The sequence below is a fragment of the Malus domestica genome, chromosome 05 (assembly GCF_042453785.1).
Source record: "Malus domestica chromosome 05, GDT2T_hap1".
NCBI classification, from domain to species: domain Eukaryota; kingdom Viridiplantae; phylum Streptophyta; class Magnoliopsida; order Rosales; family Rosaceae; genus Malus; species Malus domestica.
In genome coordinates, this window is record NC_091665.1 from 17,001,744 (window position 1) to 17,144,652 (window position 142,909).

General features: G+C 38.0%; 11 protein-coding genes, 1 long non-coding RNA gene and 2 other non-coding genes across 21 annotated transcripts; 8 read left to right on the top strand and 6 right to left on the bottom strand.

The window, feature by feature from the left end:
• Positions 1-4,369: 4,369 nt before the first annotated feature.
• Positions 4,370-7,311, bottom strand: LOC103436487 (ferredoxin--nitrite reductase, chloroplastic). The gene is made up of 4 exons (XM_008374916.4): positions 6,698-7,311; positions 6,065-6,419; positions 5,656-5,944; positions 4,370-5,376 (listed from the first exon to the last, which is right to left on the bottom strand). Exons 1-4 carry the CDS (start codon positions 7,068-7,070, stop codon positions 4,636-4,638), a joined length of 1,758 nt encoding a protein of 585 aa, XP_008373138.1. The 5' UTR covers positions 7,071-7,311; the 3' UTR covers positions 4,370-4,635.
• Positions 7,312-15,912: 8,601 nt separating this feature from the next.
• On the top strand, positions 15,913-18,269 carry LOC108173384 (uncharacterized mitochondrial protein AtMg00810-like). The gene is made up of 3 exons (XM_017332318.1): positions 15,913-16,109; positions 16,207-16,375; positions 17,547-18,269. The coding sequence occupies exons 1-3, from the start codon at positions 15,913-15,915 to the stop codon at positions 18,267-18,269; spliced, it is 1,089 nt and encodes a 362-aa protein (XP_017187807.1).
• Positions 18,270-20,355: 2,086 nt separating this feature from the next.
• On the bottom strand, positions 20,356-25,245 carry LOC103436488 (glycoprotein 3-alpha-L-fucosyltransferase A). 2 transcript variants are annotated; one of them, XM_008374918.4, is made up of 7 exons: positions 24,578-25,245; positions 23,794-23,954; positions 23,038-23,276; positions 22,232-22,336; positions 21,630-21,786; positions 21,283-21,510; positions 20,356-20,987 (listed from the first exon to the last, which is right to left on the bottom strand). In XM_008374918.4, the coding sequence occupies exons 1-7, from the start codon at positions 24,953-24,955 to the stop codon at positions 20,732-20,734; spliced, it is 1,524 nt and encodes a 507-aa protein (XP_008373140.1). In that variant the 5' UTR covers positions 24,956-25,245; the 3' UTR covers positions 20,356-20,731. The 2 variants fall into 2 exon arrangements, with proteins under 2 accessions (XP_008373140.1, XP_008373139.1); XM_008374917.4 differs by having other exon boundaries at positions 22,232-22,339; positions 24,578-25,212.
• Positions 25,246-26,846: 1,601 nt separating this feature from the next.
• LOC103436489 (cold-regulated protein 27) lies at positions 26,847-30,426 on the bottom strand. Of its 4 annotated transcripts, none has more exons than XM_008374923.4 (6): positions 30,142-30,426; positions 28,516-28,695; positions 28,151-28,391; positions 27,506-27,615; positions 27,244-27,344; positions 26,847-27,116 (listed from the first exon to the last, which is right to left on the bottom strand). In XM_008374923.4, exons 1-5 carry the CDS (start codon positions 30,280-30,282, stop codon positions 27,252-27,254), a joined length of 765 nt encoding a protein of 254 aa, XP_008373145.1. In that variant the 5' UTR covers positions 30,283-30,426; the 3' UTR covers positions 26,847-27,116; positions 27,244-27,251. The 4 variants fall into 4 exon arrangements, with proteins under 4 accessions (XP_008373145.1, XP_008373143.1, XP_008373142.1 ...); XM_008374921.4 differs by having other exon boundaries at positions 26,847-27,170; XM_008374922.4 differs by having other exon boundaries at positions 26,957-27,161.
• A 17,715-nt stretch (positions 30,427-48,141) lies between these two features.
• On the bottom strand, positions 48,142-49,100 carry LOC103436486 (uncharacterized). The gene is made up of 2 exons (XM_008374914.4): positions 48,469-49,100; positions 48,142-48,375 (listed from the first exon to the last, which is right to left on the bottom strand). Exons 1-2 carry the CDS (start codon positions 48,755-48,757, stop codon positions 48,281-48,283), a joined length of 384 nt encoding a protein of 127 aa, XP_008373136.1. The 5' UTR covers positions 48,758-49,100; the 3' UTR covers positions 48,142-48,280.
• Positions 49,101-49,661: 561 nt separating this feature from the next.
• On the bottom strand, positions 49,662-52,928 carry LOC103436485 (pentatricopeptide repeat-containing protein At4g33990). 2 transcript variants are annotated; one of them, XM_008374913.4, is made up of 2 exons: positions 52,724-52,928; positions 49,662-52,260 (listed from the first exon to the last, which is right to left on the bottom strand). In XM_008374913.4, the coding sequence occupies exons 1-2, from the start codon at positions 52,729-52,731 to the stop codon at positions 49,806-49,808; spliced, it is 2,463 nt and encodes an 820-aa protein (XP_008373135.1). In that variant the 5' UTR covers positions 52,732-52,928; the 3' UTR covers positions 49,662-49,805. The 2 variants fall into 2 exon arrangements, with proteins under 2 accessions (XP_008373135.1, XP_017188030.1); XM_017332541.3 differs by having other exon boundaries at positions 52,734-52,902.
• Positions 52,929-56,565: 3,637 nt separating this feature from the next.
• Positions 56,566-60,477, top strand: LOC103436484 (ABSCISIC ACID-INSENSITIVE 5-like protein 5). 2 transcript variants are annotated; one of them, XM_008374912.4, is made up of 5 exons: positions 56,566-56,929; positions 57,854-59,006; positions 59,830-59,901; positions 59,996-60,025; positions 60,191-60,477. In XM_008374912.4, exons 2-5 carry the CDS (start codon positions 57,888-57,890, stop codon positions 60,263-60,265), a joined length of 1,296 nt encoding a protein of 431 aa, XP_008373134.1. In that variant the 5' UTR covers positions 56,566-56,929; positions 57,854-57,887; the 3' UTR covers positions 60,266-60,477. The 2 variants fall into 2 exon arrangements, with proteins under 2 accessions (XP_008373134.1, XP_070678416.1); XM_070822315.1 differs by lacking the exon at positions 56,566-56,929 and adding an exon at positions 57,118-57,413.
• Positions 60,478-62,757: 2,280 nt separating this feature from the next.
• On the top strand, positions 62,758-62,830 carry TRNAE-CUC (transfer RNA glutamic acid (anticodon CUC)). The gene has a single exon. It is a non-coding gene; the product is annotated as a tRNA-Glu (tRNA).
• A 67-nt stretch (positions 62,831-62,897) lies between these two features.
• Positions 62,898-72,259, bottom strand: LOC103436483 (protein DJ-1 homolog C). 2 transcript variants are annotated; one of them, XM_070822314.1, is made up of 9 exons: positions 71,895-72,226; positions 71,497-71,697; positions 70,884-71,033; positions 70,622-70,801; positions 70,176-70,253; positions 69,759-69,887; positions 64,078-64,278; positions 63,584-63,721; positions 62,898-63,494 (listed from the first exon to the last, which is right to left on the bottom strand). In XM_070822314.1, exons 1-9 carry the CDS (start codon positions 72,111-72,113, stop codon positions 63,282-63,284), a joined length of 1,509 nt encoding a protein of 502 aa, XP_070678415.1. In that variant the 5' UTR covers positions 72,114-72,226; the 3' UTR covers positions 62,898-63,281. The 2 variants fall into 2 exon arrangements, with proteins under 2 accessions (XP_070678415.1, XP_008373132.1); XM_008374910.4 differs by lacking the exon at positions 69,759-69,887 and having other exon boundaries at positions 71,895-72,259.
• A 10,209-nt stretch (positions 72,260-82,468) lies between these two features.
• Positions 82,469-87,362, top strand: LOC103436482 (methylcrotonoyl-CoA carboxylase beta chain, mitochondrial). The gene is made up of 10 exons (XM_008374909.4): positions 82,469-83,153; positions 83,243-83,362; positions 83,591-84,025; positions 84,176-84,266; positions 85,103-85,341; positions 85,432-85,596; positions 86,192-86,266; positions 86,544-86,675; positions 86,877-86,933; positions 87,020-87,362. The coding sequence occupies exons 1-10, from the start codon at positions 82,956-82,958 to the stop codon at positions 87,221-87,223; spliced, it is 1,716 nt and encodes a 571-aa protein (XP_008373131.2). The 5' UTR covers positions 82,469-82,955; the 3' UTR covers positions 87,224-87,362.
• A 479-nt stretch (positions 87,363-87,841) lies between these two features.
• On the top strand, positions 87,842-87,914 carry TRNAR-UCU (transfer RNA arginine (anticodon UCU)). Its single transcript has one exon. It is a non-coding gene; the product is annotated as a tRNA-Arg (tRNA).
• Positions 87,915-88,031: 117 nt separating this feature from the next.
• LOC103436479 (thioredoxin M3, chloroplastic) lies at positions 88,032-89,671 on the top strand. Its single transcript, XM_008374908.4, has 2 exons — positions 88,032-88,388; positions 88,965-89,671. The coding sequence occupies exons 1-2, from the start codon at positions 88,187-88,189 to the stop codon at positions 89,282-89,284; spliced, it is 522 nt and encodes a 173-aa protein (XP_008373130.1). The 5' UTR covers positions 88,032-88,186; the 3' UTR covers positions 89,285-89,671.
• Positions 89,672-89,702: 31 nt separating this feature from the next.
• Positions 89,703-90,425, top strand: LOC139196414 (uncharacterized). Its single transcript, XR_011581308.1, has 2 exons — positions 89,703-89,929; positions 90,044-90,425. It is a non-coding gene; the product is annotated as an uncharacterized lncRNA (long non-coding RNA).
• A 50,326-nt stretch (positions 90,426-140,751) lies between these two features.
• Positions 140,752-141,267, top strand: LOC139196098 (uncharacterized). The gene has a single exon (XM_070821758.1). The coding sequence runs from the start codon at positions 140,752-140,754 to the stop codon at positions 141,265-141,267; it is 516 nt and encodes a 171-aa protein (XP_070677859.1).
• The last annotated feature ends 1,642 nt before the right edge of the window (positions 141,268-142,909 follow it).

Here is a 142,909-nt window from a genome sequence, read left to right on the forward strand (position 1 = left end):
TTGTGCACTTCCTCCACACACAGTGATGCGCAAAGGCTCCAAAAAGAAAAAGAAAAAAAAGGCAATTAGACCAAAAGCATCAACCCATTGAGCTTCCCTTGCAACTGAAGCCCGGGCTTGCGCCTCTTAAAGTGACAGATGCCAGCAAGAGACAGAGCCTCCCTTCCCAATGTGGCACAACATAGAGTCAAATGACTTTTTTTCTATGCAAACCCAGCCATTGGATTTCCAATGGCCTTTGCATCTAGACTGTTGGATTTCCAACAATAAAAAGTTGCAGCTTTTTGTTCAACTACCACATTGCGAGATCTTGGGCATCCAACAGTAATAATTTTGAAATCAATGGTCAAGATTATTCTAACGGTAAAAAATCCAAAAAAATACCAACATTTTTTTCTACAAATACCTAACCATAATTTTCATTCTCCACATCACAACTCAATATTTATTTTCACTACAATCTCCTATATTTTTTTTCTACCTCCCAAATCCTTTTGTTACCAAGAAAAATGAATGAGAAGTTAAATTGGCCGATTGGGGAAGACATATGTTTTGCTTCAAGCTTCGATGCTTGTTACTCATGACCCGATCACGAGAAATTAGATAAGGGTGCAACATATGTGGAAAAAGATTCATGCACAATTTATTGAGCAGATTCAAGGCACTCCCCGAAGTAAGCAATCTATGTCAAGTAGGTACAGACATATGCGCAAAGATTTAAAAGCTTGGCAAGAAGCCCTTGCAAAAGCAGAAGGAATTTATCGAAGTGGTGATAATTTAGCCAATGTGGTAATATGATTTTACTATTTAATAAATTAAAAATGTAATTTATATGTTTTTTTAACATTTGTTATGTAAATCTTTATGTTGTTTCACAATTTTTTCAGCAATTACAAGCTCAAATGGGGTTCAATCTTTATAACGAGAAATCATTCACAAGGCACGAATGTTGGAACATGTGAAGCATACTCCCAAGTACATAGTTTTGCCTACTGGTCCACAAGTTCAGTTGAACAAGACTCCATTGCAAGAATCAACTACTGAAGTGTCGTCATTGGAGACCCCAATTAAATCAGTCACACGAACTGAAGAAACCTCAAGGCCTATTAGTAAGATGGCTGCTAAGAAAAAAGATGCAAGAGGGAGTTCTTCAAATAATGATTATTCAAAACAAGTGACGAACTTGCTCGCCAACATTCACTAAATATGGAATGAGACATATTAAACATATGAGCAAGACAAGGCTAGAGATGAAGCAAATGCGAGAGAAATGGAGTTAAATAGGCAAGAAAACCAAGAGGAGAAGGATTGGGAGACCATGTCCCGACACCTCGACGATGAGTCTCCTAATTCAAAAGTTTTTGGAGAAATGAAAAAAATCGAGTCATAAGAAGAAGGTTTTCCGCGAAAGATGAGAAAGTTCCATACACTCCAAGGGATGAAAGACGGACTGATTTATTAGAATTTGACTTTATTTGAGAAATAATGACATGTGGAGAATGCCATAAAAACATAAAGAAAAAAAGAAATGTGTGAATAGCGATCGCCTTTGCTCCTGTCCTCCCTTTTTACAAACAGGTGGACAAACAAAAGCACTGTCTGTGTACTTTCTAATTTGCAGAAATTTCCTTTTGATTCTAATAAAATTAGTGCTCCATTTCCATTTTATTTAATTCACTCTGATGTTTGGATGTCCTCTACGCCGTCTCTTTCCGGCTTCCATTATTATGTGTTATTTACATATGATTATAGTCATTACTCATAGATTTTCCCTATGCATGCCAAATCCGAAGTTTTAACACACTTCGAATCACTTTACAATATGGTGAAAAATATATTTAATTTGTCCATTAAATTTATTCAAATTGATGGTGGTACAAAATACATTAAAACTTCTTTTAATTTCTTTTGTCAAATATAGGAATCATTCATCATATATCATGCCCTTACACCCCGAACAAAATGGTCTTGTGGAGAGCCATCATCATCACATCTTCACTGTCACACGTCTCTCCTTAACAGCTCTCATGCCCTGTCCTCTCTCTAGGTCGAAGCTGCCCTTACAGCCATCTTTATTATTAATTTTCTTCTATAATTTTCTTCTTTCTTTGAGTCTTGGTTGGTCTAGTCCCTATTTTCGTCTCTTTGGTCACCACCCCAATTTGTCACCCCTTCGTATGTTTGTTTGAGCGTGTTACTCGCACTTACAAGCTTATGTTACTAACAAATTGGAACCTCGTTCTAAAAAATATGTTTTTGTAGGTTAAAGCATGCAATAAAAGGATATTGGTGTTTTGATCCGGCGAATAATCGGGTTTTCATCTCCCGTCTTGTCACATTCGACGATACCACTTTCCCATTTTCCCGTCATGCTGCCCCTGCAGCCTAGTCTAACATTGTGCCCCTCCTAAAGCACAGCAACACTCAGCTTTCACCTCTGTTCTAGCCTGCAGCACCTAGCTCAGTTGCTCTAGTCACTCCCGCCTTGCCAAGCCAGCCTAGGAGTGTTTCCTGCTTTTATTGCTGCTAACTCTATGCTCAGTCCATTCCGCCTCAACCCAGCGTGCCTCAGCCCAAAACGCCTGCACTTGGGCCGCCTCTTCTCTCCAGTGCTCCAGACCTTGCAACCTCGCATTGACCAAGCCGGCCTTGATGGGTCTACTGATCAGCAGGTCGTGCACTTTCCAAGCCTTCCCATGCCTACATTAGTCCATCCCAAGGTCACTCGTCCTCGCACTGGCCACTTTAAACCCAAACAATTCAACGATGGCACCGTCCGCTATCCGCTATCTGCTTCCCCACACACTCACTGCCTCTACTTCTGATATGCCCAAGCCTACTTGTTTTACGCAAGCTTCTCGCCTCCATTAATGGCATGCTGCAATGGCAGATGAATTTAATGCCTTGCTTAAAAATGGTACATGGTCTCTTGTTCTGTCACATCCCTCTCAAAATTTAGTTGGTTGCCAATGGGTTTTTCGTATTAAGCGTCATGCAAATGGTTCTATTAAGCGCTACAAGGCTCGTATAGTTGCTATAGGCTTTCAATAACATTATGGGTTTGATTATGATGAGACGTTTAGTCTAGTTGTCAAGCCAGCTACTATTTATCATATACTCAATTTAGCAGTCATAAATGGTTGGTCCATTCATCAACTGGATGTCAAAAATGCATTCTTACATGGCCACTTACAGGAGGATGTTTTTATGGTCCAACCCACGAGCTTTGTGGATCCTAACTGCCCTCATCACGTCTGTAAGTTACACAAGGCACTCTATGGTCTCAAACAGGCTCCCGGTGCTTGGTTTCACCGCTTCAGTAATTTTATACTTCATCATGGTTTTGTACAAAGCTTGGCCGATCCTTCTCTCTTTATCTTTCACCATGGTACTACTCATCCTATCTTATTACTTTATGTAGATGATATTATTTTAATTGGGAATAATTTTGTGGCTTTGCACCATTTGATGTAAGGATTTTGGTCCGCTTCATTATTTTTTGGCCAATAAGGTCCGACCTACTTATGTTGGTATTGATCTTTCTCAAACTAAATATGCTCTCGACTTGCTTAAGTGGACAAGTATGATTGATTGTAAACCATGCAGTACTCTGATTGCCTCTCATACACAATTATCTAATGAGGATGGTACTCCGCTCTCTAATCCTTCGAAATTTCGTCATCTATTGGGATCTCTATAGTATCTCACCTTACTCGTCCAGATCATGCTTATGTTGTCAATCATCTTTCTTAGTTCATGTCTCGTCCTACTCACACACATCTGATTGCAGCAAAACTTATACGTATTCTCCGGTATGGTATGGTGACTATTGACCATGGATTACTTTTCGGCGCTCTTCTGTTCCTCCTACCCTTCGTGGCTATTCCAATGTTGATTGGATGGGGGTCTGGACACTCATTGCTCCACTTCCGGATTTCTTATTGTTTATGGGCCTAATTTAATTTCTTGGAGTTCCACTAAGCAACCAACGGTCTTCCGTTCTAGCGTTGAATCCGATTATAGGGCTTTGGCTCATGCTTGTACTAAATCGATTTGGCTTTCCTATGTTCTTTGTGAGCTTCGTCATCCAGTACGTTCACCTATTTTCTTATTCTATGATAATTTGAGCACTACCTACATAGTTGCAAATCCGTTTTTTCATGCTCGAACGAAGCACATGGAGGTAGATTATCACTTCGTTAGTTAACATGTAAAAATTGGTACCCACAAGGTGCAATTTATTCCTTCTATCAACCAACATGCGGATGTTCTTACCAAGAGGCTTCCATCCCCATGCTTCGCACTCTTGAGGTCCAAACTTGTCACCATGCTGTAGGATTACTTGTAAACCCTGTGGGCTTAGGATTAATTGTATCTCAAGTCAATTGATTAGTATATATTTGTAATATTGTGTTATCAATGAAATCAAGGAATTACAATTCTACAGAGTTGATATAAAACCAATCTCCAAACTAAAGCAGTGTAAAGTGTAAAAGTCAGCTTATTTGGTTCCATAACGCCATACATTCTTCGTCCGTATCTTTTTCGGCCACCAGAAGACGGTGCCATGAAAATTCTTCATGCTGCTACGATTGCAAACTGCATCGAACCCTCCAACGTTCCGGTTTGTTTGAATTAATCTTCCCCTTCTTCCCTCTCCCTACGGACAGCTCCAAAGTGGCTTATCAAGAGGTCAACAACCAAGGGCACCAAGTCCTTGCAAGGGACACTCTTCTTATAAACATCTCCCAGATGTGAGTCACTCCCTATTCTTCCTCCCAAGAAAACATCAGCCCCTTCACAAGGCTTCCCATTCTCATCCCTTGCCATGCACCCCATGAAACCAATATCCGCCACTTGCACTTGTGCACAGGTATTTGGACACCCTGTCCAATGCATCCTCACCGGTCGAGTCACTGCCACGTGCCTTTCCACCTCCTCGGTCACCTTCAAGGCCCTTGCTTTTGTCTCAATGATTGCTTGCCCACAGAACTGGTTGCCAGTGCAGGCCACCAATCCTTTCATGAGAATTGAAGGTTTGGGGGAATACTTATTTTGCAAAAGAGGCTCTTTGAGTAATGCTTCAATTCTTGAATTCTCTACATTGGGGAGGATTATGTTTTGCTCCACGGTGAGCCGGAGTTCCCCTGTGCCATACTCATCGGCTAAACGAGCTAGCTCATCCATGTCATCTGCTTGAAGCCGGCCTACAGGAATGTGAAGTCCCACATAGCTTAAACCTTCTTGTTTCTGCGGATGGACACCCATATAATCTCTCCTTTCCCATTGCTTCTTAACCAGGTCTTCGGAAGATGCTCTCACCAGGTCTTCGAAAGGCATTCTTTTCACAACCTCTGACCTAAATCCTTCTATGCCCTGCATTCGTACGATGTTCAAAAACTGTCAGGCAAATACTATAACAAAAATTCTTGAGTTCGGCAATATACATTTAGTGCACAAAAGAAGAAAAACAATTCGATCGCATTCTGATTTGCTACTAAACATTTTATATAATGTAGATCTTCGAAATTTTTGTGAGGGTTTTCTCTGTAATAATATAGAAACATAGTACACCAAATTCAGTAACTTGGGAGATTACACTTATTACCGCATATTGAAACTAGGACTATTATAAGTCGGACAACAATTACTTACTAGTTCATCAATCAACCACATCATTCTTGTTTTTTGTCGGTTCCCTCTGAAGCCAAGGTCTCTATAGGCCTCTAGTATTGCTTTGCAAACTGGGATCACATCATCCGCGGAGACCCAGGCATCAAGGGGAACTGCCTCTGCGCATCGCTTGGGACTGAAGAATCCTCCAACGAGCAAATTGAATCCGAATCTGCCATCCTTTGTTGCAGGCATGTAAGCAAGATCGTTGATGTGGGGATGCTCGAAAAGGTCATGAGTGCCCACCACAGCCACATTCCACTTTCTTGGCCTGCTCAGATGAACCAAACTTAAGAGACCAAGTATTTCTACTCATGTAAAAATTAAGCCCCTAATTGTATACAAAGAACGGAACAGTATTTTCAGCATATGCGGGAGCCAAAACACTTACAAGTTTGTGACATTTGGATTTCCAAGTGAATTCCCAGTGATATATTGAGACAACAAGTTTGTGTAAGGTCTTGTATCGACAACCTCGAGTGGGTCAATGCCTGCAAGAGGATTTCCAACTGGATTTCTCACATTGTCCATGCCACTCTGCAGACTCGTCAATCCAACTTCGGCAAGACCTTTCAAAATTTCCAGCACATCCGGCAGTACTACTCCGCGGATTTGCCAATTTTGCCTTGTTGTGACATCCGCACAGCCATCCTTGCCATATTTTCTTATCACACTCGCAAGATATCTCGTTTGTGCACTTGTTGTGACACCATTTGGTAGCTTCAATCTCATCATAAATCTACCATCTGGTCAAGAAAATTTGATTAAGAACATATGGAAACCATGAGGTGCTTGATGGGTGTAATAAAAAGATGTCAAACAATCTGCCAATCTTCTTGTCGGACCTTCAACTTCGCACATTAATTAAACGAATTCATGTTCTAAAGTGCGATCCTTATTAATAATCTGACAACATAACATAGCAACATCGACAATAAAGACCATTACCCTCACGAATATTCGAACTAATTTACTGACCTGAGTCATTCAAATCATATAACAAATATATATCAAACTAACTTACAATGTTGCTTTCTCCTGTGGAAAAGCCCAAGCCACTTGAGCCTGACATCGATATCATCCTTAGTATCCTTAGCCTTGTCAAGTTCCTCAAAAGAGATCTTGGCAAGATCTTCAATCCCACCTTCCATGAAAAGCTTCATAGGCTCCCTCTCAATCTTCACCTTCTCCTGAACATTAATCCCTCCTCTAAACTTCTCCTTCAAAACCCAGTACCCATCTCTCTCCTCCACTCTAGGTTCCAGCCTCGCCGCCTCCACCTCGGCAGAAACCGGCGCCACCGGGGTGGTGGCAGCTGCCAGCCTTGTTGCCCTGCAGTAGGGAGCTGCTGAGGACAGGGGAGGGGATAGGAATAGAACAGAGAGGGATGGTGACATGGTTGATAGTACTAGAAGTATGCTGCCGCAGGTAATGATAGCAAAGAGCTGAAGATTTTGGTGGAGGTGAAGTGGGAATTGAGAGAGAGACGAGGAGGGTGTTCATTTTTGTAGGTGAAGGTGTAGGATCAGCGGTGGCTGGTGAGGACCTTAGGAGGAGGGAGAGGTTTTTTTTTTTTGTTGAGAGTGGACTCTTGGGTGGTGCCAAGGGTCATCTGTGTTTTGGGTTTGTGTTCACCAATTTGTTTCTGTTTTGTTTTTTCATACCAAATGCCAATTGGATAATTGTCTTTGTGGGGTGGTGTGTCAAGCATGTGCCACGTTATGGAGATGTGTTTATCAAACTTATTTTTCCATGCTCTTCTTAAGCTTAAGTCGGTTAAAGTGGACATTTCATATCATGCTGGAAAAGATTAAGCCGTTGTGGTTGGCCAAGTATGAAATTTGCAAATTGTCTTAAGCCTTTAAAACTGCATAATCTCTGCCAATGTGTACGTAAGTGGGGGTGAAATAGCTCGATATTGACAGTTTCAGGAGTAAAGTGAGATAAATTCAATTTTAGGCAATAAAGTGAGACTAAAAACTAAAAAACTATGCCTTCTAAAAACTAAGTACGACATTACTGCAAATGTGAATTGTCCTAGTGGTTAAGATCTTAACCTGGTAATTTCCTGCACGACTCTATAACCTAACACGAAAAGACATGAAAATAACGAGTTTCGGATCAACACATTAACTAATTGGGTCATTCACCTAATAAGATATGGGTTCTTAACATATTTACTTGCAAGTAACCCGTTAAGAAAAAAAATTAGTTTGATAATTTTAAACTACTGAATAAATCTTACTAATTATTACAATAGTTATAGTATGGGTAAATTACCTGATAAATTACTGAATAAATCTTACTAATCGGGTCGTTCACCTGATAAATTACTTGACAGCCACGTCATCACTTAATAGATTTTCTAACGAATGTATGAAATTGAAATAAAATAATAAGTCAATCTATGAAATTGAAATTTTAAAGATGTTGTAAAGAATTGAAATCGACCCAAACCTGAGGGGGTAAAATGTAATTTACCCTTATAGTATTTAACTTCGTAAGTGAGATTAAAAATTTCCTAAGCACATTAAAAATACCAAAGCAGTTAAAAATACAAAATCATATTAAAAATGCATTATAATTAATTTACAAGCGTGAAAAATGTGAGAAAAAAAATATATGCAAACACTCGCATCTCTACGCTTTGACAATGGGTACATCATCGTTTGGATTATTAAAACCCTACAAAACCTCATGAACAGTATTTTTAAGGGAGGGAAAAATAAATAAAAATTCATAATAATTAATGTTCTTCACAAAATATGAAGTAATATTTATGTAACGATGTGATATGTAAATGCTAATTAGTTTTTTCATTTGATTAGTTATTGAATTAAAATATATTTTCTTTAACAAGTAATAAGTCAAGTCATATTACCTGTTAATATTAACAGTTTGGGTCAAGTCATATTTGACACACCCCGACCCAGAGGATCAAGGCGTGCTGGCCGTCACGTGAGCGTGACGTAACCAAAAGTGCGACACGGAAGCAAGATATAACAGAATATGAAGGAATTCAAACCAATCTCTAGTAGAACCACCTACTAGAATAAAAGGATGAGTTATAAGGTAAACACATAAATTCAGAGCATAGGTTTAAGTGCAGTCAAGTAGGACCAAAATAAAATACATCACCCGCAGTTGAGTCCTACATGCAGAACGTCTGTCAGAATGCCGAAAAAAGACCTCAAGAGCCACCAACCGCTAACTAGAACCTGGAGGGGCGCAAAACAAAGATGAGTGGGTCAGTAAAATCAAAGATTTTCCAAAACATTTCATTTAAAACATTTCTAACCCCTCACCGTAAAACCTGTATAATTTCCCAGAAAAATAGTATATAAACATATATATACACATATCATCAAAACTCAGCTCATATCCATCAACATAACATCTCAGAAATAATATGCCACGCCATGCCAAATATAATCAGAAATGCATCAATATCAATCAAATGAAATAATAAATCAACCGGAGACCCTACAATGGTCCTGTATGGCTGATTCTAAAGCTCAACATCCCACTCAACCGGAGTCACCACAGTGACCTATACGGCCCTGCCGGAGTCACCAACTGTGACCTGTACGGCACTACACTGCACATCACTCGGAACTACGTATAGTAGTCTGTACGATGAAAGGTGTATAAATACGCTCTAGTGCTTCTCTCATCAATCATCAGCGCACATAACTAAGGTCACCCACTAGTCGGAATCACATCTAGTGATCTATACGACTAGCATGTCGGAACCCTCACATGGTATGTACGACATCCACCTACTTGGATCCAAGGCGAGCGTGCGGTGTGGTGAATAATATAAGCACTATCACCTAGGGTGCAGGTTATGAGCTTTCAATGCAATTCTCATAAAATAACTCATCTGAATAATATAAAAACTCACATGTGCGTCCACCGCGTCAATTAACATATATATGCATCAATTATCAAACTAAATATCTCAACATTTGCATGCATGGCAATTTAAATCATAATTTTTATATAAACGCATTTTCTGGGAAAAAACAGTTGTATATAGGTAATACGAAAACAAAACTGCCCACTCACTGATAAGTCGATGGGTCGTAACCCCCGTGACGTCCCTGGATGCCCTCGTCCTCGGGATAAGTGTCACCTATATGCGAAACAACTATAAAAACGTTAATTTAAACACATAACCAACAATTCGAAATAACTTCTCATACGATGCTCAATTTGGGTATATGAATATACCACATCGACCTGCTCGACGTCACGGACGTCGAGAAATTTTTAAATAAATTTTTGGAGGCCGCACGCGCTCCCACGCGCCAGGACAGGCACGGGGACACGCGCCCCCACGCGCATCATCCCCAACCTTGGTTCGCCGGACTGGTTTTTCTAGCCAAACTTTAAACGCCTTGTTCTCCTTCGTTTCTCAACCATTTTCTTCGTATTTTATACCAAAATGAAGCCCCAAACATGTAGAATCACGATACACTATTTTTAAGCTCCAAAAACAACTAAATCTCACCGGAAAAATCCAAGCAAAACCGGCCAAACTCAACCCTCGTGATCCCGACGTCCAAATCCTTCAAACGAAGCACTCCGAGCTTCCTTGGGACCTCACTAAGCTCACTATAAGCTTAGAATTCCCTGAAACACAACATTTTATGTGTGCATGAACAGTGACCAAAAATGGGGGGTTCGGGTTCACGTGAAATCGAAGGTTCCACATCCTAAAACTAGCACCAATCAACTCAAAACATCACGAGGATGAAGATTCTTACCTTGTTTACTTCGATCCACTGAGTTTTGGGGGGTTTTGGGTGTGGCCGTACAATATGGGTGTGAGAGAGAGAGTGTCGAGATGGAGGAGAGAGAGAGAGCTACGGGATAGAGAGAGGGTAAGGGTTTAGATGGTCCCCTTTCAATCCACACTATCCATCATCTAAATCCCTAACCAAAATTAACAAAAACCAAATTTAATAATCCAACTCATCTTATTTATTTTCTTCCAAAACATATCTAAGGTTAAACCAAATAATGTCACACACATACCTTAATACCCGCTAAGGGTAAATCCGTCATTTCATGTCCTTAATAAGAAAATCCCGGGACGGGCTGTGACAATATTACCCTTCTTTTAGCGGGTATTATACAAAACGCTGTGTCAAAATATTGGGTATATCACAAAAACGACATGAATGTTAAATCTATGAATATACTCATTTTCTAAGTATAAAATATTACTTGTACTTAGAAAATTACGACATTACCAATATTATTATATTTTCTAATTAATTAGGTTTTTTCCCTTTAGATGAAAGTGAACTCGTAATTTAATAGTTGAATTTGTATTTGGCTTATATAGCTTCAAGCAGCAAGACCACCAACACGGTTCATACTTGGAAGGCCAAGGCCTGAAAGGTCACCTTTCCATACCTCAGCCTCCTCTCTGAGGCATTTTATCAAAACACTTGCCCCCTTACCAATAAAAAACTTTAGAGCAACCATTAAACAATTGAGCAAGTTGATGGGTGAAGAAGACGGCAATTTATAGTTTGATATATAATTATAATTAATTTATTGTGTGGTTTTATACAGATTCCCCTTCCTTCCACTCCATCCCACCCCAACCCAGTCCCTCCTTGGCAAAATATCATTGTATTGAGAAAGAATATACTTGCCACTTAGCAATATGATCTACTTGTACTCCTCTTCACTTATAAGGAGACGTCTTAAGTTTGAATCTCGTGAATGGGGAGTGCGCTACTAATTTATTGCCCAACCCCCTAGTGTAAGTATATCGTTGTATAAAAAAAATATCAATTATAAATTTTCTTCAATGTTTTGATTCAGTTGTAGCGCTATCAAAGTCATACCTAAATGTGGCTCAATTTTTTAGGACTAGTTTGAAAGTACTTATAAAATGATTTTTATAACTAATATTATAACCACTTCCAATTAATATGATCAATATATACTTAATTGTTATGTACAATATCACTACTAGAAATCAAAAACGAAAAGGATAGTTCAGTCTCGTTTGTGCCATAAATACAAATAAGGCTTGACGTGGGACGACCCTCTCTGAAGCAGCCAAGGACTCGGACACCACCCTCCTCGAAGTATGTCCAGCACGCAGACGACCAAACCTTGGAACCTCTTGCTTCCTTAAAGGACGAGGAACGCGTCACCAAACATACTGACGTCACCTCGACAATCATGCAATATGTCGTAAATCTCAGCAGAAGGTCACCAATCACGAGTTGTAGTTATTGTCAACGTCAAAAGATCGATCTATCCCTACTCCAACTCAATGATGTGATCGAAGTTTTCTTCTCCAGCTGCCTATAAATAGAATAAAGGCCTTCAAACATCAAGTGAATCTTCAATCAACAAAATTGCTCTTCAGCAAAAGACCTTAGCTCTTCAACCACAATTCAAAGTCTTCTTTTGAAGCAAAACACTCCATACGATCGTTGAGATCTAAGACTTTTACAGCTTTGCCACCCCCATGGTTTTATTTGATTGACGTGCAATTCCAACAACCATGATCACTTTACATCTTAGAGTTTATTTACTTTTCTAAGCGACACAACTCTACTCTCACTACTGTCTATTGGTATCATCCAATGGCATGCCTATTTTCTCTCTCAAGTCATCTCGTGGCACTGAAACCGAAAGCAACACTCGGGACAAATATGTGTTGAATTTAGTCAAGCTAGCCCTATCCGAGTTTTGGCACCAACAACTCTAAAAAATTTTACCATATACGGTTTAAGTTGAAAGTTTTTAATTTTGAGTCTAGGGAACACCGTGTGAATATTTTCTACTAAAATGGTAAACAAATAAAACACAATTGCGATTAAGATCATAGATGATATTAGAGTAACATTTGTGTGAGGGGCATTTATGAATGAGAATGATATGATTTTATAAGTTTTATTCGAGCATCAACTTGATATTAGAGTAACATTTGTGTGAGGAGCATTTATAAATGAGAACGATGTGAGTGTTTATATATATATGTTCAGAACGAAGATAAGCAGTTGTGAGTTATTTCGGGGTATAAATGAGTGAGGTATTATTTTATTATAGCTACTAATGCATCAAAAATTGTCTACTTATTAAGATATTGGGGGAAACTAATACCATATAATTAATTATTTTAAAATACAAAAAGAAACTCTACAGTGTTTGATTCATTTGTTGCACTACCTAACTCATGGTTAGATGTGGTTCAGTTTCTTAATATGATCACAATAAATATACTTAAATTTGCTTCTTCTTGAGAAGGAAAACAAAGAGTCGCTCTTGTTTGGGCTGAGAATTATTTGGACCTGGTTTAATTAGGTCCAGGCACTTAGGAAAGCACTAAATCCTTGTTGGGTGTTTATTTTTTACTAAAGTGAACATTGCTACGACCTAAATATTTTAAAAATGTTATGATGTGGCAGCTAGTGGACAGCAAGTTTACAGTGGTCTGCTACATTTCTTGGTGTAATCGATTTCATTAGTAGTCATGTAACGTTATTCCCTCCAAAGCTAGTTCATATCTTGTAACCAGCCAAAGAGTGCCTGACAAGCAACATAATTTGACAAGGTTGAAACTGTACAGTATATAATGAATGGTCAGATAGTGTGTTATGTGTCAATAGATTAGTAGGTTTGTTATAAGGAGGTTAAGTTAGTTATAAGGAGTCTTAGTTAACAAGCTAGATTTGAGAATATATAACAAATGTAATGACTGTAATTCGATATACAAAAAATATTACAACAATTCATTTCTCTCTCTTCACATCTCTTTTTCCTTATCTCTCTAAAGAAACCTTCGTCATCATTTATGCATTATTACATTTCTGCAACATAATCTATTGCTTTACATGGTATCATTCGCCGATCGAGCTCTTCTTGCTTGAAAGGTTATCTCGATCTTGGATTTCTTGCTTCCGCCGCTCAAGATCTTCTTCTTCTTCTCTGTTATCTTGGATTTCTTGGTTTCGGAATTGTAATAGCTTCTCTGTCTCACGATTATTCGTCTTTACAATCATGTCCACCAAGTGTTTGATATATTTCCTGTGTGAATTTTTCTTCAACAAGCTACAATGGTGACTGCCAACCAACTACAAATTCGAGTCAAGGGTATTCAAGCACTCAATCTGCAACCACTCAATGTATCTAGTTCAAGAACAATTACAACAAGAACAAGGGAAGAGGTAAATTCAACTATAATACCAATTCTCGATTTGGGAATTCTAGAATTGTCTACAAAACTTCTGCTTTCTGTATTCTTGGTGCATCTCCATCACATTCCGCCTGTCAAATATGTGGAAAATTTGGTCATCTTGCTAATACATGTCGATTCAGAAATATTGATGCTGTTGTAGTTGAAGGATGTCAGATTTGTGGCAAGAAGAATCACACTGCTCAGTTTTGCCATTTTCGAAATGCAAATATTTCTGGCACCACCCCTTAAATGACTGCAATGCATCTCAACTCCTCACCATCCACTCCAACATCAAATGCCTCTTCTCAGCAGTTCTGGCTTACAGATTCAGGAGCCACAAATCATCTCACTGCATACTTGCAGAACCTTTCTTTGGCTACTCCTTTCCCATCCACAGAAACCATTCAAATTGCAAATGGTGCAGGTTTATCAATTTCACTTATTGGTTCATCTGTCATTCCTACACCTACTCAAAAATTGAAGCTTAATTCAGTGTTATATGTTCCAAGAATTACTCAGAATTTGTTATCTGTGCACAGAATCTGTCTCAATAACAATTGTTGGCTAATTTTCGATGCTTTTAATTTCTGGATTCAGGACAAAGCCACATGGTGGATTCTGTACAAGAGGCGGTGCAGTAATGGGCTATATCCAATACCAATATCAAGACCACCTGTGATCATAATAGGCTATATCCAATACCAATATCAAGACCACCTGTGATCAAACATCAAGGATTTAAAGCTGCATTTCTTGGACAGCAAGTGCATTCCAGTTTTTGGCATAGCAGACTAGGTCATCCTTCTAATTCCACTGTCTCCACTATATTTAGAAAATCTAATATTCCAATACCTTCAGATGTATTACCATATATGTGTCATTCTTGTTTACAAGGAAAATTCAGCAAGTTACCTTTTTCACCATCTGTGTCTAAATCTGTAATTCCTTTTGAAATAGTGCATAGTGATGTATGGGGTCCTGCTCCCTGTACCTCTATTGATGGTTATAAATACTATGTGAAATTCATTGATGAATGCACTAGATATTGTTGGCTATTTCCTTTGCATAATAAAAGTGAAATATGTTATGTGTTTATTAGGTTATATCAATTCATTTTCAATCACTTTGCAGTCTTTATTAAAACCTTACAAAGTGATGGGGTTAGGGAGTATACAGGTAATGTTTTTCGATTCTTCTTAATAGATAAAGGAATCACTCATCAAATATCATGTCCTCACACTCCAGAGGAAAATGGCCTGGCAAAACGAAAACATAGGCATATTGTTGAAACCTCAATCACATTGCTACAACATGCATCCCTACCAGCATTTTTTTGGTCATTTGCTTGTCAAACTGCAATATACCTTATTAACAGGATGCCTTCATCAACTATAAATAACCAATCACCATTTGAGGTTCTTTTTCACTCTGTTCCAGATGTTCAACACCTGAGGATTTTTTATTGTGCATGTTTCCCATTATTAAAGCCCTATACTAGTAACAAACTGCAACCTAAAACCAAAATATGCATTTTTCTGGGATATGCATCTAAGTACAAGGGATATATTTGTTTTGAAGCTAGCTCAAAGCGCTTTTACATCTCGAGACATGTTATATTTGATGAGTGTGATTTCCCATATTCTTCCCTTGTCCAAAAGTCATACATCCATTCACAACAGTCCACTTCTGAAATTCCAGTGAGTTCAGTATCTGTTACTAGTAATAATACAATTGTTGGAGCACCATCAAATCCTTTTGTGTCTAGTCCTAGTGTTACACCTAGTTCTGCCAATGCCAGATTTCATAATTCCCCAAATGCACTAGATTTATCTTAGCCAACATCAACACAAGACACAAGACAACCCATTACTGGCACTTCACCTCAGTGTACTTCCTCTACCATCCCTGTGGTTTCTAAATTTCAACCAGAAACTTTACAAGTAATTATTCCTATCCCTCCATTGAACTTACACCTTATGCAAACACGATCAAAGAGTGGAATTGTCAAGAAGAAAGCATTCATTGCCATGGCCTCTGAGAATGCAGAAGTGGATTTATCTCAGATTGAACCAGTTTCTTACAAATCTGCTCTGAAATCTCCAATATGGTTTAAAGCTATGGTGGAGGAAATACAAGCCTTACATTCTCAGCAAACTTGGTCCTTGGTTCCTTTACCATCAAACAAAAATCTTGTGGGGTGCAAGTGGGTCTATAAGATCAAGAGGTATGCAGATGGAACTATTTCATGATACAAGGCCTAGGCTTGTGGCCAAGGGGTTCAATCAAGAGGCAGGTATAATATATTATGGTGAAACATTCAGCCCTGTGGTTAAGCCTACTACAGTGAGACTTGTTCTTGCATTAGCTGCACAATTTGGTTGGGGTTTAAGACAACTTGGTGTCAAAAATGCATTTTTGCATGGAATTTTGCAAGAAGAGGTATACATGGTACAACCTCCTAGTTTTGTGGATTCTGTCTATTCATCATCAGTATGCAAACTTCACAAGTCGTTATATGGTCTCAAACAAGATATAAAATATCGATGATATCGGAAATATCGGTAGTCCAAAAACACGGAAATTTCGATGAAAATATCGGGATATTATCGATATCGATAAAAATTGAATAAAAACCACGGAAATTATAAGAAAAACTTGGAAATTTTTATTGAAACTTTGCAGGATGTTTATTTAGTCAATTATCTATTAGTTTATCACAAAAAAAAATTGGAAGGAAATGTATTGCATAATGGATTTAATTGATTTAAGTTGATTATATAGCGAGCTGGCAAACATTGTGAGTGTAGAAAATATGTAGTAATTAATGAAAGAAATTTAAACACACCATAATCATTTATATATAATGAATTAGTACAATATTTTACACTTTATACATTGCATGGTAAGATATATGAGTAACTTAGTACCACATAGAGTTCCTATGAGGTTCAAAATTTTCACTATCTTCATCATCTCTATGCGTAGAGTAAGTGTATTGTGAAGAGTAGTCAGCAACCATGACAATGGCTTTCAAGAACCAAAACCCAAAAGTCAATAGGAAACCGAATACTTCGGTGTTTTTCGGGATTTCGGGATTACCAAACAAATGGGATTTGGAAACCAATCCCATATCGAAAATTTCGGTATTTTTCGGGATGGGATTCCCAAACTTCGGGATGGTTTTGGTTTGGGATTTTTCGGTTTGGGTTTGGGACTTTTTCGGTTTGGTTTGGGATTTTCGGGAATTTTTTCCAGCCCTACCATGTAAGTGACCACATTAAAAATAGAAAAATTAAAAACCACATGCCATTGACTAAGTAATTAATTGACACAATTTAAAAATAATACCACAAAAAATTTGGAATATGTGCAAATTTGTTTCTTGTAAAAAGAATTCAAAACAAAACCATATATATAAATATTTTAGCATATTATCACAAAAACATAAGTGATATGGTCGTTAAGGCGTTGAAGGAGTCAAATGGGAGAGGTTCGAATCCTTCTATGCGCAAAATTGAGACTTTTCAGAAATTTTCAAGTATTTTTGGATTTCATATCGCGATATATTAACGATAATTAAAGGATAAGTCATGAAATATCGTTATCTCAAAAAAAAAACGATAATATATTTTCGATATTTTGGTCCTTGGTCTCAAACAAGCCCCAAGGGCATGCTTCATTATTTGTCAAACACACTGATTCTGGGGTTGTCATCCTTCTCCTTTATGTGGATGATATAATTGTCACAAGGAGTACACCAACTATCATTCAAGAAGTCATTTGTGCATTGGCAACAGAATTTGATATCAAGGATCTGGGTCCACTCCATTATTTTCTTGGCATTCAAATTACACAAGCTGCAGAAAGGTTGTTTCTATCTCAACATAGGTATATTAATGATCTGTTGACAAAGACAGAAATGCATCAGTCAAAGCCCTGTGCTACTCCTTGCTTGCCTCATAATCGGCTTCTTAAGGATGATGGAACACCATTTGATAATCTTGCATTGTACAGAAGCATAGTGGGAGCATTACAATATCTCACTTTCACAAGACCTGACATTACATTTTTTGTGCATCAGGTTTGTCAGTTCATGCATTGTCCCATGGAGTCACATTACTTGGCTGTAAAAAGGATATTACGATATCTTAAAGGGACTCAACATTATGGTATTCAATATGTGAAAGGAGAGTTGGAGTTGAATACATTTAGTGATGTTGACTGGGCAGGGGATCCCAATGACAGAAGATCCACAACTGGATTTGTTGTTTTCTTAGGCACCAATCCAATCTCATGGTCATCCAAGAAGCAAAATACAGTATCTCGCTCTTCAACGGAAGCTGAGTATAGAGCAATTGCTACAACAGCTACTAAGATCGATTAGATCAAACAGATTCTTGCATTTCTGCCGATTGACATATCAACTCCATCGACAATGTTTTGTGATAATTTGTCAACGATTGCTCTTACCTGGAATCCAATTATGCATTAAAGATCCAAACATATTGAGATTGACGTGCATTTTGTTCAAGAAAGGGTTGCTAAACAATTACTTCACATGCAATTTGTATCCTCTACTGAGCAATTTGCTGATATCTTGACAAAAGGGCTGTTTGCACCATTGTTCCGTGCTCACTGTTCCAATCTCAGGCTTCGTGATCCTCCTCCTGAGCTTGAGGGAGGATGTTAACAATATATAATGAATGGTCAGATAGTGTGCCATGTGTCAATGGATTAGTAGGTTTTGTTATAAGGAGGTTAAGGTAGTTAGAAGGAGTCTTAGTGAACAAGCTAGATTTGAGAATATATAACAAATGTAATGACTGTAATTTGATATACAGAAAATATTACAACAATTCATTTCTCTCTCTTCGCATCTCTTTTTCCTTATCTCTCTAAAGAAACCTTCATCATCATTTCTGCATTATTACATTTCTGCAACATAATCTGTTGCTTTACAGAAACTATGCTCGATCCTTCACATTTGCATTCCATTGTATGAATTACTGCTTTCTCAATGGTTTACACAATCATTTGAATTTATTTCTAACGTTTGATACAGAGCCTACCAAAGGCTCCGCAAAGGCATCTAAAACCTATCCCGAAGCCGAATAGCTCTGGTTTACCACTGTTTAATAAAGAAATCTCTTACAGTTATGAGTTCGACAAGGAAGCAAGCTAGTAGGTATTTGAGCTGGAGGAAGAGGTAAGCTAGTAGGGAGAGGTACAATTTAGCTAGCTGATCCTCTGTCAATTATCTCTCAATAGCAGCTAAAGTTCAGATTCAAGGAGACACAATATAACCCCAAATAGACCTTGAACCCAATAGTTATTCTAAGGCAAAAAATATACATACAATAGTGTTTGACCTTTCGTCTTCAATTTGTCATAAATTCCAAGGAATTGAACCCAAAATCCTCAAATATTGAGCCACAAAACTATATCACAACTTCACAGTTAATGCAAATTCACATCTACCATCCCCTCCTAGCTATAATGTCATCATTGTCAATCATGACATCAAGGTATTTGTTGATCAATTTTCCAACCCAATTTCTTAACCAAAGCGCAATTAATGAAATCAACAGATATACCTTTGGCTGTATAATTTGTAATCCAACATATTTACTCATCAATTAAAAAAAAACACATATAGTAACCTAAGAATTCAAAATTCAACTTCCAAAAAATAAATCATATACCAGTTTTTCAAGGGAGTAATTAGGTTTTCATCCTTATTTTTACTACTCTATTGATTAAAACCTTATTACTTTTCAATTTTTGATCAAGGTCCTTTGTATTAATAATATCATTAATGATTTCAATAATAAAATATTTTTTATTTCTAAATATATTCATTTAATATTAAAAATGTTACAATTAGTATATTTATATTTATGGCTAAACTTTTTATCATATATTTTTATTTTTAGTTTGTACCTATTTTTTATTTGCAACCCTTTTTTAATTTGTACCAATTTTCCTTTCAATTTTAATTTGTACCCATATATTAATTTCTTTTTGTGCCCATATTTTTTAAAGTTTTATTTGTATTGTACCCATATTTTTTTATTTATTTGTACCCATTTTTATTTTTGCTAAATGTACCCATTTTGAAGAATGTACCCATGTTTTGATACAATAATTTTTTGGTTATTTTTTATGAATGTACCCATGTTTACACACAGACACACACAATAGTATATTTATATTTTAATATTTTTAATCCCACAAATTATGGTTTTTTATTTAAAATCTCATTACTATAAACAACTATAATTTTTAATTTTTAATTTAAAAAATATAGTAACGTACATAGAAATAAATTATCAATTAATTTTAGGGACTTGGATCAAAAATTGAAAAACAACAAGGTTTCAGTCAAAGATTGTTCATAACTAGGGACCGCATCTAAAGTCTCCCGTTTTTCAAGTAAAAGAAAAAACGTCATAATTTCGCAATCCTTTAAATAAAAAATAAAAATAATCTATGATCATTTTCTAAATTCCAGGATGAAATTCCGATTTCAGTATTCGCATCCCAACAGTCTGTTCCTTTTACGACTGTTGATGGACTGAAAGCAGAAAGGAACACTTTTGCTTTGATATACTCCGCTGGAGGGAATACAGAATCTCACAACTAAATTAGCTGCAACAATGGGCTTACCATATGTTTCCTTCTTCCCAAACGATATTGCAGATCATTCCCACAACAACCAGTTTGTAGAAAGAGGGCATGTTAATTACCCGAACGAGACCACCTCGGTATCCCTAGACATATATATCAGTGGTGAGCTGCTAAAACCAGCATATCCATGATTACAGTTGACAGAATGCATATTTCAGTCTAAACTAATATGACTTCAAACTTTGCACAGGGGTTGCTTTCAACATATCTTCTAAAATCAGCATCCCCATTAAATCTGAAGGTATATAAAGCTTGCCTCTGTGTCATGCCAATAGGATATATTCTATATATTTTGAATTCGTCTCCTCCTCTTATGCTTTCAGGTCTTTCCGGTTTCCAAATGGGCACATGTTTCTGAGACAAAAATTTTGTGAGAACCAGAGACTCAAACGCTCCAAGAGTCAGATTGCCAGACCTGCTCCAGAAAAACAGAAATGAGATTAGTCCTCCAAATTTGGGAACAGAAAAAGAGATTTTGGGACATCTGAAGGCCGCATGAAGACAAAAATACTCAATTAATTTCTAAAAATGCAATGACACAAATTTTTCACTTTCTTTCCCTCAATTTCTGGAAATATGAAATAAACTTAGACGGAAATCTTTAAGCATGATGAAAAGTGGTGAGGTTCTAAATGATGTGCACAGACAAATCCCATTCCAGGCAGTCACGGATGCTAGTGTGGTAATTGATGTTAGGGAAATGAATTTACCTTAAGAAAATAGATTCCATCTTGAACCTCCCTCTCTCTCGTACATATAAGTGATGGACGACTCCTGAGCCTCTGTTGCACTTGCAAGGTCGTTTTTTGAACCCTTGGTTCATTTCTTCTTTCTCGCGAATCATTGTTGCCAAGTGAATGCAAAGCCGGCATGATGAATGTACTGCTGCCATGTCCACGAGGGCCTTGAAAGAATCAGATGGACCCTCATACTTCCACCTAATCATTAAACATCTCATTCAATCTTAATACAGAAACAATACTGAAACAAAGAAAAAAATATTCGACATATAACGGAAAAGAAGAGAAGGAGAAGAAACAAACAACTAATTATTCACCTCAATGACTGATTATATGCTTCAGGATTATCTGCAAGGTATTTCATTCTCTTGGCAACCGATTCAACATCCGTTAGCTCCTTAATATGTAAAATTGAACCAGGCGCAGGAGCATATTCTTCAATATTTGGAGCACCAACAACCACAGGTATAGATCCTGAAATAATAAATATCAACATCCATTCCCAGCATCTTTCTCGAACTTGAGTACATATATTGAACTTTTCTTTTGCAACAATTTTTTTCTCATATGCATGATAATAATCCTTATGTTAAATGTGAAAATGTAATCCATTAGATCTTGTAGATGTTAGAGGAAAAATGCTGCGAAGTCAAATATGAAAGCGTGTAATAGTCTTCCATCCATATTAACATCTTTCAAATTTGTTTCTGAAGTATTACCAACATTTTTTTTCCGCAGTATTTAAACAACATTTATCTGTTTTTCCATTTTGGTAAGGCATTCCTGGTTGCTCCCAAATTCTGATTTTTTCCTCCACACGTTTTCCATATTATACATCACAACTACATAATCAACACACCAGGGAGGAAGGAAGGGAGAGAGAGAGAGAGAGAGAGAGAGAAAGAGAGTAGTTTCATACCAGCAACAAGAGATTGGAAGTACTTTTCGGTAACATAATCCTCCTCATTGGAATTCTCAAAGGCCAAACTGAATTTATAGCGCTTCAGAGTTTCAACTTTATCAACTGCTAGATTTATTTTTTTTTTAAAAAAGTAAATTATTTAACAGTAACAGGTTATGTATATCTTATCAAACTATAGATATCAAGCCATAATATATCCGTTCATTCCCCAAGAGATACGTTGCACATGTTATATGCACACATACATGAAGATATATTCTTAACCCTTCAGGCAAGTATATTCCCTGTGCACCATGTTGTTGCCATATACAGAACAAGAAAAAAAAAAAATACTAAATCCAATAGATTTCTCTCCTAGAGGCAACCACATTCATATATTGTAATGAACAAACATTAAACTCTTTTTATACCCAAAAAATTTTAACTTTTTTGAGGTGAATATCCAAATGACATGTTCGCAAAAGGTAGTGATGTTTATCTCTATTTCACTTTTAGTGGATTTGATTCAAGATGCCAACTATTTAGCCAATATATGGAACATCTAGTCCAATGTGATTGCAAACCTAGAATTCCATTTCCTACAAGACAGCATGGAGCCAACGCAGAATATGTTCAACACAAACAAAATAAAGGCCACGATAATTGAATCCCAGATTGTTGCAAACCTCATACGACACACCAAGAAAGCACGACATACTTACGAAAGCAAGAGAGTTACAACTCCAATTTGTAATGATTTGACACGAGAAAACTAACACAATCTAATTATTATTACTTTACAAAGCATATCTGAAATGTCATACCTTTTCCATCACGGTTTCTGTGGCAACCACCATAAGAGTCTATCTTGATGTTAGCACCTTCAAGTGCTTCAAGAGCTTGCAAGCGGAAGTTGAGGGCACCACAGTTGGAAATAAATGCAGCTGCTAGGGCTGTCTCAGTTTTTGGCTGGACAGGTGCCATGATGTCGTACTCAGCCCAAGAAAAATATCCAACAGGAACATCCGATGAGAGACTAGTTGTCATAACAATATTATATTTCCTACCAGTACAAAGGTAAAGGTTTAAAAATATTAGCTATACAAACAAGTTTTAGCAGAAATGAAGTTCTCATTCTGAGGGTTTCCCCCAAAGGAAAAGAAGAACACTGTCAGGAATGCAATTGAGAAATGATTACATTAAGTAATTCCAATTGACAACATGAATAATTGGTATATCCCACCAGCACACTTAGGCTTATATCCCATGGCATCATCAAATGGTAATGTTTCAGGTTGATAGATGTTTAGACAATTGACATATGAGATATTCTAAACCAAGGGTTAATGTTTAATGGGATAAAATAATTTGTTTTCATCTCTTCAAATTTGTGGTTACCCTTTTTTCCCAGAAAATAAGCCTTCAAATATCTTAAAAGCATTTAAACAAAAATTGCTGAATACTTGTACGAGATTGCAATTCCTATGATAAAGGGATAACATTTCTTCAAACAACATAAAATGAAAAAGAGAAAATCTTCAAAAACTACAATAAGGCCATATTTGTTTGTGCTTACCCACCGTCGTGCATGAGCAAGATTGTTCTCTGAATAGTATTGAGCTGATTCCATGGACTGAAGAATACTGGCTGTCCCAGATTGGTGAGCTAAACCAACAGCAGCATCAGGTTTCTTTGCAGGATTGTATCCAAACTGGCACCCAACAGAACAAGATTTCCATTCCTATGTAGTTGACAATACAAAAGTAATTAAGAACAGATACAAGATGTGACAAAAGTGTATTGTGTCAGTTATGTCCCAAAACTCCATGTTGAAGTCCCCAGGACGAAGGCTCAATTCAATATACCTAAATTTCAAATATGAGCAAGAGAGAAAGAGAGGATCGTAAAAGCATCAACCGCTAGACTACCTTCTACCAAGACTAACATAATGCAGCAAAAATTGACCAATAAAAGAACATATGCAGCCAAAAGCATCAACCGCTTATCCATCTTCAAATGTCAAGGATCAATTGCTCCAGTAGTGCACAAGAACTAGGCATGACTAACACAATGCAGTCGAAAACCGAATATCAAACTTCACATCCTGCTTTCAAGGACAAGGATCAACAGCTTAAGCAGCGTAAACATCTTACAAAAAATCAAACTTGCACTATCTGTCTCACTCATGTCATGAAACTATTGAGAACTCATGTCATGAAACTATTGAGATGTAAATCTCTATCCAATTTAAACAAAAATCCAATAAAACAAAAACCACATTGAATTAAAAAAGAAAAAACCACTTTATAATAAATTTCAAAGAAATAAGAAGACAATTAAAATTAAGTAAAAGCTGCAAATTACCTTCTCATCACCAGAAACCAAAATAGGTTCTTTGTCAAAATCCCTGGAATACTCGAGAGCATCCTCTCTCTCCAACCACTCCTCGCAACTCAGCAACACCAAGTCCCCACTCTCCGCCGCCGGCACCGCCACTTCATGAGTCGACGGCGTCCGGACGAACAAGTCCGCCCACGAATCGACTAAACCTGTGTTATTTCCGATGTCGAGCTTACCCAGAAAGGCGATCTCTGCTATCACCACAAGGGCAACAAAAAATGGCATCAGATTGGACCATTTTCTCTTGGGCGCTGCCGCCGAAGCCACCCCAAGAGAGTCCGGTAAGCCGCCTTCGGAGGTCGCCGCTGGTCTCGAGCCTCTCTGAGTGGATATCAAGCCCATCAAACGAACCAAATTGATGGCTCTATTGGTTTTCCGGGAATTTTCCGACGCTCCCGCGAAGGTGACCGAAAAGCCGAGACTTGTAATGGGGTTTTCAGCGGAGGAACATGACGGGGTTAGGTGCGGGCTTCGATGGGAAAGAGGAAATGGGTTTAATCATGGTGATGTACTCGCGGAGTGGTTGATTTTTCTTGAGTTGCAAGTCAAACAACCACAAAGGTTCAAGAGTCCGATGACATCTCTGTCAGGAGTGTTCAATTTGTTTTTGTTGTTTGGACTTTGGAGAAGCAAACGTAAAGTTTAGAATCGACTATATCGAACCAAACTATTTGTATTTTGGTGTGAATCCATAACACACTAGGTTGAATTGAACATAACCACTACAAGTAACTTATTACTTTATTAAAATTGAAAGATAACCACCATAGTAATTCATCACTTTATTAATATTTGTTGCGCCCTATTTATGTGAGGGGTGCTTAGATTGTGTAATACTCTTTATAGTAAACTACAGGAGAGGATTAACTACAATTCTATAGGAAAAGAATAATAATGGATAATATAGAAACTAAATCTAACTAGGATTTACACAATTACATGTTAAATAATATTCATAACAATACTCTTGAGTGTGTAAATACTCAAGTAGATGTAACAAAGGTTCGCCAAAGTTGAGGAAGACAACTCGTTGACACTGATCTGGGAACATGCAAGTCTCAAATAGGGAACTTGCATATGGAAATAAGTGTCACAAAATATTGTTTGGCAATGCTTCTTTAGAGAGCACTTCTGCTGAAAAGAGCTTTCAGGAACAATATTTCTATTATAAGCACGTTGAAATTATCAAGAAAAAAGCAAATGCTTCTTGAAAAAATACATGAAGTATTTTCTAAAAGAAGCACATAACAAGTGATTTCAAAAAAGCACTTTAGGTTCTTTTTTGAAATATTAAACACTTTTAACTTTTTCAATTAAAGATGGTCAAAAGCGTTTTCTTAATCTAGAACGCACTTTATAGTTAGAAAAGTCTTTCGTAATTTAAAAGCATTTTTAATTATTTTAAATACACTTCCAAATAAGCCCTACTTGTTATTGACTCCTATCATACCCTCCCACAATAGGGGTAAGGGCATATTTAGTGAACTGGTTCGGATTGGATTGGATTGAACTTTGGGTATTTAATTGGATTTGTTTGAATTGACTTGAAAATTCGTCTAAGATTGTATTTCAAATCCAACAAAAAAAAAGAATTGAAAACCCCCTATTTTTGGATATAAATTTGAAATTCATATCTGATTCGTGATACACTTAACTCCACCAAACAATGGACAAGATTAATATCCAATGTAATTTGACTTATCATATCCAATCTGGTGGACCAAACACAGCCTAAAGGTACTTAGTCCATGATTAGGCTAGATTAGGTTGCTATATGATAAATGAGTAGTTGAAATTTGGTAATCTGGTAATTTAAAATTGAGAATGGCCTAACAACTCAAAAATGAGTATGGCCTAACAACTCAATACTATAATCTAATGATATTCCTCTTCACTTATAAGTAAGAGGTCTTAGGTTTGAATATCATAGATAGCGAATTCAATACCAAATAGGTTGCCTATTGTACAGGTTAGCCGCCCCCTCTTTTTAGTATAAAATATATCATTGTACAGTGTTTTTAGTGTAAAATATATCATTATACAAAAAAAATGAGCATGACCTCGTTTGATGGGACATACATAAAGGAATATTGTATAGGATAAGATGTGCATCAAACAATGGATGGATACATCAAATCCTGTCCGGCCCACCAAACGGGGCCCATGCATGTCTACGGTAATTACGAGTGCCCCTACAGAATATTAATCAACCTTCTATCAGAAGAAAAGGAAAAAGAGAAACTACAAAATGCTATAACAAAATTCATCCGTTCTGAAATTTGTCCACAAACTAAATTAGAAATATCATAATGGAATTCCATACACTGGAGAAACCTATCTCGATCGCTACCAATGTGAATTATCAACTAAACCTACTGCCGAAGTCCAACGGAGATGGTCTCTTCCATGTAAACCTTTGCCCGAAGAACGGTACCATTACCCCAAACATCATTCCCGACAAGAACCCTCCATGTAAGCGATTGCATTAGGCATCTTCCAACAGCTGAAAATGTAAAGTATATCCTTTCAATGAATCTGTAATGTTTACCTGCCAAAACTTCAATACGATGTTGCAGCTCAGCTTCCTCTTAGGAATAGCGAAGATCAGAATTCGGACATATGAAGCTCACCTGTTGCTCTAACAGCAATTTGTTGTACGCTCTACTCTTTCAAAGGGAACATTATGGACCACTGAAACCTCTTTAGTATCAAAATTTCCCACAGGCACAAGCTGAAAAAGCACATTAGGGAATTAAAAAAAATGACTACCTCGACAATTAAGACGGGACAATAATCATGGGATCTTATGTGTTATAACCAAGGCAAGAGGAATATGTAGAACTTGTTCCAAATGTTATTTTTTGGTGTTCTTGTGATAACTGTAGACATTACTTGATCATTGCTGAAAGCATCGGCCGCAGCTCTTTTATGCCTTTTTGGTACAGATTCATTTCTTAGCTTCTCTCCATCGTCTTCATTCACAAAGTTCTGACCAGATACTTCTGTGAATAGACAAAGATCAAAAACCAAAAAGGAAAATGAAAAAGTGAAACACACGAATCGATAAAAGCATATGATGGAATTCTCAATACCCAGTGCATGCAAATTAAGGAATACTGCAATAACATGGTGTTGTCTAGCAACACTGCAATGCTAGGAGGATATATGTTCATAGCTGTCAATAATGTGACACTACAGGTACTTAGGCAAAAGTGAAAGCATTTACTTTACTCAAAATACCAAATTTTCAAAAGAAAAAAAACCTTGTTATGTGTATTGGTGTATATGTATACGCAGGCATAAGTTGACCAGAATGTATTTACCAAAATGGCTAATCCAGGGAAAGTGGAAAGATCAATTAAAATTTTGAGTTCCCAATTAGGTACATGAGGTAGGCATCGTACCCTATTTCCCAATTAGGTACATATGCAGCAATTACCAAGGTCTACTGTTCTTTCCACAATTTTGTAATCCACATAAATCTCCTGCACTTGTGCATGCAAATCAAGCGTATGTACATGAGGTAGTCATAGTTACCCCTTGATGACGCATTGATGTTTTTCGAAGTCAGCTTCTCTCTTAGGTGGATCCCCGTACTGCAAGACAAGACATGCTCTCGAAGATTAGGAGATGACCTGTTGCAGCCTTTTCCTGCAGACAGAAAATGACTTATGCCTGGACTCTTCAAAGTAACATGAGAATCAGCTGTGCTTTCCATCAAAGTTTCATTCCTTTGAAGGTTGATTTTCTGCAAACTACCATCTTGAAGAACCATGAACTGCAAAATAATTCACGATGGTAAGAAATAGTGAAAGCAAACAAATGTGTACAATTACCAAACCAAACCATAACCCACATGCTCACAGACACAACCAAGACGTATAGCAGATTTGATCCCTGACCTGCTTAGAAGAATTCTGAGTCTTGAATGGCAACTCATGAGATGAATGTGTTCCTCGAACGTTCTTTTGTTTATTCCACTCCCTCAAACGCATGGAACGGTATAACTTGTTAACAAATGATGTTTCTAAAGAGTTAATATACAGTTTGTGCTTCTCATTTGTCCACTCCATGGATGCATCCTGCAATAGAATATCATTATGAAGTTTAAACATATATAACCAAACAAAAACAATGGAGCTCATCATTAAATTGTGCAGAAAGTTACAACAGTAGAAGTAAAACAAAACGTATTAACTTCAAAGAGCATAATAAGAAAAGGAGATTACCCTTTAACTTACAATCAAAAATAGACTCAACCTTTAGTTTCTTGTTCTCTAAAGCATTCTTGAAATTTGTTACTTGAGAACATGAACGCCCTAAGGATCTAGCCGAATGGATAACAAATCAAGTTCTCTATCCCTTTCTTTTCGCAATCATCATCCGAATAATCGAAGCATATTTCTCAAAACTGCTTAATGGGAGGAGTTGTGATGTTCGCTTAGGCACAGTGCTACAGTAGTTACAACATCTTGTCCCAGATTCTTAATTTCAGCTTGCATAAATCACAATTCTAAACTAGTTCGACTTTGTTAATCTAAAGCGATATCTTCTTTCAAATATTAAAAGAAATTGTTTCCAACACCTCTAACCACCATAAAGATAAACACATATTTCAAATTGTATAATTCCATTTTTATAAAAAGAAAGTTTTAAATCCTGCATTTTCAGGGCTCTAATGTACATGTCGTTAAGTGATTTAAAATCGAAAAACTTCATTAAAATACTAATCAAAATCAAAACACTACTACACGGAACAGATGAGAACGAATGTGCATATAACTTAAGTATCAAGGAAAAGAGAAAGCAAAAGAAAAATGCTTCCATGCCCCCAAATTCTCTTAAGTGGACAGTGGACTGTCACTATCAAAGGAAGCATTGATCATGAGCTCGATCCTCGACTCGTAGTCCTACATTATAATCAACCCTCCACTCAAACGTCCTTGCATAGAATTGAAACCATGACGAAAGCGTTAAATACAAATTATCGTCATCGCTATGAATCCACAGAGAGCTCAAAATAATTCTAACACCGCCACCGGAAATGTTAAGCACATCAAAAGAGCATCAAAACTGACAAAGAAATAAGATATATCACAAACAATTTCCGAAAGTAAAAGCTGCACAAAAATGACGCCAGTTATTTCTCAATTCAAATTCCAAAATGTTTACAAATGAGATCTCCTTCTTCTGTACAATAGATTTCTTCTAAAACATTATCCATTGTAAATATAAAAACATTAAATTTTTAAAAATAAATAAATAAATAGATTTGATTCCAAAAAATGACATGCAAAACAGCATCAGAGGATCCTAAACCAAAAAATCTGCACATAAAATGAAGCTAAATATTTTCCCCAAAAAATTAAAAGCATACAAAATCTCAACCCATATACAGAATAACAGTAATTCTTCTACAAATATTAATATAAATTTATTGAATTTAAAAAAAAAAAAAAAAGAACGGTTATATGTATGGAATAAGAGGTAAGAGTAAGAAAGCAGAGCTGAATAAAATGGAATTTTACCAAAGCTGCATGCGAACAACGAAGCCGGAGCTCCTTGGAAGCGTCGAGAGTAATGGCGGAGGAGGACGGCGACTTGGAGACGATGAGAGTCAACTCGGGATCCGAATCCGGAGGAGTATTCTCCCGGAGATTCTCTCCCATCGCCGGAGTTCAGCTGGCTGATCGGACAGAATACGAAACGGTGCGCGTTTCGAAAGCTCTCGCAGAAGAAAAAGAGGGAGAAAAACAAAATGTGCTTCTAAAATTCAGCAGAAAAACCGTCGTCGTTCTGTTCCGGGAGGGCCGCGAACAATGTGTGAGAGGGAGAGAGAGAGAGAGAGAGAGGCTTTTTGTTGTTGTTGGGTTAGGGCCAATGAAAGCTCCAGATGGCGTGCTCTTTCCACGCGTCGGTTGAATCAGCTAGGTGCCACGTCATCCTGAAGAAATATCTCCCAGATATTTTTCTTTCCTCGTCAGGGGCGAGTTCTCGTGCCGTACTCTCCAAGTTGGGGGCGATGGCATATTCGGTGCGGGGCGACTAGAGCTCACGCGCTGGGTTTTAGTGGAGCATGTGGGGATATGTTCACGATTAAATTTGCTAGGTGACTATAATTGCTTATGTAGCATCATTTTATTACGCTTTTAATATAAGGAAAATTAATGGAAAATGTTTGAAAATTTTAAATGGTAATAAAAAATCATGTACTAACTTTATTTAATGGTTAGGACAAAACTCAACACTAAACCAGTCTAATTAAAATGGTCCAAATATTGACTTACCGATTTTGTCCTTGACAGCAAAGCCTACGTCTGTCTAATATCTCCCTTCATTTTTTTATCTCTCTGCTATTCTCTTTCTCCCCCATTTCTTCTTGGCATTCAAGACATTTCATTTTTCTTTCTAATCTTGCATCGCAGCTCCTAAACCCTTATATCCCTGGCATTTAAAACCTTCCATTTTTCTTTCTAATCTCGCATCGCACCTCCATCTTTGTCTTTGTCACTATGCAAAAACCACATATCTGAAACCCAAACTTAATTTTGAGCCATCTCCATCTCTGTCAAAATCGCAGAGGATCTCCGACATGCAAAATGGTATGACCCAAAATTTCTCACTACGTCTCCCTTCTGTGAAGAAGAGAAAGGGACCTGAAGTTTTCACCATCAGCAAAAAAGCCCAAGGTTAGGCAATTGTTTTCACTCTCTCTCTCTCTCTTCGTCTCTGTGATCTTTCTACTATTTTTTTGTCTCTCGATTGAGCATAATTAGCATCTAAAACGATGCATTTTGGCATTTGTTGCAGATCTTCTGAGCAAGGACAACATCTGCGATCAAAAATTCACCATCTTGATTGTTCAGATTGAAGTTGTTACTCTGTATTTTATTTCTCTCTGTGCATCTCTTTTCTTTGTTTCATGTTATTATTGACTTAGATATTTATGTGCATGCATCTAATATTGGCAAGGATCCGAGCACAAATCTCATAAAACAAAGGTATAAATCTTTGTCTTTGACTTTTTTATTCAAATTGTTGTGCTTATTGAGCGACAAAACAACCAATTTCTAATATATTTGTATGTATAGTTTATGAATTGGGCATGAAAATTTATTTGGGTGAATTTGAATTTTGCATATAAATTGTGTGTTTAGATTAATTTGTTGTCTAGAGCTGAAACTTACATTGCCGCAATTTATCTATTTCTATTGACCTTTCACTTTAGCGAAAATGATAAATTATAGTATTCATTTAATTACCTTGCCGTGATTTAGTTGTACCTCTAAATACTTATCTGCCTGATGGAGATATTGATTTGACTGCTTGGGGTGGTATGAATGTTGAGGAGGCGTGGGGTGGTATGAATGTTGAGAAGGCGCTGGCAATTAAAACACACAATAGATAACGAAACCCTCTAACTTAGGTGTAATTGTCCATAAGGATGATACAATTTCATAAATTGTGCTTAGTTTTTTGTTCTATTTTTTGGATTAGTTTCATAAATAGTGTATAATAATTGATACAGTTTCATAAATAGTGTCTCTTTCTTGGTCCAATTTCATAAATAATGTGTTGATGCACAAAACCGGAGGTCTTGGAACAACGTAAATCCAACCGTGAATCTGCAAGAAAGTAAATAACACAAGATGTATCGTGGTTCACCACAAGGTTTGGACTACGTCCACATTGATTGTATTTCTCTAAGAGTATTTGTGAGGAAGAGAGTGTGAGAGCTTTGCTCTAGATAGGAGAGGCTTTGAGAGGGGGTGAGAGGGCCTAGGCATTGGCCTCCTCCAATTGTGAGGGTGAGGAGTCCTTTTATAGAATAAGAGCTCATCACTTATTACATATTTTCCCCTTCCTTTATTACATAATTACATTTGAGTCCCCCGAGTATTTATACGAGATATAAATACGAAGGCCCTAAGTATGGTATAAACAGTAGTCTCCCAAGTCTTCAGTCAAGAAAGTCTTTTGGCTGGAGACTTGAAATACAGTCCATATGTGGGCCGAAGTAACTAGATGTCGTCTTGAACTAATACTTGATATGAGGCGGTACTTAAAGTGAAATGATGCTCAACTAGAAGTAACACATGTTGCGAGGCTGCTTAGCTTGTGGCTTATGTTGCCTTTATTGGAAATATGCCCTGAAAGTCAATCTTTGGAAGAAACCTTTCAGGACAATGAATGTGTGTATAGATGACTCTTATACATTAAAAGGCAAAGATACTAATTAGGACTATCTCAATAAATGATATATGTCCTAAATAATGAATCCATGGACAATGGATCGATGGAAGAAGTAATCTAATGATGTTAGACTACAAAGACCTTCTTCACATAACCATCATGTCCAAAAAGGTTCCTAGTCATATGATTGTCAGAGGGATACTGACAATGCAAAGACCAGTACATACTATGTCCCCTTCAATTGGAAGGATAGAAAGTCTCATCCCATTCGTGTAGTGATACTAAGACAGGTATGTAGGTGCTTATTAAGGGAATGAGTTCACTGAACACAATCGAACGAGAATACTTGCATAGAGGTCTACTCACATGTCAAGCAAGTAACTCTAATGGTTGGAATAATGTAAGTAGTCCTTTGACCTGAGGCATCATAGTTGTCTTGTGGTTAGGTCCTTGATCTTTGATTATGTCAAAGTTACTCCATTTGCGGGTGTCCACGGCATAGTTGGGGTTAAGCCACTTAGCCATGGAGGCAAGTAAATGCGCAACAAGGGATCTCTAATCCTCGTTATGATAAGATGAATACTCTAAGATATGATTCGGGAATCTTCGGCCGAAGTATCGAGCGTAATAAAGGAAAGTGTTCCTATACGACTCAATTGAATCATATAACATGGAATAATCACATTAGGGGTTTGACATAATATATACATACCCTAATAGTGTGATTGAGAGTATTGTTTTAGAGAACGATCGAATTACATTGTAATTCCAACTGAATAGGTTCTCCGAACAAATTCTACATTAGCTTGGGTAGCCATGATATATGGTTAGATGTCACTCATGGCTTGTGAGTTCTTCTAGATGATTAAATAAGTAGTCGTCAAAGAAGAAGGAGAATTAAAAGTAAGTTTTAATTCACTAAGTGATTGGATTAAATATAATCAATTGGATTGGTGCCAATCACCTCACTGCCTTACTAATTAGAACCTAAAATGATTGTACACCGATACACTCTTGTAGTGAGACAACTAATGGATGATGGAAATAATTAATTGGATTAATTAAGTGTTGTGATTAATTAGAAAGTCTAAAGAAATCATAAAAGTGATAAAAGATCGTTTTGGGCTTAGAGAAAAGTTCGGGTTAATATGGGCCCATTAAGCCCAAACCCATTGGGCTTTTATTCAAGCATATGATGACTTGAAATGATAAAAGCCCAAGGCCCAAATAACACTTAGGGGGCCGGCCAAAGAGAGGGAGAGAGAGAGTCAAGTTGTTGACTTGTTTCTTTGTGTTATAAAAGGAACTTTATAGTGAAAAGTTCATTAGGGTTTTGTGTGTTGTTTTTCACAAAATGAAGAAAACATCTCTCTCTCTAAAACCACACAAGGCCGGCCACCATAAGGGAGATTTAGCTAATCATCTTCTTTCCCTTTTGGTTATTCCTCCATCCATCTCACTACACTAGTGGGTGTGGATCTTTAGAGGTCTTCAACCTTGGAGACTAAAGGAGAACTAAGGAGCACTCATTCTAGCAAGGTGGAGGAAGCAAGGAGGGAGGCTAGGCTCAAGGAGTTCCAACAAAAAAGGGCTTGGAGGTGGTCTATCCTTGGTCTCAAGTCTAGATCAAGAGGTATAAATCTACTTCTACACTTTGTTCTTCAATAAAATGTTTTGATGCATCTTATATAAACCTATGCTTCTTGAAGGGGATTTGCATGACTATGGCTTTGATATTATGTGATAACATGCTTCCGTTGCATATGTATATGAATTTTGAATTGTATATGCATGCTAGTCACTAGAAATCCCACATAAATCTCATTATTTCCCTTCAGCCTTGGTTGGCTCGGCTTATGGCGTTAATGGTGAGGGAGTCCCTTTTATAGAATAAGGGTTCGCTCCTCAGTACATAAGTGATGGGTTAGGAGTGATGCTCGCGGCGAGGCAGTTGCTCAGCTAGCGGCGATGCTCTCTAATGATGGTGAGGGAGTCCCTTTTATAAAATAAGGGCTCACTCCTCAATACATAAATAATGTGCTAGAGTTGATGTTCTCTAATGATGGTGAGGGAGTCTTTTTTATAAAATAAGGGCTCACTCCTCAGTACAAAAGTGATAGGTTAGGAGTGATACTCGCGGTGAGGTGGTTGCTCAGCTGGCGGCGATGCTCTCTAATGAAGGTGAAGGAGTCCCTTTTATAAAATAAGGGCTCGCTCCTCAGTACATGAATAATGGGTACTCTCTAATGAAAGTGAGGGAGTCCCTTTTATAGAATAAGGGCTAGCTCCTCAATACATAAACAATGGGCTAAGTCCCCCAAGTATTTTTCATGAGGCCCAGTTGAGGCCCAATATATGGTGTATAGTGTAGTCCCCCAAGTCTTCGGTCAATAGAATATGTTGGCTAGAGACTTCAAATTGAATCCATGTATGGGCCGAAGTGGCGGTTGTTCAGAGGCGGTATTTGTATACCCTACACTAAAGCTTTTGTAGGTCAAGCTTTGCAAGTGAAGCTTTGAAGCTGGAGCTCTGTAAATGAAGCTTTTGAAGCTAGAGCTTTGTAAATGAAGCTTTTAAAGCTAGAGCTCTGTAAATGAAGCTTTTAAAGCTAGAGCTTTTGTAAATGAAGCTTTTGAAGCTAGAGCTCTGCAAATGAAGCTTTTGAAGCTAGAGCTTTTGTAAATGAAGCTTGAGCTCTGCAAATGAAGTTTTTGAAGCTAGAGCTTTTGTAAATGAAGCTTTTGAAGTTGGAGTTCTGTAAATGAAGCTTTTAAAGCTAGAGCTTTTGTAAATGAAGCTTTTGAAGCTGATTGACATGATTGATGCTTATGAGTGTTTATGTTGATTGATATGAGTGATGCTCATGGATGTTGACATGAGTGATGCTCATGAATGTTTATGTATGATTGACATAAGTAATGCTCATGTATAATTTGGGAGTACTGGACGTACTTTTGATCACCTGGTTGGTGGTAATAGCGGCAGGTTGCCGAATAATTTTGGAGTACTGGGTGTACTTTTGATCACCTGGTTGGTGGTAATAATGGCGGGTTACCGAATAATTGTGGAGTACTTGGCGTACTTTTGATGACCTGGTTGGTGCTATTTTGGGCTTATGGGCCTTCGCTCTCCACACAACATTTCAGCCCATTTATTTTGGGCTTGCCATTTTTTTTTTATTACCCTCTGATGGGGTTTATACAGATGTCTCCAAAAGATAAGAAAAATAAATTACATCATACAAAAACAAGAAAAGCAAATCACATCATTCTGGTGGGGTGTTTATTCTTTGCTTTTGCTTTCTGCTTTTTCTTTTCCACCACACCTCTCTCTCTGTCTCTGTATCTGTCTCTACGATGCTGTCATGCATGTGCTCAGTAAAAACCCCAATCTTTAGGACTTTATTCTCTTTTCTCCTTTTGCTTTGTTTCTGTCTTCTTTTCTTTTCTCTTTTTCCTTGCTTTTGCATGTGGGTCAAGCCTCACCGGTCTTCGGGTCCTCGTGAATAGGAATATTAATCTTTTCTGGTGCAAGCAAATCTTGAATAGATTCCGTGTACAACTTAGTAGTGATCTCTTTTGTGCCTGCCTGGACTACACTTGCAGCTGACTGAGCTGCCAATGGAGCAACCAAAGATAATTTTCCAAAACAAGAGTTGACTGAGCTGACTGACTGAGCTGACTGAGCTGCTAATTCTTGCTGGTCGAAGAAAAGGCTTTTCCTTGGTTTCTGAATGACGTCTAGCCTCGGAGCTGGATTGAGTAGCCAACTTATAAGAGAGCTTATTGTCCCGCAAATGCACTCTTTTTTCGCCAGAGGTTGATGGGTTAGCAAGATTGCCTGAGTTACGTCGAGTGTACTAATGCGCATAGTGATGACATGAGCGTTTAAAGAACATTGATCGCCCGAGGCTTGGATGATGTTCTTGTGTTAATAATTCCATTGCAAAAGAACACGGCATGGTGTCCGAAGAACGAGGAGAGAAAGATGGAGGGCTGTGATCATCAGAGGGGAGCTTCTTCTTGCTCATAGCAATTAAATGATCAGATGAAAGAAAAGGTTCTGTGTTTGGGGTTTTAGTTTGATCTGTGGCTATGCGGTCTCAGCGGACAAACACTCTTGCTTTTTGTCTCTCGAACTCGAATGTACGGTCACCAAATGTAAGCAAATGTAATGGAACCAAATGGTGAGAGATACACAGAGAGAGAGAGCGTGCTGTCAAATAAATAGGGCTGCAAGCGGTGGGATTGCTACTTGGATTGTTGGGATTTTGTTTTGCAGTTTGCAAAGAGAGAGAGAGACTGAGTGAGAGAGGAGGTGGCTCCGTGGGTTTTCTGGGAAAGTTTTGAGTTCTTGGTTTTTGCAGATTCACGGCGGAGGTGAGAAATTGAGAGAGAACCGACATAACTTTTCGTGTCGATTCCCACAAACGGCGCTAAATGTTGATGCACGAAATTAGAGGTCTTGGAACAACGTAAATCCTACCGTGAATCTGCAAGAAAGTAAATAACACAAGATGTATCGTGGTTCACCCCAAGGTTAAGGCTACGTCCACACTGATTGTATTTCTCTGAGAGTATTTGTGAGGGAGAGAGTGTGAGAGCTTTGCTCTAGATATGAGAGGCTTTGAGAGGGGGTGAGAGGGCCTAGGCATTAGCATTCTCCAATTGTGAGGGTGAGGAGTCCTTTTATAGAATAAGGGTTCCTCACTTATTACATATTTGCCCCTTCCTTTATTACATAATTACATTTAAGTCCCCCGAGTATTTATACGAGATCTAAGAACGGAGGCCCTAAGTATGGTATAAACATAATGTTCACCTATTGGTTATGTTTTAGAAATGGTACCTAATTTTTAGTTTGGTTTTATAAATAGTCCAGTTTCATAAATAGTGTTTATTGATTGGTCCAGTTTCATAGATAGTGCCTAGTTCTTGGTTCTACTTCATAAATAATGCTTAGTTCTTGGTTCAGTTTCATAAATAATGTTTCTTCCTTGGTCTAGTTTCATAAATAGTTTCCACCTATTGGTTTAGCTTTAGAAATATTGTCTCATTCTTGATTTGGTTTCATAAATATTGTCCACTTATTGGTCCAGTTTCATAAATAGTGTCTTCTTATTGGTCTAATTTCATAAATAGTGCCTAATTCTTGATCTACTTTCATAAATAATAGCCTAGTTCTTAGTCCAGTTTTATAAATAGTGCATAGTTCTTGATCCACTTTCATAAATAGTGGCCTAGATTTGGTCCAGTTTCATAAACAGTGCCTAGTTATTGGTCCAGTTTCATAAATAGTATATAGCAATTGTTACAGTTTCATAAATAGTGTCTCTTTCTTGGTCTAGTTTTATAAATAGTGTCTCTCTTTCTTGGTCTAGTTTCATAAATAATGTCTCTTTCTTGATCTAGTTTCATAAATCATTTTCACCTATTGGTTTAGTTTTAGAAGTAATGTCTCATTCTTGCTTTGGTTTTATAAATAGTGTCTACTTATTTGTCCAGTTTCATAAATAATGTCTCCTTATTTTAAGGAGGATGAGAATGACATACTCTAATAATATATATATATGATCAAGAAGGGTACCATTTGACAACATAAGCGTCTAGACATCCTACTAGTATACATATTTCTCGGATTTTACTAAATTCGTCATTTTAAATATAGCTATAATAACATAGACTTGTAACTTAATTGGTTAAAAGTATTCACATTTACTCTCGGAATTTGGAGATCATCCCTCAACATCTATAGTAGAAGAAAGAAAAAAGATATGGTGATAGGGTGAAAGTTATAATTCATACATGATTGTGTTTACTATTTGCTATAATTATACAAGAGGTTTATGTCTTTGTGGATGGATATCTCATGGTAGCTTACTGTCATTGTAAAAATATCGAAACAACTCTCTCTGATCGTTTTTTTTCATTTTCTTGAATTATAATTGCAGACTCATCGTCAATGACAAGAAAATCAAATTTAAACTTCCAAGAAGTGGCTATGAATTTTGATCATCAGATTCTTATGAAGATGCAAAAAGGACCATCATTAGAACAAAAGTTGTCCAAAAAATCATGCATCACTTCACGCATAAATCCAATGGTGCATATTTCAAGATTTCAATCTGTCTCTCTCAATATTGACTCTCAATGTCGAGGTTAAGGTGTATCGTTTGCAGACAAAAGTTAGACTGGTTTTTACTGAACAATTGATTCTACATATAACGTGGATAAATTCGGCATACCTGTGAGAAAAAAGACCGGTGCCGGAACTAGGTTATCGATATAAGCTCCCGATATGTATGTGGAAATAGCAAATTTGGTCAAACAGATGGGGCATGCATCCCATACAAATCCTGCAGCTAACATATTTCTAAGGCAGCATATTCTTCAAGTTTCACATGGTTGTGGTGAGCATGTTTTCTGCCCAGCAACGCCTCATTTGTTCTTGCTGACTTTGCTCGGGGATAGGTTTTCTTTCTGTTAGGGGTACTTTTGGAAACTTATTTTTGTTCGTGTTGGCCCTGTAATACAACCCATGTAGAATTTGGGGGCCTTGTCCTTATGGTTAATTTTGAGGTGTTTTTGGTTAAAGAAAACTATAGGGTGGTTTTTGGTTAAAATACTTTGGGTCCAAGCCAATTTCATTAAAGCTCCCCTTAATATAATGTGTGAAATAACATAAGGAGTTGTAAGGAGTACGATTTTCTTTCTTCTTATTCTCATTTCTTTTCCATTTTTTTCTCTCTTATTCCCATTTTTTTCCCTTCTTTCTTCTCACATTTTGTTTTTTTGTCTTATTGTCTCTATAAAAAAAATCAATATAAAATGTTTATGTGGCTTAACCTTTATTGTTCAAGTAGGAGGGGAGAGAATCCTCCTCCGAATTGTAATTGGTACTCTCAAAATCTTAATCTGCACTTTTTAGTAAGTGACCATTTACTACAGTGGTGGAAAGGAGAAGGACTCTTGCATGACAACGTGGGTTCGAACCAGGCCAGTGGCTAATCTATCATCCAATTTAACAAAATCTATCATTCGGCAAAAACAAAATTGTATATATTTTAATTTTTTAAATGTAATTTCTAAATTTTACCTCTATATTACTTTTAACATCTCTATAATCTTGAAAACCTTGTTTAAGTATGATAATTTTTTTACTCTTAGTCTGAGCAAAGTTATTTGTTCTTTCTTTTTCTACGTAAGTTGACACACCCCGACCTGGGTAGGTCGAAGCATGTTGGCCATCACCGTGAGGTGACATAACCATAAGGGTAAGTGATGTAAAAAGTGAATAAAATTAAAACTAATTAGAACTAGATATACTAAATAGTGAAAGAGTGCGCAAACGTGGGAAGAACCCACTACAATTATTCAGAACGTAATAGACAATGAGACTATAGAAGAGTAGTCAAAGTAACTAAAGTACACTTATTACACAACAGTGATAAGTTCGTACATCTAAACAGAAGAGAATGTCATAACTGTCGAGATTCCTCGAGTGCCATAAAGAGTACAGCTATCTAAGTCCTGGAGGAGCGAAAAACAAAGTTGAGTGGGTCAGCAAAACAATGCTTATATGAAATCCGTTATTTTCGAATATACTAACCCCTCGCTGTAAAACAAGTATAGTTTCCTTAAAACATACTAAGTATGTATGTAAACAATATATCAACAGCATTGTAATAATATTATAACCAGAAATATGCTAAGTCATGATGTATCAATTGCCACAATAATAATATAATCATGTGATAATCAAGTATAGCTAAGCGCTTATCCATCTAGGCTGACACATGAGTTCGAACATATAATTTCTGACACAAACAGGACTGGGTGTAATCAATATGCTCTAGTACTACAACCACGCGAGTACTAACACCAGGGTACAACAAGATGAGCATGTACAAATATGTATAAATGCCATGATAGTAATATCTCAACCATACAACAACATTTATCACAATTATCATCATAAGAACGATACTTGGCAAAATAAGAGTAAAAGTGAAGTAAATACGCATTCATGGAAACTATAAATATATATAGGTATAAAAATAAACTGCCCACTCAAAAATGCGTCGCTGGGTCATAGCCCCTGAGCCTAGCCTGGCCCCGAACGTCCTCGGGATACGTTTCCCCTATACGTGAAATAACTAATTTCGAATTAATTAAAGCACATATACGTAAATCAAAATAAAACCCCCATAGTTTGTTCAAACCTAGGGTTTAAATATACCATCGTGACCTACTCGACGTCACGAACATCCCCAAATTTTTAAAATAATTTTTGGATGGCTCACGCGCCGGCAATGGCACCGCCAAACGCGCCCCACACGCAGGCCAGTGCCTAACGTCCGTCAGGAATATTCCATTAAATGCTAACAGAAGTTAACGGCATTACCTGATGCCATCAAAATATTTTGTCACTTTGATAGAATATTCATTTTCCTTCTTCGGCGAGCCTCGCCGTCGCCACCGTCTGCAACTCAACTTCGCCGAATTTCTAGAAAATTTTCAAACTCAGTATTCTCATTCATTTCTCAACCATTTTCGACGTACTTTATATGGATTTGAAGCTAGTGAAGAGTAGAATCGCGTTATACCTGGTTGGAGTCCAAAAAGTGGACGGAGGTCGCCGGAAAAAGCCTCGAAAGTTCCGACCAAAAGTGAACTCTTCGAAACTCGGTCGTTTCACTTCCAAACTTCTCCCAAGTTGTAGTAGGAGCCTCGAGGAGTTGCTATAAGCTTCCCCAAGCTTCAAAACTTTCTAACTCGCTCGAAAACTCATCGAACTCAGTTTGCCCGAGTTCAGACCTCACGAGTTCGACTTTGAAAACTCGTCCATTCTAGGTTTCAAGAACATGGTTATGTTCGTGAAGATGAGAGGAGTACAATGGTGTGGTTTTTAGGTTCGATCTGTGAGTTTTGAAGCTCATTTGAGGGTTTTGCATAGAAAGGGAGTATACGGGAGAGAGAGTTCCTTTTTCTAATTTCTAATTGGGGGACAAAAATGAGGGAATGGATGGGATCGGTGAGAGTGTGAAATAATGGAGGAGGGTGCACGGGATGGCTAAGAAAAAGCTAGGGATAGGGTTTTGGATTTTGTACAGAAAAGAATATTGAAAATCTATCCAAAATAGTCCTTTCACACTGATAAAATTTACGTACACTCGTAATAACGTGTACAATTTAAATGCGATAGCGAGAAATAAAATGAAAGCGATATAAATACGTCCACGTCACTTGCCAATAAGGGCATAACCGTCAATACACATACTCGGGGAGAAATTACATAGGAAAATTAGGGACGGGTCGTCACATAAGTCATGGATGAACAACCATATATGGACCCGATGATGCTGGAATGAAATCTACAATTGTGAAATGGAAGAAAATGTCAAACTTGACTTATCCTTCTAGCTCTCTTCAATCAAGATAGTATACAATGAGTTGTAATGACAGAACGTAAGATGTTGTAATGGCTATTTTGTATTTTGGAAGATCAAGAACAATCATCAATGGAGCTATCTTTTTTAAAATTCTTTGGGTGCTATGTTTACTTCATGTAAACTGTTTAATTTTACTTTGACATGGTTGAAAATTCTAGAGAAAAAAAATGAGATTATTCCATAAGGCTTTATCATGTCTGTTGTGGTGTTTTGCTTCTTAAACTACATTTATTAAGGCTTTGTTGTTAGCTTCTTGCTTTTGTACGGTGTTTAGAAAATAGTTTGTCTCCTTAGGCAGTGATTACAATGAGTTGTGATGACAGAATGTAAGACGCTTTTATGGTTATTTTGTATTTTTTGGAATAGCGAGAACAATCATCAATGGAGCTACATTTTTTTTTTTAGAATTTTTGGATGCTACATGTTCAGTTCATGTGAATTGTTCGATTTTGCATTGATATGGTTGGAAATTCTAGAAAGAGAACATGAGATTATTCCTGGTTATGATACTCAAGATATGAATTATGATAGTCACAACTACTACTTTGTATTTAGAAAGATTATTTGTTGCCTTTGCTTAGCATAACTTTATTTTGTTGAAAATAAAAAAGAAAGATGCTCGTTAATGACGTTTGCTATGCTATTGTCTCGTATCAAATCTGATAAATAATTTTTTTTTTTTAAATCTACCAGAAATCCCTCTACTTTTGTTTTTTTGTGTCAGCAAAATCAAACCCAAATGAAAGATTAGTGAGGCTTTATCATTATTGCCAAGGGAAAACACTCCCAAAATTAGATAATACTTGGGTACTCACTATTAAGTATTCATCTTTTGATTTTGTCCAATGATATTTTAATGCATATATTATTGTTTTAAAAAAAATAATCGATATGTTATGAATTTTTCTTGAGTTTTAAAAAATAAAGAATGTCACAGCCCGTCCTGGAGATGTATATTATTTTATTCTTGATGGTGTGAAATGACGGAAATACCCATGGACGTTAAATTGTGTGATGTGGTTTAAGTGTTGTTTATGGATCACTATTCTAAAATCCTAATTGTTTGGGACCAATTAGGATTAAGTAATTGTGTATTTTGGGTTGTTGACCAATCTTAGACCACACACACACATCCACATCATCTCTTCTCTCACTCCTGTACTCTCTCTCTCGGTTTTTCTCTCTCTCCCTCTCGGCATTGTGTACGGACAAACACCAAAACCCATTCAAACTTCATAGATTGAGGACGTTGAAGGTACCATCGTGTTCCTTGCAAGCTCAAGAACACATCTAGACCATTTTCAGGTAAGGACAGCTTTGTCTTCACGTCAAAACCATAACCCCGATTTGGGGTATTGTTCATGCAAATGTTAAATCTTGTGTTTTTGGAAATTTCAAGCTCACAGGAAGCTTAAGGAGGTCCTCACGAGTCTCGGGGTACTTCGTTGGAAAGAAATGGACGTCGGAGGGCCGAGATCGAAGCTATTCTAGGTAAGCCGAACTATCGAGCTTTCCCTATGAAAAATGTAGCAGTTTTTAGGTCTTAAAACTGTTATAACGTGATTGTGGATGTCCTTAGCTTCATGTTGGTACAAATTTCATGAAAAATGGTTAAGAAACGAGCGAGAATAGACGTTTTAAAGTTTTACCCAGTTTTCCAACGATCGGCGACTCACTAGAGAAGATGACGGCATATTTCGTCAGTTTGGACGGAATATGCTGACGCCGTTAGTCAGTTTTAACGGAATCTGTTAGATTTTAACAGAATATTCCCTAACGGCAGTTAGGGAATCCGTCAGTGCGAGCGTGAGGCCGTGCCCTCCCGGCACGTGAGGGCGCATGAGCCACAGAAAAATTATTTTAAAAATATGACAATGTTCGTGAGGTTGTGTAGGTCACGTTGGTATATTCAAATACCAAAATTGAGCAATGTATGAGAAGTTATTAGCTAGTTTTGCCTATGTGCTTTAAAATAACGTTTTTATAGTTAATTCGCATATAGGTGAGACTTATCCCGAGGACGAGCGTATTCACGGGCGACTCGGGGGTTACAACCCGTCGACATACCAGTGAGTGGGCTTTTGTTTTCAGTATATATTTATATACTTGATATATTTCCCAGAAATGCATTTTAAAGGAAAGTATGCTTTGAAATAATATGCCAAATGCTTTTATATTCTGAATATGCATTTCATGGTTGCATATATATATATATATATATATATATATATATATATATATATATATATATATATGTGTGTGTGTGGTGTTGTGGAGGCACATGTAAGTTCAGGTAAGTTATGTTTAATTATGTGAATCATCGATGATGTGATATGTGATTGAATGATGTTGAGCTCATAAAACTGCACCTAGGGTGATTGTGATTTAGCCAGAGATATGAAGTACATGCCTATTTATTTACGTCACATCCCGCACTATATGCTCATATTGGATCCAACTTAAATGCACAGTCTTGTCGTACAGACCTTATTTATGGTTCTGACTCGTAGATGACTAGCGATTTATCGCCCGGCTATTATGAGAGAATAGAATTGAGCATAATTATATTACACCCAATCTTGTCGTACATACCCCTTTTTAGTGGTTCCGACTTATGTGCAATATATTGCCGTATAGGTCATTGTAGTGACTCCGGCTAGATTGACTTTTGAGCTATGAATTCATCCGTACAGACTACCACAGGGGTTCCGGCTAACCTATCATATTTCTATGAAATCAGTCTTACCTGGATTGTTTACTTTGTTATATTTTGGCATGGCATACATATGAATATGATTATGTGAAGCATGAATTGAATTGTTATGATTTCAAAAATATATATATATATATGCTTATATCTTGATTCTGGGAAAATTATACATGTTTTACAGCGAGGGGTTAGATATGTTGATAAATGAAATGATTTTGTAAAACAATTGTTTTTTCCCACTCACGTTTTCTGTTTTGCGCCCCTCCAGGTTTTAAGTAAGCTTGCTGTTGGTGGCTTGAGGAAGTCGGCAGTTCTGACTTATCTAAATAATAGTAGGACATTCCTGGTACTGTATAACTAGTACTTGTCCTACTGGACTGCACCTAGATTTTATGCTTTGATTAGAAGTGTTTACTGTTGTAACTAACTCCTATCACTTTCTGTTTAGTAGTGCACTCTAGTAATTTGGTTTTCAATTATTCGTATAATTCTTATCATTATCGCTTCCGCACTGTGCACATGGCTACGTCATTCTCACGTGACGGCCATCATGCCTTGATCTCGGTCGGGGTGTGTCAAAGAACACGTGATATTTTTTTATTGGGACATTAAGTATGTCATCAAAATTATATTTAATGAGACTTTCAAAATTTTATGGACGATAATAACAGTATACGGATGAAGTGGCCCTCAACCAGAGAGGTGGAGAGAAGTGTTGCCTTTGCACTACGGCGTGGGTTCGAATCTCGTTGGTTCCCTAATCTAACAAATTGATCGTTTGACAAAAAAAAAATCATATTAAGAAAATTAGAATAGATAAATTAAAAATATAGGAGGAGTGCATATTGAGATTTTGGGAGTACTAATACTATCTCCCTTAAAATATTAATTTTAGTTATTTACAAATAGTTTGAACCATTTATATCAAACATTGTCGTAAGAGATTTTAGTTATTTACAAACACTTTTTCGGTCATTTTAAAAATATTTCAAACATATCTCTAACATGTATATCCGCTTAAATAAAATATATTCTAGGTTGTAAATAAACACTCTTAACACACATGTTATATTCAACTGAGAATGCGACCTAATGGTATTGCAATTGTTCTATTCTAGCAAAGGAATAATATCACAATATCCAACAATAGTAAGACACAATTTTTTTTTTTTTGTCAAACAATAAATAATTAATACTAAAGTGATTTAAACTATGAGAAAGGAGAGAATTTGAACTTAAACGGAGTAAGTTTAATGAGAAATGCTATATCCACTAGGTCAATCTAATTACTTGCAAATAAGACACATAATTTAATAGGAGATATTTCATTGCTCCTTAAGCTTTTATACGGTGACACGTGTAGGTTGTAGTTTGATATTTCTCAAGGGTCCCTCAACTAAAATTTATGGTCTCTTAATTTTAACTCAATTGAAGCAATGATCTCTCAACTAAAAATCCATTATCATTGGTCCCTTAACTCATCAAAACGTGCAGCTATGGTCCCTCAACTAAAAATTCATTATCATTGGTCCCTCAACTTTAATTCAACTGGAGAAATGATCCCTTAACTTTAACTCAATTGTAGCAATAATCATTCCAACATAACTTGTTTTGACAAATTTTTTGACATAGTTAACGAAAAGGACCATAATTACACACTTTGATGAGTTGAGGGACCCTAATAATATAAATGGTTATTCCAACATAACTTATTTTGACAAAATTTTGATGAAAATGACTATAGCTACACATTTTAATAAGTTGAGGGACCAATGATAATGAATTTTTAGTTGAGGGACCATTGCTCCAATTTGATTAGAGTTGAGGAACCATTGCTACAATTTACTCAAAATTTACAAACCAAATAATGTGTCTCCAATAGAAAATAAGCACGTTAATCAACACTTAAGTAATATTCAATCATCAACAACCACATCATTTGATTTGCAAATTTAATTTAAAAACTTTGGTCTCCCTGGCATTCATGTCGCTTATTGCTTTTTGTAATCCTAAACTTTTTAGGCCTGAAATTTTACGAGCCCCAAGGTTTGGGAAAGACTGACCTATACATGTTTGCACTGACATAGTTGTGTAGTTTGATGTTGTACGTTTGAACGTCTTCGGAAGTATTGTCTTAATGTTACAGATGAGATGTCAAAAGCGCGTGTATTAGTGTTTTTTTTTTTCACTTATAAATAAGATGTCTCAAGTTATACTCACATGCATCATGAATTTAATACTTAATACTTAATTATCATAATCTATTGTGTGATTTAGCATTGACATTTTACTTGTATATGATGACATGGTAAGGACCGTGATCGATAGCGGTGAATGATCAAGTCAAGTGGGTTCAGAGAGATTAAACTTAACCCGATAGAGTTAATATGAGTTTGGACATGAATTCAACACAATATTTCTACACTAAAGTACACACTAAAGGAAGAGAGAAATTGTTAAGATATGTTTGGGTGAGAGATTTATAAGTCCCAAGGAATTAAGATCAAGTTAGATAGAGAGGATTAGAAATGCAATAGCAAATGCATGTGTGAGAGATTTGTAAATGGCTACTTCCATGTAGTGTTTTGCAATCCCCTTACATGCCGTTGTAGTGCACATAGATAGCTTATCTAATCCCCTTTATTTAACGTTTTGAAGTCTTATTCTTACTAACTTGTTACTAATTTTGAAGTCTATGTCATAAATCACTCACTCGAAAACAACCTAACTGTTGTTAGGTGTTACTGGAGCATAATGAGAGAGATAAATATAGGGAACTTTAACGAAAAGCACCCGGTACTGTTCACTTTAACGAAAAACCATATTTTTACACTAAAAAGTCAATCCTAGTACTATTCATTTTACCCTTTATTTTGTCCTTATTATTAAAACTCAAAGTTTTCAAGCCCTTTTCATTAGTTTTCCTATAAATATATGATTGGTACTAAATAATGGAGAAGATTTTATACCAAGTTACACCTTTACTATTTTAATGACCGTGTGATAATCAATTCATTTTCAATTTTAGTTTTCACCTGTTGAAAACTAAGAAATGAAAGCTTGTTACCTTAACTGTTTTCAGTTTTGAAAACCAAAAGCTGAAAAGAATTGCCAAGAACACTATTCATTTTCTGAAAATAAAACTAAACATTAAAAATAAAAATCAAATAATCGTTTGGTAACTATTTCGTATTTTTACTTTTTTATTTTTGTTTTCACTTTTTATTAAAAAACTGAAAACTTGTTGAAATAAATAATTAAATTTATAATTTACACTTTATACACTAGGAAATTCAAAAAATTGTTTTTGAGATTAGATGGAAGAAGACGATGATTCCCGAACCGAGCAAGCGACCAACTTGGCCCACTGCCGCAATCTCGTCTTCATCTCCTCCGCATCGCCACCGTCTGAAACAAAATATCAAAAAACACGAATCAAAATCCCGCGGATAAAGAAAGGGTCCAAGATCAAATCAATCCAACGGTTCACATCAACCAAACCTGTTAACAAGCTCTTACTGCACTGCTTATTTACATCGTGGTAAAACTCCAAAGCAGGTAAAGTATCGGATAGTTTCCGGTCGACGTCGGGTAAATCGAACCCGAATCCGAGCTCAATACAGGCCTTCAGCTCCTCCAAATCATCGTCGGAAACGCTTTTGCTACGAACAAGGCGGCGCGTGCCAGAAATGCTCTTTCGACGCTGCCACGTCTCTTCCCGGATCGTGTCGGGCGACCACGAATTGTGCTTGTAGAGAGGGTGAGGCGGTGGTACGTGGGGGTTTTTCATGGTGTCGCCAAGGAAATGTCGGCGTCGTCGTCGTTTTGGACCTTTGGTGGCGGCCGGAAAGGATGAGGGTTTGGCGGCAGCGGGAAGGCATTTTTATAGATAGGTGTTGATTGGCTGCCACTTCAGAATAATGTCGTAGTGGGCCCCAGCTTGCGGGTCCGTACAAAGATGACAGTGAGATAGTAGTGGGCCACAGTTGGTGGAGTCTTTTATTTTAATTTTTTTATTTATAAGTTAATTACAAAGATGACAGGGATATAAATAAACAAGAAATGCGTGGTAGGTAAAAATAAGGATGTAAAAGGAGAAGATTCTTAATGTATAATATTTTATTGAATTTGAAACCTAATTATAATTATAATTATATACTTTTTTTGGTCAAACGTTAAATTAAATGTTAGATTAAAAACCGATAAAGTTCGAATTCCCGACCTTTTCACTACTATAACCATGATAAAGCGTCACTTGCAATTATAATTATAATTTATTAATGGTCAATTTTTCTTTATTATTTATTTTTCTAGTCCATGATGTCAAAGCGAAGCAAGGTGTCTGGACAGAAGCTGGCAAGGTGGAATGAGCCATAGCCGACGTGGAATCAACAGAAAAAAAAAACACAGGTAGATATTCTTACAACATTCTAAACGCTACCTTCACATCCAAGAATCAGATACGCATTCGGATCCCATTATAAAACTAGGATTGCAGGGAAGGTAAAACACGCAGGTAAGCTACAAGACTACAAGGTTTTTCACTGAGGAGCCTGTTGTAGAGAGATTCTCTTATATAACTAGCTTATTACTTGACAGTCGTTTACTGAACGTGCAATCCATTTTTTGAACATCGTCGTACCCAGTGCACAAGGCTCCCGCTTTACGCAGGGTTTTGAACATACAACAAAAAATATTGAACGGTAGTGCCACTATGACTAAATATTGATTATATGAGATAATCACTTTTCTTGTAGACTTTGACCAAGTTGGCAATTATCATTACAAGAATCAAAAGAATATGAATCTCCCACCGTAACATTAGCTCATATTTGCTGTCACCAATAATCCCCACAAGAGCAAGTTCCATCTTTAAAATGATGAAAACGGTTAGAATCCCTCACAATGATCTCCCTCTCCGTGATTACCGATATGAATTTCGTTGCGTTGTGGCAATCGCCGCAAACCCGCAAGTTCTTGAAGATCCGAATGGGTGTTTTCGGGGCTGTACTGATGATTCCGAATGCAATTGCCAATCTCTCACTGTGGCTGTTAAGGATGTGCTCTTTCTCGTCATCCTCGACATCCTGCAACACGAAGCTCAAGTCAGGAATGTAACCGAGGCTCTTCATTCTGGCGGTTAGATCCCTCAGCTTCTCATATATTTCTTCGCACTTTGGATGCGATTGATTTGCAGTGTAGAAGACATCAACGTTATTATTCACTTCTATTGAGCTCCATCCTGGAGTCTTCGTCAGTCCCCGATTTCTGGCCAGAGATCTCACTTTCTCTACACCTTCCCATTTCCCGAAATTTGCATATATGTTTGACAACAAAACATAGTAACCCACGTTCTCTGAATCAACTTCAAACAAGCGTTCGGAAGCAATCTTGCCCATTTCAACATTTCCATGTATTCTACAAGCGCCGAGTAGAGCACCCCACACAGACGCATCAGGCCGTACAGACATATTCTCTATAAAACTATATGCCTTGTTTAAATGCCCGGCTCTACCAAGCAAATCAACCATGCAGCCATAGTGCTTCAAACTAGGCTTGATTCCGTATTGTTCCTGCATCGTATGAAAGAACGATTGACCTTCATTGACCAAACCTGAATGGCTACACGCTGCCATTAAAGATACAAAGGTGACATGATCTGGCTTGACCCCCTCATCTAGCATATCATTGAATAGCTGCAGAGCTTTCTCACCATGCCCATGAACTCCATGACACGAAATTAAAGCATTCCAAGGGACCGAACTCTTCCTAGGAACTTGGGAGAACAGACACAATGCATCATCTAGTCTTCCACATTTTCCATACATGTCAATCAAGCAGGTTCCCACAAATACATCTGAGTAGACACGGTTCTTAATCACCCGTCCATGTACTTTCATCCCTTGTTGCAAGGCTCCCACGTGGGTATATGCTGGTAGAATGCTAACCCAAGTTCCATGGTTTGGAATTATTTCTTTGCATTGTTGCATCATGCGGTACACTTCAATTGCTTCACTTGCGTGACCATTTTGAGCATAGCCTGTGATCAAAGTATTCCATGAAACAGCATCCTTGGTAGGAAGTCCTTCAAAAACAGTACGTGCGGAATCTATAGCACCTAATTTAGCATACATATCCACAACTGCATTTCCAATGACAACATCTTCCACAAACCAATCTCTCCTCAAGATGAATCCATGAACAGACTTACTCTTTTCGGAGTCACTTAATTGAGCTAAAATTGAAGCCAAACTCACTAGTGTTAAAAAATCGGGCTGAATTCCGCGTAATTGCATGGCGTTAAATAATTCAAGTGCAGTGATTGGATCATTATTCTGCTCATATGCAGCAACTATTGAGTTCCATGAAACTAAATCTCTAACCTCCATTTGATCAAAAACCCTTCGTGCATGTCCCAAGCTACCAAATTTGGAATACATGTTAATCAAGGCATTGCATACAAACAGATCAAAGTCCAGTCCATGCTTTATGACATATAAATGAATCAGCCTCCCGCTTGAGATGTCGTTTGATTGAGCACAAGCAGTCAGCAGACTTGCAACAGTTACGCGATCCATCTTTATCCCCTCCATTCTCATTTCAACCAGGACATCCAATGCGTCTGCTGCATTTGCATTCTGACAAAACCCAGAAATCATTGCATTCCAAGACCCTGTATCTCGAATTGGCATATCATCAAACAATTTACGAGCAACGTAAATAAAACCAAAACGGGAATACATATGGATCAAAGAAGCGGCCACGAAGACATCCCATTCGAACCCCAGCTTTAGAACTCGACAGTGTATCTTCTTCCCGTCAACCAGATTCTCACAAGCTTTCAAGACAGGAGGAAAGGTGTAGAAATCAGGATGAAGATCAGAAGTCAACGAAAACTGAGAGAAACAATCTAAAGCTTCACGGAAGCGCCCGCTGCGAACATAAGCAGATACCATGGAATTCCAGGTATAGACATCTTTCCTTGGTATCGAATCAAATGTGCGGCGAGAGAATGACAAGTCGCCAAGGTAGGCATAACGATTGACAAGCTTGGCAGCAAGAAAGATATTCTGAGATTTTCCCAACACCACAAGATAAGCATGGAGTTGCTTAGCATGGTGAACATTTGTGCAGGAGTGGAATAGAAAATCGATATTATCATTTCTGTTATCATTCGCAAAGCCATCTGATGGCAGCTGCAAAGTATTTGTAGTTGATGAGAACGATTGACAACAAAGTCGATGTGAGGACAAAAATTTGGAAACATGCCTACCTCTGCAGGTGGGCACCAACCTGGAAACAGATATAGAAAACATCAGCCGGGCAGAGAATAAGCTTCGATTACACAAAACAAGCCATGTCAATTCCATATCCCTTCGGGACTACACATATTTTTATCGGTTACTAGAAGAAAACACTGTCAGCAAACATTGTGAAATGAAATTCAATCCACTTCATATAAAATTCCTACGACAACACGCATAAAACTCGAAAACCTGTCATTGTATCAGGAAACGTGATTCATTTGGACAAACAGGCATATCAAATGATAATTTTAACTGTGCCTATCCAATTTCTCTCATTCATTTACTACTCTAAAGTTTAAATTACCAATAAAAATAAGGAAAATACGTAAATAGTCATTTGCCCACACAAAAAGAGAAAAACTTCATCGGATTCCGAAGACTATTTCCCAGAAAGCGAACAAAAAACAAATTGTAGGGTAAAAACTAACAGAGAAAAAGGAGGTTTTTACCTCAACATACATGAAGGATTCAGAGAAATCCAAACGGTCAATGAGCTTCCTTAGCAGCACGGATGAATCCAATCATTGGGGGTTAAGGGTTTAGGGTTAGGGTTTAGGCTGGAAAGCAAAGCAACCTCCTTTTATGCTTTTGGGGTTTCTATTCGATTTGCTGTACACCAGAAATCCCTTTCGGGGTTTAGGGGTTTAGGGTTTTATCAGATTAGAGATGATACTTAAGAGGGAGCGATGGTGAGAGAGGATTTGGAATTTGGGCCGGGTTATAGTGGGGAACTGATCCAGCGCGGCCCATTATAGTTCTTTTTTAACAAAGCTGAAGTTTTATCAGCGGCCCGAAATACCATCATATATTTCAAACAAAAAAGAAGAACAAGATTACGGACTCATTTGGTAAGTACTTTTAAATGATGTAAAGCATTTTTAAGGAAAATAGTTTTTAGTTTCAAAAGCACTTGAAATGCTTTCTGCTAAAAGTATTAGTTATGTGCTTTTTGCTGGAAACACTTCAAGTGTTTTTTCATAATTAACATGTCTTGTTACTAAGGTATGGTTCTAAAAACGTTTTATCTAAAACAACTAACTTTAATCATTCAAAAACACTTGCCAGACGAGCTTTACGGTCCTATTTCAAATAAAAGCACTTATACTGAAATGGTTTTTAGGGAAGCAGTTTCAAACAGACTTCAGTCATTGTAATTAAGTGGCTATACCAAAATTCTTTTTGCCAGTTATTGTGTCCGTGTTTATTTACTCTAGTTTAGGCTTGCTTTGAACCTCATTTAGATCTCAAAACTAATACATTGACATGTACAGTGGCACAATCTTGTTTAGTAACATATTGTCAAACTTGAAATTTCGCAACCAGCTTAATTTAGTATTCTTTTCACACAAGATCTTGTCTTTGGTTTCTCGCTCTCCTAACACTTTATTTGAATCGCAAATGTATCACATATGCCATAAATGATAAATTATATTTTTTAAAGGAAAACAAAATACTCTTTAGGAAATCTTTGACACAACCAATGTTGCTCACCTAAAGTTCTCATTTAAAGGCTCTGTGAAGTTCTCTTTCATTTTGAACTCTTAGATTAATCTGACGATGACTTAATCAATAATCTTAAACCATATTTGTTACACCTTACAAAAAATAATAAATCCTATTTGAAACAAAAGGGGAAAAAGAAAAAGAGTTCACTTGTGAAACCCTTCCGTTTTCTTCACTTACCCGTCTCTCCCCCTTCCATCCCCTCTATCTCCCTCCCTCTCCTCCTCCGTCTGAGCTTTTTCTTTTCTTTTCATTTTTGCGTATGAATAAGGAGAGAGGAACAAAAATAAGATTTTGGAAAACTGCACATTGCAATTAAACAAAAACACTTCGGAAAGGAAAGAAGTTTTTCACTTTGATTTGATTTTTAAATTATAAGTACACCTACCAAAACACAAAACAAGATTCAAAGATTCAAAAGAAACCTTGCACATGTCACTAGAGCAGTTCCAACAATCTTCAATGGTAACCTAGTTCCAACAAATTTAGGGACTTTGATAAATGGGGAATTGATTATTAACCGTTCGATTTTTGTTTAAACGGATATGATTGAAGGATCTAGAGGATATGGATGAAAGAGATCCGAAGATGATCATATTCCTTGGATCTGGACCACTTGATAAGAGGTATAGCCCACAATACTCACAAGCACAAGAGGAACTTGCATTGTACGGGTACATCGACACATAGTGTCCCATGCCAATAATACAAAGATATATGTTAACATTTTTTTACATGTCCTTTTGTTATTGAGACAGAACACATCTGTGACATTAAACTCCCCATGTGCATATTGGCCTTCAATCTTATTTTTCTAATATATTTAATAATATCTTAGCTCTCATTGGGGGCATTTGTTTGCCCGTCTTAGCTCTCATTGGACTAGACTAGATTAAATATTAGTCTAGTGTAGTGTTTGTTTCCTTGTGGGACTAGTGTTAATGAGATTAACTAGGACTCGCTTTCATTAGAAACGTCGCTAGCTGGTCTTCACGAGTCCCCCCCCCCCAAAAAAAAACACAAGATTAGTTAAGAACTTCGCTTCATTTTGCTTGATTCACCTCCTCAACCTCGATTGCGTCATCTGGGTCGGCCGGATCTGGGTCCTGGGAAGCCCAAAAAGGCTATGATGGAGGGTGAGCTGATGAGGATCCAAAAATTGTTTTGATTTATTTTAGTGGGTAATGTTTATTTTTTTTATAGTTCTGATGATTTGATGATTGTTTAACTTAAATTTTAGAGTGGTTTGGTCAATTTTGGATTGCAAAATTGTTTCTTTGCTAAATTCGCCATTGATGTTTGTAGAGCTTTCGTTAAGACTAAACCAGAGAGAAAAGGAAGAAGTTGAAATATATTTTGATGAAATTGAAATGGTTTATATCTTTTGTTTTTTTTCTGGATAAAAAATAAACAGAATCTGCAAATTTGAGAGAGAGAGAGAGAGAGAGAGAGAGAGGTGCAGGGCGATGGAACTTGATTATAGAAAGATAATTTTTAGGATTTTGATTTTTGTGTTTTGGTTTTGAATATTTAGAATTGGTTTTATTAGAGATATGTTTTGATTTTGAATATTTAGAATTGGATTTTACTGGAGAGACAAGCTCACAACTATGGTTTTTCCACGTTCAGTGTTTTATTTGATTCTAGGTTTGAGTTGGACTTTTTGGTTCTATGCTCAACATTGTACAGACAAAATGTGTGATAAATGGTGAGAGAGAGAGAAAATGTTGGTATAAAAAAAATATCAAATTCCAAAAATATTTTAGTCCGCTTTGCTAGTTCGGCACTGCACCAAACACTTCATGATTCTTATACTGCTTAGTCCATGTTAAGCCAGTCCAACTTAGTCCCTGAAGCTAGTCCAGTCCGAGATAGTCTGGTGTAACAGACGCACCCATAAAGTATCAAACTACGGTTACATAATAATAAAATAAATTAACTTTTTCCAACATGTATATGATGAACATCTACCAAACTACCAATGCATCAAACAAAAGAAACAAAATTGATTGTGGCTCCATTTTAGCGTTGTATGATAAGACGTTGAAATTCGTAAGCTTCGGCTCAGGAGTTTAGAGCTAAAATTGCTAAGACCAAGACTTATCCTTACTAAAACAAGAAAGACTCATTTAAACTTTTTGTGTGCACTCAACTACCATTCAGATAGTGATGACAATAAACATTGTATCAACATAAAATATGAGACTATCCACAAAAGATTGTTGTTGAACGTTGCTAATGACTTAGACTAAAAAGAGAGGCAAGACTTTTAATTTCTTCTGTTTGCTAGATCAATTCCCATGGGTCCAACACCCGAAAGTTAGGGCATGACCAAAAACATCCAATTAGGTAAAAAGGCATTGGACCTTCCATATATTTGACTAAATCAAGCTTTGATCTATATTTAGTGACCTCACCATACACTATCCAATTCAAAATCATCACCATGTATTGCAACTTAAGGACAAACTAAAGAGCAAAAGAGTCAAGGCTTTCTTCCTAAGCAAGTAATAATATCATTAAACCTAGACACACAAAACATCAATTACCTTCTTTATTTGCTTATCTTGTAGATAAGCACGACCTCCTTCTCCCGAAAGTGCTTTTGGATTTGACTTATTAACGGTTCATTTTTTTCAAATAAAAAAAATATAAAAAAAAAGAAAAAAAAAGGAAAACGAAAGTCCATACATATCACATGATCACAAGTTCACAACCCAACAAAATAAATAAATAAAATCCTCATACTGTGCCCACCATTATCAACCAATAAAACAACCAAAAGATCTCGCACTCCAATCAACCTGTCGGAAAGCCCCATCAACGGCGGAGATCACTCCACGTTTCGTTACCACAGAAGCCAGACATCAAATCACGATCTGAGCTCCTGATTGGTCCACGTTTCGAGATCTGATCGTTCAACCACCCACTTCAGTATTAAAAAATCTAAAATTCCAAATTCGTAGCCTCCGAGCCGACCTTAAATATGGACTCGTGTCGAGGCGGCACAAGACACCTGTCGCCTCCACGCATCGCAGACAAAGCCGAAGGCTCGGAGAAACAGTCTCTCTCCTCTCTCTCTCTCTCCAGCGAGCAGTCACCCCCTCAATTTTCCAAAAAAAAAAAGGAAAAAAATTAAAAAGAAAATTAAGGTAATTAAGTCCTTCTCTTTCAGCGTTTTTCTTTCTGTCTTTTAGTTTATTTTTCGTTTCAGCTGATTTTTTTCTTCTGTTTATTCGGTTTGTCTTTATCTGATTTAATACAGTTTACTCATTATTCAATTAATTTAGCCACTGAATTTTTCTGGGTTTTATCCTTTCTTTTAGCTTTAATTGTTTTTGTTAGGCAGGGAAGCAACTTTATGCAGTTTGTTTGATGGGTTGTTGTTCTAGCTTTTTTGGTGGTGAAATTTTGGAGTAAAAATATGATTAGGGTTTTGATTTGTCTCTTAGTTTCTAATGGAAAGATTGAAACTTTTTCTAATTTGTTGGGGGTCAGTAAGATTTAGAGAAACGGGTTATTTTTGGATGACAGTCATGAATTAATGGAGCCGGAGAATTTGGAAATTCTTGTTAGTTTGTTTTTGGTGTAAATTTGTGGATCTGAAGCTAAAGAATATGCAATGGAAAAGTAATGGTAATTTGCAAATTTGATCTGAATCTTGTGGAAAGGTGTGGAGGATAAGTTGATTGCTTCTGATGATTTTTCACACTCTGTCCTGCTTCTTCATAATTGCAAATTCTTGAAAATGGGATCTTGTGTCATGATTTCAGTGTTGTCAAGCTGCTGTTGGTGGATTGAATAAAGCCACTGTTTTGATTGTTTTCATTGATTTGTCTGTTTCTTCAACTTAGGGGTGTGTTGGAATTTATTCTCCCATGTTTCGTTTGTCTAGTCACTAGTGGTTGTTGTGCGCGTACGATCCACTGAGGTTTAACCCTGTGTGTCACTTCGATTCGTTTTTAAAAATGGTTATTGAAATGTATAGTCCTAGTAAATTTTCTGTTTCGTTTACCTATCATTTTCCTGATTTTTGTATGAACGTGGCTGACTGAGTGAATTGGATGTACATATAGAGTTGTTTGCACAGCTAGCTTTCAAGTTTAGAAGATGGGGTCTAATTTCAACTTCAAGAGCTTTGGTGAAGCACCACCAGTGGAAGGCAATGGTGGGAGGGCAGGAGGAAGTTTTGGATTGGCGCGGCAGTCTTCGGTGTACTCATTGACGTTTGATGAGTTCCAGAACACGATAGGTGGACTTGGGAAGGATTATGGATCAATGAACATGGATGAACTGTTGAAAAATATAGGGACCGCTGAGGAGACTCAAGGCATGACGGCTACTTCTGGGGTCGGAAGGGAAGTAAATGCCCCGGGGGGTAATTTGCAGAGACAAGGTTCGTTAACGTTGCCGCGAACGCTTAGTCAGAAAACGGTTGATGAGGTTTGGAAAAATTTGATTAGAGAGACTACTGATGATAAGTATAATAATGTTGCTGCCGGTTCGAATTTGCCACAGAGACAACAAACTTTGGGAGAGATGACTTTGGAGGACTTTTTGGTGAAAGCAGGGGTCGTGAGAGAAGATATACAGCCACCAGTTGTAAGGCCTAATAATGGTGGATTCTATGGTGAATTATACCGTCCTAATAACAACGTTGGTTTGGCTTCCGGCTTTCAACAACCGAATATAAGCAACGGTATTTTGGGGAATCGAGTTGCGGACAACAAAAATTCAGTTCCAATTCAATCTCCTACTTTAGCACTTAATGTTGGTGGAGTGAGAACTTCTCAGCAACAAACGCTGCAGTTGCCCCCACAACAGCAGCCACTCTTCCCCAAGCCTACAACCGTGGCGTTTGCCCCTTCTATGCATTTGGTAAACAATGCTCAGCTAAGTATCCCAAGAACTAGGGGACCAATGGCTGGGGTTGTGGAACCTTCTATTAACACCGCTTTCTCTCAAGCTGGAGGGTTTCCGGGTGCAGGAATTGGCGCGGTTGGTTTGGGCACTGGGGGCGGTGCAGTTGCAACAAGATCTCCTGCAAATCAGATATCACCGGATGTAATTGCTAAGAGCAGTGGGGATACATCTTCATTGTCGCCGGTACCTTACATGTTTAACCGGGGAAGGAAGTGCAGTGGAGCTGTGGAGAAAGTAGTTGAGAGAAGGCAAAGGAGAATGATAAAAAACAGAGAATCTGCTGCAAGGTCTCGCGCTCGTAAACAGGTGACCCCATTGGCTCTCTGCTGCCACCATACATTTAAATACTATCTCGATGTGTTGCCCATTGTATTTTGAAATGTGACTTTAATTTGTTGTGTTCGAGTGGTCTTGTGGTTTAGCTGTAGTTTTAGACCTATATTTTGATGTCTAGAGTGGTGGCACTTTGTGCATCAACCTGCATTTCAGCTGAACCATACAAATGTATAGTTTTTCTGTGAGAACATTAAAGATGCATACTTTCGGATATTTGCATTCACATGTAGAATTCTTAATGATCCCTTTTCGTGACCAAGTAAGGACATGATCTCCCGCCTAAATCTTCTGACTTAAACAAAATCATCGTGATGCTTTGTTGAAAGTTGAAACTGAAATCCCTACAAACCCTAATCTTTTACAAGTCTTCTGGTTTTACTATCAAAGGCTCTGTGAGGAACAAACAAGTAGAAATAACCGATTGTAGCTTCCAATTAAAGGTTTGTTAGCTTTTTGTCTATGCAAATGGGTGCTATTTATGTACCTAAAAATCTATAGAGCATCTACTCATATTTGATGTAACCCAATGAGGAGGTTTTGTGGTGTCGATATGATTGTATCATTGTATGAATGCATAAAGCAGCCTTCTGCACTGCCAATGTACAAAGTTCCAACGTGAATCGTTTCCTTCAAAAGTCACTGAAGGCTAAACGTCTTCAGGGATTTTGACCTTGAGATGATTTCTGAATCCTAGAACAGCTCTGTCAATTAATGGCGATCTGCTTTGTTCCTCCTTTTGTTTAAGAAAGACGATTGATAATTGTTTAAACCTTTTGTTTTCGGTTTCCTGCAGGCCTATACCTTAGAACTAGAGGCAGAAGTTGCAAAACTTAAAGAAATGAACGAAGAATTACAGAAAAAACAGGTACATGATATATTTACATTAAAGCATAATTGTCTATCAACCTGGTTGTCCTAGTTTCGCTAACCCTCCTCGACTTCACTTTGGTTCTCTGCAGGAGGAAATTGTGGAAATGCAGAAAGATCAGGTACATCATTGTTCATATCTCTCCAGTCTCTATGTAATTCATTGCTCTCAGAAAAGATAACCAATGAAGCAAAACAAGTATATTTCTTCGAGTGTTCACTTGCATCTTGATGCATTTTAACTGCAAAGTAAACTGACCGATCCCGTTTTCTGAATGTGTTGACAGATGTTGGAGACAATGAAGCGGCAATGGGGAGGTAAAAGGCAATGCTTACGACGAACATTGACAGGCCCTTGGTAACTCGGATGAAATTGGACTGCGAATATAATAAGATGAGTGCTCGAGTTTACGAACATTATAGGTAGTACGGTACAGAGATTGGAGCTTGTATCTGATATCTGAATCCAATCTTATACTAGAAACAGTAGGTAACTGGTCTGTATAGGAGAGGAGTGTTGAGTTGTAAATTATAAAACTAATTAAAGTTAATTAGTCTCATATTGTAGATTAAACTTCTTGCGTTTTTGGTGGACTCTTTGCTTCTCATTTGATGGCAGGGGGAATCTAGTTTAATTAAACAAGTCATATTTAGACTACCTTAGTATTTTTTATCTACTTAATTAACACGTTTCTGCCGCTCATATAAACTGATTTCACTTGCAAGGGGACCAGTTTATAGTTTAGTTGGCTAAATGCATTTACTTTTCACCTCAACTCCTGCGTTCTAATCCACCACTATCTATCACTTGTATCAACATTCAAAAAAAAAAAAAAAAGCATATTCTTTTGGTTCATGGTGCATTTTGATATTTTAATTCTTATTTACAACGATACAAAGTTGATATAATAAGGTTCAAATTTTAATTACCATTTTCATACCAATATTTGGATATATAATTCAGGAAATAGTGGTTTTTTTTTTTTGGATAAAAGATACGATATTAGTGGGAATAAGGAACCATAACAAGAGGATAGCAGAATAAATAGCAGAATAAAAGACAATGAACCTTGAAAAGGCCTTGCTGGGGCTGCCAACTCAGAATCAAGGAAAGAATGGGCCACCAAATACATCAAATGACAAATACTAGAAGGAAAAATACGTAACACTATCCTCTAACAAGACATCTACAACTAAATCTGGAGGTTCCTCAAACCAAATCACCTCCTGTTGCAATCCAATTCCAGCTCGTGCACGTCAATGGCCCACTTGGTTGGCTTCTCTTTGGACCAACAGGATCCTCTCCGGATCCTTTTGGTGAGGATCCTGAGGATCTGTAAATCGTGTCCGTTTATCATATATCGTGCGGTCAGTTTTTGTCAGGTACTTTTTGCATTTAATTTTAAATAAAAATATTTAAAATGATTTCTAACCGTACGATGTACGATGAACCAGATAAGATTCACGGATCCTCACAAAGAGGATATGGATTCCTCTTTGCATATGGCTGAATCGTGCATTTGATAACCCTTGTAAGATCATCTCCAACCAAAGGGTCCAAAGGGCCGAAAAATGGCTCAAAAACTGTCTCCAACTGAGGGCCAGGCCAAAGGGCTCGTGGACCCCACTGGACAAAAAAAGGCCAACCAGCTGTTATTTTTTATTTAAATTTCTTTTTAACAAAATTTATTTAATTTTTTTTTAAATTCTATGTTTTTTTCCTATAACTTCCTAAGCCATTAAACAACATTAAATTAAATTAAGTAACATGAAATAACATTAAACAATATGAAACAACATTAAACAACATTAACCAACATAAAAATTATACAACATAAAAAAAAATTTAACAGGTATGAAACTTAAACAACATTTTTAAAAACATTTAACAACATAAAACTTAAACGCCTACTCCATGCTTCTTTTGGCACAAAGACGTGCAACAAAATCCTGTTGTAGATACTTGTTTGTGGCACGGGAACGTATCATCCTATAGCACCTCATGTACTCATTTATAGAGATACTACCAGTTATTGGATTGAAAGGCAAATTAGGCCCATCATATATTTTTGCACAAGCCCTTCTTGACCTATTTGGATCCTCTTGGTCGTCATCCGACTCTCCATCAATATACCCATTTAAGTTGTTGTACTCATTTAAGTTGTTGTAGTTTTTAAATTTAAATAATAAATTATGTTTGGTCATATGACCCTCGGTTGGAGACGGTTTCTTGTGACAAGACTAAAATGAGCCCTATGACCCTTTGACCCTCGGTTGGAGATGGGAAATATGGCTATGCACTATTCATTAAAATATTAATTTTTTGGAGGGCTAGATGGCTAAAATGAGTCATCTGGCACTCCTTCGGTTGAAGATGGTCTAAGCAATCCCCTATATCATTAATAATTGGTTCCACTCCTTTTGCATGGCTGCCATGGCCACGATAGTCTCTCTCTCAAAATGCAACACCACCCCCCAAAAAAAAAAAAAAAAAAAAAATCTCCAGCAAGATGGTCATCAGGAAATACTAGATAGTAAAGCTCATTATTCTCAATCGGATCACATGTCCTATTTGTGCAATATAATACACAATTGAGAACAAGGAGTGAAATCTATATTGAACACACGCAATTGTGCTCTTAAAGTTACAAGTCCTTCGTACGCTTGATGATGAAAGACTTAGTTTTTCATATAACCGAAGTGGTGGTAAAATATCTCAAGGTGGAGAGTAGGTGTTTTGTGAGCAAGCAAAAGTATTAATGATAGGGTCCTAAATTTTCTATTTTTCATAATTAATTACTAGCCAAAACATTCTTGTAGTATTAACGATATTTGTAGCTCAACAGAACAATAATCCGTTGTAGTCTAGTTGGTCAGGATACTCGGCTCTCACCCGAGAGACCCGGGTTCAAGTCCCGGCAACGGAATAACCTTTTTGTTTTTTGGTTTCCCTACTATTTTTCCATTTGCACCTGTTCTTTCAGAGTCTTCACATTCCTCATCAACTTTCCATCCAAAAGACATAAAAGTTGAAAACATTTACAGCCGGCCGTACCAACAAAAATATTCTACATAACATTCAGGCCTTTCCATCTCCAACACATTATTTTTTACATAAATTGCTAAAGCTAGAAGCCTGGACCGGTGAATCAGCAGTGTCGTGTAATGCAATGATGACGTATCTGTTTTGTGAACGGGCACTTGGGAAACGGATGGACAAACTCAACACTCAAAAATCCATCCAAAACTGCTTGGTAACTAGATTCTCCTTCCGTTGCCTATTATGAGTTGGGCAGACTATACTCTTCATGGCTAAGGGCTGAAGAAAGTATCGCCTTCCATCCGCAAGGACTTCTCACTCTATCAGTCTAGATCATCCTAACTCCTCGGGTAATCATAAACGAGGCCTTCTGCAACACTTCTTGCCCTTGCATGACCATGTAGTTTGCTCACAATAGCTAACGCAAAGTCTGTGACGGTAGAAAGTCCTCTGCTTGTAATCAGTTTACCATCGATAACTACTTTGGTGCCATTTATCACTTCATTTGTGAGTTTGCTTACAATGGAAGGATGAGCGGTGGCTTTCTTACCCTATATTTTGCAAAGAAAGCATAAGGAATCATATAAGCAAAAAATAAACATTAAAAATATAGAAGAAAGAAAAGAAAATTTTATGGTACCTTCAATAAGCCTTGTTTATGTAGGATTGCTGGCGACGAACAGACCGCTCCATATACTCTTCCAGCTAGTTCTTGTTCTTTGAGGAGGTTCTTTAGAATCCTAGATTTGCTTAGCCGCTCAGCCCCAGCATTTCCTCCCTGTCAGAAGGAACCAGAACCGCTGAATGGTCTACTTTGTAACAGGGAAATATCTTTTTTTTTTTGTCACACAGTTACCAACAAAACAAAAGCGTATATAAATGCAACAGTACTTAAGAAGTGCCTATCTATCTAATACTGAATACGTATATACACCTCTACAACCCATTTCAGGAATTAATAATTCTACATTTTGCTTTTTCATTTTGATTCTGCACTGCACAACGCTAAAGATAAATACCATCACCAAAGTCAGAATTCAGTATTTACGCTTCACAACTTAATCTTAGATCTTGATAGTTTGTTTAAGAACATAAGAAAGATAAATGTATCACTAACTATTCAGTTTGTCTCACCGGAAGAATGATTAAGTCGTATGTTGACTCTGCAGCAACACCAATCAACTTGTCAGCAATGATTTTGGTGCCTTGAGATCCTAAAATCCGCACAGATTTTTCAACTGAAGCAACTATAACATCCACATGTGCTCGTCTCAGAATATCTACAATAGTTACTACTTCAATATCTTCGGATCCATTTGCAACTGGAATCAGAACCTGCATGACAATAGAATGATAAAAAGCTTCTTACGCCAAAAGAGGGAAACACAGAGAAATAGAATGACAGGCAGAGGATACTATACAACAACAACAACAACAAAGCCTTTTCCCACTAAGTGGGGTCGGCTTGGCAGAGGATACTATGTAATAAAAAAATCTAGACAGTTCATGACCAACAACAACAAAGCCTTTTCCCACTAAGTGGGGTCGGCTATATGAATCCTAGAACGCCATTGCGCTCGGTTTTGTGTCATGTCCTCCGTTAGATCCAAGTACTCTAAGTCTTTTCTTAGAGTCTCTTCCAAAGTTTTCCTAGGTCTTCCTCTACCCCTTTGGCCCTGAACCTCTGTCCCGTAGTCACATCTTCGAACCGGAGCGTCAGTCGGCCTTCTTTGCACATGTCCAAATCATCGGAGCCGATTTTCTCTCATCTTTCCTACAATTTCGGCTACTCCTACTTTACCTCGGATATCCTCATTCCCAATCTTATCCTTTCTCGTGTGCCCACACATCCCACGAAGCATCCTCATCTCCGCTACACCCATTTTGTGTACGTGTTGATGCTTCACCGCCCAACATTCTGTGCCATACAATATCGCTGGCCTTATTGCCGTCCTATAAAATTTTCCCTTGAGCTTCAGTGGCCTACGACGGTCACACAACACGCCGGATGCACTCTTACACTTCATCCATCCAGCTCGTATTCTATGGTTGAGATCTCCATCTAATTCTCCGTTCTCTTGCAAGATAGATCCTAGGTAGCGAAAACGGTCGCTTTTTGTGATCTTCGCTAGATTGCTCCGGTCATTAGTGTGGATAAGTATATAAATGGATAGAGATAGGAAAGCAAACACAAGATGTACGTGGTTCACCCAGATTGGCTACGTCCACAGAATAGAAGAGTTCTCATTAATTGTGAAGGGTTTACACAAGTACATAGGTTCAAGCTCTCCTTTAGTGAGTACAAGTGAATGATTTTGTACAAATGACATTAGGAAATATTGTGGGAGAATGATCTCGTAATCACGAAACTTCTAAGTATCGGAGTGTGGTGTCGTCTTGACTTGCCTTATCTGTCTCATAGGTAGATGTGGCATCTTCTCTGAAAGTACTCTTCCTCCATCCAGGGGTGGTATCTTTAACTGGTGGAGATGCACAAGGTAATGTATCAATTTCACTTGAAGCTTACTTGTAGTCTCAGGCTTGGTCAAGCGCGATACAAACCATGCAGTAGGAGTCCCCCAAGTCGCCGAGCTAGGGGGTCTGCTGAAAGAGGTGACAGACAAGGTAAGCAATCAGAGCTCCGACTGATTGTTCACCTTCTCCCCATCTTGCAGCAGCATGAAGGATAAAGAGAAGAAAAATGAGAAGAGATGATATGAGATACTTTTGCTTTTGAAGAAGTAACTTTCCACAGGCTTATTCTTGAACTGAAGAATTTGAGGGTCAAAACAAGTCCATCAAATCTAGAGTACGTTCCACCCTACTGATATGGGATACTTTTGCTTTTGACAGAGTAATGGGTGTATCGGCACGTGTGCTGTTACGCTTGTCTCCACATGCTTCCTTGTATCCTTCGCACTTGCCCTATCTGTTCCTCAAGCAGATGCAGAATCTTCCCTGGAAACATAAGATGTTGAAGATGAGTACTCGAGAGCAATGCCAGGTAAGTAATCAGGTAAGGGGTTCCAGGCAGTCAGTTCCTGGCTGGAAGCTTGATTCCAAGTGCTGACTGATTGCTCTCTTTCTCCTTGTCTTGCAGGTAAAAACAAGGCCAAAGGAAAAGACAGGGAAAAAGCATGATATGAGATACTCTTGCTTTTAACCCTGATGATATGAGATATTCTTGCTCTAGTATAGCTTGTTTGCAGAGGTATTATCGGGGGGAAAGAAAGCTGAATATTTCGAAAGGCTTCGTTGGGAGTGCCCTCTCAGATATGATGAAGGGTTGAGCATTTTTGCAGGTCTGCCTGTCCGTTGGGGATGGAGGTCGACATATATAGGAGTCTCCCTAACAACAAGTAGTAATGCTATTCCTTTACCCTGCTTGGTCATAGCACGGTAGTGGGAGCTGCCAGTTGCAATGGTACTGTTCCTTTACCCTCTCTTCGCTTTTGAGAAAGTAGTCATGTTGGGAGTCTGGCTCTCGAGATTCGGAGGACGGTGCCTCTTCGATTTTGGAGCAAGCAATCTTGTTGGGAGTGTTTTCTCGAAAGTGAGTAAAGGTTGGGCATGTTTGCTAGTCTACCTTGCCACGAAGCACAGAGGTTGACACACAAGGACTTTCCAATTATCCAGCAGTGGTACTGTTCCTTTACCCTTGTGGGTAATAATATGGTAGCTAGACCTTCAACATTTATGTGTCTAAACTTTGTTAGTGCTGTTTCTTTGCTATTCTTTTACCTTTCTTGGTCAGAGCGATGTAGTGGGAGCTGCAAGCTTCACGTGCTCAACTTTGGCAGAGAACTTTGGCAAAGTTATCTGTGGTACCCATGAGCTATTGTTGCGTGTGGGAAGTGGGTGATTGAACAATAAGATTCATGTGCTTTCTACTTCACCAGAAGTCTTCGACAGAATGCCCATAATTTCTGCAAAGCTGAGTGTGCGTGTGACAGGTGCTGACAAGGCTAGAAAAGTAGGTGCCTCTTCGATTTCTGAGATCGGCCCTCGTGGTCTCTGAGCAGCCCAGCTTTTGAGAAAGCGAGCGCCTCTTCGATTGATTCGGAGAACGATGCCTCATCGATTTTTGAGAAAGCAATCATGCTGGGGGTCTGGCTCTCGAAGATTCGGGGAGCAGTGTCTCTTCGATTTTTGAGAAAGTAATCACGTTGGGAGTCTGGCTCTCGGGATTCGAAGGGCGGTGCCTCTTCGATTTTGGAGCAAGCAATCTTGTTGGGAGTGTTTTCTCGAATGTGAGTAAAGGTTGGGCATGTTTGCTAGTCTACCTTGCCACGAAGCACAAAGGTTGACACACAGAGACTTTCCAATTATCCAGCAATGGTACTGTTCCTTTACCCTCTCTTCGATTTTTAAGAAAGTAGTCATGTTGGGAGTCTGGCTCTCGAGATTCGGAGGACGGTGCCTCTTCGATTTTGGAGCAAGCAATCTTATTGGGAGTGTTTTCTCGAATGTGAGTAAAGGTTGGGCATGTTTGCTAGTCTACCTTGCCACGAAGCACAGAGGTTGACACACAGGGACTTTCCAATTATCCAGCAGTGGTACTGTTCCTTTACCCTTGTGGGTAATAATATGGTAGCTAGACCTTCAAAATTTATGGGTCTAAACTTTGTTAGTGCTGTTTCTTTGCTATTCTTTTACCCTTCTTGGTCAGAGCGATGTAGTGGGAGCTGCAAGCTTCACGTGCTCAACTTTGGCAGAGAACTTTGGCAAAGTTATCTGTGGTACCCATGAGCTATTGTTGCGTGTGGGAAGTGGGTGATTGAACAGTAAGATTCATGTGTTTTCTACTTCCCCAGAAGTCTTCGACAGAATGCCCATAATTTCTGCAAAGCTGAGTGTGCGTGTGACGGGTGCTGACAAGGCTGGAAAAGTAGGTGCCTCTTCGATTTCTGAGATCGGCCCTCGTGGTCTCTGGGGAGCCCAGCTTTTGAGAAAGCGAGCGCCTCTTCGATTTCTGAGATCGGCCTTCGTGGTCTTTGAGCAGCCCAACTTTTGAGAAAGCAAACGCCTCTTCGATTTCTGAGATCAACCCTCGTGATCTCTAAGCAGCCCAGCTTTTGAGAAAGCAAACGCCTCTTCGATTTCTGAGCAGGCGCCTCTTCGATTTCTGAAGCTCCGTCGAGTGCAGATTTTTATAGAGGCTGACATTAAGTTCCAAAGCACACTTGAATCTCCACCAGTAGAAGCTTCATTCTTGCACTTCTAAGATCTTGATTTGTCCGACCTCTTCTCTCTTCAACACCTTTGAAAATGTCTGGCCCCTCCGACCGTCGTTTTGACTTGAACCTTGTTGAAGAGGCAGCCCCGCCTTCTCCAGACAACATATGGCGCCCATCCTTCGTCTCCCCTACTGGTCCTCTTACCGTTGGAGATTCCGTGATGAAGAATGATATGACCGCTGCGGTGGTGGCCAGGAACCTTCTCACTCCCAAAGATAACAGACTACTTTCCAAACGGTCTGATGAGTTAGCTGTTAAGGATTCGCTGGCTCTCAGTGTTCAGTGTGCAGGTTCTGTGTCTAATATGGCCCAACGCCTATTTGCTCGAACCCGCCAAGTTGAATCCTTGGCGGCTGAAGTGATGAGTCTCAAACAGGAGATTAGAGGGCTCAAGCATGAGAATAAACAGTTGCACCGGCTCGCACATGACTATGCTACAAACATGAAGAGGAAGCTTGACCAGATGAAGGAAACTGATGGTCAGGTTTTACTTGATCATCAGAGATTTGTGGGTTTGTTCCAAAGGCATTTATTGCCTTCGTCTTCTGGGGCTGTACCGCGTAATGAAGCTCCGAATGATCAACCTCTGATGCCTCCTCCTTCTAGGGTTTTGTCCAGTACTGAGGCTCCAAATGATCCCCCTCCGGTGCCTTCTCTTTCTGGGGCTCTACCGACTGCTGAGACTTCTCCTAAGCAACCTTTGTGAAGGCTCCGTCTTGTGTGTTTATTTTGACTCATGTATATGCACATATTTGTAGCTGATCGGGGATATCAATAAATAAGCTTTCCTTCATTTCAACGTATTGTGTTAAATACACCAAAGCCTTCTTCGCTAAGTTCTTTGAATTTTCTTTTGTTGAAGCTTGTATGTTGAAGCTTTCTGAGTGGAGCATGTAGGTTGGGGTAGTGTTCCCTTAATTTCCCGAGTGAGGAAAACTTCTCGGTTGGAGACTTGGAAAATCCAAGTCACTGAGTGGGATCGGCTATATGAATCTTAGAACGCCATTGTGCTCGATCCTGTGTCATGTCCTTCGTTAGATCCAAGTACTCTAAGTCTTTTCTTAGAGTCTCTTCCAAAGTTTTCCTAGGTCTTCCTCTACCCCTTCGGCCCTGAACCTCTGTCCCATAGTCGCATCTTCTAATCGGAGCGTCAGTAGGCCTTCTTTGCACATGTCCAAACCACCGTAACCGATTTTCTCTCATCTTTCCTTCAATTTCGACTACTCCTACTTTACCCCGGATATCCTCATTCCTAATCTTATCCTTTCTCGTGTGCCCACACATCCAACGAAGCATCCTCATCTCCGCTACACCCATTTTGTGTACGTGTTGATGTTTCACCGCCCAACATTCTGTGCCATACAGCATCGCCGGCCTTATTGCCGTCCTATAAAATTTTCCCTTGAGCTTCAATGGCATACGGCGGTCACACAACACGCCGGATGCACTCTTCCACTTCATCCATCCAGCTTGTATTCTATGGTTGAGATCTCCATCTAATTCTCCGTTCTTTTGCAAGATAGATCCTAGGTAACGAAAACGGTCGCTTTTTGGTATTTCTTGATCTCCGATCCTCACCCCTAACTCGTTTTGGCCTCCATTTGCACTGAACTTGCACTCCATATATTCTGTCTTTGATCGGCTTAGGCGAAGACCTTTAGATTCCAACACTTCTCTCCAAAGGTTAAGCTTTGCATTTACCCCTTCCTGAGTTTCATGACCAAAATAAATAAATGTAGGCAGTCATGTAAAAGTGTAATCAGAAATGTGAACCGGGTTAAGAGTCAAAGGAAAAGAGCGCAGAGGTGAATTGTTATCCAAAACATATTTTCTCGTTAATCATAATGAGCATTTCAAAATTTTTTAGATGGCAAAGAAATTTGAAGTTCATATACGTTATTTGTAGAGGAGGCTGTTCTGCATCCAATCGAATTGCATATCTATAGATCAAGGTTACAAAAGATTAGTCATGAAGCAGAAATAAAAGAAACTTACTCGAGGGATGTGATCAAAAGACCATTCAACGTCATTAAACTCCTCCTTTTTAGATTTCTCATCATCAGGACAGATCAACTAATACAAGAGATGCAGAGTATTAGCTCAAAGCTATCACAAAAAAGGTATTACGACACTGAAAATGAGAAGGAAATACCATAGAAATACAAAGAACCTGAAAAGGAACATCTTTATTAGATGAAGAAAACCATAGTTTACGCAGGCTTTTCCTAGAGACAGTCTGACAAAGGATGGAGTTTTTTGGATAAAAGAATTGCAAAGTTGATACAATGACTTCACAGACATGAATGCTCACTCAAACGCTTGTATAATGAACAAAAAAATGAGACAGGATTTTACTGAGCATCTATGTCAAGAATCAAGCTAAAGCATGAGTTGGGACACACTAACATTACACTATTACAGTAGTAGGGCTCACCACTCACCAGCGATTCTCCAATTTCCTTGGCAATGGATTCCCCAAATAGCTGTTCTACTAGGCAAAGGGCAAACCCATAAGAAGTTCCAGGGCCACGGCTTGTTGTGAGTCCTCCTGACACCTGAATGTTTGATTTGACTGCCCAGAACGTCGGAAGCTTGTGCATGAATGCAGGGTGGCAAGTAGTCTTGCATAACACACTAACAACCATTAGCCGGAAAAACCACACTGAAATTGACAAAATTTTGAAAATTTAACCAACAACCCACCTGCCTTCTCTTTAAAAGACCCCATGGCAGAAGTGTTACTGCCGGAGCAGCACATATGGCTCCATATAACCTACTTTCCTCAGCCTGCTTTCTTGTAATTTCCTGGAGTGCTGCACAGTCTCTTAGCCTCACTGATCCCGGCATTCCTCCCTTAAATACACATAAAAATCATCAGTGGATGCTATAAGTTGTCAAACTTAAACACAAGACCATCACCGAACTTTCTAATATATTGATCTAGTCAATTGAAAGGCAAAAGTTCAGGCGTGCAAACGAATCGCAAGAATTCCAAAATAACACCTCCAGAATCCAGAATACCTTGTGCCTACAATTTGTATTGCTTCAAACTATAGATGCACACTATTACACTTCTTTTAAACTTTCTCTAGCTCGAAAATTAAAAGAAGACAACTTTCTGTGGCTCTCATTCTTGTTTAAAAAACTTTGGTTGCTTTAGTAATAAGTTTCATCATGCACGGTATCCCCATAACCAGTAACTACGAATGGTTAACAATCTCAATGACCAATTTACGTGTATGTACCGCATTTTATCACTAGTTCATTACTTAATAAACTAGAAATTCATGAAACGTAAAGGTCAAGAACAACTAACCGGCAGAGCCACAAGATCAAAAATTTGATCGGAACACGAGGAAATGGAGGTGTCAGCAACCAGTTTAGTACCGCAAGAAGCTTCAATCTGGAGCTGCGGCTCCACGGAGGCCACGGTAACATCAGCACCAGCTCGGCGCAGAACATCAACTATAATGACAGCTTCCATTTCTTCCGTCCCATACCCAATTGGAACCAGAACCTGCGCATAATACACAAAAAAAAAAAAAACTAAAAAAAATTAATCTCTCTCTCACTTAAAGTTCCGTTTGGTTTCCGAGAACGTAAAGATCACAAACCCAACAACCCATTTTTTTCAAAGTTTCCATTTTTCTCATCCATTTTCTCAGCAACCAAACAACATTGACGGAAAAGCTAATGTGGGTATTGCGAAAAGACCTTCTTGGGAGGCACCGAAATTGGGTTTGTTGTTGCTGTTGCGGAGAGGGTTTTAGTGGGTTTTGCAGAGTGTATTGAAGTAGGTGTTCTTCTCTGTGCAGAGGCCATGGAGGTGAATGAGAACGAAGGAAGAGTGGCTGCATAGGCAGCCATTGAAGCGAGCTTCGGATAGCTGAATTTCACAGCGGTCGGTGAGAGAACCGGAGACAGAGACTCCATTGAGGCAAATCGGAGTTTCGGTTGAAGGCGCAAAATGGACCTTATCTGAGTTCTGTCGGATTCTCTTTCTTGGTCCCGAGACTTGGGTCAGCACACTATACGGCGCCGTTTAGCAAAAACTATTTATTTCCATAATTAAATTCTTAGAGCATCTCCCCGTTGGTGGAGGAAAATGGTAATTAAATGGCAAGGGCAATAAAATTGCCAATTAACTTGAGTGAGCCAAATAAGAGTGGAATTTCGTGTGTAGGAGTGGAATCTGAATTAATCTAGGCCATTGGTTTCTCACAAATCAAAATCAAAATCTTTATTTAAGTTTGTTAAGTGTGTTTAATTTTACGAGTGTTTAGAATTTGTTTAGATTTTTTTATTTTCAAATTAATCTAGGCCGTTGGTTTCTCTCAAATCAAATGCGCTAGATTGCGACATATATCAACAATTTATAATTTTCAATTTTTTTAAGGTTGGAAATCCAACTGTCCAGATGAAAGGATGCTTGGAAATCCAATGGCTGAGTAGCATTCCAAGCCGTTTAGAATTGCATTGCGCATGGGGGTCACTTGTTGCAGCTGCCGAGTGGCGTGTCCAAGGAGAGAAGAGGAAGCAGAAGGCTTTTTCGGCTTTTGGGGGTGCACGTGGGTGGGCCACAAATTGTGGCGGTTTTTGTAGCACAAGGCCACAGCAGTTGCAAGGGCCCAATCGCCCTCCCGTTCTTTCGCTGTTGGAGCAAATTGTTTTGGGTGAGATGCTTTTAGTGTATTGTTGACACTAGCGTTTAGTGGTATTTTCCTACGCTGGTGAGTTGGAAGTGTTAAGTTTGATCCTCGTGAATGATTGTTCAATACGAAATTATGATTAATTTATTTTGTGGTCTTGTCAAATTTTCAACCTCGCTTAATCGATGTCATGTAGGTACCGATTTTGAGGTGTGTTAGCCATCACTTAAATAGGCGACATAGTCATCACTACTACTGCTACTAAGTCCTAAGGGGACGCAAAGGGTAAAAATAACATATTAATCCCCTATTTTACAAAATTATGTAGCTACTACATATACATACACATATTTTTGAAGTTTAATCATGCTATAAAATTGAAAAACTGGTACTTGCATATACTGATTTTTTACTTACTTGGGGCATAACATACAATACCATACACTAGCATCAACTAGTATAATCTGTATAATATAGTCATGTCATTGCTGGGTAACTTTTAGATATTGGCAAAACGAGAGTATAAATATAGTACCTAAATAGACGTGTAAGATGAGTAACATAATCATACACTAGTCATGGCTAGTGTAAGCGGAAATTATAATCATACACTAGCCCTAGCTAGTGTAAGATGAAGGAACATGTACATGGTATGGACAAGCTGAAACACTGAAATATAACTCATACACATGCATGTTGTGTCCTATAGTCGTAGACTAGTACAATACTCTAATTTTGTGTAAGTGTACGCATCCCACAAGATAAGTAATAGAGAAAATCCATATTGTTGCCAAAATTAGATTAACCGAAATCAACCCAATTAAGTCCAAATTTTAATATTCGCAAGTGTAAGAATCGTTAAGTAGTTTAACAGGCAAGCACAGGATCATTCCAACTAAGATTGAAATAATTCTAACTATCCAACTTAATTTGTATTGCACTTGAATTGAAATTGTACGATTAATGATTGAGAAAAATTTAGGAGTAGAGATTCTAAATTAATAAAAAGTAAAATGAAATTAACAAGTAATGGAAAATGATGAACAACTTGCAAAGAAAATTATAAATCAATTGTGAAAGACACTAGAGCATCTGACTCACCATAACCAATCCAACTCAATTCCTACAGTTAATTATTAATGAGTAATCATCCAAATTGACGGTCTAGTTCCTCTAATTCACATAGTATCCATGGCATCTAGATTACTATGTATACTCATATGTGCTAACAATCTATGGCTTCTAGATTACTAAACACACAAGAGTTCATTAACGATTTAGGAACTACTTAAGAGACCGCATGAAACCTAGTGTATGACATCTACATCAAGGAATTCATGGTACCATTTGCAAGATGCTAAAACCAAATTAACATGGCATCTGTGTTAATTCGCATCAAATACACTCAACTCAAACCAAAGTGGTGGCCAATCACCAGGATTAAAATCAAGCTCATAAGCACATCTAAATGATACTCAAAGTGAATGAAAATTCATAAATAATTGAATTGAGAAATTAAGAATTCATAGTTAGGGCTACATCGTAGCCCTAGCGAAAAGAAATTAGTTCCTAAACATAATTGGAAATATTATTGAATTCATAAAATTAAAAAAAAAAGTTTAGAATAGCCTAAAAAATGCCCTTGCTCTGCCGCTGCCTTCTTCTTGTTCCGCCGATACTTTCTTCTTTTCTTTTTTTTCTTGTTGAATGATGATCTGTTTCCTCCCTTTAATTCCTCTTCCTTTTCTCTTTCTTTAATGAATCATGACTAGCCAATTAACTATATTAACTAGCCCTTTTTTTCCTTCTTTGTCTTGCCCACTTTTGCTTCCTTCTTTTGCTTGTCTTATTCTTCCTTTTCTTCTTCCCTCTTTCATTCATTTCTTGCATAATGAGCAGCCCCAATTATCTCCAAATTAATGCCAATTGAACTCCAGTTGTTCCTTTTGGTTTCTTTTGTCTTTCCCCTTAACTCCTTCTTTCTTTCTCCGTAATTGACGAAGGTTTAAAACCACAACCATGACCTTCATATTGCCCTCTTCAATTCTCTACTTGATTCGAAACGGTAATTGTATTTTCCAAATGGATATCCTCCAATTTTATTCCAATGAGTATCTTGCAAAGAGATTGAAGTAAAACAAATTTAAGCCACATGTATTTTCTAAATCGTAAATCCATAGTCCACACTTCAATCATGGTCACAGGCATTTAACATACCACATGATTATATTAAAACTAAGAAATTAATATGATTTTGATCCTATTCATTAGTATGACTATAAAAACTCAAAGTCATATAATTCCTCTAGTTTAAATCCAACATGTCATCATAAAATGTAACTTTTAGGGTAAAATAAGTAATAAAATATGTGCTCATCACATATTCATAAAATCGTCATCATCATTAATCACAAAGTATGTTTAATTCATAAAATGAAACTGAAATTCACATTTCCAAAATAAAATTCCGCTCATTGGTCAACAATCTAGCTGAGTCAGTCCTCCAGAACGTTTGAAACTATTAGGATCTAAGCACATAAAAGGACCCATTAGCAAAACGTCATTAAAACAATTGAGTTTGGAGAAACGGAATGTGGATTTGGGATTAGTGTGTCAAAATACCCTAATGGGGGGTCTCGTAACGGATCCAGAAAACAGTCTATGGTCACTGTTAATAGGTCAATGCTGGTCTGAGTCGATCGAGCCAATCTTAGCCGATCAAGCTGGTCAATTTGCATTAATGAGGACAAAACGACTGAAAAAAAATTAGGGACTAGTCGTAACACTTACTAGATTGAACACAAGTTCTTTATTTTTATCTTCCTCCGTCTATTTAATGAGCAAAACTATTTCCTTTAATTTGTGGGTCTAAATTAATTTTTTTCAATGCTAATTAGTAATTTAATTAACTTGGTAAAATGTACTCCATGAAAAGTTTCATTAACTTGGTAACAATGTGCTCCATAAAATGCTAATTAGTAATTTCATTAACTTGGTAAAATGTACTCCATGAAACGTTTCTTGTCTTATTCTTCATTTTCTTCTTCCCTCTTTCATTCATTTCTTCCAAAATGAGCAGCCCCAATTATCTCCAAATTAATGCCAATTGAACTCCAGTTGTTCCTTTTGGTTTCTTTTGTCTTTCCCCTTGACTTCCTTCTTTCTTTTTCCGTAACTGATGAAGGTTTAAAACCACAACCATGACCTTCATATTGTACTCTTCAATTCTCTACTTGATTCGAAATGGTAATTGTATTTTCCAAATGGACATCCTCCAATTTTATTCCAATGAGTATCCTGCAAAGAGATTGAAGTAAAAAAATTTAAGCCACATGTATTTTCTAAATCCTTAATCCATAGTCCACACTTCAATCATGGTCACAGACATTTAACATACCACATGATTATATTAAAACTAAGAAATTAATATGATTTTGATCCTATTCATTAGTATGACTATAAAAACTCAAAGTCATATGATTCCTCTTGTTTAAATCCAACATGTCATCATAAAATGTAACTTTTAGGGTAAAATAAGTAATAAAATATGTGCTCATCACATATTCATAAAATCATCATCATCATTAATCACAAAGTATGTTTAATTCATAAAATGAAACTGAAATTCACATTTCCAAAATAAAATTCCGCTCATTGGTCAACAATCTAACTGAGTCTGTCCTCCAGAACGTTTGAAACTGTTAGGATCTAAGCACATAAAAGGACCCATTAGCAAAACGTTATTAAAACAATTGAGTTTGGAGAAACGGAGTGTGGATTTGGGATTAGCGCATCAAAATACCCTAAGGGGGGGATCTGTAGCGGATCTAGAAAACAGTCAACGGTCAATGTTGGTCTAAGTCGATCGAGCCAATATGAGCTGGTCAATTTGCATTAATGAGGACAAAACGACTGAAAAAATTAGGGACCGGTCGTAACACTTACTAGATTGAACACAAGTTCTTTATTTTCATCTTCCTCCGTCTATTTAATGAGCAAAACTATTTCCTTTAATTTGTGGGTCTAAATTAATTTTTTTTCAATGCTAATTAGTAATTTCATTAACTTGGTAAAATGTACTCCATGAAAAGTTTCATTAACTTGGTAACAATGTACTCCATAAAATGCTTAAAAGAAGCTAGGAGAGTGCTATCAACATTTGCATTTGGATATTTTCACTTCTTCAAATGATACGTGTCATTTAAAAATAAAAGAAGACCTTTAATACTTTTAGTTAGGAATTATTGATGATGCTTAAATTGTAGTTTTCAGTATTAGTTCAAAAAATAAAAAATAAAAAAATTATCAAATGACGCTTAAATTGTAGTTTTCAGCCTAAAGTGCTAGCAAACAAAATTTAACTTGTTGGTTTTCAATTTTCATAAAAAGTGAAAAGTGAAAAATAAAAGAAAAATTATTATAATCTCTTCTTTTTTGATCTGAAACTGATTTTTCTTTCCATTAAAGATGACAGAGTACAAGAAGATTGGGGGATCAAGGGAAGCCTCGTTAAAAACCTCTAGTGTAGAGGGAAAAAAAAGTACTTAACCAAGTTGCTCCCCATTTACATTCAATTATCTCCAAATCTACTCCCAAAAAAGGAACGAGCCAAAGTGGCTCCTCCTTTATCCAAGTATGAAAACCTCCATTGTGAAGACCAAAATTTTCTAATTCATGAGTCATCATGTTTCTTTCGCGTTGTTGTTATTGGTATGAGAAATAACTCTGATATTTCATTTACTTAATGAATAAGAAATTACAAAGGGTTTATATACAGCAGAGGAAAATAGCTTAGTAACTAATTACATCTAGATAACTCACTAATCTAGTAATTAGTTACAATGACAGCTGTAACACACTTGTAAGAAAAATACAACCAACAGAAAAATACAACCAACTATTTATATGCCTCTTTACACCCCCTCAAGCTAAACGGAGGAGAACCGAGTGAAAGCTTGGATTGAAGATATTGAAACCGAGCTTTGGAAAGAGATTTAGTGTGGATATCAGCTACTTGATGCTGAGTATTGAGTTATTACACCCGAAGCAGTTTAGCAAGAACTAGTTCACGAATGTAATGGTAATCAATTTCCACATGCTTTGTTCGAGCATGAAAAACTGGAATTGAGGCTAGAGAAATCGCAGAGATATTGTCACACCAAAGAGTGGGAATGACAGTGAGGTGAAGAGTAATATCTTTGAAAATTTTACATACCCAAGTGAGTTCAGCTGCAGTGTGCGCAAGAGATCTATATTCGGCCTCAGTAGAGGTGCGAGCAACAGTATGTTACTTTTTGGCAATCCAACTAATCAAGTTTGTGCCCAAATATATACAGTAGCCACTTGTAGACCGTCGATTAAACACACAACCAGCCCAATCTGCATCAGAATAGGCTGTAAGGTGCAAAGAACTCTTCTTAAACCACATTCCGTGATCAAATGTGCCTTTTAAGAACCATAAGATTCTTTTGACAGCTTGAAAGTGTGAATCACGAGGCAGACTTGATTCACGGCAAAGGAAAGGTCAGGTCGGGTCCAAGTGAGATACTGAAGAGCCCCGACGATAGACCTGTAGTATTTAGGATCAGCTAATGGAACGCTAACATGATCAAGCTTTTGAGTTCCCAAGGGGGTAACACAAGGTTTGCAACCTTCCATGTTTGTCTTAAGTAAGAGATCTAAAGCATATTTGCTTTGAGACAGAAAAATGCCATCATTGGATCGATGAACTTCTAGGCCAAGGAAATAGTGCAATGGGCCTAAATCTTTAACTGGAAATAAGGAACCAAGCTGCTGAATAAAGTGTTGACATAGAGAGGTATTGGGACCAGTTACCAGTATATCATCCACATAGACAAGAACTAGGACAGGACATGGGTGAAGTTTCACAAACAGAGAGCAATCAGATTGAGAGTTTGTAAAACCAAGAGATACCAGAGTGGTAAAAAGCTTGTCATACCATGCCCGATGAGCTTGCTTTAAGCCATAGAGAGAGCGGTTGAGTTTGCAAACATGTGAAGGTTTGGAGGAATCAATAAAACCGGGTGGTTGTTGCATAAAAACCTCTTCTTGGAGATTGCCATGAAGAAAGGCATTGCTGATGTCAAGTTGGTTTAAAAACCAATCATATTGGACTGCAAGTGTAAGGAGAATGCGAATAGTAACAGGTTTAACAACCGGACTGAAAGTTTATTTGAAATCAACACCTTCTTGTTGATGGAAGCCCTTAGCAACAAGACGGGCTTTGTATCGATCAATGGAACCATCAGGTTGTCTTTTGATGTGGAAGACCCATTTGCATCCAACTAGATTTTGATGGGGAGATGAGGGTACAAGATTCCAAGTGCTGGTGGACTGGAGAGCTTGAAATTCTTCCATCATTGCTTTATTCCAGTGATCATATTTGGAGGCTTGCAAATAAGTAGTGGGCACAAAAGAAGTAGAATCAATAGGATGGTTGGTAGTTGCGAATACTTTGGGCTTGAAAATTCCAGCTTTAGACCGAGTAATCATGGGATGAGTGTTTGTGGGAACTGAGATAGAAGAAGAATGTTGCTCGTGAGATGAGGCAGAACCTTGAGTGTGCTGAGAATGTTGAGGTAGAGAGACTAATGGTGTTGATGAAGAAGCTTGAGATATATATGGACCCGGAGAGGAATGAGGCACGGAAGACGGTTGAGATGCAGATATGCTTGATTGAGGAAATGGCAAGGAGAACTCAGTTGATGTAGATGAAGAAGTACACTGTGAAGAAGTTTGTTGAGGAGAGGAAACATCATGAAATAGAAATGGTCTTCATTGAAAAGAACATGCCGTGAGATATAAACCCTGTTGGTCGATGCATCGAAACACCTATAGCCTTTGTGTTGAAGACTATAGCCCAGAAAAACACATGGTGTGCTTTTACCATCCAACTTTGATTGCATATAAGGCTTAAGCCAAGGATAGCAGCAGCAGCCAAATATCTTCATCTTTGAATAATCAGGAGGCTTGTGAAAAATAATTTCCCATGGAGACTGAGAGGATCCAGAGATAGGCAGTCGATTAATAAGATACAGGGTAGTAGAAAATGCCTCTACCCAAAATCTATATGGAACTTTAGAAGCAACAAGAAGTGTCATTGCAGTCTCAGTGAGATGGCGATGCTTGCGTTCCACACAACCATTTTGGTCAGGTGTGTGTAGGCAGCTAAATTGATGAGAAATACCATGCTGAAGCAAGAAAGAAGTAAATGCAGAACTTGTGAACTCACCCCCTGAATCTGTGCGAAAAATTTTGATTTTTATTTCTAAGTAAATTTTCAACATATGTTTTGAAATTTACAAAGGTAGAGAAGACTTCAGACTTTGCCTTTAAAGGAAACATCCAACTGTATTTGCTATACTCATCTACAAACAGTACATAGTACTTATAGCCACTAATAGAGGAAACTGGATAGGGACCCCAGACATCACAATGAATCAAGTCCAAGCTTTTAGAAACAGTGGTTGTGCTAGCAGAAAATGGCAGCTTGTGATGTTTACCAATTGCACAGTCTGCACAAAAAAACTGAACAGAAGAAGCTGAATTATTAGGAACAAGCTTGTGTATATGTAATATCCGTCGGAAAATTGCTGTTGAAGGGTGGCCAAGACGTTTGTGCCATTGGTGTAATGAAACCTGAGTGCTAACAAGTGCAGAGAATGGAGCTTGGAATGGCTGTCCTTGCAGTCCTTGCAGAGGATAGAAACCATCCCTAACTAGGCCCCGAAAAAGCGTCTTCCCAATAGAACGGTCCTTGATGACAGAACCATCAAAGTCAAAAGTTAAAGAGCAATAATTGTCCCTTAGAAATTGATACGCAGAGAGCAAATTGAATTGCATCATTGGCACATGGAGAACATTATTTAAGTGAAAGGCAGCATGTGGTCTTTTAAGTATAGAAGAACCAGTGTGGTGAATTGGCATACCTTGACCATCACCAGCATAAACCTTGTTTTCACCAGAGTAAGGAACGGGAGAAGATATTGCTGAGATATCATTGGTAACATGAGCAGTAGCACCAGAGTCCAGAAGCCATGTAGGCTGAGAGGAAGAAGCAGTATGGACACACATAGCAGCAAGCTTGGCAGGTGGAATCTTTCCAGCAAAAGCATGGTTTATTCGAGCATAGCAATCAAGGGCCTCATGATCAAAAGAGTTACAGATTTGACAAGGAGACCGAGTTCTAGAGTGAGGAGTAAAGCCACCAGAGTTGCGATTTCCAGAATTGTAGTTACCAAAGTTGTTACAGAAATTACCATTGCCAGTGCCAAAATTGTTGTAATTGCCACGATAGGTACCACGACCACGATTATTGCGCTGGAAATTGCCTCTGCCATGATTATTGCGCTGGAAATTGGAGCGATTGCTGTAGGTAGATTGGTGAACAACATTAACCTGTGAGGAATGAGGCGTAGGTAAAAGACCTTGCTGGAGAGATGGACCTTGAGCAGCAAATGCATGAAATGGTTCTGTAAGAGAAGATGCAGAAGTTTTCTTCTTCCGATGCATGAAAAATTCTTTGTTCAGAAGAAGGCCATGGAGTTCATCTAAGGAAGTAGATGAAATTCGAAGCATGATAGAATCGACGAAGGATTCATAATCATCAGAAAGGCCATTTAAGGTAACAACAATAAGATCTTGATCCAACACCGGAGCTCCGGCAGCATAAGAGCATCAGATATGCCTTTGATACGCTGTAGATAATCAGAGATGGACAGATCGCCTTTCTGAATGGCATGTAGACGGGATCGGAGTTGATGAATGTGCGCCGCTGAGACACCGCCAAACCGTTGTTCAAGAATCTGCCATAATTCGCGAGACGAAGTAACCTCGACGGTGAATGGAATGAGATTTTCAGAGAGAGTTGAATTCAGCCAAATAAGGATATTTTGATCCTTTTGAAACCAGATCTCAAAAGCAGGATTAGGAACAGCAGTAGTTGCACCAGATTGATCAAGAAGAAAGGGCGGTGGACACACCTCCAATCCATCAATAATGCCTGTAAGTTCGTCGGAAAATTGGAGCGAAAAGCGCTTTCCAGACCGGATAATTGTCCTTCTTGAGCTTTGTAGGAACCATACAGCTGATGTTTTGGATTGAAATCGAAGAAATCGAAGAGAAATTCGAAGAGTTAGGGTTTATCGGAACAAAATTTGATGAAAGAGGGGTGAGATTCTGAGCGAAAACTTCCGGATTTGCAGGAGAAGAAGTAGACGACGCCATTGGCGAACAAGATTTGAAGAGAAAAAAGGCAAAGAGGATCAGAGAAATCGAAGATTGCAGAAGAAGCTAGGATCGGTGCGTGAGCTGAGAGGCGATTGATACCATATGAGAAATAACTCTGATATTTCATTTACTTAATGAATATGAAATTACAAAGGGTTTATATACAGCAGAGGAAAATAGCTTAGTAACTAATTACATCTAGATAACTCACTAATCTAGTAATTAGTTACAATGACAGCTGTAACACACTTGTAAGAAAAATACAACCAACAGAAAAATACAACCAACTATTTATATGCCTCTTTAATTGGCATAAAAAAAAGAAAAAAAGAGAACATTTTCTTCAAGATATCAATCTCCTACAATATACTGTCATCACAATGAAGACGAATGTCATTTGCAACAATTAAATCCATTGCGCTTTTGGAATCCAGTTCCAATATAATAGAAATGAATCCGGCATCGTATGCAGACAATAAACCCTCATTTGCCGCGAGCAATTCGGTTGTTAAAGCATCAAAATAACCATATAATTGTGCCGCACAACCTGCCATGAAAGTCCCATCATCATTTCTAATAACAACTCCTGCACCTCTATTCAACCCCTTCACTATTTCTAATAATTCGATCTTATTGGCATCGTGAATTCGGTTGTTATAAAATTATAATCTCTTCAAGTCATGTGCAAAACCTTGATCCAATAAATGGTCGTACTCTCCAAAACTTGCCACACCCTTATCTAACACTCTAGAATTATACAAAAATTTCAAACGGATAGGCATTCCACATCAGCAGAGATAGGCTGCTCACTCCCGCAGTAAAATACGCGCCTCTGTGATTGCGAGAGACATTCGAGTCAGAAACAGAGAAGATTGAAATGCTCGGCATATTGATGAGAAGATCAGTAGCTTCGGCTTCACGGAAATCACTCGCCGCACTGCAAATCGCACAAACGATTAGGAATTACAGCCTCGGAGTCCTTCCCGATGGCGTCGATTGGAACTCCGAGGCCTTCTCTCGCAACTCCAAGGCCATGGACGGCCTGATCTCCGACCTCCAATCCCACATCCATAAGGTCGGTCTGTCTGTCTCTGTCTCTGTCTCTGTCTCTGTCTCTCTCTCTCCCTCTCCCTCCATTGCATTAATTCAGTGATTGATGAGCAGGTTCTTGGTGGAGGAGGAACTGTAGCTGTGAAGAGAAACAGGAGCAGAAACAAGCTCCTCCCAAGAGAACGCATTGATCGACTGCTTGACCCCGGCGCTTCTTTTCTCGAGCTTTCTCAGGTTTCCCATTTCCTCAAACTCCTCAAGTTATAGCTTTCATGACTTGGGTTTTGATTGAAACACACTAAAAGTTGCAAATTTGGAATAAGATTATGAAAAAACCCCATTAAATCATAAATATTATGATTGTTATCTTCACCCTGATGCAAAAATTTTCATCTTTTTGACGAATTGATTGGACCCAGTTGATATCTTGCCTAAATTGTTGTATGTTTTGTTAATTTTAAGCTTGCAGGACATGAATTGTATGAAGAATCCTTACCATCTGCTGGGATCATTACTGGAATAGGTCCTGTCCATGGACGGCTTTGTATGTTTGTAGCTAATGATCCTACTGTGAAGGGTGGGACTTATTACCCCATCACAGTTAAGAAACACCTCAGGGCACAAGAGATTGCCGCTCACTGCAAATTGCCGTGTATATACCTTGTCGATAGTGGGGGTGCTTTCCTCCCCAAGCAGGCAGAGGTCTTTCCTGACAGGGAGAATTTTGGTAGGATTTTCTACAATCAAAGTATAATGTCTGCTGACGGCATTCCTCAAATTGCGCTGGTATTAGGCTCCTGCACTGCTGGCGGTGCATATATTCCTGCGATGGCGGATGAAAGTGTGATGGTCAAAGGAAATGGTACCATATTTCTAGCAGGACCCCCACTTGTGAAGGTTATTTTTAGTTTTCTCTTATATATGCTTTGTATAGTTTCTGCATGAATCTCGTGATTTATCTGGTATGTTGCTTTTTAAACTTTGTTAAAAAAATATGTGAATATTATGTAGACAATCTAGATGTATAAAAAGGAAATGTTTCAATAGGCTGCTACTGGAGAAGAAGTATCTGCAGAGGATTTGGGGGGTGCTAGTGTGCATTGCAAGACATCAGGAGTTTCAGACTACTTTGCTCAAGGTATTACTTTCTGCCATTTCAGACTTTAAACCTCACATGCATTTCTTTGAATTAACTAGCTGCTAACTTTAGGCTCTCTTTATATGTAATTCGATATATTAGTTAACAAATGCACGAGAAAGGATAAGATTAGGAATGAGGATGTCCGAGGTAAAGTAGGAGTAGCCGAAATTGAAGGAAAGATGAGAGAAATCGGTTATGGTGGTTTGGACATGTGAAACGAAGGCCTACTGACGCTCCGGTTAGAAGATGCAATTATGGGACAGAGGTTCAGGGCCGAAGAGGTAGAGGAAGATCTAGAAGGACTTTGGAAGAGACTCTAAGAAAAGGCTAGTACTTGGATCTAACGGAAGACGTAACACAGATGCGAGTGCAATGGCGTTTTAGGATTCATATAGCCGACCCCACTTAGTGGGAAAAGGCTTTGTTGTTGTTGTTGTTGTTGTTGTTGATCATGTGAAAGTTTTGAAATACTAACAGGACTATAAGAAAGTATTTTCATCGATAGTTAAGGATTGTTTGAGCTTCATTTAGATTACTAGTTTATGTAATGTCAGGCATCATCTTGATATTGATGGAGAGTTCTTGTGATATAATTCCCAATTCCAAAGGTCCATTCTTTAGGGATAGACATGTTGTATAGTAGTCTTAATCGCAGTTGAAATAGTTGAGGAGTATCGAGTGAGAAATAGGAAAGGAGAAATTTGAATGTTTTCTTAAAATAACACATTTGTTTATCTTTACCTATTAGAATTATTTGTTCTATGCATGTATGTGGAGGGAAGAGGGAGGTTAGCTATTTGTGGTCACGTTTGTAATCTCACGTGTTCTTGTAGATGAACTCCATGGACTTGCTCTTGGGAGAAATATTATTAAGAACTTGCACATGGCTGGGAGAAGCTTGAAAAGCGGGTTGCAAAACATAAACTCTGAATATAAGGAACCATTATATGATGTGAAGGAGCTTCGATTCATCGCGCCCACAGAGCATAAGCAACAGTTCGATATCCGATCAGTTATTGCTCGCATTGTTGATGGAAGTGAATTTGATGAATTCAAGAAATTGTATGGCACTGTAAGGGCATTTGCACCAATTTCAATTCTGATTGTTTTAATTTATTCCTTTTAATATATGAATTTTGTAATTTCAATAGCACCTCTGCAGACTCTTGTAACAGGTTTTGGTAGAATCTTTGGGCAGCCTGTGGGAATTATTGGAAACAACGGAATACTATTTAATGAGTCTGCTCTAAAAGGGGCACATTTCATTCAATTATGTACTCAACGAAACATTCCTTTGGTCTTCCTTCAGAATATCACTGGATTTATGGTATGTAAAGTTGTAGACTCGATGTCCTTTTCTATTACTTTCTTAGTGAAGACGTTATCAACACCATTGTGTCAGTGTGCTTTTCTGGAGGGTCACTCTTTGAACTTGCGTAATAAGTCTCTTATTTTCATTGGTTATTGGGTCCATTCTAGAATGAGGGAGCCATGCTTACCAAAAGTTTGCTCATTGAGAATAGGAAGGTTATGTATTCATTACATCCTTTAAAAGGATACCCAAGCCTTTTCATATTTGTGAAGGTATTTAAAACATCTTTGAACTTGAACAGTTGGAACATGAAGGTCGATACGACAGGAGAAATGTACTTAAAGGATATAAAATGGATTCACTCGTTCTGGTCTAAGTTAGGCCTTGGCATTTTCACCTCAGATGTATTCGAGTAGTGGCACTCTCTTCTACACCACATTTTTTATGCATTGGCAGTATTTTGGTTCATTAATATACAGTAAAAAAAATTACCTATGCCCTGTTCAAATATCTCAATTTTGAGATTATTTGGCCTCGTTAACTGCCAAATTTATGGAGAAAACACTCTTCTCATTATTACATGGTTGTGATATATTATATTCCTTGGTAGGTTGGTTCGAGATCTGAGGCAAATGGTATAGCAAAATCTGGAGCAAAAATGGTGATGGCAGTTTCTTGTGCCAAGGTTTGTTCTTCCTTATTTCTGTTTATATAAATGTACTTGTGTGATTATGAATCTATTCCCCCCCCGCGCCCTTATGTGAATATGCATGTCTTGAGGGTATTACTTTCTTCCTTAAAACTTTACTAGTTCCGCCTGATTTTGCAATTGTAGCATCAGCCCTTTTTTTCATCAATCTTAATTTTTCCCCATGTGTTCAAATACACGTATAGATGCTTCCATTTTACCTTGAGATGAGTGTAATCAATCATGAATCTCAAATAACAATGAATGTTTACAGGTTCCAAAGGTAACTATCATCATTGGTGGAAGCTTTGGTGCCGGCAATTATGCAATGTGCGGTCGTGCTTATAGTCCTGATTTCATGTACCTTTGGCCGAATGCCAAAATATCCGTGATGGGTGGTGCTCAGGTGACCCTTTTCAAACAACATACCTATGATTTGTTTTCCTGCATATTTCATATTTTTTGCATTATCTTCTCGACTTTGGATGTCATGAGAGATCTAATTTCCGTTTTCAATTCAAGATCGTATAGATGATTCCTTGGACCATGTCACTGACAGCTGGCTTTAGGTGTAGAATGACATTTTTTTCATTATTGAAATACTCAGGCTGCTGGTGTCCTTGCTCAAATCGAAAGGGGCAACAAGAAGAAGAAAGGAATTGAGGTAGAAATCGCCTGTCTTAGATACAAGCGCATTTTAAGAAAACTACTAGTCTTTTATTTTATCTGAGTCCTGTGCATGTAATGCAGTGGGACGAGGAAGAAGAGGAGAAATTCAAGGCAAAGGTAGTGGAGGCATATGAGAGAGAAGGGAACTCTTACTACTCCACAGCAAGGCTCTGGGATGATGGAATTATCGATCCAGCCGACACAAGAAAAGTCATCGGTCTCTCCATCTCCGCTTCCATGAACCGTGACCCCGGAGAAACCAAGTACGGTGTATTCAGAATGTAATGTAGATGTACAATGCAGCTTTGTGAATGAAAACCCCTTAGCTGCCAAAATGCTTGGTGCTTGTTTATTCAAATGTTGTCTAAATGTTGTTGGCCACGATTATGTCACTACATCAATTCAACCACTTATATTTTCTAAACCATAAGAAACTAGATGCATGTTCCTATTTTCTATCAAGAGCTTTGATATGGGTTGGGTTGGGTTAGGTTAGGGCAATGCGTTTACTCTTGTACACATAAGTTTGGATCCTACCTTGCTCCCTTACCATAAGTATGAATTCCAACTCACTTAAATTAGAGCAAGTGATAATACAGGTTTGCCATAAAAACGAATCCAGAGCTTTGTCTTGATGAAAAATGAGAAAGTTTGTTAACAATTTGGGATAGGATATCAGGATAATGTGATGTCAACTTATATTTTATAGAAATAAAAATATAAGAGATTTTTGAATATCTTTTTTTCGGTAATAGTTGTTTATATTTACCCTTAGATCGAATAAATAAAAAAAATAAAAATAAACAAGGGTGTGTAGAAGGAGGTAAAACATAAAGTGAGAAAGAATTACAAAGCCGATGCTCCAGTACGTTATATAAATTAAAGTAAGTAGTAGTAACAAGAGCGCCCGTGGCCTAATGGATAAGGCATTTGACTTCTAATCAAAGGATTGTGGGTTCGAATCCCACCGGGCGTGCCAACTTTTTAACTCCCACCTTTTGTTTTTTTTGTCTTTTCCCATCAATCCAAAATCCAAATCATCAATTATTTCCCATTTAAAATCAACCAGCAGGCCCCACACTTGTCTTGTTCTCCACCAATCGCTGTCGCTTGATCATTCATCATCAAAAAAAACCTGCCCAAAATCCCCAGTCCACTCCCTCACTTCCTCATCGCACCAGAAACCAACCAACCACCGTCTCTCTCTCTCTCTCTCTCTCCCTCTCTCCCCCCTCTGCTGCCGCTGCTATGGCCGCTTCCACGTTCCACTGCTCGACTCCATTACGCTCCCCCGCCATCCAAAACCCAATGCTCTCGCCTCTCCTCTCCCACTCTCCGCCAAATCTCTCATTCCCTTTCCGATTGCAGCAGCCCGAACGGGGGCTCATCGTCGGCCTTCCAAATGTTCCTCCTCGCAGCCTCAAGATCCTCTCCGTTCGCGAATCCAAAGGTGTTTTCTGATCTCCCTCCTCTGTTAGATCTAATCCATTTTTCTTTTGCTCGTCACTTCTTGTTTGGTCCGCCATTGATTGATTGATTGAATTGTGTATCTGAAAGTTAATTTTATGGATGCAAAATGTTTTGGTTTTGTGGGAATAATTTGTGTGCTTTGTGCCTCCGATTGCTAGTTTCCTCGAGGCATCTTAGCATTTGGGTATCCTACAATTTGGCCCCAAAACTTTCCTTCGATGCTTAAAATCTGGTTTTGAATGGTATGATTTGGGTTTATCTATCTGCCTGTTTTGGTGATTGCATACATGTTTAAACATAAATTGATGGATTACTTATTTCTGGGAACTGATGTGAGAGTAGATCCCACTGGATTTTTTTTTAACAAGACGATACTTTAAAGTACTCATATCTACGGGGAAGGGATTCTAACTCGGATGGAGGGCCCCTTTCCAACTGGCCTAACCCGCGTCTTTCAAATACATTTTGTCCATCCGAATTGAGAGAGATCGGTGTGTATGTATGTTGGGGATGTTCGGTTTTGTCTCTTAACCATATTATGTTTGTATATATGCAGCTCCGGCGGTTACTGGAGACTCATGGGATAAATCAGTCATCAACAGTGAGACCCCTGTCCTCGTTGAATTTTATGCGAGCTGGTGTGGGCCGTGTAGGATGGTGCACCAGGTGATTGATGAAATTGCGGCTGAATATGCTGGGGAGCTCAAGTGCTATGTGCTCAACACAGATGTTGATTTGCAGGTTGTTGAGGACTATGAAATTAAGGCTGTGCCTGTAGTTTTGCTGTTCAAGAATGGGAAGAAATGTGACTCTGTGGTTGGTACCATGCCGAAGGAGTTCTATGTTGCTGCCATTGAGAGGGTTCTGAAGTCCTAACCTTTTTTACGATTCGTGCCAAAGAAGTTAACAACAATCAACAACATAGTTGAATTTTTCCAACTTGTTATTCGTAAGGATTCCTATCACTTTAGTGCGTATTCAAATGACACTATACAGGTTGTACATATATATCTTAGACATATGCCTAGTTCATTACCAGCATAGCTCTTAGTTACTGTCATCTCATCATTTTGTGCACCTCTTTTATCTTTTGAGTTTTTACCCCGTCTTTTTTTGGTTGAGGCATTCGTTGAAACTAGTTCTGTAACAAAACGTGTTGTTGATTGTTCATCCATTGGCTTGAAAAATGTTTGATGATTGCAATGCAGACTTAGTTAATGATTCATTTGAAACCAATAAGAAAAGGTTGATTGTTGATCTTCATATTGGTGTTTTCTCCTTCTCCGTGGCATAGATGTGTATTTGTTTTGTGCATGTTTGGAGCAAATACACGTGCAGATTTCATCACATGAAACCATCAGAAAAGCTTATCTCGAGCGGATGAACACTGTTCTGCTAATTACTGTTACATATGGTGCGTTTCTGGTTTTTGTGGGTGAACCTGAGTCACCTGATCTATTCGGCTTAGCGGTATAACACGGTTATCTTTATGGATGAACTCTTTACAACTGTTCAAACCAGGTAATAGCTTAAATGTTTATACTTTTTGCGGAGCTATGTTGGAGGAATTCGAACCCTGAAAAATTACTCGTAGCCATAGAAGTTTAAGTTCTTTCTCGTCACTTGTCATACTAGGGTAAGAGAACATTTCCCATGATTACTCAAGTAAATTTGCATGCAGCAAGTGCCTTTGTCATCAGAGGCGTGTGTGGCGGGTGCTACGAAGATTGGTATTTCAGACATTCTTGTTGTTGACGGGCGGGCCTTAATCGATGCCACTGTCAAGAGTATCCTGAAGATTGCTTGTTGGTTTCATAACGTGGAGTTTAAACATGTTTTTCGTGAAGCGAATTTTGTTGATGATGCTCTTGCTAAGATTGGTAAGAGATCCTCAAATTCTCATGTTTGGATGTTCTCTCTTCGTTTTGATAATCAACTTGGTTATATAGTAAAGGTGGTAGTTGGGTTTGTAATTTCTCTTTTCTTATTAAAAATAAAAATATCATGCTTCAAAGTATGTATAGGATAATTAAAAATGAACTGCTAAAAAACTTCCTAGGGTAAGATTTTCCCATGATATGACTTCGTATTTGCGAATTCTAGCATGTCAAAAATCAAACATGAAACAAAACCCTAATTGAACTTCTAAATATAAGATGGAAGACTTTTTTGTGTTTGGTTATGGGAGAATAACACACAAAGCTCACAAATATGAGCTCAACCCAAAAACCCCGACCTCACTCTTATGAGCTCTCTCTACATCTAAGTGTTCGAAATTAAACCCCACAGTTCTGAGCTCAACCCAAAACTCCCAACCTCACTCTTTTGAGCTCTCTCTCTGACTTCCCCTTCATCAAAATCAAAGCTCAACCCAAAAATCCACAACTCAAAGTTGTCTCTCGACATCCCTCTCTTTTAAATTAGAAAAATGATGCCATCAACTGTGAGTTTTTACAATTTATGTGTGGGTATTTTTGTTATTTCAATTTTGTGCATGAGGAGTTGGAGTGTGCATATAGCCGGTTTGTCCTATTTTGGTCCCAAGAACAAGAAAATGCCATTTTTGTCAATTTCTCAAAAGTTTAAGAGAGCTGCTAGACCTACTTTATTGTCTTATTTTTCCATCCATATTATAATCCCACACACCTTAAAAAGTTAAAAAATTGAAATGTTATTTCCCCATCCATTATTATTCCAAAAATAACCTTTGATTATTATATATATGTGTAAAATTATAAAATTGTCTACCCGCAAAGAAATACGAATAAGAACCACAGACGTATGCAAATTCAAGTGAAAAAGTTTGATGGCAAAGATCAGTGCTAATACTATTAATAATATGGTAGGCAAAATTAAATATAAATTCAAAGCCACAAAGGTATACAAATTGAAATGAAAAACCACCGAGCTATGCAAATTCAAATGAAAAAGTTCGAGAACGAAAACTTCAAATGTACGGATGCAGCAAATTCATATGACCCACACACAAAATTATTCTTCTACCTTTTCAATGGAAACATAATCTTCTATCTGAAAAGATGAGTTAGGGTTTAAGGTAGACAAATCGCCTCTAAACAGAGCATGAGAGCTATCACGCCCAACCATTTCTTAAAAAAAAAAAAATAAACGCAAAAGAGGGTAAGAAATGTCCTTATCAGTCAATTTACAAATTGACAAATTTGTAATTTAAAAAATGGGTAAAAGACTGTTTACTACTCTCATGTTTCGTGGTTTTCAACATTTAGTACATCAAGTTTTTTTCGTCTCAGATTCATACCTAAAGTGTAAATTTTGGGACAGTCTCATACATCCGTTAGTCAAACTGTTAAGTTTTCTGTTAACTGTGACGTGGCACACTGACTGGGCGTCATGTGTCATCCGAGTTTTTTTTTTCTTTTTTTTTTCCTTCTTCTTCCGACTGCAACGTTTTTTTTTTCTTCCTCCTCCTTTTTCCTTCCTTCCTCCTTCCTTCCCTTTCTTCCCCTTCTTCCTTCTTCTTCCTTCTCATTCTCCTTCTTCTTCCTCTGAATCTGGGGAAGCTTTTTTTTTTTTTTTTTCTTCTTCTTCTTCCTTCTCTTTCCTTCTTCTTCTTCTTCTTCCTCCGAATCTACCCAGATTCAGTTTTTTTTTTCTTTTCTTTCTTCTTCTTCTTCTTCCTTCTTCTTCTTCTTCTTCTTCTTCTTCCTCCGAATCTGCCCAGATTCAGTTTTTTTTTTCTTCCTCCTTCTTCTCCTTCTTCCTTCCTCCTTCTTCCTTCCCCTTCTTCTCCTTCTTCCTTCCCCTTCTTTTCCTTCTTCTTCTTCCTCCGAATCTGGGGGAAGATGAAAGTTTTTTTTTTTTTTGAGGAAGAAGAAGAAGAAGAAGGAGGAAGGAAGGAGGAGGAAGAAGGGGAAGGAAGAAGGAGAAGGAGGAAGAAAAAAAAAAAGGTTGCAGTCGGAGGAAGAAGAAGAAGAAGGAAGAAGAAGAAGGAGGAAGAAGAAGAAAGAAAAAAAAAAAACAAACAAACTTCCCCAGATTTCGGAGGAAGAAGAAGAAGAAGGAGAAGGAAGAAGAAGGAAGAAGGGGAAGGAAGAAGGAGGAAGGAAGAAGGAGAAGGAGAAGGAGGAAGAAAAAAAGAAAAAAAAAGAAAGTTGCAGTCGGAGGAAGAAGAAGAAGAAGAAGGAAGAAGAAAAGAAAAGAAAGAAAAAAGAAAAAAGAAAAAAAAAACTCGGATGACCCGTGGCGCCCAGTCAGTGCGCCACGTCATAGTTAACAGAAAACTTAACAGTTTGACTAACGGATGTATGAGACTGTCCCAAAATTTACACTTTAGGTATGAATCTGAGACGAAAAAAACTTGATGTACTAAATGTTGAAAACCACGAAACATAAGGGTAGTAAACAATCTTTTACCCTTAAAAAATTCATTAAAAGGTAGGTGGAAAGATACAACATTGAGGTGTAAATAACATCACTTTTTTTAATGTCTTGCAAGTTTGAGTCTTTTTCTTCCCTCTTTACCCTTATTATTATTCTAACAACTTCCAAAAAAAAAAAAAAATCTAATTTAAAATAGGGAACTTTAACGAAAAACTCCCGGTATTGTTTACTTTAACGAAAAACCATATTTTTACATTAAAAAGTCGATCCTGGTATTATTCACTTTACCCTTTATTTTGTCCTTATTGTTAAAACTCAAAGTTTTCAAGCTTTTTTCATTAGTTTTCCTTTTAAAATACCATCTTTACTTCCCCAACCCTTCGTCTCCTACCAATTCTTCCCTCACAAGTCTCAGCTTCATCGCATTCCCATGTCCACCACCTCTTACACCTGCACCGACGCCCTCCCTGTCCTCCTCCAGGAAAGCTACATTATGCTCAAAACTGCCTACCAGTGATCCTCCTACATATTGTCACATTCTTAACAGGGCCGTCTTTGAGATTTTGGGAGCTCTGTGTGAAATTAATAAAAGGGCCCCTATTTAAGATAGTTTTAACAAAAAGGTGGAACAATGTATTGACACTAGAAATTAATCACTTAAATCAAAACAAAAGTTAACACTCATTGATTGCAAGTTTAAAAATGTCATTAACAATAAATAAAAAGAGCTACAAACATAAAGTAAACAAGAAAAAAAACCCCTAAAAAACTCTAACTTTAAAGGTTCACTTCAATATATAACATTGTTATATAATAAAATTGAAAAAAAAAATCATTTTAAGGTGTTATTATTGCCATTAAAAGTAAGGAAAACTAATGAAAAGGGCTTGAAAATTCTGAGTTTTAACGATAAGAACAAAATAAAGGGTAAAGTGAATAGTACCAGGTTTGACTTTTTAGTGTAAAAATGTGGTTTTTCGTTAAAGTGAACAATACTGCGGGCTTTTCGTTAAAACTCTCTTAAAAGTATCTCATTGTACTCCCAATTTTTATATTTAGAAAGGAAAAATATTAAAAGTAATGTTATTCATACCATATTTTTATGCCACATTTCTACACCACATTAGTTGGCATATGATGTGGACAACCATATTATTTGAAAAATTTGCAAAACCCAAGGAAAGGAAGGAGAAAGACTTCTCGTATACCACAATCATTATTTAATTAACTTGTTTTTCTTAATTATTAGTTTATTAAATAATGAATTAAATCTAAAAATCTGATTAATTTAAATGTTATGGATGTCCACATCAAATGCCACCTAAGGTGGTATGAAAATGTGGTACAAAAACATGGTATGAATAACATTACTCAAATATTAAAGCTTATAAGAAGTGAACGATGAGATTTTAAAGTGCTAACAAAAATAATTTTTAAATATAGAATGTTATTACATATAACTATTAGGTGACAAAAATTTTGAGGGCTCTTTCAAATTCGGGAACATATGCGACTCAATATTTAGCTCCCCCCCAGAGCAAGTCCAGCGGAGCCTTTAGCCCGATGGACTGTGGATTGCATAGGAGCAAATCGCTGGGTTGATCAACTCCAGGCCATGCGGGCTTCAGCACAGGAGGGGGCCCGAGCAACAGGCCTAGCACGAATCGGTGGCTCGAGAGCCCGAGGTGGGGGTGATGCAATGCTGACGTCAGGGCGACATCAGCCACCTTATATTTTGTGTCAAGCGCGTGCGTAACACGTAGGCGTGGGGGTGCATCCCCGACCGGTTTTGCAGGCGTTAGGGCTCGTGGCGCAGATTCAGTAATGTTACCGTTGGAGGCCACGTGGCACCTTCATGTCCATTGGATTTCAACGGTTATTTTTTGTGGATCGTTGGATTTCCAACGGTAAAAAAAAATTCAAACCTTCTTTAATTTCAGCCGTTGAAGGTACATGTTATTCGCCTTTATAAATTAAAAAAAAAAAGAAGAAAAGAAAACACAGTAAAAAATTCTGAAATTTTACCGTTGTGCCATGTGGCACAATTTGGAGAGTTGGATTTCAATTTTTTTTTAATCCAACGGCATGTGAATAATATTTTTTTTAAAAATGAATAAAAATATCAAAATTTTTTTTTTACTTTTCTATAAATATATTCTCATAATCTTCTACCTTACACCACAAATTCATATTTTCTCAAATACTTTCAACCACATTCCTATCTTTCTCTCAAAGTTTCAATCCAATTGTTTTCCAACAAAATGACTAATGATACAGGTACGAATTGGACGCTTATTGAAGATGTTACGTTGTGTTCTAGCTGGGTTGAAGTTACTCATGATCCGATTACGGGTAATGAGATGCAGTTGTGAGAAATGTAATTACATAAACACACCAAATAAAATTACATAAACATACCAAATAATAAAAAACTCACTAAATGAACTTAAAAAACACACCAAATAAAATTAAATAAACACACCAAGTAAAAACAAACACACTAAATGAACTTAAGTATCTTGAGCTTGTTTCAATTCCCACTGGTGCTCCATCAAGTCAATTTGCAGGGCATTGTGCATATATGGGTCCTGAAGTGCAATATATCGTTGAATGAGCCTTTCAATGTAATGTTTATCCCTTTCTAATGGCTCGTGTTGCACGGGTTCTTCGGTGTCATCATGAGCATAGTATATTTGTGTTCTGGAAGTGTTCATCTTGTCTGGCTCATATTCATCAACGACATCATAATCGTACTCATCTTCCACAATCATGTTGTGAAGAATGATGCACGTCATCGTGATGGATCGAAGCGACTCTAAATCAAACATTCTGGCAGCACCCTTGACAATCGCCCAACGAGCTTGGAGGATACCAAAATAACGCTCCACATCCTTCGTACACCCTTCTTGACAGCTTGCAAAGTGTTTCTCCTTTGCACTTTGCAGACGTGACACTGTTTTGACAAACGATGACCACCTTGGGTAAATACCGTTTGCTAGGTAGTATGGTTCGTGGTACTTATGTCTGTTGACCTAGTACGTGACTCTTGGTGCTTTTCCTTGTAGGACATCTTTGAACACTGGGGTTGGGAAAAGACATTGAGGTCATTTTGAGCCCCCGGAACACCGAAAAAAGCATGCCAAATCCATGTATCAAATGAAGCCACCGCCTCCAAAATGATAACTTTTTGCTCATTTTTTGCCCCCATAAGCTCCTTGCCATGCACTTGGATAGTTTTTCCAGGTCCAGTGCATACAGTAGATGCTTCCAATCATCCCAGGAAAACCTCGCATCTCGGCCTTCTTCAATAGCCTTTGCAAGTGCATCTCAATAGGTATCCGGATGTACTCTGCAGTATAGAGTGATTCGATTGCAGAGTAAAACCTCATCAGGGACTCAAGAATGGTTGATTTCCCCATCCTCGCTATCTCATCCACTTGGTTTGCAAATGCTCCATATGCAAGCATCCGCAAGGCAACAATAATTTTTTGCTTAGGAAGAAGACCCATAACACCAAACGCTAGGGGTGGGTTCGGTTCCGTTCGGTTCGGTTTTTGGCCGAAACCGGAAACCAAACCGAAATTACTGTTCGGTTCGGTTCGGTTCGGTTTTTCTCCTGTTTTTTTCAGTTCGGTTTTTTTCGGTTTTGATTTTTTTCGGTTCGGTTTCGGGCCGGTTCGGTTTTTTTCATGAGTTTTTTTTTTCCTTTTAAATCTGGAGCTTGAAGCCTTGAGCATCATCAGTGAGAAATCATCCTGCAAGTTGAACAACAGATAAATCCACATTTTAAAAGAGAAAATATATACATTCCGTGCTTAACTGAGTAGGTTGCTAGATAGGAGAATCCTTGATCCCATTGCAACAAGCTTGTCAAAATTGTAAACACTAACTAACTAACTAACAACAAAAATAATGTAAATACCTACTTGAATCTTTTATAAACAAAACAGCATGCCCATCAACCAATTGGGTTGGAAGTCATAAAGATGGATTTGATGCCTTGGGGTATGAAATCGAAGGTGGAGTCGATCCAGGCTTCGACCTCGTCCATGGAGACAACTTTGACATCGGGAAACAAGTAGAGCCCAGCCAAGCTCGGGCCATGGTCTTCCATTCCTGGGAGGACTGCTCGCTCAAAATCTTACAAGCTGCCGCAGGTTCTGAGGTGGGATTTCTGGGTTTTGGTTGTGTTTTTGGTTGGAGGGAGGGAGGTAGAGAGAGAGAGAGTTGGTTGGAGGGAGGTAGAGAGAGAGAGAGTTGGTTGGAGGGAGGTAGAGAGAGAGAGGGAAACAGAGAAGAGAATGATGAAAGATGGGAATTGGGTATGAAGCGGCTAGGGTTAAAGGTGTTGGTGGCTGCGGCAGGGAACCAGAGAGAGAAGAGGGGAATCTAAAATAGAAAAGGTGTGGCTGCGTAGGGTTTTGTTGATGATTAATAGCACAAAAGACTATAGATTTCAATTTTATAAATAACTTAGTCATACATCAATAGCAAAACAAAACCCATTGCCCACTTGGTTTCAGGGAAACTTTCTCAAGTTGCAGCGCATGGGTTCGAACCCCCATGGCTCCAGAATTTCGAAGTTTTTTTTTAATGATTTTTTATAATTAAAATATTATAAAAAATAATTAAATATATATTTCGGTTCGGTTTTCGAACCTCAAAAACCGAAACCGAACTAGCCATATTCGGTTCGGTTCGGTTTTGACAGTTTCGGTTCGGTTTTTTTTCGGTTCGGTTTTTTTTCGGTTCGGTTTTTTTCGGCCTCGATCCGGTTTTCGGTTCGATTTTTTTCGGTTTTCGGTTTTTTGAACCCACCCCTACCAAACGCATCCTTCTTTTGCACAAAGTAAGAATCATGGTTGCAAACAACAATCATGATTTTGTTGAACAAATGTCGTTCCATTCTAAAACGACGTCTAAAGTACGTATCAGGGAATGCACTATTACGGACAAAATAATTGTCCAAGAGATCCGTACCTCGTCGTTGCCTACTTCTATCAAGGTTGGTGGAACAACTGGGCTTGCAGATTTGAGCCATAACTTGGATGACTCGACGGGAATGTGAGGCTCTTTGGCTTCTTGCTTCGTCATCTCTTCTTCTACGCTCCTCATCATTTTCCTCTTCCATCACATTTTCGCCCACTTGGAGATTGAACATTTCTTCCCCCTGCTTAAACAATTCTTTCTCTCGCTCATCGATTTCCCATAACATCCTTGAAGAAGACATTGTAAGAAGGAAGCAGAAACTATGAATAATGATAGAGATTTTGATTTTGGTGTGTGATTTCTTAGGATGGAAGGTGGGTTATATGGAGGAAAAAGAAAGGATTAGGTTGTAGATAATGCCACGTGGCATGCTGTCATTCGTTAAAAATCTGATCGAAATCTATCCTCAAAGATTGTAAACAGATTGTGACACGTGGTGCAACGTGATTAGTTAAAAATCTTATCAGAAATCTATCCTCAACGATTTTGAAAAGGCGACGACATGTGGCACAAAAGCATTGAATAAATATCTTATCGAAATCTATCACCAAAAATTGTCTTCTCGGATAATGACATATGGCGCAACGAGAACGATTAAAAATCTTATCCAAAATTACAAATAAAATTATTTTGTATTAGTTTATAAAATAAAAAAATACTAATATTTTATTGCCTATTGCCATGGCTATTTAGTGTAGGGGTGGAGATGCAATGCAAAATGCAGTTATTGTTCATTAAATGCAGTTACTGTTCATTGGAGGTTATTCAATAGTGACTTGCCATAGGGGGCCTTTGTAATGCTGGAGTTGCTCTCAATGCCAATCTCTTCGGTGGCGCTGTCATTGCTGATATTTCTCTCAATCGCGTTTAAGGTGACAACGTTTTGGGTTGGGACTTGGTTCGTCACGTTTCTTTGGGGGTGATCCCACTGGTGACCTTGGCCCACTTCCTCAACTTGAGCATATTCTTCATTCATTCGGCTTACTAAATATGGGTACGATGGGGTTTTGCCCGCAACTAAGGATGGGCAACGGTTGTGACGGGTGAGTAACCGCGGTTATTTACCCATAACTGTTTATGCTCATACCCGCATAACCGTTTACCCGTTTATGCTCATAGGGATTCTAATAGGTGATACACTAGTGATTACTGCCAAGGAATCTAGACTATTTATGGTTTCCTAACTCAATAGGTTGAAATAAATGACTAGTTAATAGTGAAACTAGTAGGTAATTCTCCCGTGATGCATAACTATCGCTATAGTAGCCCTGCTTCAGGGCCATCACCTTATCTCAAATCTACATCTTTCCTAGGCAGGAAAGTTCTTTGCTTTAAGTCTAAAAGCGTTCTCCAAAGTGACATTCTAAAATGTTAGACAAGTAGACAAAACTGCCTAAAACTTAGGAAAAACTAACATATTTTTCGTATTCGAAGAGGTGGCAAAATTCGAAAATTAGGTTCAAGACTTAAGAATGCCTACATCATGCGTGTGATGAACGCAATACTGCCTAACTTATGCTCTGATACCAAATTGACACACCTCGACCCGGAATGTCCACTAGGACTCTAAATCGAGCTGTGCTGGCCGACACCTGGAAGGTGACGAAGCCATAAAGTATAGTGATGTGGAAAATGTGAACAAATTTAAATCTAAAAGTGCCTAAGGAGAAGAGTGCGTAGTGAGCGGGTGTAAACCCATTTCACACACGACGTCAGAGCATAAGTAAGGTACAGTAGTGTGGGTAAGAATCATACCATCAGAGGTAGCCACCTATACTGAGATTCGCCAAGAATCCTCGTCGATACGAACTTTCATCAGCTAAACCTGGAGGGGCGAAAAGAAACAGAAAACGTGAGTGGACAAAAACAAAGCTTTTTGAAACCATTTATCTTTCCAAAAATAATGACCCCTCACCGTAAAACCCGTATAATTTCCAAGAAAATAATAATACATACGTATAAAGAAATTAGGCTCGAAAGCAATGAAAACCAAAGTATGTGCCATGTCAAGTATCTCGATGATAAATATGTAAGCCAGGTGATGTAAATTAATATAATATGATATATTAGCCGGAGTCACCTAACATGACCTATACGGTTGAATCTATAGCTCATAACCAATTCCTGCACACAAGTCGGAACCACCTAATGTGGTCTGTACGACAAGCTGGGTGTAAATAAATACACTTAAGTTGCTGTGCAAAGTATCACAAGTCACCTACGAGTCAGAACCACCTAATGTGGTTTGTACGATAGGCTGGCACTTGCCTTGGATCCAATGTGAGCGTATGGTGTGGGAGGTGAACAATCACGTGAAGGCTAGGCCCTGGCCTCGGGTGGAGCACTAACACCAGGGTGTAGGATAATCAGTTTTAAATGCATCTACACATAACCATACACAATGCAACCACTATCATCATAATGTACTCACCTGAAGCTTACTTGGGCCTCCGTAGCATCATTCCATATTATGCAAAACTATACTAATGCAAATAGTAAGATATAATGCATCCTTGACATGGCATTTAATCTGTAAATTCATTTAAAAACAGTTTTTGGAAATCGTAAAGCATATATACATATATATAGAAAACAAAAGCCCACTCACTTGGAGTACGCTACAACTCCCTAGCATGAATATCGAGGCGTCCCGAACAATTGACGCCTAGAACAATTATCAAATCACATCTCAGAATTCTTATCGATAGAATATATAACTTACGTAAAACACATCCCTAAGGGTGTTCTAGAATGATTTGAGACCCATTGACCAAAAGTCAACTGTCGGTCAACGATAGACGGTAGGGTCCACAACCTTACGTAACTCGATCTGGAAGATCCGCTCTTCGAATTTTCGATCAGTAGCTTCCAAGGATCGACATTATGCTTCTAAAAAATCATCCTATAATTTCATTATGATCCAATGGTTAGATCTCAGCCAATTGCAAATTCAAGTGGCGGTCAACGTTTTATTTTATGAACTTACAAATCCAATTTGGGAAGATCTGTGCGTTAGATTCCCGATCTGTAAACCAAAATTCTCAAAATTTATATCAATTTGAAGCTTAGGATGAAAGGAACAAAACCTTACCACTTTCAAGCCTTGAAATCCACGGAATCTCGCCGGAGAACCCTCGATAATCTGCAGAAAATCGGAACTTATCAAACTCAACTTCTCGACGTCCAAATCACTTCGTTTTTCTTCTCCGAGCTTCGTGAAGATGTCCTAAAGCTCACTACCATCTTAAAATCTTCTAAAAACTTCGAAATCACGAGTGCATGAACAGTGCTCAAATCGGAGTTTATGGTTTCTCGGGTTTTTCAAGATTTTCACGTCCAACCATCACTACCATTCGACCCCTAAGCTTGCAAGGATTCCAAAAACATCGATCACAACCTCGATCTACGAAGTTTGAAAGGGTTTTGAGGGTTGTCCGTATAGGTTGTACGAAAATGGCAAGAAATCCGAGGAAGGGAGGAGAGAAAGAAGTCAACGAGAGTGGTGTGTGTGAGTGTGAGTGTGGTCAACGATCGACGATAAGGTCCACAACCTTACGTAACTCAATTCGGAATATCCACTCCTCGGATTTTAGATCAGTATCTTCCAAGGATCCACATTATGCTACTAAAACATCATCCTAAAATTTCATTATGATCCAACCGTGGGATCTTCGCCAATTGCAAATTCAAGTGGCGGTCAACGTTTTATTTTACGAACTTACAAATTCAATTCGGGAAGATCCGTGTGTTATATTCCTGATCCATAAGTTCCAATGATCCTCAAATATGATGTACTACAACATATTAAAGTTTGGTGACGATCCAACGGTCAGATTGTCGATTCATATAATTATCAAGTAACGCACCTTAATCAAACTAGATTCACAATAATCAAACCACATCATATGGATATCAAATCTAAGATCAATATATCGATTTAACGTAAAATAGCATTGGCGTTCCACTGGCCACGTGCCGCCGCCGGTGGCAGTCAGCCGTCCCGACTAGCTGGAAAATTCAACTATTTCTAAAAATTCTCAAACTTCATAGAAATGAAGATCTTAGTGAGTGGAGCAAGTTTCATACCTGTGACTAAGGCTAATTTGGCCAGGAAAAGCCTCAATTTCACAAAAATCCGCCAGAACCCTAGGTTTGGGTGTATTTTGTTTTGACCTCCAAACTCATTCCAATGCTCCAACCAAGGCTTGGAACATGTTCCTAGGTTAATGAGGAGTCGACCCATGATGGTGGTCGATGATAGTAGCTTCAAAATCGGGCGGATCGTCGCTGTGGTGACTTCAAACTCGCCAGAGAAAATGATGAGTGTTCACAGTTAAACCTCGACCACATCAGTCCAAATTGAGTGGGAATGGAAGCTGGGACGAAGATGAGTGGATTGGTAGTGGTTGGTGACCCGGTTCTTTTCCCCTCATTTCCTTCTCTCATTTCCCCTCATTTTCCCTCTTTCTGATTCGTCCGTTCCTTTCTCTCTTATCTCCTCATTCCTCCACTTCTCTCCCCTGTTCTTCCTTTATTTTCCATCTGCACCGCCCACCTTTCTTTCCTTTAATCTGGGTCACACATGTGGCTCAATCAGATTTTGCTCCAAAATCTGGAGCATTCCAGAAAATAATTAATTTACTAAAATGCTCCCGACTTTAAACGTTATTAACTCCTTCGTTATAACTCTAAATCACGTCCCGTTTATGCCCACGTGTTTGTAGAGATGAGCACTACCCAAATATACCAAGAAAACATATCTGACTTGACACGACAAGGCGGTTAATAAAAATCAACGCATTTACCTCAAAGGGCATTTTCATAATTTCACGTATTAAAATTATAAAAATCATAATTTTTAGGGACATGCTATTACAATATATATATAAAGAAAAAAGACCCACTCACCTGGAGTCCGCGCTACAACTCCCTAGCATGAATATCGTGGCATCACGAATGATCATCCCCTAAAATAATTATCATACCACATCTCAGAATCCTTATCAATAGAATACGTAACTTACATAAAACACATCCCTAAGGACGTTCTAGAATGATTTGAGACTCATTGACCAAAAGTCAACCGTCGGTCAAAGATCGATGGTAGGGTTTACAACTCTACGTAACTCAATCTGAAAGATCCGCACCTTGAATTTCTAATATGTAACTTTTAAATATCCACATTATGCTTCTAAAACATTATACTAAAGTTTCATTATGATCCAACGGTCGGATCTCTGCTAATTGCCAAAACCAAGTGGCGACCGACATTTTATTTTACGAACTTACAAATCTAATTCGTAAAGATCTGTTCTTCAGATTCCTGATCTGTAAGTTCCCATGGTCCTCAAATATTATGTACTATAACATATTAAAGTTTAGTGATGATCCAACGGTCGGATAGTCGATTACCATTCTAATCAAGTGGCAGACCTTAATGGAACTAGGTTCAAACGACATAAATTCGTCAATTGGACTTCACAAATGGAACCAGGGTATTGAAATATAGCCTAGTAAGGTCAGGGGACGTCTCACCCACTCACCGCCGCAGGTGGCGGTTGGCCACCCCAACTTGCCGGAAAATCCAACTATTTCCAAAAATTACCAAAATTTATAGGAATGAAGATCTCAATGAATAGAGCAATTTTTATACCTGTGGCCAAGTCCAATTTGGCCGGGAAAAGCTTCAAATCGCCACGAACTCGTCGGAACCCTAAAAATGGGATTCCCTTGATTCGTCCTCAATTCGAACCCTAACACCACCAAACTTGTTTGGACCTTGTTCCTGAGGTTGAGAGAAGTTGAATTGGGATGGTAGTGGTGCTAAAACTGGTCAGAACGACGGATCGTAGCGAAGAACCCGTTAGTGTCATCGTCACCAATTGCCACTAATTTGCCCCAATTTTCATGGTGGTGATTGCAGGTGAAGGTGGGGGTGAAAATCACCTGAAAAACGGCTGAGAATCGCCAGAATTTCACAGGTTTGAAACTGGGTGTTGTGGGTGCACGGGTCAAGGGTTGATTTCGTGCTTCTCGTTTCTCTCCCTTCCCCTCATTTCTTATCTTTCTGATTGGGCTCTCCCCTTCTCTCCTTTCCCTCATTTCTCTACTTTCTCTCCTTACTTCCTTTATCTCCTTCATCCATCTCACTGCCCTTTTCATCTCAGCCACACATGTGGCACTCCAAATTTTCTGGAGCGTTCCAAATTAATGGAAAAATATCTATTTTGCCCTTGACTTCGATCATTAATAACTTCTTTGTTATCACTCCAAATTACATTCCGTTTGCGAGGATACACCAAGAAAATAAATCTTACATGACACAACAAGGCAGTCAAACAAAGTCAACACATTTACCTCGAAGTGCAATTTCGTACATTCACTTATTAAAATTATAAAAACCGTAAAATTGGAAACGGGTCATTACAATCTACCCCCTTAAGAAAAATTTCGTCCCTGAAATTTAAAATAACTTGTTAAATGTAAAATCCTAAAAAATAAGGAGAAAATATGTATATAAATACATATACAAGGAGAAATCGAGTTAGAGCGGCTGCATAAAAGAGAATGATATTCCGTCGCGATCGGATTACAATTATTCCTCTTTCATGCCTCCAAGCTCATACTTTCCTTCTCCTTTAGCACAATACTAAAATCTAATACTTTTATAAAAACATAGGATCAAAATTAGACGTATAAAAACATAATGTCCAAATATGTATACGTAACACTATAGAAGTAGTTGTATTGAAATCAAAACTGAGCATAGAAAAGTTTTACATGTGCACTTGTAGCGTATTGTACTTTGAAGGTATAAATATAGTATCTTTGAATCGAGCCCAAATAATAAATAACTAATTAAATAAGTAAATACAAATGTTAACGTAAAATGACCCACTAGTTTACTTGCTTAAAGAACCCAATGAATAAGTTGTTGATATTACGGTCTGCAGCCCGCAATATCAACAACTCACTGTTGTCTTGGTAAACAAGTAACAATTCCCGAGAGTGCAATATTACCATCATGCCCCTCATTGGAAATACACATACATCGTTAATATCCTAAAATTTTCTATATCACAATCTCGATCATTCAAATACCTGTTCACTATACTCTTTTGTAAATCACATACTGCACATAAAATATTTATACCATAACTTAATTGATGCCATGCTCAAAACCAAGAATGTAACCGTAGTTACACATAACTCTAACAAAAGTAAGTGTCTATCAATCATGTACTGAGCGTAAAATCTCTGTATAGCGGCTCTAATGGTACCATAGCCAACCAAAATTGTAATCGTAGTTACAAGCAACTAAAATAAAGATCATGATATGTTGCAACCAAACTAATTATGGGACGAACAAAATGCAACACGTCCACTAAGATCTGAGTAACTCGTTTTAGTCTAATCGTTAGTCTAGGGGTGGAAATGTGATACTAAACAAAATCTAGCACTCATAACCTTTAAAAAGATTTCCCAAGACTTGGAAGTGAAAAGTGTAATACGGTGAAATATAAATACATCAAGATGATAATCTAGTTTGGTTCCTGTTTGCCAGAACTAGCTTAGAAGTCCAGAAGCAGCTCTCTCATAATGCCATCATCCTCTGGAAGCAAACAGAGAAGAAATTGTGGTTGTCTAGGAAGTTTGAACTGTATATCCTCAATATCCTCTCAACTCTAACCAAAAGCGGGGTGCGCCTAAAATGAGGATTCTCTTCAAACACATAAAATGGAGCCTCAATTTTAATTCCTTTTCTATCTCCACATTTGATCATATCATAGACGAGGACTTTTAGATCACGGCATGCGGAGAAGTTAACAACAGTCCACTTCTATCTTAGTTGGTTTCACAAGTGTATTGTTGTTAAAATCCCAATGCTCATTTCGAGGAAGGAAATCATCGCCATTACCCACTTTAAGCTTTAGGACTGGAAGAACACGGCTTTCCACTTAAGTATAGCTACCAACAATTGAAACACCGCATAAGGGTAGCATTGGTTCAGTATCATAGTCATTGATTTTCACATTATAAGGGTAGCATTGGTTCAGTATTATAGTCATTGATTTTCACATTCTCTGCATGTATAAAATACCTCATACCGAGAGTGTATAATAATGTTTCCTAACTGCATTCATATACAAGAAGTGATTATGACCATTCGAATGCTTTCTTGAGGGGTCAAAGGTAACGCCATATTGATACTTGTAAATTCCCAACTGAAATGGAATAGGACAAGCTGAAAGTGTTCAAGGGTAGATATATCTTTTCACACAACCGAGCTAATACATGATAATGCACTCATAGATGTTGATTTTGGTCCTTCTACTGCTGCTGTCAGAAACTTAACTCATTCCAAAAGTAAGTGTACCAAGATTTGGACATATTCCTCCACAGAGAAGTACCATTCTATTTTCAAATGAAAATGATATATGTTGACTCTAGGTCATGAGCAAGGTGGTTTATTTCATACGGTTCTAACCGTAAGGAGATATGAGCGATTACTCCATCATGCTACCTTTACATAGCTGAAACACCCAAAGAACACGTCATCATGGATTTCAGAATGATCAATGTCATCGAAAGAAGTAGAACATAAATAAGGTGAGACAACACTTCGGTTGTCAAAAACTTTATTCATATCTAACATCATAACTAAATTAACTTTCCTCGGTTGTGAGTGAGGAAAAACACTATAGCCAAAATTCTCTAACCAATTGTCGATAAGATCGACAAGACTAAAGATATCTCGAAATTCACAGTACTTTGTGAGAATTCCCACTTCTTCCACTACAATCTTTTGGAAAAAAGAAAGGAATCTTGTCCACTGAGATCACGTCTCCCAAGAAGAGTATCAATTTAATCAAAGTTTACAGTCGAGGAATCTGGTATAAAGATGACTAACAGAGCTCAGAGTATTTGGTCTCACTGCTGAGGTAGATAAGAAGGTAGTTGATAAGACCAATATAAATTCGTCAGACCATGGAAGCAAACTCAGGTTACAAAGGTTGGTCGGTTAGACCATCAGTTCGAAGTAGGATTTAAATGGTTTTTAATCGTCACCCGACCAAGTTGCTAAAGTCTAGGTACAAACCTAGGGTTCAGTTTTTCTCCTTCGCGAATAGGTTTAAAATTCCCTAGATAAAGTGTTTGGTTAGGTAGTTCCCTAATCGGTAAGCTTTAGTGACTAAGTTCTCTCAATGAAGTAGGACTTACTTGAAAAGTCACAAAGAAAACTGGTATAAGAGTTGTTCTATAAGAAATAAGAAGAATAAATGTGGTATTAACAAGGTGGATCACTGGTGTATTCCACTTTTCGCATTCGATGGCATCCCAATTAGAATTTTGAAAAATGATGTCAAAGGTATACCTCATTGAACCGTGCTAAACTACTAACCAACTCCACGACACGAACAAAAAGGTCTTCACAGTTTCTCGACACTCCAAACATTCTAATAGTGACATGTCATTTCGTAGTTTGGTCCTACTGTTTACTAGTGAAAGTGGTCGAGAAGTGGCTAGTCGAAGAGGTTTTGATTACCTAAATAGGTAATATGGTTAACATAACCGTGAGTTTACTGTCTTAAGACAAAGCTTGTTCCTAAATTTCCACGATTTAGCTTTTTCGGCTCAAATAGTCACTGTTAATCAACCTATTAGTTGCACCGCTAATTAACGCATATACGATATTTTGATATTGTTCACTACCCTGAAACTATAAACCGGTGTTCTGTTATGAAGGTATCACTCCCATATACTAGCATATGTTCGGTATCAGAAATCATACCACCGGAATACTGGTTGACACTTCCTGGATATCCGACATTATTGTTAATTAATAGCGCCACCATAAGCTGATTATAGGCTAGAGCCCACTCATATATTTGGTTTTGGACGATTGGTAAAGAATTGGTCCGGTAAGGTGGTTTCATTAATTCTAAAGAAAATACTTACTACTTCAGGGATTTCCACTAACTGTAGGTATAACAACTCGTATATCGGTGCCTATGCTTGTCGAAATGACGAGTATGGCACCAAAAGAAAACTCAAGAACTAGCATTGGCTGGAATGTCCTAAAGCCGAAAAAGAATTTTCTAATAATCTACTTTAGGACAGACTTAGACCGAAGTCGATCTTCCTCCTGAAGATCCGAAATAATCACTAGTGCGTTTGGAAAGATTAGTGCTATCAGGGACCAAAAGTGATTGTCCCCCCTGATGTTCTTATGTCAAGTGCTACCCTTTTAGCACCCCATTGACACTCAAGACAATTCTGAAAATTTCGACGAAAACTAGAACTTCGTAGGGGTTCTAATAGGTGATCCACTCGTATTCTACCTCCCTCATTTCTTTACTCTGCAATGCCAAACCCCCCGTGCTGCACCCTTTCCCTTCCTCATCCCCCTGCACCCTCTCCCTCCCATCTCTATTTTGCGACCCACACCCTTTCCTTTCCTTCTCTTCTCCATCCTCTTCTGCAATCCGTTCGCCAAGTCTCCCTCCCGCCGTTATGACCTCAGTTCCCCCTTTTTCTCAAGTAATTGTTATCTGGGTTCTCTTTTCTTTCCCTAATTCTAGAAGTGGTTCTATTTGTTCCTGATCAAATATTTGAAATTCTCAACTGGGTTTGGTTTTTGATCTCCGGTCTCTTTTTCTTTTTGGTTTTTTTTCCTTATTCTTCTTCTTCTTTTTCTGGGTTTGGGGGGGGGGGGGGAAGGACGAACTGGGTTTGGTTTTGTTTTGTTTTTTTTTTCCTTCTTCTTCTTCTTCTTCTTTTTCTTTTTCTTTTTCTGGGTTGGGGGAAGTTTTGGGTTGTGTTTGGGGGGGGGGGGGGGGGTAAAGGACGAACTAGGTTTAGTTTGGTTTTTTTTTTTTTCTTCTTCTTCTTCTTGGTTGGATGCGGGATTGGGTTTTTTTTTTCCTTCTTCTTCTTCTTCTCGGTTCTTCTTCTTTTGGGTTAGGGGCGGGGCTTCTTCTTCTGGGTTGGGGGTAGGGGGAGAAGGGAAGGGGTTTTTTCTTTTAACTTTTATTTAATTAATTTTTTTAATATTTTTTAATGACACGTGGCGCCCAGTTATTGTCTAAATGGGCGCCACGTCATCAGTTAACTAGAGAGTTAACGGTTTGACTAACGGATGTATGAGACTGTCCCAAAATTTACACTTTAGGTATGACTTTGGGACGAAAAAAACTTGATGTACTAAATGTTGAAAACCACGAAACATGAAGGTAGTAAACAGAGATTAACCCATAAATATAATATAAGAACAAATTAAGATAAACTCATCTAAATATACACATAATCCATAGCATTATTCATAAAGCATTTTAATACATATGGAATTGTCATCAATGAGTTCTCGTAGTTTTGAAAAAGAATTTATGATCACATTATTACAAAATATTAACTAACTTTCTAACTATATATAACCAAACAAGTGGCATTTTACCACATTGCTGGAAAAGTGTTGAGCCCTTACATGACGTTATGAATTCTAACCCCGTCGATGACTAATCTAACAAAATCTATTGTTTGACAAAGCATAAAAAAAAAATAAAAAAAAAACTATATATAGCAAGCGTCATTCATCCATATTTACTCTTAGGAAAGTTACAAATTCCACACAGAAATCCAAATGGGTATTTGTTTGTGGACTTTGTTGTAGGCAATGATAAGATATCCTTGCAAGAGAGGTGATAATGGAATCGGAAGAGTTTGAAATTTCAAACTTATTTTGTTGTTTGACTTTTAGGTTGGTAGTTTTTTTTTTTTTTTTTTTTCAAATTTTTTTTTTAAGGTTTGGTAGTAGTTTTATGAAATATTCAAGTTTTATTAACAATATAAAACAAATACATAATAAAGTCGTTCGGTTCTCATAGTATATGATTCATAAAGCATTTCAATACATATGGATTTGTCCTCAATGACTTCTCATAGTTAAAAAAAAATTATGATCACATATTAAAAATATTAACTACCTTTGTCACTATACATAACAAATATTCCATGTTGAGTTCATATTAATAGAATGAAATTTTATCTTTATTCAAAACAAATATTTTGTTTCTTCAGTTTCTTTGAATTCATACAAAATTGAACTGTTGAATAAAAAAACTAGGGATGTAAAATAGTTTACGTGGCTCAGGGTTATAAAGATGTGTTTGCTGCACTAGACTACACTAACATTTAGTCCAATCTAAGCTAGTAAAAGTTAAGGAGGGCAAACAAACGCACCTTAAGAGCCTAAATACTAGGAACCAGGTTTACAGTGGACTGCACCCAATTGAGGCCAATAAATTTGACCTATATTCAAATACCCCTTCGGATTAATACATCGTGAATAAGAAGAGCCATACACACCTTTTCCAACTTTTCTAATAAAAAATGGTAGCAACAGAGCCGCTGATGTATCGTTCTTGGAAGTGTAAGTGTCCTGCAAGCTAATAATGTATTGCCAACGCACACGGCAGAGTAGAGTAAATGAAAGCGTATTGAAAAGTCTTCGTCACAACGACGACAGACGAATACAACGACAATAACGAAGAAAATAGTAGGGTAAATCTCTGTTTACTATCCTCATCCTCATGTTTCGTGGTTTTCAACATTTAGTATATCAAGTTTTTTTCGTCTCAGAATCGTACCTAAAGTGTAAATTTTGGAATAGTCTCATATATCCGTTAGTCAAACTGTTAAGTCTCCCGTTAACTGTGACGTGATACCCATGTGGACAATGACTAGACGTCACGTGTCATCCACGTGGAAATTAAAAATAAATTATTAATAAAATAAATAAAATTAAAAATTAAAAAAAAAAAAAAAAAAAAACCTTCATCACTCATCTGTTCGTCCCCCACCCCCCCAACCCCCTGCAATCCAGAAGGAAGAAGAAGAAGAAGAAGAAGGAAGGAAAAAAAAAAAACCTTCATCACTTACCTGTTCGTCCCCCCCCCCCTTTCCCCACCCCCTGCAACCCCAGAAGGAAGAGGAAAAAAAAAAAAAAAAACCTTCATCACTCACCTGTTCGGCGCCCCCCCCCCTTTCCCCCTGCAACCCAGAAGGAAGAAGAAGAAGGAAGGAAAGAAAAAAAAAAAAACCTTCATCACTCACTTGTTCGTCCCCCCCTTTTCCCCACCCCCTCCTGCAACCCAGAAAGAAGAGGAAGAAGAAGAAGGAAGGAAAAAAAAAAACACCTTCATTACTCACCTGTTCGTTCCCCCTGCCCTAGAAGGAAGAAGAAGAAGAAGGAAAAAAAAAAAAACCTTCATCTTCCCCAAATCCCACTCGTGGCCACCCTCCCATCACCCACCTGCTCGTCTCCCCCGCTTCCCCACCCCCTGCAACCCAGAAAGGAAGAGGAAGAAGAAGAAAAAAAAAAAAACCTTAATCTTCCCTAAATCCCACCCATGCCCACCCTCCCATCACCCACCTATTCGTCTCCCCCCTTTCCCCACCCCTGCAACCCAGAAAGGAAGAAGAAGGAGAAGGAAAAAAAAAACCCCAAGTTCGTCCCCCCCCCCACCCCCTACAACCCAGAAAATAAGAAAAAAAACCCTAAGTTCTTCCCCCCTCCCCCCACCCCCGTCGGAGAGGATCCATCGGGAGACCCGATCTGAACCGAAGTCGTGACCAAAGCCGTCAAAGAGGATCCATCGGCGTCGTTAGGGATGTCATAGAGAGAGCGGAGTAGGGTTGGTTGGGGGTGTCACAGTCGATTTCGCGGGAGCGATGGGAGGAGTAGCGGGAGTCTGGGTAGGAGTGGTGCGAGAGAAAGAGTGTTGAGGGGGTGGGAGAAGGGGTGGGTGATGGGAGGGTGGCCACGGGTGGGATTTGGGGAAGATGAAGGATTTTTTTTTAAAATTTTAAATTTTAAATTTTATTTATTTATTTATTTTATTAATAATTTATTTTTAATTTCCACGTGGATGACATGTGGTGCCCAGTCATTGTCCACATAGGCGCCACGTCACATTTAACGGGAGACTTAACAGTTTGACTAACGAATGTATGAGACCGTCCCAAAATTTACACTTTAGGTATGACTCTGGGACGAAAAAAACTTGATGTACTAAATGTTGAAAACCACGAAACATGAAGATAGTAAACACAGATTTACCCAAAATAATAATAGTGAAAGCATATCGAAGGTAGTATGGTTGGCGACCTTAACAAACCTTTGGCTTTTTGGTGTAAATATTTGTAGTTGCTAAACATTGAGGCTTTAGGCACTGTCTTTCTAAATTTTTGTTCTCCATTTTGAGCCCTAGAAAATAAAAAATTAAAAAGCAGAAACTAACACGGCGGTATAAACTAACAATTTTTTTTTTTGTAACAAGTTCCTTTCTTTTTAAGGAAAACTAATGAAAAGGGCTTGAAAACTTTGAGTTTTAATGATAAGGACAAAATAAAGGGTAAAATGAATAGTACCAGGATTGACTTTTTAGTGTAAAAATGTGGTTTTTCGTTAAAGTGAACAGTACCGGGTGCTTTTCGTTAAAGTTCCCTTCTTTTTATACAGTTCTTCCAAAATTTGGACAACTCGAGCAAGGATCTATTTGTTTATTTGGCCAAAAACAAAAGGCATGAGGCTTTATATGTACGATGCTATTAACTTTTGCACATTTTGTTACCTATAGTAAGTATATTTGGTTATTAAATGTGAGTTAGATCAGTTGATCATGATTAGCATGTAGCTTTGCTTTACTAATATTTCCAAGGGATAATCATATTTTTCCTTCTCTATTTTTTGCAATGCCCTTGATATTTCATTTGCATTTTATTGGGTAATCATACATGTTCTAGATGGAGAATTTGGATTTACTGGAAAATGCTTGATAGCTTAGCTTCTGTTTTCAAATTAGGGTCATATCTAGTCTGGTATGCATCCTAATATATGAGCTCTGACCAGTCTGGTTGTATGTAGATTTGACCATGATCAATCTGAAATAAATTGTAATCATCCAATTTTAGTGAACTGTTCTAGGTTTATTCCAGGAACTTGGCAAGCCTCATTAAGCTATTATTTGTCACTTTTTAGTGAAGTCATTCCATTTTTTGCAGGTACAAGGAAGTGCTGGTAGGTCAGGAAGTGAAGGCCAATATATTCAGTGAATTCCCCTTCCCTTTTTTGTTTTCATTAGATTTTTTTCTTTTATCTTTTTTCTTTTGGAGGTTATGTATTAATCTATTTATTGATCGAAAGTCGGAATTCATTAACACGCACTTTTGATCATTACACTGAAAAATATCTCTCTTAAAATTCTCTCTAAACTTTCTTGGATTTTCATGATGATTGTTCTTTGTGACCCCAAATTCGCCGAAGACAAAAGCCAACACTCATCCAACTTCCCTTTTTTCCCTTTTTACCCCCAAATGTACGAGACATTCCCCGTCGGCCCGAAAACAAAAGTCAACACTCATCCAACTTCCCTTTTTTCCCTTTTTACCCCCAAATGTATGAAACATTCCCCGTCGGCCCGAAAACAAAGTCAACACTCGTCCAACCCGAAGGCAAAAGCCAACAGTCATCCAACTTCCCTTTTTTCCCTTTTTACCCCCAAATGTATGAGACATTCCCCGTCGGCCCGAAGACAAAAGCCAACGGTCATCCAACTTCCTTTTTTTCCCTTTTTACCCCCAAATGTATGAGACATTCCCCGTCGGCCCGAAGAGAAGCCAACACTCACCCACTTCCCTCATTCCCCTTTTTACCCCCAAACGAATTTGGACATTAAGTTTCTCCAACAAAAACGTAAGACGCTCATCCCACCCCCAACACTCATCGCACTTCCCTTTTTCCCCTTTTTACCCCCAAATGCATGAGACATTCATCCCGCTTCCCTTTTCCCGTGCTTTAAAAACACCACCATCCCCCCACCAGTAACCCGTACCCCCGAAGTTCAGAAAAACTCAAATTTGCATTAACACCAGAAGTTATGTACGGCGGGACTTTGGGTGATCCTCCACGAATCCTAGCTGGGTTAGTACATTTTCTTTTGCTTTCCTTTTACTTATTAGCTATCATCTTTTTAGTTTTTAGTTTTTATTTGTTTGCATCCATTTGCACACCGCCAACATCTCAGTTCGGTGATAGTCTACTCATAAGGAGAATGTTGTGTCTACTTGTCTATGCATTTAGTCACAAGCAGATTGTGAAACATAAGGAAAACAGTACACTATCGACGATACTCTGCGTAACTTGCTTTTTCGTTTTCAATTTTCAGGTCCAAGTCATGGATCAAATAAATTTGGTTTCCAAATATTCTTTAACATACACTTCTGATCAAATAAACTTAGTCATGGATGATGAAAACATTAACATTGACCCTCTAACAGAAACGTAATTTCAAAATATTTACCAAAATATTTTTTACCAAGGTTAAATAGTTTTTCATATACTTCACCATGTATGTATGTAGGTAGGCCTAGGCTGTAGGTAGGTATGTATGTATTTATGATGTGATTTTGTCCTCGTATTTCTTCATAGTTTTGTGGAAAGCTCTTTTATCCCTGTTCACTTTTGTTCTTTCAAAATCAGCTGAGAAAAAAGTTTTTCCGTTAAGTTTCGAACCTGTTGTAAATTTTGAGCGAGTGCAAGTAAATTCAAGGTAAAATAAGCCTAAATAATTTTTTTTTCAACTTTTGTGGAATTGAATTAGTGCCCGTTTGATTATTGTTTCGTCTTAATGTATGTGTGCAGTAAATAGAGGAGAAATATTTAGTTATATGAAAGAAATGAGATTAAAAAAGAGTGAAGAAACAATATGTATTTCAAACGGGGTTTTGATCAGCTCATGTTCTTAATTAATTAGCTAGCAAATGAGTTTGTGTTGTGAGCAGATATTCTAACGGTAGATGACACATGTCATTAACTAATATGGAAGAAATTGAAAATTAGGAACCCCTGTGAAGATTTTTCAGAGTGGTACACCACGTGTTACTATATAAATAATTAGATATGTGTGATGAAAAGTTAATAACTTAAAAAATTAAATTTCTCACCATATATATATAAATAGGTGGTATACCACCTGTGTTCGATCACAATAAAAATTACTTGAATGACTGTTATCATTAGAATAATGCTAGAGAGATCATTTTCCTAATCATTAATTTCTATGTTGTGTTGTTGTTTATAATATAACAACACTAGGGAGGGGGGTGGTCAATACAGTCCTCCACTGGCAGTACACAAATACATATTCTTTCTCCTCGGCATTCTAGGAGGCCTGTTGGGGGTGAAGCATGCGACCGGAGATTTGCCGTCTCCATTTGTCACAGACCACAAAACTGTTCAGGTGTTTATTGCTGATTTATTCGCTTATGTGGGGGCATTGACAACAACCAAGATTCTCCAAGCTTCCAACAATACAAATATATATGAATGGATGAACAACATAAGCCTCTTGTGTGGAACTCTTGCGGTGATTCTGATGGCGCTCCTCCTCGATCCAAATTTCGGGTGGTTTACTCTTGCATGTTGGGTAGTGTCTGTTGCGACAATTGTGACCAAGTCCTACCAAAACCTAAGAAGACTGTGTACTACAGTTGTTGGTTATGTCCGTGACAAAATGAAGGAGCTGATGATGAGATTGAAGGGCGCCGAAGAACCCGAGAACCAGAACGGGATGCCTTAATACTCATGTCTACCACTTAAACTTAAATTAATTAACTACTTGTTATTGCTTTTGTATTACTTGGTCAGCTTTGTATGCTACCGTTTCTATTAAAGACAGAGTGATCTGTTTTGAGTTGGAAACAGAGCATCATTTAAATAATGTTGTTAATTTGGAGATCCAAGTTATTGTTGAATATTTCAAGAACATATTCATATATTTGTTGGCTGAAAAGTTGGGTATTTGCCCAATCATTGCTTCTCTTCGAGTGAAGCATTGCAGCTATTAGTTAGTTTAATATATGACATACTATATATTATATATATGTTATATGTGTATCTATATGAGTATAATATATATGATATATATCGGTGCTGCATTGTGCAGCATATGTGCGAAAATCATAGTACCCAAAGGTTGGATTTAATTCAACCTTGTATCTTTTAGTTGAACTGCAACTTTTGGTTAAAAGATATAATTAGTCAATATTTATTTTCTGAAAATCCTAAATAGAAGACATGTCTTTTGGGTTAACACTATTAACAAGGATTGTGTATCTTCAACTAAAATGAAAGGGCTCGATGAACTGGTACTCTAATGTCTATAAATACTTATTGTGGCATAATGTTTCACACACAATTTCATAAATTTGTTTCTACATTCCTTGCTTTCTTCTCTCTCCATCACATTCATACAATTTCTTTCTAGTTATTTCTAAGGGAATATAATTCGGTTTTGCTAATCGAATATTTCATACTTTGTTGTATCCTGAAAGTGATTTGCCAAAAACCCTTTAGCAAACTCATTCGAGTAGGGTTAAATAACACCTTAAGGAAATGATTCAAGTCGTACCTCAAAATCATTGTTCGAATTATTCTCTGTATTTCTACATTTTCGCTAACAGTTATGGATCAGATAATTAAGCGGCAATACATGGTGATTGTATTACGAAAATGCATGTATTAATAAGATTTTGTCTCATCAATTTCTATGTCTTTGTAGTACAAGGCATGTGCTTTTTGACAATGGATGCAGACCTTAATGTTAACCCTCTCCGTTCAGAAACACAAGTTCAAAATAATTGTTTCATTTCCTTCTTATAAAATTGGACCATGTAAAAGGGAAAAGAAAAAAAAAATAACACTTCAAATCTCAATTGAAGGAAAAACCCCTCAACTATCCACTTGTTGATTCCTAGTTGCAAAATTTTCTTTGTTCTAAGTTTTCTAAAATTGTTCACCGAACAAGTGCGTTTGTTGCTTTCATTTTGTTGCAAGTGTAGCTCAATACTACCGCGTTTCTTTTGCTCTCATTCACTACCGTGCCATCTCCCGTAGTTCTTGAAGCTTCACAGCCACAACTGGCCATATTCCTCGGCACCAAACTTTGTTTTGGAAATTCTCTTTTGCTGGGAAAGAAAACAGAGCTCTCGTTGAAATAAAATAAATAAATAAATAAAATAAAATAAAAACAGAGTTCTTGCATGTGTCTGTGTGAGAGTGAGAGTGTGTAACGAGTCTTCGATTTGTTTTATGTTTATGTGTTCCTGGGTCGGTGGAAATTTTGAGTGAATTTGTAGGCAACCATTTGGGGTAATTTTCAATTTTCAGTCTTCAATTCTCAATTTTATGTCTTTAATTTTCAATTTAGTTTGCAGGTTGAGTTATAATTTAGTTATCTGTAAATTTGTTTATCTTATGAATTTCTTTGTATAATTGACTATATATAGATAATTATGTATGCATGCATGTATGTGTTAAGCAAAAATTGTCACGAGGGAAAATAATTTGCTCGACACAATTTCACCCTTGTTCATTTTTACGAATAGGGGGTTTTTTTTTTGGACAAAAGGGAATATTTGATTGCAACCAAACACAAACTTACAAACAAACAAACAAAGGCCCAACAACATCTAGAAACAACCAAAAAGGGCCTAAACAGAAAAAGAAAATGAGCCCAAAAGCCCAAGAACGAAAAAACAGTTGAAAACATCCACAACATTCTCCACCATCGATCCAAGGAGCTTCCAGCCACCCAATTCGCTGACCACTGCCGATCATCTCCTTCACTAACGCATCCTGCGCACAACCATAAGCAAGGGGTAATCGGCATCCAAGCGAAGGAGGTCAATCACCAAGTTGAAGCTCATAAAATTTCCTGAGCAACACTGTTGGAACCGGTAGAAACCAATGAGAACGTGGTGGTGTTGGTGACACCCGAGCTGGAGACAGCACCAGAACTCTACACAAGAACTCCACAAAGGACATGGCTGAAAAACGAAGCAAGGATGAACCAGGAAGAGGATTACCCACGGAGGTTGAGGAATCAGAGAAGCCGAATTGAAACTTGAGGAGAACCAACTGTGGATGCAGGGAGAAGAGAAGGAGAAAAGGGAGAAGAGGACACAGCAACCAACGCCAGCCGAAGCTAGGGCTGGTGCCACCAGAGCCGCTTGAAATTGAAGGTCTCATAGACGTAGTGAGAAAGGCTCTCACACCAGAGAGAAGAACTCTCACTTCGGAGGGAAAAGTATGCCAAGCAAAGATTTCCTCCCTTGTGCTGTTATGATGAGGAAAATAGAAATATCACATTCTGAAAACGAAAACTATATATAAACAAGAATAAGGGCTGGTTTGGTATTGCTGTGCTTTGAAAAAAAGCTGTTGTGAGAATAAGCGGCTGTGAAATAAAGCAGCAGAGTGTTTGGTAAACTTTTTTGTAAAAGTGCTTTTGGAAAAAAAAGCAGTCTGATAGTGGGTCTTTTCATTAAAGGAGCACTGTAGCTCCGTGTGCTTTGAAAAAAAGCCAGTTTTCCAAAGCTGCAAATAGCAGCTTCAGATTTTTCCTTTGATTTCAGCTTTTTCCTTTGATTTCAGCTTTTTCTCATAGCAGCTTTCAAAATAAGCCCTTTTTTTTCAGTTTACCAAACACCTAAAACCCTTACAGCTTTTTTTCATGAGTGTTTTTTTTTAAGCACCTCACTCCCAAACTAGGTCTAACTAGAATAGCTTTTAAGAAATTAAGCTATATATGAGATTAATACCATATTATTATGCAGCAATATTGTAACATGTCGATTATTAATAATACCACCCAATTTCTTTCTGCAGCAGTCTCAAAACATTAAATCCTCAATATGAGGATCAGATTGACAAGCGCAAGCAATAGAAAGTTCAAACAATGCAGATTTAGGTTCTAGTCCGATTTAAGTCCATGACTCACATTCTAAGTTTTGAGGATCTTTTTGGTATATATTTTGTTGATTATGTATTTTGATTCCTATTATGATTCTAGCAAGCTTAGAGTTGTGGTAGACTAGGAATCATTTGAAAATATGACTACCAAGGAATCAAGACTATTTATGGTTTCCCAACTCAATAGGTTGGAAGAAATGACTAGTTAATAGTGGAACTGGTAGGTAATTCTCCTGTTATGCACAATTGTCAATATAGTAGCCCTGCTTCAGGGCCATCAACTTATCTCAAATCTACATCTTTCCTTGGGCAGGGGAATTCTTCACTTATAATTTAGAGGCATTCGCTAGAATAATTTTCTAAAAGGGTCGACTAAGTCACTCAAGACTTAAAAAAAAAACTAATACATTTTTTGTATTCTATGAGATGGCAAGATTCGACATTAGGTTCAAGAACCAAGAATGCTTACATCACGCGTGTGATGAACACAATACTACCCAACTTATGCTCTGATACCAAATTGACACACCCTGACTCGGAATGTCCATTAGGACTTCGAATTGAGCTGTGCTGGCCGACACTTGGAAGGTAACGAAGCCATAAAGTATAGTGATGTGGAAAATGTGAATAAATTTAAACCTAAAAGTGCCTAAAGACAAGAGTGTAGTGTGAGCGGGAATGAACCCATTCCACACGCAACGTCAGAGCATAAGTAAAGTACAGTAGTATGGTAAGGATCATACCCTCAAAGGTAGCCACCTATACTGAGATTCGTCAAGAATCCTCGTCGATACGAACTTTCAGCAGCTAAAACCTGGAGGGGCAAAAAACAAGGGTGAGTGGGCCAGAAAATAAAGTTTTAATAAAAACCTTTCGAAAATGTCATAACCCTTCGCCGTAAAACCGGTATAGTTTTCAGAAAATAATACTACATATATACATACGAAAACTAATACACAAGGGCAGTAAAAACTAAAGTATGCCATGTCATAATGTTTCTGCACTAAAAGATGTAAGCCAGATGAAATCAATATAAAATAATATGCCAGTCGGAGTCACCTAATGTGACTTGTACTACTGGAACTATAACTCATCAGTCAGGTGAAATCGATATAAAATAATATGTCAGTCGGAGTCACCTAATGTGACCTGTACGACTGAACCCATAACTCATCAGTATATGCTGGCACACAAGTTAGAACCACCTATTGTGGTCTGTACGACAGGGCTGGGTGTAATTATGAATGCTCAAATGCTACGATCACGTGAAGGTTGTGCGAATAATCGCGGGTCACCTACGAGTCGGGACCACCTATTGTGGTGTGTACGACAAGGTTGTGCATCAAACTTGCATCCAAGATAAGTGTGCGATGCAAAAGGTGAACATCACGTGAAGGACTGTGCCCTAGCCATGGGCGGGAGCACTAACATCGGGGTGCAGCAATGATGAGCTCTAAATGCATCTATGCATACCAATGCAACTCAACCCATTCAATCATATAATACTCACCTAAAGCTTACTTGAGTCTCCGCAACATCATTCCTTATAATTCATAACAATAGTAATGAAATACTAAAAATATAATTCAGTCACGACATGGCATTCAAAGCATAGTTCATATAAAAATATTTCTGGAAACCGTAAAGCATATATATATACTATAAAAAGAAAAAAGACCCACTCACCTGGAGTCCGGGCTACAACTCCCTAACACAAATATTGAGGTGTCACGAACGATCGGCGCTTAGAACAATTATCAAACCACATCTCAGAATCCTTATCAATAGAATACGTAACTTACATAAAACACATCCCTAAGGACATTCTAGAATGATTTGAGACCCATTGACCAAAAGTCAACCATCGGTCAAAGATCGACAGTAGGGTCTACAACCCTACGTAACTTTCAAATATCCACATTATAAGAATGAAGATCTCAATGAGTAGAGTAAGTTTTATACTGTGGTAAAGTCCAATTTGGCCAGGAAAAGCCTCATATCGCCATGAACTCGTCGGAACCCTAAAAATGGGTGTCCCTTGCTTCATCCTCAATTCGAACCCCAACACCCAATTTGAACCCCAACAACCCCAAACTTGTTTGGGCCTTGTTCCTAAGGTTGAAAGAAGTTGAATTGGGGTGGTGGTGGTGGTGATGAAACTTGCCGGAACGGCAGATCGCCGCCAAGAACTCGCCGGTGTCACTGTCGCCAACTGCCACTAATTTGTCCCAATTTCCGTCGAATCTTGGGTGAAAAATGAAGGAGAAGAAGTATGGTGGTGATTGCAGGTGAAGGTGGGGTGAAAATCGCCTGAAAAACGGTTGAGAACCACCGGAATTTCATCTGTTCAAAATCGGGTGTCGTGGGTGCACGGGTCAAGGGTTGATTCCGTGCTTCTCATTTATCTCCCTTCCCCTCCTTTCTTCTCTTTCTAATTGGGCTCTCCCCTTCTCTCCTTTCCCTCATTTCTCTACTTTCTCTCTTTACTTCCCTCATCTCCTCCGTCCATCTCACTTCCCTTTTCATCTCAGCCACACATGTGGCACTCCAGATTTTATGGAGCCTTCCAAATTAATGGAAAAATATCTATTTTGCCCTCGACTTCGATCATTAATAATTTCTTTGTTATAACTCCAAATTACGTTCCATTTGCAAGGATACGCAAAGAAAATAAATCTTACATGACTCGACAAGGCAGTCAAACAAAGTCAATGCATTTGCCTCGAAGGGCATTTTCGTACATTCACTTATTAAAATTATAAAAACCGTAAAATTGGGAACGGGTCGTTACAATATCTAACTGTGTTCTTCTAGCTTACACCACATTTCAATATTTTTAAATATTTTCAAATACTTTTAACTAGTCTTTTATTTTCATCTGAAATTAAAAATAAAATTATCTTTCATTATTTTATAAAAAAAATTAATAATATTTTAATATGAATTGTCTAGGCTATTCAATTTAGGGCTGGAGATGCACTTGGGCAGTTACTATTATATCACCCTGCCCCGAAATATTTATTTCGAAAATTAATATCGGTGATAGGCCTAAACTAAACTCTTGTTTATTTAACTACCAATAATCGCAATTCATTAATGAAATTCCTTAATTCCACACATGATCCAATACCATAATTCTCTTACTAAAACTTACAATTACATTCTTAATTTATCACCATTTTCTTTTCTTAGATCAATTTCCATTCAACAGATTAATTCTCGTAAATTTAAGGCTGCATCTAACCCTATTAGACTACCTACGTACCCTTGAGTGGGATCAAGCCTTTCGTAGTTCACACTTCATTTTTTTATCCATTTCCGAAAATATTCTAGTATCTGCCATATTCAACATTAGCATTCACAATCGAACCACATCAAATGGGTACCAATTACGGAATTAAAATATCAAAAATTGCATGAAAAAGGCAGCGTCGGTCCACTGGCCATGTGTCGTTACACGCGCTACCGTGGGTGGCGGGTGGCCGCCCCGACTTGCCGAAAAATTCAACTATTTTAAAAAATTCCCAAATTTCACAGAAATTTATAACTCAAGGAGAGGAACATTTTTCATACCTGGGCCAAAGCCCAATTTTTCGGGAAGTGGCCTGCAAACACCTCGATCTGCCGGAAAACCCGAAAATTTAATTCGCCAAATTCAAAGCTCCGCCATCCTAAAACTGGTTTGGGCTTTGTTCCTAGGTTCAACAGAAGTTGTATAATGGTGGTGCTTGAGGACATAAGTTGCAAGAACGGCGAGTCCCCACCACGAACCCTTCGGAATCACCAGTTTCATTCTTCACGAAATAGAAGCTAATAATCCTTGGTTTTGGGTGGAAATGGAAGAGGAGGGATATCGAGTTGATCCCAAATGGTAATTTTCCATGGATCATTAGGGAAACACCGTGAATGACGTTAGATTTCAAGCCCACCGCCGGGTTAGGTCGAAGGTCGAAATCGGGCAAGGGATCTGGTGTGTCTCCCCTCTCCCTTCCCCTCCTTTCCTCTCTTCCCTATTCTCCATTGGCCGTGTCTTTCTCTCTCCTTTCTCCCCTTTCTGGCTTTTCTCAATCCAGACACAGCTCCCACAAATCTGGAACCTTCAAATTTCAGAGTAAAATGACCATTTTGCTTCTCATTTTGCTCATTTATATCTTCTACGTTATAACTCCGTTTCGCGAACAGTTTGTGCCTAAGTGCTTGTGGAATCATCCTCTATCCAAAATATGTAAAAAAATACGATAAAATCTATAAGGATAAAATACGTCCTTGCATAATTCAATTTAGCCTACTAGGGGCATTTTCATCTTTTCCACTTACCGATATAATTTACGACGTAAATTATACTATTTTCCAGAAACAAAACTTTAAAATTTCCCAATTCTATTTCATAAATCGATTTATTTCCGATTTTCTCCACATATTCATAATTATGAATATATAATTCTTATGTTTAAATTTTTAGGGTATTACAACTATTTACTAAAGGTAATTACTATTCACTTGGGGGATTGAATTGCCTATTTCTCGGGGCCTTTTTAGAGGTGGAAATGCTCTAACTGTGGAGAGACTAGAGAGAGATCAAGAAACTAAGGAGACTATGAGAGAAACAGCAGACCCGTGTCAATTGTGAATTATGTGTGTTGGAATTGAAAGGTGGTGAACGGTGGAGATTTTATCTAGAAAAATGGACGATTTATATGGACAGGTTTGGGGCTCGTGATTCCTAAGTTTTAGGACATGCCTCACCCCCTATTTACATCCATGCCCCGCCCCGTTTCGTTTCTAGTAACTTCATACTCGCCCCGAACCCTGCCTCGAATAGTGACTACCCAACCCCACGGGTCATTGACCCGTTTGCTCATCCCTGTCACACAGTTCCTCCCTGTGTGTGTATAATCTTTGCATTCTCTAGACTTTCAGGGTAACCCCAAAAAATCACAATTCTCTCTTTGGCTTCGACTTCAGTAGGGTTGGAAAAAATTCCCGAAAATCCTGAACCAAACCAAAATTCCCGAAAATTTTCAGGATAAAATACTGAATCGATCCCAAAATTTCGGTATGGGATTCGGTATTGTCTACTCAATCTTTCAGTAATCCCATACAGAACCGAAAATAAATAATATATATTATTATATATTGGGATAGGATCAAGGGACAAATATTTTTACTAATACTTTTACACACTTTTTAAGCCTTTTGATTACATGACATCCAATGGTTCTTATTTATTCATTAAATGACATGGATGCTTATGTGGATTTTAACTAATATTAAAGATAAAATAAAATTGAAAAAAAAATCTGGAAAATTAAAACTAAAATTAAAAAAGGAAGAAACTCTAGTTGTACGCATTCCTCCGCACCCCCTTTGCTAATGTGGTTTTGCAACTTCATGTCCTGGATTGATACGAAATTCTGATGCCTTCTACAAGGAGTCAAGTTATTATTCTCATGAATCTTCATTAGGTAAGCAAAACGAAACCCTAAATTCTATATTATTGTTTACATATGCGGGGTGATTAAATTAGGTTTAGCAAAAAAAAAAAAAAAAAAAAAATTTGTCAGTTCATGTGTTTCAATTGAACTCGAACTTATGTTCTAGGGTTTTAAGTAAGAAAGCAACAATTCCAAAGATGTTTTACTGATCGCTATTGTTAGTGCAAGTCTTGTAAATTGAATTTGAGGAGCGTATAAAGTTTTGTTAATCGAACTGGGTTGTCTCTGCTTGCAGGTTGAGCAGCGAGGGTAGTTACGATTTCTGCAGCACTCATTTCAAGTTTCCAACCATCTTGCCGACCCCAACCTATAGCATAACCTGCAACATGAAGTTGCAAAACCACATCAGCAAAGGGGGAGACGAAGGACTGCGTACAACTAGGGTTTCTTCCTTTTTTTAATTTTAGTTTTAATTTTCCAGATTTTATGTTTTTTTTCAATTTTATTTTATATTAGTTAAAATCCACATAAGCATCTATGTCATTTAATGAATAAATAAGAACAATTGGATGTCATGTAATCAAAAAGCTTAAAAAGAGTGTAAAAATATTTGTCTCTTTGATCCTATCCCTTATATATATGTATGTATTATTATACATTTGAATTGTTGCTAACTACTAGTAGCAATATAATTGGTGTGGTCTAAGGTAGCAACCATAACCCTTTATCGCCACATTTGCCAGTACGAACCTCCCATAAATGTGTCTATTTCTTCAACACAAAATCAAAAAATTGTATTGTTAGTTTCGAACATATTAGGTTTGTAACTTATTTTTTTGCTTTTGGGTTTGTTACTTATTTTGTTTTGGTTGCATGTTAATTTAACTTGGTATGAATGATTGTTATTTCAATTTGTATGAAATTTGGGAATACCAAACCATCCCGAAATACCAAAAATATTTCAGGATTCCCAAAAATTGGGAATACCGAAATTTTGGCTTGGGATTGGTTTTCAAATTCCCATCCTGAAAATTTTCGATTTGGGATTCGAGATCCCATACCGAACCACCCCTAGACTTCAATGCCCAAATCTACAGTTTTTATTTGCTTGAAATTTAGAAAGTAGGTACGAGTTTTAGTCAGTCCTTTTAATCGAACTTATATAAATTCTCAGTTTCTCACATAAATCCCCAATTACCCATTAACCAGCTTCTTTCCTTCTTCCCACGTTGGCTTAACATAGATGTTGATTTGCAGGTTGTCGAGGACTATGAAATTAAGGTTGTGCCTTTAGTTTTGCTGTTCAAGAATGGGAAGAAATGTGACTCTGTGGTTGGTCCCATGCCGAACGAGTTCTATGTTGCTGCCATTGAGAGGGTTCCGAAGTCCTAACTTATTTTTTTTCAATTCGTGCCAACGAAGTTAACAACAATCAACAGAGTAGTTGTTTTTTTCCGACATGTTATTCGTAAGGATTCCTATCACTTTAGTGCGTATTCAAATGACACTATATAGGTTGTACATATATATCTTAGACATATGCCACATTCATTACTAGCATAGGTGTTGGTTACAGTCATCTCATCATTTCGTGCACCTCTTCTATCTTTTGAGTTTTTATCCCGTCTTATTTTGGTTGAGGCATTCGTTGAAATAGTTGTGTAACAAAACGTGTCGTTGATTGTTCATCCATTGGCTTATTGGCTTGAAAAACGTTTGATGATTGCAATGCAGAGTTAGTTAATGATTCATTGGAAACCAATAAGAAAAGGTTGATTGTTGTTCTTCAAATTGGTGTTTTCTCCTTCTCTGTAGCATAGTTGTGTATTTGTTTTGTGCATCTTTGGAGCAAATGCACTTTTAGATTTCATCACATGAAACCATCAGAAAAGCTTACCTGATGTTTGAGTTCAACTTTTTAAACTCAAAAACACTTTTTGAGTTTTAGGCTTTGAATTTTTGTTTGATAGGACTCTTTTAAAAACTAGATTCAAAACTAACTTAAAAACATGGACTATTTCTTAAAAACACTAAAGGTGAGTTTTTAGAGTTTTTTTGTCCTTTTACTGCTCTCTCTCCTAAACATGGGTTATTTCTTAAAAACACTACAAGTGAGTTTTTAGAGTATATTGTCCTATTACTTAAGTAAATTTGCATGCAACAAGTGCCTTTGGTATTTGAGACATTCTTATTGTTGAAGGTCGGGCCTTAATCGATTCCACTGTCAAGAGTTATCCTGAAGATTGCTTGTCGTTTCATAACGTGGAGTTTAAACATGGTTTTCGTGAAGCGAATTTCGTTGATGATGTTCTTGGTAAGATTGGTCAGAGATCCTCAAATTCTCATGTTTAGATGTTTTCTCTTCTTTTTTATACTCGATCAACTTGGTTTGGGATAGTGGCGGTGGTAATTGTGTTTGTAATTTGTCTTTCTTATTAAAAACAAAAAAAAGCATGCTTCAAATTATGTATAGGATAATTAAAAATGAACTGCTAAAAAACATCCTAGTATAAGACTGTCCCATGATATGACATCGTTTTTGCCAAGGAATGAAATTATATATGCCGCCAATGAAACGCACGCATAAAAAGCGAGCACTCTTTCTCTTCCTGTGAGAGACCTTCTCTTGGCTTGAGAGCACTGTTTTAAAAGTTCTCATCTTGACGCTAGATGGTTGGACACCGTCCCAATTAGTCTCTAGGCATTTGAAAACTAAGAAAGTGCGCCTAGACCCACTTAGGCGTCTGCCTATACCCGCTTAGGTTACGACTCTCACTTAGACAAAAAATCGATAACACTCATTTTGCACTTTATTTTGTCAATAAAATGTAAGAGACTTGTTGAATACTTGAATGAACACTCATTATATGCATGTTCCCCATATTTTCAATATGGTCTAATACTGTATAATCTATATGTCATTTTATTTAACAATTTATGTGTTCCAATAAAACTATGTACATGTTTTTTAAGTATAAATTTATTTATACAATATATCATAAATTTACTTATACCCATCTAGTCCGCCTAGGCAACAACCCATTGCTCGACTAACTTTTATCGTCTTTTAGAATCTTGATTGAGAGTATTTCCCCCATTGTGTGACGGTTTTCTATCCTGATCAAATTATATGGCGCTGACTCTAGCTTTGGCTGGAGTTAGTGGCCGATCACCCCTTTCTTTCATCCTTTCCCTTTTTCTGCTGCTTTTTCCCCTGCTCACCTTCTTGATTTGTGCTTCTCTTCTTACCTCATTGGAGTCCGTCCTCCTCATTCATCTAAGTTGCAATCCTCAGTCATACTTTCCATGGAGATGGTGCGTAGAGTTTCGATGCTTCAACCAGCTTGGTGTTCCCAATACCATCACATTCTCTCTATTGTCTGCTGTTTCTGGTAATGTTGCTCATGGTTTTCCATGGGCTTCTTTTTCTTGATAGCTGACTGATTTCATTAAGTTGCTAGTTATCTTTACTTTGTGATTGCGCTCGCAAAGTTGTTCAGGTTGGATGATGACTTTGGCAAGGCGATGTTTGGTTGTGGGTATGGGTTTGTGCATGTTAAGATGCATTGTTTCGACAGAGGTGGTAGCAGCAAATTTTTCGATTTTTCTATCCTTTTTTTATCTTCTATTTTTGGGCCTCAACTGTTTGGTTGGGCTCTTGTTGGTTTGTTTGGTTGACCTGTATTTTGCTTTTTTATGTTTTTTGTTGCAAACAGTGGGTATGTTTGCCCACATGTGTATAGTAAAGTATCACATGTGAATAGTAAATTTTGTAAGTTTTCGTTGAGGTGGCTCTATAATTAGAGCACTTCGGTTGTTCAATGTGAGGAGAACATCAAGAAGAGAAAATGAAGAAATATAATACTCTCAGTATCCCTCATTTTCTAATATCTGCAATACTTTTGTCAGTGTGATATTTTGCACTACTTCGTCCTCGCTTTTAGCAAAGGTTATTTCTCTACTTTTGTCTATTTATAACACGTTATCAGCACGACTTTCTAATCATTTCTCATTTCCCTTCACCGAAAAAAGAAAAAAAAATGTTTCCTCTAAGGTTTTTACTGTTCTTCTTCTTCCTCTGCCTTAATTGATGGATATACCCTCGCGAAGAACTGTTTGCACCATGTTTACTTTTAGTTCTCAACCTAACAGTTACTTATATTTTTTATTTCTTGTTTGGTGTAACTCTTGACTACTAACCCAGTGTTTATTTATGCAATCCAAGATGGTGCAGTATCAACGCCTATCTTGGATTGTAGATCTAATTTTACTACAAATTTTAAGTGGAGCGGTATAATCGCCCACCCTATCCTGCATATTTAAATTTACCTGCTATTTAATTTTATTGCAATTTTAGGTGGTGTGGAACAAGCACCCACCCTACTCTGCATATTTAAATTTTATCGCAATTTTAGGTGGTGCGGTATAATCGTTCACCCTGCTATGCATATTTAAATTTTAATTTTATTGCAATTTTAGGTGGTGTGAAATAATCACCCATCCTGCTCTGCATATTTAAATTTTATCGCAATTTTAGGTGGTGCGGTATAATCGTTCACCCTGCTATGCATATTTAAATTTAATCGCAATTTTAGGTGGTGCGGTATAATCGTCCACCCTGCTTTGCATATTTAAATTTTATTGCAATTTTAGATGGTGCGGTATAATTGTCCACCTTACTCTACAAATTTAAATTTTCCTGCTGTTTAAAGTGGTGTGGAATAATCGCCCATCCTATACTTGTTTTGATGAGAATGGTGCGGTACAATTGCCCATCTCATTAATCATGTAAATCTCGAGCTTGAAGTTTCGAGTACTTATCATTTTGGCCTGAAGATAAAAAATTTGTAAGAACCAGAAGTTCTAACAATATATTCCTCCAGAACACATATTATTGCAAATTCTTACACACCTCATTTTTCTTTCAGAAAAGAAAATGGCAAACTTGGCAAAGCTTGATTTTGCTGCCCTGGACATTACTGGGAAGAATTACCTTACCTAGGTACTGGATACCAAGATCCATTTGGAAGCAGCGAATCTTGGAGATACCATCAGGGAAGAAAGTAGCTCATCCTCTCAAGATTGGGCGAAGGCCAAGATTTTTATTCATCGCCATCTTTTTATCAACGGTTTGATGCAAAATATATAAGCACACAAATTAAACCTTCTTTTTATCAATTGTAGCAAAGTATGTAAGTATGGATCGTTCTAAGCCGGGGATTAGGAGGGATTGCTAAAACACTTAAAACTGACTCAAAAACATAAAACAAAGTTTAAAACACTAAACTAGACTCAAAGAATGCAAAACTAAACTCTAAAACACTAAAACAACTCAAAAGACTCAAAACAGCACAAAAACACTCAAATCTGCCTAAAAACACAAACTGGGTAGATTTGAACTCTAACACTCCTTTGGACGAATTTTTGGCTTTTCTTGACTCAAAACACTTAAAAACACACTCAAAAACATATTCTAACTAGTTAGACACTCTAAAGAAAAAGGGGATTTGGTTTGAACGAAAATTAAGTAAAATAAAACAAGAAAAACTTAAACAGATTTTAACGAAATTTGGTGAATTAGATGGATGATTGGCTAGCTAGGGGGTTCTTCTTCACACATGTCACACTTGCATACAAAACGATTTCCAATTGCTTTTCAATAAACTATGAATCCTCAATGCCCCTGATTAACCGTGAATTGCACTAATTAACCCTGAGATTTTCCTAAAATTATTGAATTGGATGATTGCATACAACAACCCAAAGGATTCCCCACAAGTTCCCTACATGAATTGCATAATAGAGATACAAGCAAGAATCATTAAGTTCTATGAAAATCATAAACGTTGACGAGGCACTTGTTACTATGAATTGCATGAAACTTATGCCAAGAATTTACTTAACGCGATTGTGATTAACAACCTTTACTACTTGCGAATATAAGTTCATAACAATTAGGTGAAACTCCCTTATATCTTAGCATCAGATTTATGCATGAAAATTAAGCGTGCACTCTCAACCAACACACACAAATCAGTTTTAATTCAAATAGATAAGCAAATTGAATTCACAATTTATGAAACGTAACTGAAAGTAATCAAATTATATAGCAAGCATGAACATGGTTTCGAATCCCCCCTAGCCAAGGGGGGTTTAGTTCCTTATATGCATAAAGCAAAGATAAATAAGTTTAGACATTGAAATCCAAAGAAAGAGAACACCTAGACACTCCAATTTGGACAGCAGGTGCATCCACGATTTCCTCATTCCTCCTTGCTGCGGCACAAAGCTTGGGGACAAGTTTTGGGGTTATGAATAGTGTAGAATGGATGGGAGATGGTATGGTAGTGTTTAGGATGGATGGATGGTGCGGAAAGGGGTGGTTTTGGTTAGGAATTATGGAGAATTGGTGGTGATTGTTGCGGCAGAGAAGGGTGATGAATTTCTGGCGTGAATTGATGCATATGAGAGGTGGTGGTTCGGCCAAGGCATAAATAACAATATATATAGGCACATAAAACCTTAGGGAAATCAGATATGGACTTGTAAAATCCAAATGCACAAGGAAAAAGGCTTAAAAAATCAGAATCCCCAAGGGAAAAGGCTTACAAGGTGCGGTAGATTAGATAGGGTTTCTAGAAAGTCTTGCAAGGCAAGGAAAAGGGGGTTCCTTGCTGAAATTGGTGCGGCAGGTATGGGGGAAAAAGATAGGACTTCTAGAAGCCCAAAACCAAGGGGAAATAGGATATAACTCACGGCAAGGATAGGAAAGTGTTCTAGAACCTTTCTTTGTGTTAAAAAATGCTTAGGAAACCTTCAATGTTGCTGAAACTTAAGGCCATCTAGGTTTAGGAAAGGTCGACCCAAAATAAGAAACTTTAGGCTTAACTTTCCTACTTCAAGTAGGAAACCTTGTTTGAGTAGGAATCCTCATTCTTCTAGGAATCCATCTTTGACTAGGACTCCTTCGTTGATTAGGAATCCTTCTTCAATTAGGACTCCTTCGTTGATTAGGAATCCTTCTTTAATTAGGACCCCTTCAATCTCATCCATTCCTTTCGTTCCAAGCATGTGATATCCATTCCAAGCTCAATTTTGCTCCAAAAGGCTCCAAAATGGACTACTTTGCATACTTTGCCCTTAAACCCTAAAAACACATGAAACTAGCTTAAAAGACTAATTTAACTAAGAAAACACAATGTAAATGCACAAGAACAAGCTCACTAAGTCGCATAAATATGCTCCTATCAAATTCCCCCACACTTAGCTTTTGCTAGTCCTCGAGCAAAACAAAGAAACAAAAGAAAAACAAAACGAAACAAAACAAACAAACAAAACCTAACCCTTCCAACGTTTGCCTCAGGGATTTTCAATACACATGACATATTAAAAATCATCATTCCCACAGATTTTAGTCATTTTCACAATTAAGCACATACTTAACCATAGTCACCACTTACTAGTTCACATTTAACCAATTAAAACGATGTTTTGAATGTAGTAACATGCCTTAGAGAATTTGCTCAATTCCTTACAAGATATGCACTCAATTTTCACTCAGATTTTCTAACTACACACCCTATACTAGTTATATGTGAGATGATTGATGTAGACATGAAAACAAACGCTCACATATATGTATAACAAAGAAAGCAATTTCTGGAGTTAGTAAGCATTTAGATATGATCTCATAAATGGAATGCTACTACTTAAATGCGAGAACCAGTGACACCATATGCTCATACCAACTTCAAACTCCACAAATTGAACCACATAACACTCAAGATAGAAGTCAAGGGTTGTAACGGGGCTAAAGGTAATGGCTAACAAAGAAAGGATAGGGATAACAAACGTTCTTAAAGCAATAGCAAGCAAAGTAATGAAATTGCAACTTAGAATTCACTTTAGAATGCAGAAATCAACTTTTAAACACAAAGGGAAGATTCATGCAACACTTAGGACCAAATTCAAGTGTTTTGGACCCTTTCTTCAACAATCAACACTTTAAAACTTTTTTCACATCTTTTTCAACTCTTTTCCATTCTTTTCACAACTTTTCTTTTCTTCTTTCTTCACATATTTTTCTCTCCCTTTTTTTTTTCCTTTTCTTTTCTTTTCTACCCGTGGCCTATTGAAGACTTTGGCACACACACACAACAAATCCTTTCCCCCACACTTGTTTTCTGCACTGCATTGATCAAAAGGAATTCATCTTGAGTCATGCTTTACTATGCTTCAAGAACAAGGGTATGGATGGTCCTAATCTAGGCTAGGTGAGGATAGTGTGGGTTAACAAAGAACATAGGCTACACAAGGCTCAACGGGGTTAAACTTAAACATATAATGAATTAGGGCATACGGCAATTTGGCTTTGGTGGTGGTCACTACACAACTTCATCTTGAATATGTGTTATGCAATTCAATAGCATGCTTTGAATGAAATGGGCATGAGTTCTAGCATTTGGAACTAAATGATGAAACGCCTTCTAAGTAGTAACCAAGCAAAGAATAATGAGATCATGCAACAACTTTAGAAAACAATAATGCACAGATTATTAACTCTCCAAATAAACGTTTAGGCTCAAGTCTCACAAGGTTGTAGCGTTAGTTTGAGTTCCTTCCATCAAGCATGTTACAAAAACTAATTTTTTCCTTTATGATTGCATGTGAATTCATAAGTTATAACCACAACCAAGCATAAACCAAAGAGTAAATCAAACTTTCATCCATGTTTATAACTCTCTTTAACAGTCATGCAATTAAAAACCAAATCCTCATCATCGTGTTGGAAGGTACCTTAAGACACAAACAACTACACAAAAACAAATCAAAACAACTCTTTTTGGTTTTTTCAAAACAATTTTTTCAATTTTTTCTGGGATTTTCGGATTTTTATGTAAAACACACTAAAATGCATCAAAACAGCTTAAAAACCACTTAAAAACAGCAAGGAACAACATTGGAAGTTATGGGTGATAAAATCCTACGAATTTGCATAAAAAACACTTATTTACCCCCCCCCCACACTTAAATCAAACATTGTCCTCAATGTTTCAAGCATAAACTCACACAAAAAACACATAAACAACAAACAGCAACGAAACACACTAAACATGGCAGAAACGAAATAACAACAAAGAGAAGGGTTTGAGGAACACAAATCTGGAATTGGAGTGCTTCCTTGGTCTTCCTTTGTTGAATGCATGGGTTGCCTCCCAAGAAGCGCTTGCTTTAACGTCGTGCAACTGGACGAAGAACACATTCACTCCCCATTGGAGCCCACGACATACAGAGGAATGTCATCCACGACATGCTCCACAAAGTTGTCATAGTATGGCTTCAATCGGTGCCCATTCACCTTGAATTCTTGTCCAGTTTTCATGCTTTGGATTTGGACTGCACCATGAACAAAAACATTATTAATAACAAATGGTCCAATCCACTTAGAACGTACGATATGCCCATAGTGCGTCATCTAAGCGTAAGCTCCAATCCTTCCGTGTTGGCCCAACGGTCTTCTCTAGGATTTGCTTGATCTCTCAGTTAGACACCTCGACTTGGCCATTTGTTTGAGGATGGTAAGGTGTAGAAACCTTATGGTTGACATTGTATTTCCTCAATAACGCCTCAATGGTCCGGTTGCAAAAATGAGACCCTCCATCACTTATGATTACACGTGGCAAGCCAAACCGTGCAAATATGTTAGTTCTAATAAAATCTGCCACCACTTTAGAATCATTAGTCCGGGTGGCTTTTGCTTCCACCCACTTCGACACATAATCCACCTCAAGCAAAAAATACATGAAACCAGATGAGGAAGGGAAGGGACCCATAAAATCAATACCCCATACATAAAAAATTTCAACATTAAGGATAGAAACTTGCGGCATTTGATCCCTAGCACCTATGCTATCCATTCTTTGGCATTTATCACATGTTAAGCAAAAAGTTCTAGCATCCTTAAAAATACTAGGCCAATAGAATCCACATTGTAACACCTTAAGTGCTGTTCTTTGTGTGCCAAAGTGCCCACCACATGCATATGTATGACAAAAGCTTAAAATTGAATGAAATTCAGAATCATGCACACATCGACGTACAATTTGATCATGGCAAAATTTCCATAAATAGGGATCATCCCATACATAAAACCGTGCATCATGCCTTAACTTATCACGTTGGTGCCTAGTGAAAGTGCTAGGAATTCGTTTTGACACCAAAAAATTTACCAAATCGGCATACCAAGGCTCACTTACCTTTATGGACAACAATTGTTCATCGGGGAATGTCTTAGCAATGGGTAAGGATTCCTCATTATGCACCATTCGGCTTAGGTGGTCAGCCACCACGTTTTCACTTCCCTTCTTGTCCTGAATCTCAATGTCGAACTCTTGAAGTAGCAACATCCAACGAATTAACCGTGGCTTGGCGTCCTTTTTAGTGAGCAAGTACTTCAAAGCTGCATGATCAGTGAAAACAATTACTTTAGTACCAATTAGATATGATCTAAATTTATCTAAAGCAAAAACAACGGCAAGAAGTTATTTTTCCGTAGTGGAATAGTTCAATTGATCATCATTCAACGTCCGTGAGGCATAGTAGATGACATGCGGCCTCTTGTCTTTCCTTTGTCCTAAAACAGCCCCTAACGCGTAATCGGACGCATCACACATAAGCTCGAAAGGTAGGCTCCAATCAGGTGGGACAATGATTGGTGCCGTGGTCAACAACTCTTTGAGTTGGTTGAATGATGCCGTGCATTCCTCATTAAAATCAAACGCCGCATCTTTTTGTAGGAGTCGGGAAAGAGGTTGGGCAACCTTTAAGAAGTCTTTGATGAACCTACGATAGAAACCTGCATGGCCAAGAAAAGAACGAACCTCTCTAACCGAAGTAGGAGAGGGTAAGTGACGTACAAGATCTATCTTTGACTTATCAACCTCAATGCCGTTTTCAGAGATGATATGACCTAAAACTATGCCTTGTTTAACCATGAAATGACATTTTCCCAATTAAGCACAAGGTTAGTTTCAACGCATTGTTTTAATATAAATATGAGATTATGCAAACAACCATCAAATGAATCACCAAAAATGCTGAAATCATCCATAAAAACTTCAATAATTTTCTCAACATAATCAGAAAATATGCTCATCATGCATCTTTGAAATGTGGCAGGTGCATTACATAAACCAAAAGGCCTACGATGATAAGCAAATGTACCAAAAGGGCATGTGAATGTGGTTTTTTCTTGGTCCTCGGGTACTATGACAATTTGATTATAACCAGAATAACCATCAAGAAAACAATAGAAAGCATAACCTGCTAACCTCTCAAGCATTTGATCGATGAATGGCAAGGGGAAGTGATCCTTCCTTGTGGTGGCGTTTAGCTTCCTATAATTGATACACACCCTCCAACCGGTTTGAATGCGAGTAGGCACAAGTTCATTTTCGGCATTTGCTACCACTGTCACTCCAGATTTCTTTGGAATGCATTGAACTGGCGAAACCCACCTATTATCCGAGATTGGATAGATTACTCCATAATCTAAAAGCTTGATGATTTCCTTCTTCACAACTTCCATCATAGGAGGGTTGAGTTGGCGTTGAGCCTCTCGAGATGTTTTAGACCCCTCCTCCAAAAGTATGCAATGCATGCATGTAGTAGGGCTAATTCCTTTTATGTCGGCCAATGTCCATCCAATTGTCGTTTTGTACTTCTTTAGCACCCTCACCAACTTACCCTCTTCTTGCTTCGTAAGTGAGCATGAGATAATGACGAGCAACGTCTCATCTTCTCCCAAGAAAACGTACTTCAAATGACTAGGCAATGGCTTAAGTTCAAGTGTAGGTGGCTGCACAACTGAAGAAAGCATCTTATTAGCCGAAACTGAACTTAAAATTGGGTCCAACAACTTACCAGATTGTGGTGGCAATGATTCAAGGGCAGCCACCATCTCAATGACACCATCACTAGGGGGCACGACAAGGGAGATTTCATGCATGCCGTGGGTGTGCATGGTTGCTGCTTCCATGTTTTGCATGTCCATTCCTCGTGCAATGACCAATTCAAGTGCATTGTCCTTCAATTTGTCAAAATGGTCCTGTGCCAAAGAGTCAATTACATCAATAGAAAAACATGAATGATTCTCACTAAGATACTTCATAGAATCAGAAAGATTGAAATTAATAACTTCCCTATCAAATTCCATCGTCAATGTTCCATTAAACACATCAATCTTTGTCCGGGCCGTTTTCATGAATGGCCTTCCAAGGAGGATGGGCAATGACGGGGCATGGTCCGACTCATCCATCTCAAGCACGTAGAAATCCGCCGGGAAGATTAAATGATTAACCTACACTAAATCATCTTCCAAAACTCCCTTTGGATAGGCATTAGATCTATCGGCCAATTGTATAATCACACTATCATTTTTCAACTCTCTTAAGTTCATAGATGCATAAATTGAATATGGCATGACATTATAGATGCACCTAAATCTAACATGGCAGATTCAAAACGAGTATTACCAATGACATAAGGAATTGTAAAACTACCCGGATCTTTGCATTTAGGGGGCAGTTTACGTTGCAAGATGGCTGAGACGTTTTCACCTACTTTTACAACCTCCTTGGTCGAAATCCTCTTCCTAGTGGTGCAAAGTTCTTTCAAAAACTTGGCATACCTCGGGACTTGCTTAATTGCATCCAAAAGGGGGATATTGACTTGAACTTTTCTAAATGTCTCCAAAATGTCCTTTTCAGCCTCCTCTTTCTTTGATTACATAAACTTACGAGGAAAAGGTACATTTCGAGGAACAACGTTAGAATTAATCACAATTGGAACTTCCTTACCTAATTTGGACGGATTTGATGGATTAGGGGATGTAGGAGGTTGCGGCATGGGTGCTTCATTCCTTGCCGTGGCTTTGGCTTGATCCTCCTCTTCGAATTTCAACTTCTTGTCCTATTTTTGGGCTGATTTAGATAGTTGTGGATCAGTTCCAACTTCTTTTCCACTCCTTAGAATGATTGCCTTGGCAGATTCAAATCCTCATTTTGGATTCACAACGGTTGGACTAGGAAGTTTTCCTTATTCTCGGAATTGCCCCATGAACTCCGCAATCTGCCCTACTTGTTTCTCCAACTCGTCCACCCTTTTGTCCCTAGTTTGCATACCCTGCGCCATAGAAGTTAGTAATTGAAAAATCTGATCATTATCAATAGACGAACCTGATTTGTTTTGGGCAAGTTATGCTTGAGGTTGTGTGGGTGCAAACGGTTTTTGATAGAAACCCGGGGGTTGTTGCCTAAATGCACTTTGTTGTTGGCCTTGTTGGGGTTCTCTCCATTTGAAATTTGGATAATCTCTCCATCCCGGATTGTATGTATTAGAAAAGGGATCATTCCTTAGTTGATATTGATTCCCAAAACCCACGGCATTGAGTGTCTCCCACCCTCCGTTCTCAATCAATTGTGGGCATTTGTCCGTGAGATGTCCTTGCATGGAGCATACGCCACAAGCAGCCACATTTTGTACTTTTGGTCCTTCCACAACCTGAGAAAGAAGAGTAGTAAGGTTAGCCATTTGATTTTGAAGTTCGGAAATAGCACTTACCTCATTCACTTGGTGTTGCCGTGGGGTGCTTCTTTGTCCAACACCTTCGTATTGTTGAGCATTCAACGCTTGATTAGCAATCAAAATCTTTGCAGCTGTGGGGGTCTTATCCACCAAGGCTCCTCCCGCTGAGGCATCTAGCATTTGACGTTCAATTGGTAGAAGCCCCTCATAGAAGTATTGTAGAAGAAGCTCCTCTTTCATTTGATAGTGTGGACAAGAAGCAACAAGAGATTTAAAACGTTCATAATAAGTAGGAAAATACTCACCCTCATCTTACTGAATTCCACTTATCCTTTTCCGTAGAAGAATGACTCGAGAAGTTGGGAAAAACTTCTCCAAGAAGGCCCGTTCATGCTCTCCCAAGATGTGACAGTTCCGGGAGTTAATTCATACAACTAATCTTTCGCCTTTTCCAAGAGAGAAAAGGGAAAGGCCTTCATCTTCAATATGCTCCCGTCGACGTTGATAGGAGTCATGCTTGAACACACCACCTCAAACTCTTTCAAGTGCTTGTTTGGATCCTCCATGGACAACCTATGGTACTTCGGAATATGGTGCAGCAAGCTCGACTTTAACTCGAACTCTTCGGTCTTACCTTGAGCAGCCGTGGGGTATTGGATGCATAGGGGTGCGGCATTGTCTAATCCCGAAGTGGAAAGCTCCTTAATTGTTCGGTTGTTCGCTGCCATGTCTTGCACTACTTCACCCACCCTTGCCGTGGGTTCTTCCTCCTCAAACTCAGATTTAGCCTCTGAATGGGGCTTGATTCACTAGGTTCTGGATTCTTCCTCTTTAGTCTCAACTCTCGCTCGAAATCGTCGTCAAAGTCCATGATATGTTCACGAACTGGATGAGAACTCCGAGTCATAAACTAGTACCTAAAAACAAGAAAACAAAACAAGGTCAGAATCTTGAATTAATTAAAACAAAACAAAACAAACTAACAGATCCAAAGGATTAACAACTTTGCTAATCCCTGGCAACGGCACCAAAAAATTTGATGCAAAATATATAAGCACACAAATTAAACCCTCTTTTTATCAATTGTAGCAAAGTATGTAAGTAGGGATCATTCTAAGCCGGGGATTATGAGGGATTGCTAAAACACTTAAAACTGACTCAAAAACATAAAACAAAGTTTAAAACACTAAACTATACTCAAAGAATGCAAAACTAAACTCTAAAACACTAAAACAACTCAAAAGACTCAAAACAGCACAAAAACACTCAAATCTGCCTAAAAACACAAACTGGGCAGATTTGAACTCTAACACTCCTTTGGACGAATTTTTGGCTTTTCTTGACTCAAAACACTTAAAAACACACTATAAAACATATTCTAACTAGTTAGACACTTTAAAGAGAAAGGGGATTTGGTTTTGAATGAAAATTAAGTAAAATAAAACAAGAAAAACTTAAAATAGATTTTAACGAAATTTGGTGAATTAGATGGATGATTGGCTAGCTAGGAGGTTCTTCTCCACACATGTCATACTTGCATACAAAACGATTTCCGATTGCTTTTCAATAAACTATGAATCCTCAACGCCCCAGATTAACCGTGAATTGCACTAATTAACCCTCAGATTTTCCTAAAATTATTGAATTGGATGATTGCATATAACAACCCAAAGCATTCCCCACAAGTTCCCTACATGAATTGCATAATAGAAATACAAGCAAGAATCATTAAGTTCTATGAAAATCATAAACGTTGACGAGGCACTTGTTACTATGAATTGCACGAAACTTATGCCAAGAATTTACTTAACGCGATTATGATTAGCAACCTTTACTACTTGCGAATATAAGTTCATAACAATTAGGTGAAACTCCCTTATATCCTAGCATCAGATTTATGCATGAAAATTAAGCGTGCACTCTCAACCAACACACACAAATCAGTTTTAATTCAAATAGATAAGCAAATTGAATTCACAATTTATGAAACGCAACTGAAAGTAATCAAATTATATAGCAAGCATGAACATGGTTTCGAATCCCCCCTAGCCAAGGGGGGTTTAGTTCCTTATACGCACAAAGCAAAGATAAATAAGTTTAGACATTGAAATCCAAAGAAAGAGAACACCTAGACACTCCAATTTGGACAGCAGGTGCATCCACGATTTCCTCATTCCTCTTTGCTGCGGCACAAAGCTTGGGGACAAGTTTTGGGGTTATGAATGGTGTAAAATGGATAGGAGATGGTATGGTAGTGTTTAGGATGGATGGATGGTGCGGCAAGGGGTGGTTTTGGTTAGGAATTATGGAGAATTGGTGGTGATTGCTGCGGCAGAGAAGGGTGATGAATTTCTGGCGTGAATTGATGCATATGAGAGGTGGTAGTTCGGCCAAGGCATAAATAACAATATATATAGGCACATAAAACCTTAGGGAAATCAGATATGGACTTGTAAAATCCAAATGCACAAGGAAAAAGGCTTAAACAATCAGAATCCCCAAGGGAAAAGGCTTACAAGGTGCGGCTGATTAGATAGGGTTTCTAGAAAGCCTTGCAAGGCAAGGAAAATGGGTGCGGCAGATTAGATAGGGTTTCTAGAAAGCCTTGCAAGGCAAGGAAAAGGGGTTTCCTTGCTGAAATTGGTGCGGCAGGTATGGGGGAAAAAGATAGGACTTCTAGAAGCCCAAAACCAAGGGGAAATAGGATATAACTCACGGCAAGGATAGGGAAGTGTTCTAAAACCTTTCTTTGTGTCCAAAAATGCTTAGGAAACCTTCAATGTTGCTGAAACTTAAGGCCATCTAGGTTTAGGAAAGGTCGACCCAAAATAAGAAACTTTAGGCTTAACTTTCCTACTTCAAGTAGGAAACCTTGTTTGAGTAGAAATCCTCATTCTTCTCGGAGTCTATCTTTGACTAGGACTCTTCCGTTGATTAGGAATCCTTCTTCAATTATGACTCCTTCGTTGATTAGGAATACTTCTTTAATTAGGACTCCTTCAACCTCATCCATTCCTTTCGTTCCAAGCATGTGATATCCATTCCAAGCTCAATTTTGCTCCAAAAGGCCCCAAAATGCACTACTTTGCATACTTTGCCCTTAAAACCTGAAAACACATGAAACTAGCTTAAAAGACTAATTTAACTAAGAAAACACAACGTAAATGCACAAGAACAAGCTCACTAAGTCGCATAAATATGCTCCTATCACGGTTGAAGATCCGTTAGCTTTCTGGAAGGCCTTGAGAAACAAATACAATTACCAGACAACGGTGATTCTTCCAAGAGCTCGCTATGACTGGACTCACCTAAGGATCCAGAATTTCAAGTCAATGGCTGAGTACAATTCGGCTTTATTCAGAATTACCTCTCAGATGAAGCTTTGTGGGGATACTATTACTGAGGAGATGTTATTGGAAAAGACTTTCAGCACATTTCATGCCTCTAACATGCTCCTGCAACAACAGTATAGAGCGCGAGGCTTCACTGAATACAACCAGCTGATATCTGTGCTCCTGGTAGCTGAACAGAACAATGAGCTCCTGATGAAAAACCATAATTCCCGACCTACTGGATCAGCATCGTTCCCAGAAGTGAATGTTGTTTCCCTTGAAAGGAATACCATATCCTCCGGTGGCAATAATTACAAACGAGAACGTGGCCACAAGCGAGGCCGGTAGAATGGGAAAGGCAAGAACCATGGTGTCCAGTTTCACAACCAGGTTCCAAGGCATAATTTAGGCCCGAGCTTTAAAAATGCAAATCGTCAGAAAGGAAAAGCTTATACTAACACTCCTAGAAATGATGAAGGAGTTTGCCATAGGTGTGGTGGCAACGAACATTGGGCGCGTACTTGTCGCACCCCAAAACATCTAGTGGAGCTGTATCAAGCCTCTTTCAAGGAGAAGGGTGTCAAGATCAATTTCTTCGACCAGGCTCAACCAATGGAAACACCTGATCCAGTGATCAATTTATCAGGACAGTTAAACACAATCCACCTGGATACTACAGACTTTATTAATGAAATAGGGAATGAAGTTTATGGGTCCGATTGAATTATTTATGTTTAATGTACTCTTGTTATTTGTACTTGTGGTTTAATGCTCGCATTTTCAATTCAATAAAAGTAGTATTCCAATATGAATAAACTGCTTTTTCTTTACTCAGAGATCATGGATAAAAATTATGGTTATTCTCAAAACAAGATCAATGGCGGAGACTTTTGTCTTGTAGACAGTGCAACCACGCATTCAATACTTCGAGATCGAAAGTATTTCTCGAATTTGGTACTTGCAAAAGTAAAGGTAACAACAATATCAGGGCAATCAGATGTAATTGAAGGCTCAAGAAAAGCCCAAATTATGTTACCAAATGGAACAATATTATCCATACAGAATGCATTATACGCTACTCGATCCATTCGAAATTTGTTGAGTTTTAAAGACATACGTCTAAATGGATACCACATTGAAATGAAAAGTGTAGAACATGTGGAATATTTATGCATTACCTCCAATGATACCCAGAAGCGTATATTGGAGAAGTTGCATGGTTTATCGAGTGGATTGTATTATACATACATAAAGACAGTTGAGGCACATACTGTCATGAACCAGAAGTTCATTGATTCAAAGGTTTACATGCTTTGGCATGACTATCTAGGTCATCCAGGATCTACCATGATGCGTAGAATCATTACCAACTCTAATGGACATCCATTATTGAGTAGACATATTGATGTCTCAATGATAACCCTTGTAAGGCTTGTTCCCAAGGGAAGTTGGTAATTAGACCATCACAACTAAAGGTTGATAATTAATCCCCATTATTTTTGCAAAGAATTCAAGGTGATATTTGTGGACCTATTCAACCACCTTGTGAACCATTTCGATATTTTATGGTTTTGGTTGATGCATTTACTCGATGGTCACATGTTTGCCTATTGTCTACTTGAAATGTAGCTTTTGCGAGACTTCAAGCTCAGATAATTAAGTTGCGAGCACAGTTCCTAGATCATCTCATTAAGTCCATTCGACTTGATAACGCTGGTGAATTTACGTCTCAAACCTTTGATGATTACTACATGGCATTAGGCATTAATGTTGAACATCATGTTCCTCATGTCCATACTCAAAATGGTTTAGCAGAGGCATTTATCAAGGGCTTCAATTAATAACCCGCACTTTACTCATGAAAACGAAATTGCCAGTCTCTGTATGGGGACATGCCATATTACATGCTGCATCATTGGTTAGATTGAGACCCATAGCCAACCACCAATATTTATCAATACAACTCGTGTTTGGACATCAGCCAAACATT

Bases quoted from the DNA above. Each gene is read 5' to 3' on its own strand.
- LOC103436487 (XM_008374916.4), bottom strand. From the start codon at position 7,070: ATGTCACCATCCCTCTCTGTTCTATTCCTATCCCCTCCCCTGTCCTCA. The intron at 6,420-6,697 runs GTAAGTTAGTTT...TTTCTTGACCAG, and splicing joins CCACAGGAGAAAGCAACATT to ATGGTAGATTTATGATGAGA. The intron at 5,945-6,064 runs GTAAGTGTTTTG...TCATCTGAGCAG, and splicing joins AATCCAAATGTCACAAACTT to GCCAAGAAAGTGGAATGTGG.
- LOC108173384 (XM_017332318.1), top strand. From the start codon at position 15,913: ATGGCCTCTGAGAATGCAGAAGTGGATTTATCTCAGATTGAACCAGTT. The intron at 16,110-16,206 runs GTATGCAGATGG...TGAAACATTCAG, and splicing joins TGGGTCTATAAGATCAAGAG to CCCTGTGGTTAAGCCTACTA. The intron at 16,376-17,546 runs GTATGCAAACTT...GTCTCAAACAAG, and splicing joins ATTCTGTCTATTCATCATCA to CCCCAAGGGCATGCTTCATT.
- LOC103436488 (XM_008374917.4), bottom strand. From the start codon at position 24,955: ATGGGCTTGATATCCACTCAGAGAGGCTCGAGACCAGCGGCGACCTCC. The intron at 23,955-24,577 runs GTAATTTGCAGC...TCAACTACATAG, and splicing joins TGGTTTCTGGTGATGAGAAG to GAATGGAAATCTTGTTCTGT. The intron at 22,340-23,037 runs GTATGACATTTC...AAATAAATCTAG, and splicing joins CAGAAACCGTGATGGAAAAG to CAGTTGATAAAGTTGAAACT.
- LOC103436489 (XM_008374923.4), bottom strand. From the start codon at position 30,282: ATGGGAGAGAATCTCCGGGAGAATACTCCTCCGGATTCGGATCCCGAG. The intron at 28,392-28,515 runs GTCAGGGATCAA...ATTATTTTGCAG, and splicing joins CTCAGAATTCTTCTAAGCAG to TTCATGGTTCTTCAAGATGG. The intron at 27,616-28,150 runs GTAACTATGACT...GTCTATTCACAG, and splicing joins CATCAATGCGTCATCAAGGG to AAGTATCTGGTCAGAACTTT.
- LOC103436486 (XM_008374914.4), bottom strand. From the start codon at position 48,757: ATGAAAAACCCCCACGTACCACCGCCTCACCCTCTCTACAAGCACAAT. The intron at 48,376-48,468 runs GTTTGGTTGATG...ATTTTGTTTCAG, and splicing joins CAGTAAGAGCTTGTTAACAG to ACGGTGGCGATGCGGAGGAG.
- LOC103436484 (XM_008374912.4), top strand. From the start codon at position 57,888: ATGGGGTCTAATTTCAACTTCAAGAGCTTTGGTGAAGCACCACCAGTG. The intron at 59,007-59,829 runs GTGACCCCATTG...GGTTTCCTGCAG, and splicing joins GGTCTCGCGCTCGTAAACAG to GCCTATACCTTAGAACTAGA. The intron at 60,026-60,190 runs GTACATCATTGT...ATGTGTTGACAG, and splicing joins TGGAAATGCAGAAAGATCAG to ATGTTGGAGACAATGAAGCG.
- LOC103436483 (XM_070822314.1), bottom strand. From the start codon at position 72,113: ATGGAGTCTCTGTCTCCGGTTCTCTCACCGACCGCTGTGAAATTCAGC. The intron at 71,034-71,496 runs GTTAGTTGTTCT...TGTGTATTTAAG, and splicing joins TTGATCTTGTGGCTCTGCCG to GGAGGAATGCCGGGATCAGT. The intron at 70,802-70,883 runs GTGGGTTGTTGG...GTGTTATGCAAG, and splicing joins GTCTTTTAAAGAGAAGGCAG to ACTACTTGCCACCCTGCATT.
- LOC103436482 (XM_008374909.4), top strand. From the start codon at position 82,956: ATGCTCGGCATATTGATGAGAAGATCAGTAGCTTCGGCTTCACGGAAA. The intron at 83,363-83,590 runs GTTTCCCATTTC...GTTAATTTTAAG, and splicing joins CTTTTCTCGAGCTTTCTCAG to CTTGCAGGACATGAATTGTA. The intron at 85,342-85,431 runs GTAAGGGCATTT...GCACCTCTGCAG, and splicing joins TCAAGAAATTGTATGGCACT to ACTCTTGTAACAGGTTTTGG.
- LOC103436479 (XM_008374908.4), top strand. From the start codon at position 88,187: ATGGCCGCTTCCACGTTCCACTGCTCGACTCCATTACGCTCCCCCGCC. The intron at 88,389-88,964 runs GTGTTTTCTGAT...GTATATATGCAG, and splicing joins CTCCGTTCGCGAATCCAAAG to CTCCGGCGGTTACTGGAGAC.
- LOC139196098 (XM_070821758.1), top strand. From the start codon at position 140,752: ATGCACAAGAACAAGCTCACTAAGTCGCATAAATATGCTCCTATCACG.